General features: G+C 36.9%; 3 protein-coding genes and 1 long non-coding RNA gene across 5 annotated transcripts; all 4 read right to left on the bottom strand.

Moving 5' to 3' along the window:
* Window positions 1–816: 816 nt before the first annotated feature.
* Window positions 817–70440, bottom strand: LOC578975. 2 transcript variants are annotated; one of them, XM_030974120.1, is made up of 53 exons: window positions 70290–70440; window positions 65875–66151; window positions 63866–64007; window positions 62758–62778; window positions 62455–62505; window positions 61569–61681; window positions 60528–60595; window positions 58997–59126; window positions 55252–55369; window positions 54312–54587; window positions 53530–53898; window positions 53063–53170; window positions 52243–52596; window positions 51874–52057; window positions 50747–51045; window positions 50208–50350; window positions 49759–49921; window positions 48530–48907; window positions 47771–48133; window positions 46498–46857; window positions 46135–46251; window positions 45053–45406; window positions 43500–43683; window positions 42691–42989; window positions 42295–42437; window positions 41885–42047; window positions 41319–41681; window positions 40430–40801; window positions 39474–39833; window positions 29867–29980; window positions 23510–23863; window positions 23171–23354; window positions 22604–22881; window positions 22264–22406; window positions 21821–21983; window positions 21527–21550; window positions 20731–21093; window positions 19900–20271; window positions 19178–19537; window positions 18673–18786; window positions 13555–13908; window positions 13216–13399; window positions 12649–12926; window positions 12293–12435; window positions 11845–12007; window positions 11550–11573; window positions 10699–10812; window positions 7583–7936; window positions 7250–7433; window positions 6629–6906; window positions 6271–6413; window positions 4813–4975; window positions 817–2688 (listed from the first exon to the last, which is right to left on the bottom strand). In XM_030974120.1, exons 1-53 carry the CDS (start codon window positions 70334–70336, stop codon window positions 2684–2686), a joined length of 11175 nt encoding a protein of 3724 aa, XP_030829980.1. In that variant the 5' UTR covers window positions 70337–70440; the 3' UTR covers window positions 817–2683. The 2 variants fall into 2 exon arrangements, with proteins under 2 accessions (XP_030829980.1, XP_030829981.1); XM_030974121.1 differs by lacking the exons at window positions 7583–7936; window positions 10699–10812; window positions 11550–11573; ... (2 more) ...; window positions 12649–12926; window positions 13216–13399.
* Window positions 70441–79805: 9365 nt separating this feature from the next.
* LOC100890055 lies at window positions 79806–106228 on the bottom strand. The gene is made up of 7 exons (XM_003729927.3): window positions 106105–106228; window positions 85334–85615; window positions 84793–84849; window positions 83391–83519; window positions 82680–82814; window positions 81611–81647; window positions 79806–80733 (listed from the first exon to the last, which is right to left on the bottom strand). Exons 2-7 carry the CDS (start codon window positions 85598–85600, stop codon window positions 80510–80512), a joined length of 849 nt encoding a protein of 282 aa, XP_003729975.2. The 5' UTR covers window positions 85601–85615; window positions 106105–106228; the 3' UTR covers window positions 79806–80509.
* Window positions 106229–107179: 951 nt separating this feature from the next.
* LOC100889973 lies at window positions 107180–120093 on the bottom strand. The gene is made up of 7 exons (XM_030974789.1): window positions 119794–120093; window positions 115156–115437; window positions 114858–114914; window positions 113524–113658; window positions 112738–112872; window positions 111822–111858; window positions 107180–110285 (listed from the first exon to the last, which is right to left on the bottom strand). The coding sequence occupies exons 2-7, from the start codon at window positions 115420–115422 to the stop codon at window positions 109990–109992; spliced, it is 927 nt and encodes a 308-aa protein (XP_030830649.1). The 5' UTR covers window positions 115423–115437; window positions 119794–120093; the 3' UTR covers window positions 107180–109989.
* A 7629-nt stretch (window positions 120094–127722) lies between these two features.
* On the bottom strand, window positions 127723–129280 carry LOC115919917. The gene is made up of 3 exons (XR_004062052.1): window positions 129224–129280; window positions 128701–128851; window positions 127723–127851 (listed from the first exon to the last, which is right to left on the bottom strand). It is a non-coding gene; the product is annotated as an uncharacterized LOC115919917 (long non-coding RNA).
* Between the last annotated feature and the right edge of the window lie 3222 nt (window positions 129281–132502).

Here is a 132502-nt window from a genome sequence, read left to right on the forward strand (position 1 = left end):
TCACGGTATGCTTTAGCTTTCCTAGAAGGGTTTGGGGTCAACCCCTGCCCCACAAAATAAATTGCAATAAATAATGATTGCAAGAACCCCCAATATATATATATATATATCTGTTTACACACACACACACACACACACGTACGTACGTATTTAACTTAAGGCGTCATTAGACGGACATTTGGAGTAAAATAATGAGGCATTGAGTACACATGGTCATAAGCAGGACAATTTCGTGTTCTTTTAACGATTGAAATAAAAAGTACTGCCCTCTGGGTACGTTTGCAGGCAGAGGCAACTTTAAAGCCTCCCAACAAACAAAAGGTTTCGTCGTTAGTCATTAGTTTAATTAATTATATTGTTTGAATTTAGGGTTAGTGTTAATATACCAGTTGTTATGATGTCCGATTAATGTACCATGTAGGGTCATATATATACGTGTCCGCCGAGTTGCTATATATTAATATTGATATATAATCTTATAATCTTATTAAATTATTTTCTTTATCTCTTTGAATGACAGACTCCTCGATGCTATTCAGAATGATACGTAGAAATAAATCACCTACAATACATTGACTGCCCCCTCCCCCCGAAATACATAATGCGCCTGCAATAGATATATCTCACTATACCGCCCTTTTTATTGCAAACCTTTTTTTGTTAGATATAACGTTAGACCTAAACCTAAAATAGATGGCAAAGCTCGTATCTATACTCACTGGCAATATTCATCGTCTGTATAGTGTCTAAATCTATTTCATAATTATCTCTCTGAATACCATTACGAAAAAAGAACAACCCATAAACATTGCTTACTCGTAGAATTAAAATCACACACTTTATTACAGAAAATAGAAATACGACAGATGATTCAACATGTGCAATGATTGTCTTCTTTAAAATCCAGTGATATTCTGAACATCCCGTTTAATTCATGTTTTTCATATTTTCTCATTTCTAAATATTGTCTCCTACTTTTAGTGAACAGTCATACATAATTTGGATCTTCTACTCAGTAATATTGTCAATATTAACTTATTATCAAACTTTATCAATGTACACAGAGGTCAATTCTTAGTTTTCATACATAACCGTTCTGTATTGGATTTTAAGCTGATCAGAAGAGGGGTTGATATACAAATCCATACGGATGAATTTTGTGTTTATTTAAGAATAACAAGAGTTGTTGTGGTCTAGGGGACACGTAACCGGACTGTGGATTTCATGATTCGCGGTTCGAGTCTAGCAGCGGCTTGAGTACCCCGTAGGAAGAAATTATTTGAATGCTTGAGCACCTTTTCACGGCAGCTCGGCTCAAGCCGGGGTAATCATTTGAGTGCAAGGCCTTCAGGGAGAACAGTATGAAAACTGATGAGGCTACCCTCGTTGTTATTGTTATTGTTATTATTATTATTATTATTGTAACATTTTATCATTGAAATACGGGATAAATATATGTAGCACTAGCAGTTAAACAGTTGTTGTTTCATATATATCCAAAAATGTGGTTCTAGGAATTGTTCATTCAAATTACAATCGTTTACCAGTATGTATGAATCTGAAAAATCTAATACATATATAGAAGTCCGGGAATACATATAATTAATTTGCCGTCTTGCAGCAAAGTTTTACGATCTTAAAATTACAGCTGTTTAAAAGTCAGCTGCCTGACGCCTGTCGTGAGGTCTAAACTTATTTCGAATACGAAAATATAAAATCTGATTAATTCGAAAGAAATCCCCACTACAAATCTCTTTCGAAAAGTGTTTTAAACACACTAGGAAGAAAATGATGATTGTCACGCAATTAAAATTCAAATCAAAGAAAAACATCACATCAAAAAAAAAAAATGTTCACTCACGGTACGAAGTGTTTATAGTGATATAATTGGGCATTTGCAAAATTTATGTCATCATTAGGAATACAAAATTGTTGTTAATATTATGATCACATTTTGAGAGGTACCAAACTATAGCTATCGTTTAAAAACGTTTCATGTTCATAGTGCTCTATTTTCAATTTAAAATGTAATTGTTCCATATATTGGTCCTGTCGTAATATTGACTTTGATAACAATATAAAAATCGGTAGCAACTAACAAAATTGTACGTTACGGATTATGTACATACTAATCATGCAAAACAAAAAAAATATCAAAATATCCATATTGAAAAATTGCTTTTATTTGTACTAAACATTAACTCTGACTTTTTAAATAATGATTTTCTTATTCATTTTGACAAAATTGAACTTCAAATCAAAACGCCCTGCCGGAGAATTGTTAAATTCTTAAAGGGCTTTAAAATTTTAATGAAGAGTGGTATTGGTGTGAATAAACGAAGTATTACATTTCAAGACCACACAAATACAATGGATTTACATCTTTAAAAAATCAGAATTGCAGTCAAACTTAATTTAAGCCTTTTTAAATACTGACGTAAAAGCAGGTATATAGCAAATATATACAAATTTAGAATTTTCTCACACACACATCAATTTAGATCGGCGGAAAAAATAAAATTAGAACATGCTAGTTTCTGCTTTTATCAAATCCGTTTTCGGAAGCAAATAGAAATTTGTCACACATGTTTAACGTTGCGCTCCGAATAGCAAACAAAACGTAAGTTGTGAACGTTCCAGTAAGCATCAGTTTCCTTCCTCAGCCGTCATAGACAATCGGATCTTATTCTGTATAGAAATGGGAGGTCGACAAAACATAAGACAAACTTTACAAACAAGGAAGTAAAGGTGCATAGCTTCATAAAATAAAGACAACGCCTGCAGTAAAATGTTACTCAGGAGGAGTTATCTGGAACTCATTACCTATTAACTTACAAAATTCTACATCTATTTCTTCATTTAAATACCTTTATAAAAGATTGTACTTTCATTAATGTTCTAAATAACCAATATCTTCATGGATGTGAACCCCTATTTTCCACTAAATATGGGATAGAAGAGGAGGATTGGCCACAAATGTATCTACTCCCATTTAAATGCACAATAGAAGTTAAGATGAGAGTCTTCCAGTTTAAAATTTTGCATAATATTCTATACACCAATGAGAGACTATTTAAAATGAAGCAAGTTCAGACAGAACTTTGCACATTGTGCGAGACCTCTGTTGAAACTCCTTTACACCTTTTTTATGAGTGTAAGGTTGCTGAAGATTTAAGACGAGCTTTTGTTGATAAAATTGGTCTAAAGCTATCTGTCAGATATGAGGATCTATCTAGGAAAAGAATGATGTTTGGATTCACAAAGGATTGGAAGGGACCACATAAAATATTATTAAATCACTTAATTATCTTATTGAAGAGATACATTTATATTCAGAAATGCAGGAATTTAGTAGTAAGTTTCATAGGTTTTGAAACGTTCATTTGCAAAATCAGACATATAGAATTGGTAATTGCTAAACAAAAGCACAAAGAAAACATGCACTATAGAAAATGGTCCCCTATTGAGAATTTATTTTAATTATCCATAATTATATTTTGATAATGATACAGTTCAAACCACCCGAGACTGATTTTTTAGTTTTTACATCAGGTCTGTTTGTTTGTTTGTTTGATTGTTTTTTTTTTTTTTTGGTGATTGTTACAGTGATTCGTATTTGATTATTGTTCTTTTAATGTTATACAATTATTTAATTCTTGTATGATTGTTGTTTTTGTAATGTTACAAAAAATTTCGAAAATCAATAAAAATTTGGAAAATAAAACAAAAATATCTTCATGGATGTGTGTACATATATATATCTTTTTTTTTACCCTACTTTAATAAATACAAGTTTGTTAGTTCTGTTTTTTCTTACATTGTTTCAAATCATTCTTTTTGTGATTCTGGGTAAACCTTTGAATGTAAATCTATGTGTCCAGTTGCTGGTTATTTTTTATAAAATGTTATATTATTCAATATCCATGTAATCTATTCATGTTTTGCATATTTCAATGATATTTGTATTTCATTGATATTTTGTATTTCATTGCTTGTATTTTACCATGTATGTATATATACAGGACCAATATGAAAAACAGCCTTGGTTGATATTGTCATCCTGTATAAATATTTTCAAATAAATAAATAAATAAATACATAAATAAATAAAAGTAATATTTCATGTACGGTACACTTCAATATATTCAAAAATGTGCATTTTACAACTAATCATGAATATCACGATGGTTCTTATAAGTAGAAATAGTAAAAAATCAAGATAAAAAACGTCTTCGTATGGCTAAGACATTGTTTTCCAGGGCAGAATGTACGAAGATTATTGATTTTAATTAATTAACCTTCACTGTGCACTGCAGTAATCTTTGCACATTTGAACATTTTCACCTTTGGTCAGAAATCTTAAAGCCAGATCCCATTAGTCATACAGGGATCTAAGATCTAACCCCCCCCCCACACCAAAAAATAAAATAATCCAATAAATGAAAAAGATGAATACAAAAATGAAAAAATGACGCAAGAAATGTATATAATGATAAAATACATGAAACAATAATAATTTAATACATACAAACATAAAAGAATACACGTACGTAAATGTATATCTGATCGTCGTTTTGCCGGTTCTAATTTTTTTTTAGCAACTTTGCATTATTGACATTTCTGACATTTCTGGATCTATTTTACTCCTTGGATGCGATTCGAAGCAGATATGTGCGCTTTACATATCTGAAATTTTAACCATCATTATTATCATTAATAGTATTATAAGTGTTATTATTGTAGTCATATCTGTTTCGGGCCTGTCTGTTCTACAATCACCGTTTGATGTAAAAAATACAAGGAATTACATACCCAAATTGTCCATGGTATCCTTAATCCAGGTAGTGTACCTCGAAATCCTGGCATATACTCCCGGGTAATTGGCCTGGGCACACCCTATACCCCAACTGGTAGATCCTACCAGATGCCAGCGACCATCGGCACCCTCACAAGTAAGCGGTCCTCCACTGTCACCCTGTGTTGTATAGGGATTTATATACATGCTGGATGTAATACTTTCATAATGAAAATTAAAACTTAAAAATTTAATATAATAACGTTTGAGGGAGCGTTATCTCTTACTATCATGGTCCGACGTACCTACCAGTAACAAAGGGCTCAAGAATCGAGAGAAACATACTGTAAAACACAAGAGGATTATACGTGGTATAGTATGCTGTAAAAATGCGAATATGATAATTGTTACAAAAACAAAGTAATAGATTCTTAAAATCTATATAATACACATGTATATGTATATATAATACATATACATGTTTATATATATCACATGAACTGTATCTCACTAAAATGTGAAAAAATATAGGTTACCGTTAAAAAGACCTTCTCTCTTATGACCAGACATTCGTCAAAATCAATACCTTGGGGGCGTTTAAGAAACTTGTGATCTGTGACAAATGACAGTCTGTGTTATAAGCTACTAAAATCCTTGCTTCTGATTGGTTATCAGCAGATTTGTCACTGATTTTTGCTGTTTGTCATTGAAAAAAGCTTGTCAACAGGTGCTTCAATATTACAACTTTCAATCTGTACATGTGTCTAAGTTTAAAACGGCGAGTAATTTCCGGGGTGTTATGGATAAGAATTAAAACAGAAAGTCCATAAAAACTATGCCCTACAATGAGCCAAGTACTAATCATATTTCTAATTACTTTACCTTTGATAAGGGACGCAGAATTAAATAATACATGTACCTATACCAACACTAGGAAGAATGTAGCGGTACAAACAAATGTAATCTTATGTATCATTTTATCTTGGAATGGCATCACAAAATAAAAAAATATCCTGATCTAAAAAACCTAGGCAAGGTATTAAAGTATTCGAACGTTGTAAACAAATCCTAAGCACATCGAAAAAATACAATTTTGACTTAATAACTCAGTGGAAAAAACAAGAGTGGAAGGTCAAAATTCCATTCCACGTGGCTTTTTTCATTTTCTTATGTCTTAGTTTTGGAAACTGTGTTTGCCCACGTCCATTGGGTGCCCAATTCAAGCCGAGACACTGGTCTCGAACGTATATTTCAAACGGAAGGGGGTGGGGTGTTGGGTTTAATTGTGAATAAGCGGGATGTAGGTTTCCAAAGGTTAATTAGGGTGTGTATCGTGCACTATAGTAAGTTATTTCAGGAAAATAGGAGAAGTTATCAAAATATGATATATAAAGAAATCGTTGAAATGTGCTATACATTGTAATTAACCGAGAGCACAGATACAACCCAAATTTTTTTTAAGGAATTTGATTTACCTGACAAGAATCTACTCCGCCTTCGATGTATCCAGCACACAACTCAGCTTCTTCTACAATACCGTATTCACCGTAAAGGCCATTACAGATGTCATGGCTGATTATATTCACCAATGCTTTCTGAAGATCATTCGAAATAAAACCTGTAGAAAACAAGTGCAGAATCGGATCATATTAATACCGGCTTGATTTTTCTTGTGTCTCACATGGTTTTGGATTTATTAAGTTGATACAAAAATTGCGATTCTCGGTTTGGGAAAATTATTATCTATCATTGAAATTCTATTCAGATGGTAATTGAATTAATATGGATAAAAAAAGTAAAAGGCAATATGTTTTATTTGTGGAATGACTTTACCTCCAGAAGACGTAGTACCCCATCCTGCGATCCAACATCTGCTGTATGCCATCGTCTCATTTTGTATCGTAGCTAGGCAAGCTGGTCTTACGTAATCGTTGAATTCCACTGGTTCCGAAAGATGGACTAGTGCGATATCATTCGCTATGCCATTGATATCACCGTAATCCGGATGCATGACGACGCTGTCAGCCTCTCTTACCACCTTATGCTCATGGCTATCTGACAGATGACGAATGCCAAGGGTAACGGTGAAATCACTAGCTTCCATCCCATCTCTGTATTTTGGGTAATAAAATATATAGGCAATGTATTACAAGATAGTTGGGATGTATGGGAAGCAATCAGGGGTTTTTCAAGAACGAGAACATGACATATTTCATGAATTATGAAACATGAAATAACTTAGGCACAATGATGAAAAGAACAAAAATACATAGGTCATCTGGTGTTATCTTAAATGTTATTACACTTATACAAAGAAAAAACCTTCCATGAATAAAATTCATGTGATTGGTAAGTAAAAAGATGTTTAGATATCAATCCTAATCTTAACAATAACTTAAAATGAACGGAGAAATTGTTTTTGAAAAGCATCAAGAAATCTGAGAATATACTTACGCGCAGTGAGCTGCAGTCAGGACCCATTGGTTGTTTATCAAAGTACCGCCACAGAAATAGCCTCCCATCTGAACAGAAGCGATCCAAGGGAATTCCCCTAGTTCAGCATTGACTCCTCCCACTATTCTAGAGTGGTAGTCATCGACAGCTGGGCGAGTACCGCATAAGGATTCCCCTGTCAGATCTGTGTTAATGAAAGACATGAGACCAAGATGCTAATTAAAGATATATCGCCAATTAATCTTACCAGGCCGAACAAATCTTGCCAATGATGAACATTTCTGAACACATGACTATTGACTTGGAGAGGAGGAAATCTAAAGCGAACCTTACCGCCTTCTCCACCAATACAGTATGATTCCTCAAGATTTTCGTCATCACTCAGTTGTCTACAATCAATCGGCAAGTCTTCGTCCATCAATGCTTTGTAAGATTCTCGACAGGCATCGGTGACTTCCTCACAAAGAGCCTTGCAGGGGCGTCGAGACGGACCTCCGTGGGGGCAGTCCGCAAAAAGCATACTGCAGAAGAGGAGCAGAAAGTCTTCATGGCATTCTTCCAAAATGCTTGTTTCTTCAATCAAACTGATTGCACTATCACGGTCTTGCGCTGTTGGGTTTGGGAAGTATGTCCGATTGTAGGATAGCAGTTCTTCGCAAGTTGAGAAACGGAGATCAGTACAATGGGCTGTCAAAAGATAAAAATAACTATTTAAGAAGACAGTAGGCAAATATTAATCGACTACGAGGGTAATGGTACAAACTATCACCGAAGCGAGCATAGTTAGTGTACATTTTCCGAGTGAAGGAAGTTAATATTTGTTTTATATCCCACATCGGCAATAAGGTCTATTTAAAGAAATGATTTTGCAGACAGTTTAGCTTCAGCTAGATTTTATAAAGCACAACACGCATACATGTAATACAGTCGATGCGCGCTCATTTGACATTGCCATTGACATCGACATTTCACGTAACCTACTTTGCTACGCTTATTCAATGGGAAAGTTGGGCAGCAGCAAAACATTACGGTACAAAAGTCCTAAAGCAGGGAGGTTTTTTTCTATCATTCATCATGTGACCTCGTTTAGACCAATTAGATTGCAAGATTCTTAGTATGCGGGATATAATTGCTACTGTATCCATAAAAACAAACAGATTGTCATACTTTCCTTCCTTTGGAGAATTTCAGAAGTCGATACAATAAATTGGGATTCATGTAGAAAATAAGAAAAAATCGAGTGAAAGAGAACTTGTACACACAGAATTTGACGGTTAGTTAATAGTATCTGTTCTATTCCTTATGTATATTTTGTTTGCATTAAGATTGTACAGAGCACGAAAAAGGGATAGTTTCAGTATTGATTTTGAGAGAGTGAAAACATTTACTATTTAGCGTAGTATAGTAAATTCCGGAATCCACTTTTTCAACCGATCACCGATATTTCTGCGTTCGATATCTAAATTTCTTTAATGAGCGCGCAAGCTAAATCCCCCGCCTTAACTTTCTTCAGCCGGTATGATGTGCATAGCCATCGGGAGAGTTCTGGCACTGCGTGTGCGTAGGCTAGGATCGCGCATTGAGAAAAGCAGCTGAAAAAAAAAAACTTAGTTCGACAAAATGGCTGCTTCCAGTAGTGACCGTGGTGAAATGGCTGCCGTCTATACCCGTTTTCACCTGTTAGATGTGGAAGAATCGTTGAAATTTAACGAAGGAGGTGACAGCCTGGCAAAAACACGAAGAAACAGATCAGGTACGGACTTTCTGTCTTTCGGGTTTTTGTAAGGAAATAAAAGCCGAATTCGATGGTGATCTTGTGGATAACGAAGCCCTACACCTCCTTCTCTCGCAGTTCTACGCTGGAGCTCGTAATCAAAACGGCGACAGCAAGGAAACGATGCAGGCTTTGCGATTTAGCCTTCAAAGGCATTTCTTGGTGTCATAAAATGTGGACGTTACTAATTAAAGGAGGATTCGTTTTCGAGAAGTGGGAAAACGTTCAAAGTTGTTGTGAAAAATCTAAAAGCAACAGGAAAAGCTGCTGTGAAACACCGCTCTGCCATTCCGAAGGATGAAATGACGATGATTCTGCAAAGTCTAGATTCATCCTCTGCCGATGGTCTCCAAAAGAAGGTTTTCCTTGACACCATGCTGTATTTTGCTAACATAGGTATGGAGAATTTGAGGAACATGACGCCAGGAGATTTTGTCCTCAATGAAGCTGACAAAAATGACGGTTAGTACTGTACACTCCGTGATATGCATGCCTAAATCATGCAGATGATGATGATGAGAGCCAGGCAGGACAGATGTGTTCCTTGCCAGGAAATCCACTTTGCCCTGTAACCAGCCTCGAAATGTATCTGTCCAAACTGAATACTGACTGTAAATGGATGTGGCAGAGGCCGAAATGTTTCATGGTATATGCAAATGCACCGCTTGGAACGAATACATTGGGCTCAATGTTGAAGAAAATCTGCCAAGAAGCAGGCTGCAAAATCTACACAAATCATTCCCTGCAAGCTACTAGCATCTCACTTCTGGACGAGGCAGGATATCCATCCCGAGACATAATGACGGTGTCTGGCCATAGAGCTAAAAGTTATACTAAGAACTACGCACGCACAAGTGAAGCCAAGAAAAAGATGATGTCAGAAACATTGTCAGAAATGTACCCCACAAACTCGAAGACCAGTGGCAGTGCAAATAATGAAGGACATCCATCTACATCTAAGATTACTCTCACTGAGGACATGCATGCCGAGCCTGAGAATGAAAACATGCCACCATTAACTGATAGTCAGCTGGAGCGGGTTTTCGATCAAATATCACAACGGGCACTACTGGGAGCACCAATACCAGAGCCTCCTAAACGATAAACGTCATTAAAGATCGACGGCCAGAATATCCTTTTCATGGCTGAACGGTCAATATTTTCAATAAGTAAAACAAGGAAAAGCTATACGTTCGTGGTTTTGCTTTGACTTTTGAGACTTTATATTGAATTGTTCGACGCTGTTTATACTTGGGAGTTCTGGCATTTAAAAACACGTTTTTGTGAAATTCAATTGACTTGGATGAATTTCGATTTATCTGGAAACTAAGAAGGAATTTTAATCTGTAAGTCATTCACCTTTTCTTCCCTATTTATTTAATTTAGGCCTATGCTGCCGAATGCTCACAGTACATGTTTCTTTGTAATAGTGAGATGCTAATGTCTCATGAGGGATACAAAACATATATACAATGTCTTACTCGGGTCTAGCAAACTATGAGCATTCAGAGGCATGAATATAGTAACTTTTCTTCGAGGTAAATTTGATATTAATTTGCTCTCGGGAAAGTTACTATTTATGCCTCTTCATCAGCTCATAGTTTTTCCTAGACCCTCGAAAGGTATTGTATGTTTGTATGTTATTCTCCCAACTCTGTACGTCATGAAAACTTACGACATAAATCTTCGTCAGAGAAGTCCGAGCAATCATTCTCTCCATTGCATACATCATCAGATTCCAGACAGGTATCATCACCGCACAGGAAGTCACATTCATCAGTGGAATTATCTGCAAAGAATGGCAAACATCATTATTACCAATAGTAAAACCATCTTAGTTGACAAAGAGTTTTCTTGAGTGGTCAAATACATAGAAAGTACTTCATTGTTATGTAATTTCAAAGCAAATCCTGTAGGTGTGTATATCGATATATATGTTTTTTTTTAATTATCTCTGTTTAATAGCAAATATATCATATCTTTAAAATGGAATAAAGCATATTTGAGGTATTTTTTTAGTCAGGAAACAATATCTGACCATAATTATACTAATCATAATTATACACGTACTTCTAATACATTTCCGCCAGTTAATGTTGCAATAGAAAAGTGACACATACAATTTTATGCAGTTTTTTAACATTTGAATTGAGAAAAGCATATGGACAGAACACATACCGGTATTTGTGTGGTTATAAAGCACCTAAAGGTATCACATTCAGAACAGAACTCTACAGCCCCTTTATCATGTTTATTGTGGAATACAATCATTCACCGGCATGTCAACTGCGATATGTTGAGCACGAAGTGCCCGAGTGTCGTCATATTTGTATGATGAGATGTCTGTCTGCTTGAATACCATCATATTCGGGCAGCGAGGAAGGAAATGTCCTAATTTGTACAAACTTTATTCAATGTCATATTTACTTGCTTGCTTCGCTCGCTTATGAATATTTAGAAGCTATGACATTTTATAATGGGGCAAGCGATATCATCTCCTCCAAAATAACAACTAATTGAACTTACCTTCATTATCTGTAATAGACGAATCTGAAGAAAGAATAAATAGAGGCAAAATTACCAAGATGATTTTATCAAAGATGATTAGGCATGCTAAATAAAAATATATTTTTAGCAGTTGTATGTACTTCATATTTTCATAGTTAATTGACTTTTGCCGTTGTTTATCAAAATGTAGTTTTTCCTATCGAAAAAAAATTGGTCAAGCTGAAATAAAATCGCATCTTCCTTTCAATGTAAGGAAATTGCTGATCCATTTCTCACCAAATGAATGTTAAATATCAAGCGCAGACTACTTTACCGTCAAACTCCATCGTGTCTTTGATCCAGTCTGTGAAGTGCGAAATCCTGGCATAAACGCCTGGGTTATTGGCCTGGGCACACCCTATACCCCAACTAGTGGATCCCACTAGATGCCAGCGACCATCAGCACCCTCACAAGTTAGTGGTCCTCCACTGTCACCCTGTGTTGTATAGAAATATTTTATCAAAAGTAAGAAAAAGTAAAAGAACAACTGCCTTGGGTAAGAGGGACTCTTCAAAATTGTAAGTAGGACCAAAAGTCTATGATACGTTATTGGTTTTCGCAAAAGTTTTCGAGTCCAAAATATTTTTTTCAATTGGTAGACGCAAAGTTAATCTCTGGCCTCAAGACTATCGAAGCGTAATGTTCAGTGGGACATTAGAATTACTAAAGATTTGGGACACCCAATAATTGATTTCGTTCATAATGAAATATGGCAATTTACCTGGCATGAATCCACTCCGCCTTCGATGTATCCAGCACACAACTCAGCTTCTTCTACAATACCGTATTCACTGTAAAGGCCATTACAGATGTCATGGCTGATTATATTCACCAATGCTTTCTGAAGATCGTTCGAAATAGAACCTGTCGAAAAAAAGTGCAGAATCGGGTCACATTAATACCGGCTGGATTTTTCTTGTGTTTCACATGGTTTTGGATTTACTAAGTCGATTCAAGAATTGCAATTCTCGGTTTGTGAAAAAATAATATATCATTGAAATTCTAATCAGATTGTGATTGAATTAATATGGATAAGAAATGTAAAAGCTATATGTTTTATTTGTGGAATGACTTTACCTCCAGAGAACGTAGTACCCCATCCTGCGATCCAACATCTGCTGTATGCCATCGTCTCATTTTGTATCGTAGCTAGGCAAGCTGGTCTTACGTAATCGTTGAACTCCACTGGTTCCGAAAGACGGACTAGTGCGATATCATTCGCTATGCCATTGACATCACCATAATCCGGATGCATGACGACACTGTCAGCCTCTCTTACCACCTTATGCTCATCGCCATCGGACAGATGACGAATGCCAAGGGTAACGGTGAAAGCACTAGCTTGCATCCCATCTCTGCATTTTGGGTAATAAAATATATAGGCAATGTATTACAAGATAGTTGGGATGTATGAAACATGAAATTGCTTAGGCGCAATGATGAAAAGAACAAAAATACATAGGTCATCTGGTGTTATCTTCAATTGTATTACGCTTATACAAAGAAAACACCTTCCATGAATAAAATTCATGTGATTGGTAAGTAAAAAAGATGTTTAGATATCAATCCTACTCTTAACAATAACTTAAAATGAACGGAGAAATTGTTTTAGAAAAGCAACAGGAAATCTGAGAATATACTTACGCGCAGTGAGCTGCAGTCAGGACCCACTGGTTGTTTATCAAAGTACCGCCACAGAAATAACCTCCCATCTGAACAGCAGCGATCCAAGGGAATTCCCCTAGATCAGCATTGACTCCTCCCACTATTCTAGAGTGGTAGTCATCGACAGCTGGGCGAGTACCGCATACGGATTCCCCTGTCAGATCTGTGTTAATGAAAGACATGGGACCAAGATGCTAATTAAAGATGTATCGCCAATTGATCTTACCAGGCAGAACAAATCTTGTCAATGCTGAACATTTCTGAACACATGACTATTGACTTGAAGAGGAGGAAATCTAAAGCGAGCTAACAACTTACCGCCTTCTCCACCCATACAGTATGATTCCTCAAGATTTTCGTCATCACTCAGTTGTCTACAATCAATCGGCCAGTTTTCGTCCATCAATGCTTTGTAAGATTCTCGACAGGCATCGGTGACTTCCTCACAAAGAGCCTTGCAGGGGCGTCGAGACGGACCTCCGTGGGGGCAGTCCGCAAAAAGCATACTGCAGAAGAGGAGCAGAAAGTCTTCATGGCATTCTTCCAAAATGCTCGTTTCTTCAATCAAACTGATTGCACTATCACGGTCTTGTGCTGTTGGGTTCGGGAAGTAAGTCCGATCGTAGGATAGCACTTCTTCGCAGGTTGAGAAACGGAGATCAGTACAATGGGCTGTCAAAAGATAAAAATAACTATTTAAGAAGACAGTTTCTACTGTATCCATAAATAAACAGAAAACTCGAGATTCGAGACAAAATAGATATAGAACAAAACAGATTGTCATAGTTTCCTACATTTTGAGAATTTGAGAAGTCGATACTATAAATTGGGATTCATGTAGAAAATAACAAAACATCGAGTGAAAGAAATTTTTTGTACACACAGAATTTGACGATTAGTTAGTAGTAAGCAAATATTAATCGACTACGAGGGTAATGGTGCAAACTATCATCACCGAGGCGATGATAGTTTGTATCCATTGCCCGAGTAAAGGAGGTTAATATTTGTTTTATAACCCACATCGGCAATAAGGTCTATTTAAAGTGAATTTTACATTATTAAAACAACTGATTTTTGCAGACAGTAATTTAGCTTCAGCTAGATTTTACAAAGCACAACATGCGTAGGGCCTATGTAATACAGTCGATGCGCACTCATTTGACATTGACATTGACTTTGACATTTCGCGTAACCTACTTTGCTATGCTTATTCAATGCGCAAGTCGCGCAAGTGGGGCAGCAGCAAAAAATTACTTTACAAAAAGTAGATAATACTAATCTATACCCTTTTCGTGCTCTGTACAATCGCAATGCAAACAGCTATACATTAGGGATATAATTTCTGTTATATCCCTCATGTATATTTTTTTGCATTAAGATTGTACAGAGCACGAAAAAGGGATACTTTCACTATTGATTTTGAGAGAGTGAAAACATTTACGATTTTGCGTAGTATACTAAATTCCGAAATCCACCTTTTCCACCGATCACCGATATTTCTGCGTTCGATATCTAAATTTTTTCATTTTTTGGAGTGCAACGAACGCGCAAGCTAAATCCCCCGCCTTAAGTTTCTTTAGCCGGTATGACGTGCATATAGCCACCGGGAGAGTTCCGGCACGGCGTGCGCGTAGGCTAGGATCGCGCATTAAGAAAAGCAGCTGAAAAAAACTTAGTTGGACAAAATGGCTGCTTTCAGTAGTGACCGTGGTGAAATGGCTGCCGAATATCTCCGTTTTCAACTGTTAGATTGTTGAAATTTTACAAAGGAAGTGACAGCAAAAACACGAAGAAACAGATCAGGTACGGACTTTCTGTCTTTCGGGTTTTTGTAAGGAAATAAAAGCCGAATTTGATGGTGATCTTGTGGATAGCGAAGCCCTACACCTCCTTCTTTCGCAGTTCTACGCTGGAGCTCGTAATCAAAACGGTGACAGCAAGAAACTGATGCAGGCTTTGCGTTTTAGCCTTCAAAGGCATTTTTTTGCGTCAAGTAATGGGGACATTACTAAGGAGGATTCGTTTTTGAGAAGTGGGAAAACGTTCAAAGCTGTTGTGAAAAATCTAAAAGAAACAGGAAAAGCTGCCTTGAAACACCACCCTGCCATTCCGAAGGAAGACATGACGATGATTATGCAAAGTCTAGATTCATCCCCTGCCGATGGTCTCCAAAAAAAGGTTTTCCTTGACACCCTGCTGTATTTTGCTAACAGAGGTATGGAGAATTTGAGGAACATGACGCCAGGAGATTTTGTCCGCCATGAAGCTGACAAAAAAGACGGTGAGTACTGTACACTCCGTAATATGCATACCAAAAATCATGCAGATGATGATAATGAGAGCCAGGCAGGACAGATGTGTTCCTTGCCGGGAAATCCACTTTGCCCTGTAACCAGCCTCAAAATGTATCTGTCCAAACTGAATACTGACTGTAAATGGATGTGGCAGAGGCTGAAATCAATAGCAAAAGTAACTGATGTTTCGTGGTATATGCAAATGCACCGCTTGGAACGAATACATTGGGCTCAATGTTGAAGAAAATCTGCCAAGAAGCAAGCTGCAAAATCTACACAAATCATTCCCTGCGAGCTACTAGCATCTCACTCAGTGGCGTACCTGGGGTACTCAGTCAGGGGGGGGGGGGGGGCAAGCGACCTAAACAAACAAAAAAGGCGATGATAATTTTCACTTCTTGCGAGCGAGCGAGCAAAACAAAATCTTTAAGTAACGTTTGGTATATAAATTGGTATTGTTGCAAGTTGGGGGTTGGAACATTCACTTGTTAGCGACGTTAATTTCATTTTTTTTGCAAACGAGCGTAGCGAGCAAGAAAAAAAATCACTTATTTTTTAATAATTGCCACTTAAACTTGGTTCAATTGTCCCATGCAGGGCGCGGGAACAATATTGTGTTTAGGGTGATTTCATACCCATTTTAGCTAGCGAGCCAAAATACATCTTTCTCTCAATGAATTGCTATATAAAATTTGTTTCATTGTTACAGGTCGGGGGCGGGCACAATCGTGTTTAAGGCAATGTCAATCATTTCTCTTTTTAATGATATTGTAGCAGGTTAGTGGTGGGCACATAATTCCACGAGCTCGCGTAGCGAGCGAGCGAAACAAATCACTTCTCTTTTATAGGGAAAATATGGTACATAAAACTTGGGTTCATTGTTCAATGTCAGGGACGTGATTATTAAAGCAGTGTTATTTCTATTTTGGCGAGCGAGCGTAGCGAGCGAGCAAAAGAAACACTTCTGTTTTATAGGGAAAATATGGTACATAAACTTGGGTTCATTGTTCCATGTCAGGGACGTGATTATTAAAAGCGGTGTTATTTCTATTTTGGCGAGCGAGCGTAGCGAGCGAGCAAAATTTTTGTAATGATAATTGGTTCATAAATTTCAGATTTTTTTTGTTGCAGGGCAGCTAGGGCTTACACAATCATGTCTAAGGTGATGTTAATTCCGTTTTGGCGAGCACGAGCAGACCAAAACTTCTTTAAATAACGTTTGGTACATAATTATTAACCGGTTGTTGCAGGTTGGGGCGGGCACGTTAGCGGTGTCAATTCCATTTTGGCGAGCGAGCATAGCGAGCAAGCAAAAAAATTTCTCTTTTAATAGAAATTAATGAATAAACTAGTTTTTATTGGTGCAGGTCAGGATGGACGCAATCGCGTTTAACGCGATTCAATTCCTTTTTGGCGAGAGGGCGAAAAAACTCTTCCATTTTTAATGATATTGTTGCAGGTCAAGGGTAGGCACAATTGTTTCCAAGCAATATCTATTCATTTTATTCGCGAGAAAGTGTAGCGAGCGAGAAAAATGAATTACTCTCTTTTAGTAACATTTGGTACATACACTGTGTGTTATTGTTGCCATGGTTGCAGGTCGGGGCCCGTCGGGGCAGGCACAATTGTATTCTAGGCAATCCTTTTCTTTTTTCAGGGGGACGAGCAAGTGAAAACATTTAATACAAAATAGGCTAGCAAGCAGTTCGTGCCAGCGAAGAGTTTCGAATTTGTTATATCACTTATATTTTCCTATTTTCATTTGTCTTCATTTTTCAGGGCCATATGCGGAATATTTTTCTGGTGGGGGAGGGGGAAAGATGCGTTAAAAGTTTTCGAAGAATCTCAAAAGCAAAAGGAGTGAAGGGAGTTCGAGCGACCGAACTGGTCATGAGGGTACTTTTGCATTTTCAAATGTAGAATTGAAGGATTTGGTATAGGCCTACACTACATTTTCAGGAAATCTGCCTCCCCCCTGGTGCGTACGGCCATGGTCTTTTTTTTTTTAATATCCCCATTTTTTTCCTTTCCTTTTCTTTTCCCTTTTTCTTCCTTTTCTCTTCTTCTTCCTTTTTTCTTTCCTTTTCCTTTTTTTCCTTTTTTATCTTTCTTTCCTTTTCTTTTTTTCTCTTTCTTTCCTTTCCTTTCTTTTCTTTTCTTTCCCCTTTTTCTTTTTTTCCCCTGGAGCCCGTCAGGGGGGGGGGGCACTCTGCCCCCTGCCCCCTGCCCCCTCCATAGGTACGCCAGTGATCTCACTTCTGGACGAGGCAGGATATCCATCCCGAGACATAATGACGGTGTCTGGCCATAGAGCTGAAAGTTCTATTAAGAACTACGCACGCACAAGTGAAGCCAAGACAAAAATGATGTCAGAAATATTGTCAGAAATCCACCCCACAAACCTGAAGACCAGTGGCAGTGCAAATATTGAAGGACAACCATCTACATCTAAGATTACTGTCACTGAGGACATGCATGCTGAGCCTTAGAATGAAAACATGCCACCATTAACTAATAGTCAGCTGGAGCGGGTTTTCGATCAAATACCACAACGGTCACTACTGGGAGCACCAATACCAGAGCCTCCTAAACGATAAACGTCATTAAAGATCGACGGCCAGAATATCATTTTCATGGCTGTACGGTCAATATTTTCAACAGGTAAAACCAGGAAAAGCCATCCATGTAATAACGTTTGTGGTTTTGCTTTGACTTTAAGACTTTATATTGAATTGTTCGACGCTGTTTATACTTGGAAGTTCTGGCATTTAAAAACTTGTGTTTGTGAAATTCACTTGACTTGGATGAATTTTGATTTATCTGGAAACTAAAGAGAAGGAATTTTAATCTGGTAAGTCATTCACCTTTTTTCCCTATTTATTTAATTTAGGCCTATGCTGCTGAATGCTCACAGTATATGTTTCTTTGTAATAGTGAGATGCTAATGTCTCATGAGGGATATAAAACAGATATACAATGTCTTTCTCGGATCTAGCAAAAACTATGAGCTAATGAAGAGGCATAAATAGTAACTTTTACGAGAGCAAATTTGATATAAATTTACTTCAAGGAAAAGTTACTATAGTTATGGCTCTGAATGCTGAAAGGTATTCTCCCGACTCTTTACGTCATGTAAACTTACGACATAAATCTTCGTCAGAGAAATCCGAGCAATCATTTTCTCCGTCGCATACGTCATCAGATTCCAGACAGGTACCATCACCGCACATGAAGTCACATTCATCAGTGGAATTATCTGCATAGAATGGCAAACATCATTATTACCAATAGTAAAACCATCTTGGTTGACAAAGAGTTTTCTTGAGTGGTCAAATACATAGAAAGTACTTCATTGTTATGTAATTTAAAAAGCAAATCCTGTGGGTGTGCATAACTATATTTTTTCCCTTTTAATTATCTCTGTTTAATGGCAAATAAATCATATCTTTGAAATGGAATAAAGCATATTTGAGGTATTTTTTGGAGTCGGGAAACAATATCTGACCATAATTATACTAATCATAATTATACATGTATTTCTAATACATTTTCCGCCAGTAAATGTGGCAATAAAAAAGTGACACATACAATTTTATGCAGTTTTTTCAACATTTGAATGGAGAAAAGCATATGGACAGAACACATACCGGTCTCAAACACCTTGATTTCAATCCAAAAGCCTGTTCTTCTTTCAGAATGGTCAGATGTAAATATCAACCACATATGATTGTTAGTAGAAATAACGTCATTAGGCAACGAGTAACCGGTAAGATTCCCCAACTCCGATGACTGTACCCGCGGATCTAAACCGGAACCGACTTTAAGGAAGTCATAGTCAGATTCAAGATCAAACGCGTGAAACTTTGCCACAATCCGGTATTTCTCTGGTCCAGAAACAAGCCATTTCATGTTTGCGTCGTTGGGATAATTATCCGGATAGTTAGGTGAAACAATGGTCAAAGATTCACCGTAAGTAAACATGCTGACCTCGGTGCCATTGAACAGATCTGAAACGAGATTTGCGATATCATGACCGTGAGTAATGCAGGTACTTGATTTATCTAACAACTGTAAGACACATTGAAATAATCAACATTTATGTAACGGTGCTTCCTCGTCATCCCAGCTATTACGCAAGATTTTATTAAAACCGATAAGGAATTCGGTTATGAATTATTTCACTTAAACAAAAAATTATAGTTGGCTTGGCTTGGTTCAATGTGTATTTGTAACGTTCAACTTTTGCAGCCTAATACAAATTTTGTACAAAGTCTGCCATATTTGTTTTAAACCTTGAGTTACATTTTTGGCCCTGTTATAGTGATACTTAAATAATCGCTTAAGTGATGAAGATATAGTTATTTATTACCAGTTATATTTTCCTGCCTGAAGACCATGATCTCAATCCAGAATCCATCTCTTCTGACGGAGTCGTCGGAAGTAAAGTTCAGCCACATCTCATTGTTGATGGAAACCACTTCGTCTGGAAGAGAAGAACCTGCCAACTGCACCAACTGTGAGGTCAGATCACCCGCGTTGAGACCAGAACCAATTCGCAGGTAGTCATAGCCGGACTCAAGATCAAAGGTGTGAAACTTGGCCACAGCCCGATAGTCTTCTGGTCCTGAAACGAGCCACTGAACATTGGCATGGTTCGGATATTTGTCAGGGTAGTTTGGTGATACGATGGTCAAAGATTCACTGAGTCCAAAGAAACTGACCTCGTTGGTAGGGGCGTCATCTGAAAAGCAAATGTTGGCATGGCTTTGTTAATATAACAAAAAGTGGGAATCACACTTTAAGAATGAAATATAGAGTTTTAAAACCCCGACATGCATAGAAAGAGGTATTTGTTTCACAATGACAACTAGACTCTGACAATAAAAGGAAGAGGTGACAAGTGAAAGAAGTGAATTTCTTGAACTCACTTTGCTCAAAATCTCACTGAAAAACAAAATGTGTGACATCAGACACAAACGGAATCTGCGGGTAAAACGGCCGCAGCCCCTTCACCCCACACCAACACGCATTAGAAAAATCCACCATTAGCAACAACCCTTTCTCATTGTAAAACAATTCTTATTCTTAAACATCCCTCGGCCCCTTCAAGAGCATAACAAGTGCGGACATGATTCCCGAAATTGTTGTCTTGAATCTACCCCTTGGGTAAAAAACAACAACAACAGTTGATATGTATTACCTGTCATGTTAACAACTGAGATCTGTATTGAAAATCCTTGTCTTGTCACTGAGTTGTCTGAGGCAAAATTCAACCACATTTCATTGCTGATGGAAACCACATCCTCAGGAAGATTAGAACCCGATAGCGTCACGAGTAGCGAAGTTTGATCGCTTGAATCAAGACCCGAACCGATTGATAAGAAGTCATAGCCGGATTCCAGCTCAAATGAGTGAAACGTGGCCCCTATCTGAGAGTCTGGTGGTCCAGAGACAAGCCACTGCATGCTAGCTTCATTCGTGTAGTTGTTAGGAAAGTTGGGTGAAACAACTGTCAGGAATTCGCCCATACCGAATACACTGATTTCAGTGTCATCTTCGTCATCTGAAAGAAAACAAGAACAGCAATTAAGGCCGTTCGGCCATTCTTGATCACAGTTTCACGTCTGAATTTCGAAAACGCTTTTGAGGACTTATTTTGTGTGGTTCTAAAGCACTTCAAAGTATCACATTCAGAACAGAACTCTACAGCCCCTTCATGTTTATTGTGGAATACAGTCATTCACCGGCATGTCAACTGCGATATGTTGAGCGCGAAGTGCCCGTATGTCCTCATATTTGTATGATGAGATGTCTGTCTGCTTGAATACCATCATATTCGGGCAGCGAGGAAGGAAATGTCCTAATTTTTATAAACTTTATTCAATGTCATATTTACTTGCTTGCTTCGCTCGCTTATGAATATTTAGAAGTTATGACATTTTATAATTTAAAAGGCAAGCGATATCATCACCAAAATAACAACTAATTGAACTTACCATCATTATCTGTAATAGACGAATCTAAAGAAAGAATAAACAGAGGCAAAATTACCAAGATGATTTCATCAAAGATGATTAGGCATTCTAAATGAATATATTTTTTAGATAGTTGTATGTACTTCATATTTTCATAGTTAATTGAATTTTGCGGTTGTTTATCAAAATGTAGTTTTTCCTATCGAAAATCATTTGGTCGAGATGTAATAATATCGTGTCTTCCTTTCAATGTAGGGAAATTGCTGATCCATTTTTACCAAATGAATGTGTAATATCAAGCGCAGAGTACTTTACCGTCAAACTCCATGGTGTCTTTAATCCAGTCTGTGAAGTGCGAAATCCTGGCATAAACGCCTGGGTAATTGGCCTGGGCACACCCTATACCCCAACTAGTGGATCCCACTAGATGCCAGCGACCATCAGCACCCTCACAAGTTAGTGGTCCTCCACTGTCACCCTGTATAGGAATATTTGATAAAAAGTAAGAAAACGTAGTACAACAACTGCAGTGGGTAAAGATGGACTCTTCGAAATTGTAAGTAGGCCCAAAAGTCTGTAATACGTCATTGGTTTTCGCAAAAGTGTTCAAGTCCAAACTTATTTTTCAATTGGTAGACGCAAAGCTAAACTCTGGCCTCAAGATTATCGAAGCCTAATGTTCAGTGGGACATTAGAATTACTAAAGATTTGGGACATCCAATAATTGATTTCGTTCATAATGAAATATGGCAATTTACCTGGCATGAATCCACTCCGCCTTCGATGTATCCAGCACACAACTCAGCTTCTTCTACAATACCGTATTGGCTGTAAAGGCCATTACAGATGTCATGGCTGATTATATTCACCAATGCTTTCTGAAGATCATTCGAAATAGAACCTGTCGAAAAAAAGTGCAGAATCGGATCACATTAATACCGGCTGGATTTTTCTTGTGTTTCACATGGTTTTGGATTTACTAAGTCAATTCAAGAATTGCAATTCTCGGTTTGTGAAATAATTATCTATCATTTGTAATTGAATTAATATGGATAAGAAATGTAAAAGCTATATGTTTTATTTGTGGAATGACTTTACCTCCAGAGAACGTAGTACCCCATCCTGCGATCCAACATCTGCTGTATGCCATCGTCTCATTTTGTATCGTAGCTAGGCAAGCTGGTCTTACGTAATCGTTGAACTCCACTGGTTCCGAAAGACGGACTAGTGCGATATCATTCGCTATGCCATTGACATCACCATAATCCGGATGCATGACGACACTGTCAGCCTCTCTTACCACCTTATGCTCATCGCCATCGGACAGATGACGAATGCCAAGGGTTATGGTGAAAGCACTAGCTTGCATCCCATCTCTGCATTTTGGGTAATAAAATATATAGGCAATGTATTACAAGATAGTTGGGATGTATGAAACATGAAATTGCTTAGGCGCAATGATGAAAAGAACAAAAATACATAGGTCATCTGGTGTTATCTTCAATTGTATTACACTTATACAAAGAAAACACCTTCCATGAATAAAATTCATGTGATTGGTAAGTAAAAAAGATGTTTAGATATCAATCCTACTCTTAACAATAACTTAAAATGAACGGAGAAATTGTTTTAGAAAAGCAACAGGAAATCTGAGAATATACTTACGCGCAGTGAGCTGCAGTCAGGACCCACTGGTTGTTTATCAAAGTACCGCCACAGAAATAGCCTCCCATCTGAACAGCAGCGATCCAAGGGAATTCCCCTAGATCAGCATTGACTCCTCCCACTATTCTAGAGTGGTAGTCATCGACAGCTGGGCGAGTACCGCATAAGGATTCCCCTGTCAGATCTGTGTTAATGAAAGACATGGGACCAAGATGCTAATTAAAGATATATCGCCAATTGATCTTACCAGGCAGAACAAATCTTGTCAATGCTGAACATTTCTGAACACATGACTATTGACTTGGAGAGGAGGAAATCTAAAGCGAGCTAGCAACTTACCGCCTTCTCCACCCATACAGTATGATTCCTCAAGATTTTCGTCATCACTCAGTTGTCTACAATCAATCGGCCAGTCTTCGTCCATCAATGCTTTGTAAGATTCTCGACAGGCATCGGTGACTTCCTCACAAAGAGCCTTGCAGGGGCGTCGAGACGGACCTCCGTGGGGGCAGTCCGCAAAAAGCATACTGCAGAAGAGGAGCAGAAAGTCTTCATGGCATTCTTCCAAAATGCTCGTTTCTTCAATCAAACTGATTGCACTATCACGGTCTTGTGCTGTTGGGTTCGGGAAGTAAGTCCGATCGTAGGATAGCACTTCTTCGCAGGTTGAGAAACGGAGATCAGTACAATGGGCTGTCAAAAGATAAAAATAACTATTTAAGAAGACAGTTGTTACTGTATCCATAAATAAACAGAAAACTCGAGATTCGAGACAAAATAGACATAGAACAAAACAGATTGTCATAGTTTCCTACATTTTGAGAATTTGAGAAGTCGATACTATAAATTGGGATTCATGTAGAAAATAACAAAACATCGAGTGAAAGAAATTTTTTGTACACACAGAATTTGACGATTAGTTAGTAGTAAGCAAATATTAATCGACTACGAGGGTAATGGTGCAAACTATCATCACCGAGGCGATGATAGTTTGTATCCATTGCCCGAGTAAAGGAGGTTAATATTTGTTTTATATCCCACATCGGCAATAAGGTCTATTTAAAGTGAATTTTACATTATTAAAACAACTGATTTTGCAGACAGTAATTTAGCTTCAGCTAGATTTTACAAAGCACAACATGCGTAGGGCCTATGTAATACAGTCGATGCGCACTCATTTGACATTGACATTGACTTTGACATTTCGCGTAACCTACTTTGCTATGCTTATTCAATGCGCAAGTCGCGCAAGTGGGGCAGCAGCAAAAAATTACTTTACAAAAAGACCTATCTCAGGTAGATAGTACTTATCTATACCTTTTTCGTGCTCTGTACAATCGCAATGCAAACAGCTATACATGAGGGATATAATTTCTGTTATATCCCTCATGTATATTTTTTTGCATTAAGATTGTACAGAGCACGAAAAAAGGAAACTTTCACTATTGATTTTGAGAGAGTGAAAACATTTACGATTTTGCGTAGTATACTAAATTCCGAAATCCACCTTTTCCATCGATCACCGATATTTCTGCGTTCGATATCTATTTTTTTTTCATTTTTTGGAGTGCAACGAACGCGCAAGCTAAATCCCCCGCCTTAAGGCCCGGTCACACAGCCCTCCACGGGCGTATCGCGGCCGAATCACGGCCAAAAATTTCTGCCCGTGAAGCAGACGCTGTTGGACGCTTTGAGGTCGCGATAAAGACGCGATACAGCCGTACTTTACCCGTCGTTACACGCGGTAAGAAATTCACACGCGGTTGGCCGCGCGAAAAAGTTTTGGGCTGCCCAAAAATTTAGACCGCGGGTAATCGCGGGCGGTACACGTGGTACACACGCGGTAAAGACGCGGTACAGACGCGGAACGAACGTGCTAGGACGTGCTACGGCCGCGGTTAAGACGTGGTTACACGCGGAATTGGACGCGAAATGTTAGCGGGTAATCGCGGGTGGAGCACAGTCATAGCACGTTTGTTCCGCGTCTGTACCGCGTTGTTATCACGTGCATTAGCGTGTGTACCGCGTGTAAGCGTGGTAGGCCGCGGTACCGCCGCGCTTCACCCGCGATAAGGACGCGGAACAGTCGCCGGCGTCTGTTCCGCGGGCATACCACGGGTAAACCGCGGGTAAGCCAATTTTGCACATTTTCCACCACGGGCAACCGCGGGCAAAAAAAAAAATCGCGAAATTTTACCCGCGATACAGACGCGAAAGGCTGTGTGACCGGGCCTTTAGTTTCTTTAGCCGGTATGACGTGCATATAGCCATCGGGAGAGTTCCGGCACGGCGTGCGCGTAGGCTAGGATCGCGCATTAAGAAAAGCAGCTGAAAAAAACTTAGTTCGACAAAATGGCTGCTTCCAGTAGTGACCGTGGTGAAATGGCTGCCGAATATCCCCGTTTTCAACTGTTAGATTGTTGAAATTTTACAAAGGAAGTGACAGCAAAAACACGAAGAAACAGATGAGGTACGGACTTTCTGTCTTTCGGGTTTTTGTAAGGAAATAAAAGCCGAATTTGATGGTGATCTTATGGATAACGAAGCCCTACACCTCCTTCTTTCGCAGTTTTACGCTGGAGCTCGTAATCAAAACGGTGACAGCAAGAAACTGATGCAGGCTTTGCGTTTTAGCCTTCAAAGGCATTTCTTTGCGTCAAGTAATGGGGACATTACTAAGGAGGATTCGTTTTTGAGAAGTGGGAAAACGTTCAAAGCTGTTGTGAAAAATCTAAAAGAAACAGGAAAAGCTGCCTTGAAACACCACCCTGCCATTCCGAAGGAAGACATGACGATGATTATGCAAAGTCTAGATTCATCCCCTGCCGATGGTCTCCAAAAAAAGGTTTTCCTTGACACCCTGCTGTATTTTGCTAACAGAGGTATGGAGAATTTGAGGAACATGACGCCAGGAGATTTTGTCCGCCATGAAGCTGACAAAAAAGACGGTGAGTACTGTACACTCCGTAATATGCATACCAAAAATCATGCAGATGATGATAATGAGAGCCAGGCAGGACAGATGTGTTCCTTGCCTGGAAATCCACTTTGCCCTGTAACCAGCCTCAAAATGTATCTGTCCAAACTGAATACTGACTGTAAATGGATGTGGCAGAGGCCGAAATCAAAAGCAAAAGTAACTGATGTTTCGTGATATATGCAAATGCACCGCTTGGAACGAATACATTGGGCTCAATGTTGAAGAAAATCTGCCAAGAAGCAGGCTGCAAAATCTACACAAATCATTCCCTACGAGCTACTAGCACCTCACTCAGTGGCGTACCTGGGGTACTCCGTCAGGGGGGGGGGGGGGGGGGGGCAAGCGACCGAAACAAACAAAAAAGGCGATGCTAATTTTCACTTCTGGCGAGCGAGCGAGCAAAAAAAATCTTTAAGTAACGTTTGGTATATAGACTGGTATTGTTGCAAGTTGGGGGTTGGAACATTCACTTGTTAGCGACGTTAATTTCATTTTTTTGCAAACGAGCGTAGCGAGCAAGAAAAAAAACACTTCTTTTTTAATAATTGCCACTTAAACTTGGTTCAATTGTCCCATGCAGGGCGCGGGAACAATACTGTGTTTAGGGTGATTTCATACCCATTTTAGCTAGCGAGCCAAAATACATCTTTCTCTCAATGAATTGCTATATAAAATTTGTTTCATTGTTGCAGGTTGGGGGCGGGCACAATCGTGTTTAAAGGGAAAGTCCACCCCCGAAATAAGTTTGTTTCGATAGAGGCAGAATAATAAGAAAATCAGGTGAGTGAAAGTTTGAGCAAATTCTGAATGAAAATAAGAAAGTTATGAATTATTGAAGTTGTGATCAATCAAATACAAATTGGCAACTCTGTGACTTATCATACGAGCTCTCCTTCATTTGCTTTGTGCATAATATTCCATAAAATCATGTTTTCTTCGTTATTGATGACGGAATATATATTTGTTCCTTGCAGGGGGAGTATAGAAACATATTTGCAATGATTATATTTAGGGTGCATGTATGGTTGAAATTTTTCTTGAGGGAAAATGAAAATTTTAGATTTTTTTGGTACTGAGCAAATGGAAGTTGAGCTCGCATGATACGTCATAGAGTTGCCAATTTGTGTTTGGTTGATCACAACTTCAAAAATTCATAACTTTCTTATTTTCATTCAGAATTTGCTCAAACTTTCACTCACTTGATTTTCTTATTATTCTGCCTCTATCGAAACAAACTTATTTTGGGGGTGGACTTTCCCTTTAAGGCAATGTCAATCCCATTTTGGCGGGCAGGCAACCCCCTACATTTCTCTTTTTAATGATATTGTAGCAGGTTAGTGGTAGGCACATAATTCCTCGAGCTAGCGATAAAAATCACTTCTTTTTTAAAAATCACTTCTTTTTTATAGGGAAAATATGGTACATAAAACTTGGGTTCATTGTTCCATGTCAGGGACGTGATTATTAAAAGCGGTTTTATTTCTATTTTGGCGAGCGAGCGTAGCGAGCGAGCAAAAAAAAATCACTTCTCTTTTATAGGGAAAATATGGTACATAAACTTGGGTTCATTGTTCCATGTCAGGGACGTGATTATTAAAAGCGGTGTTATTTCTATTTTGGCGTGGGCAAGCAAAATTTTTTTTAATGATAATTGGTTCATAAATTTCAGATTTTTGTTGTTGCAGGGCAGGGCTTACACAATCATGTCTAAGGTGATGTTAATTCCGTTTTGGCGAGCACGAGCAGACCAAAACTTCTTTGAATAACGTTTGGTACAAAATTATTAACTGGTTGTTGCAGGTTGGGGCGGGCACGTTAGCGGTGTCAATTCCATTTTGGCGAGCGAGCATAGCGAGCAAGCAAAACAAAAATTCTCTTTTAATATAAATTATTAAATAAACTAGTTTTTATTGGTGCAGGTCAGGGTGGACGTAATCGCGTTTAACGCGATTCAATTCCTTTTTGGCGAGAGGGCGAAAAAACTCTTCCATTTTTAATGATATTGTTGCAGGTCAAGGGTAGGCACAATTGTTTCCAAAGCAAAATCTACTCATTTTATTCGCGAGCAAGTGTAGCGAGCGAAATAAATGAATTACTCTCTTTTAGTAACATTTGGTACATACACTGTGTGTTATTGTTGCCATGGTTGCAGGTCGGGGCCCGTCGGGGCAGGCACAATTGTATTCTAGGCAATGCTAATCCTTTTCTTTTTTCAGGGGGACGAGCAAGTGAAAACATTTAATACAAAATAGGCTAGCAAGCAGTTCACGCCAGGGAAGAGTTTCGAATTTGTTATATCACTTATATTTTCCTATTTTCATTTGTCTTAATTTTTCAGGGCCATATGCGGAATATTTTTCTGGTGGGGGAGGGGGAAAGATGCGTTAAAAGTTTTCGAAGAATCTCAAAAGCAAAAGGAGTGAAGGGAGTTCGAGCGACCGAACTGGTCATGAGGGTACTTTTGCATTTTCAAAAGTAGAATTGAAGGATTTGGTATGGGCCTACACTTCATTTTCAGGAACTGCCCCCCCCCCCCCGGTGCGTACGGCCATGGTTTTTTTTTTTTTTTTTAATTTCCCCATTTTTTTCCTTTCCTTTTCTTTTCCCTTTTTCTTCCTTTTCTCTTCTCCTTCCTTTTTTCTTTCCTTTTCCTTTTTTTCCTTTTTTATCTTTCTTTCCTTTTTTTCTTCCCTTTTTTTTCTTTTTCTTTCCTTTCCTTTCTTTTCTTTTCTTTCCACTTTTTCTTTTTTTCCCCTGGAGCCCGTCAGGGGGGGGGGGGGCACTCTGCCCCCTGCCCCCCCCCCCCCCATAGGTACGCCAGTGATCTCACTTCTGGACGAGGCAGGATATCCATCCCGAAACATAATGACGGTGTCTGGCCAAAGAGCTAAAAGTTCTATTAAGAACTACGCACGCACAAGTGAAGCCAAGAAAAAGGTGATGTCAGAAACATTGTCAGAAATCCACCCCACAAACCCGAAGACCAGTAGCAGTGCAAATATTGAAGGACAACTATCTACATCTAAGATTACTGTCACTGAGGACATGCATGCTGAGCCTGAGAATGAAAACATGCCACCATTAACTAATAGTCAGCTGGAGCGGGTTTTCGATCAAATACCACAACGGTCACTACTGGGAGCACCAATACCAGAGCCTCCTAAACGATAAACGTCATTAAAGATCGACGGCCAGAATATCATTTTCATGGCTGTACGGTCAATATTTTCAACAGGTAAAACAAGGAAAAGCCATCCATGTAATTACGTTTGTGGTTTTGCTTTGACTTTAAGACTTTATATTGAATTGTTCGACGCTGTTTATACTTGGAAGTTCTGGCATTTAAAAACTTGTTTTTGTGAAATTCACTTGACTTGGATGAATTTTGATTTATCTGGAAACTAAAGAGAAGGAATTTTAATCTGGTAAGTCATTCACCTTTTTTCCCTATTTATTTAATTTAGGCCTATGCTGCTGAATGCTCACAGTATATGTTTCTTTGTAATAGTGAGATGCTAATGTCTCATGAGGGATATAAAACAGATATACAATGTCTTTCTCGGATCTAGCAAAAACTATGAGCTAATGAAGAGGCATAAATAGTAACTTTCACGAGAGCAAATTTGATATAAATTTGCTTCAAGGAAAAGTTACTATAGTTATGGCTCTGAATGCTGAAAGGTATTCTCCCTACTCTTTACGTCATGTAAACTTACGACATAAATCTTCGTCAGAGAAGTCCGAACAATCATTTTCTCCGTCGCATACGTCATCAGATTCCAGACAGGTACCATCACCGCACATGAAGTCACATTCATCAGTGGAATTATCTGCATAGAATGGCAAACATCATTATTACCAATAGTAAAACCATCTTGGTTGACAAAGAGTTTTCTTGAGTGGTCAAATACATAGAAAGTACTTCATTGTTATGTAATTTAAAAAGCAAATCCTGTGGGTGTGCATAACTATATTTTTTTCCTTTTAATTATCTCTGTTTAATGGCAAATAAATCATATCTTTGAAATGGAATAAAGCATATTTGAGGTATTTTTTGGAGTCGGGAAACAATATCTGACCATAATTATACTAATCATAATTATACATGTATTTCTAATACATTTTCCGCCAGTAAATGTGGCAATAAAAAAGTGACACATACAATTTTATGCAGTTTTTTCAACATTTGAATGGAGAAAAGCATATGGACAGAACACATACCGGTCTCAAACACCTTGATTTCAATCCAAAAGCCTGTTCTTCTTTCAGAATGGTCAGATGTAAATATCAACCACATATGATTGTTAGTAGAAATTACGTCATTAGGCAACGAGTAACCGGTAAGATTCCCCAACTCCGATGACTGTACCCGCGGATCTAAACCGGAACCGACTTTAAGGAAGTCATAGTCCGATTCAAGATCAAACGCGTGAAACTTTGCCACAATCCGGTATTTCTCTGGTCCAGAAACAAGCCATTTCATGTTTGCGTCGTTGGGATAATTATCCGGATAGTTAGGTGAAACAATGGTCAAAGATTCACCGTAAGTAAACATGCTGACCTCGGTGCCATTGAACAGATCTGAAACGAGATTTGCGATATCATGACCGTGAGTAATGCAGGTACTTGATTTATCTAACAACTGTAAGACACATTGAAATAATCAACATTTATGTAACGGTGCTTCCTCGTCATCCCAGCTATTACGCAAGATTTTATTAAAACCGATAAGGAATTCGGTTATGAATTATTTCACTTAAACAAAAAATTATAGTTGGCTTGGCTTGGTTCAATGTGTATTTGTAACGTTCAACTTTTGCAGCCTAATACAAATTTTGTACAAAGTCTGCCATATTTGTTTTAAACCTTGAGTTACATTTTTGGCCCTGTTATAGTGATACTTAAATAATCGCTTAAGTGATGAAGATATAGTTATTTATTACCAGTTATATTTTCCTGCCTGAAGACCATGATCTCAATCCAGAATCCATCTCTTCTGACGGAGTCGTCGGAAGTAAAGTTCAGCCACATCTCATTGTTGATGGAAACCACTTCGTCTGGAAGAGAAGAACCTGCCAACTGCACCAACTGTGAGGTCAGATCACCCGCGTTGGGACCAGAACCAATTCGCAGGTAGTCATAGCCGGACTCAAGATCAAAGGTGTGAAACTTGGCCACAGCCCGATAGTCTTCTGGTCCTGAAACGAGCCACTGAACATTGGCATGGTTCGGATATTTGTCAGGGTAGTTTGGTGATACGATGGTCAAAGATTCACTGAGTCCAAAGAAACTGACCTCGTTGGTAGGGGCGTCATCTGAAAAGCAAATGTTGGCATGGCTTTGTTAATATAACAAAAAGTGGGAATCACACTTTAAGAATGAAATATAGAGTTTTAAAACCCCGACATGCATAGAAAGAGGTATTTGTTTCACAATGACAACTAGACTCTGACAATAAAAGGAAGAGGTGACAAGTGAAAGAAGTGAATTTCTTGAACTCACTTTGCTCAAAATCTCACTGAAAAACAAAATGTGTGACATCAGACACAAACGGAATCTGCGGGTAAAACGGCCGCAGCCCCTTCACCCCACACCAACACGCATTAGAAAAATCCACCATTAGCAACAACCCTTTCTCATTGTAAAACAATTCTTATTCTTAAACATCCCTCGGCCCCTTCAAGAGCATAACAAGTGCGGACATGATTCCCGAAATTGTTGTCTTGAATCTACCCCTTGGGTAAAAAACAACAACAACAGTTGATATGTATTACCTGTCATGTTAACAACTGAGATCTGTATTGAAAATCCTTGTCTTGTCACTGAGTTGTCTGAGGCAAAATTCAACCACATTTCATTGCTGATGGAAACCACATCCTCAGGAAGATTAGAACCCGATAGCGTCACGAGTACCGAAGTTTGATCGCTTGAATCAAGACCCGAACCGATTGATAAGAAGTCATAGCCGGATTCCAGCTCAAATGAGTGAAACGTGGCCCCTATCTGAGAGTCTGGTGGTCCAGAGACAAGCCACTGCATGCTAGCTTCATTCGTGTAGTTGTTAGGAAAGTTGGGTGAAACAACTGTCAGGAATTCGCCCATACCGAATACACTGATTTCAGTGTCATCTTCGTCATCTGAAAGAAAACAAGAACAGCAATTAAGGCCGTTCGGCCATTCTTGATCACAGTTTCACGTCTGAATTTCGAAAACGCTTTTGAGGACTTATTTTGTGTGGTTCTAAAGCACTTCAAAGTATCACATTCAGAACAGAACTCTACAGCCCCTTCATGTTTATTGTGGAATACAGTCATTCACCGGCATGTCAACTGCGATATGTTGAGCGCGAAGTGCCCGTATGTCCTCATATTTGTATGATGAGATGTCTGTCTGCTTGAATACCATCATATTCGGGCAGCGAGGAAGGAAATGTCCTAATTTTTATAAACTTTATTCAATGTCATATTTACTTGCTTGCTTCGCTCGCTTATGAATATTTAGAAGTTATGACATTTTATAATTTAAAAGGCAAGCGATATCATCACCAAAATAACAACTAATTGAACTTACCATCATTATCTGTAATAGACGAATCTAAAGAAAGAATAAACAGAGGCAAAATTACCAAGATGATTTCATCAAAGATGATTAGGCATTCTAAATGAATATATTTTTTAAATAGTTGTATGTACTTCATATTTTCATAGTTAATTGAATTTTGCGGTTGTTTATCAAAATGTAGTTTTTCCTATCGAAAATCATTTGGTCGAGATGTAATAATATCGTGTCTTCATTTAAGTGTAGGGAAATTGCTGATCCATTTTTACCAAATGAATGTGTAATATCAAGCGCAGAGTACTTTACCGTCAAACTCCATGGTGTCTTTAATCCAGTCTGTGAAGTGCGAAATCCTGGCATAAACGCCTGGGTAATTGGCCTGGGCACACCCTATACCCCAACTAGTGGATCCCACTAGATGCCAGCGACCATCAGCACCCTCACAAGTTAGTGGTCCTCCACTGTCACCCTGTATAGGAATATTTGATAAAAAGTAAGAAAACGTAGTACAACAACTGCAGTGGGTAAAGATGGACTCTTCGAAATTGTAAGTAGGCCCAAAAGTCTGTAATACATCAATAGTTTCCGTCTTTCGGATGGTGACGTTAAAGACCGGTCCCCAGTCGTAAATATTCATATGTGATTGATACACGTTAGTTAAAACCCAAAGACACTTACACACACACACACATACGCAAAAGTGATAACGTCTAAAATAAATGTTTCATTGGTAGACTCAAAGCTAAACTCTGGCATAAAAACTATCGAAGCGTAATAAACAATGGGACATTAGCATTACTAAAGATTTGGGAAATCCGATTATTGATTTCGTTTATAATGAAATATGGCTATTTACCTGACATGAATCCACTCCGCCTTCGATGTATCCAGCACACAACTCTGCTTCTTCCACAATACCGTATTGACTGTAAAGACCACTACAGATGTCATGGCTGATTATATTCACCAATGCTTTCTGGAGATCATTCGAAATAGAACCTGTAGAAAACAAGAGCAGAATCGGATCACATTAATACCGGCTGGATTTTTCTCACATGGTTTTGGCTTTACTTAGTTGATAAAAGAACTGCGATTGTCGGTTTGGGAAATAATTATCAATCATTGAAATTCTAATCAGGTTGTAATTGGATTGAGGTGGATAGGAAATGTTATAGGCGATTGTTTTCGATTTGTGAAATGATTTTACCTCCAGAAAACGTAGTACCCCATCCTGCTATCCAACATCTGCTGTATGCCATCGTCTCATTTTGTATCGTAGCTAGGCAAGCTGGTCTCACGTAATCATTGAATTCCACTGGTTCCGAAAGATGGACTAGTGCGATATCATTCGCTATGCCATTGATATCACCGTAATCCGGATGCATGACGACGCTGTCAGCCTCTCTTACCACCTTATGCTCTTGGCTATGCGACAGATGACGAATGCCAAGGGTTATGGTGAAATCACTAGCTTCCATGCCATCTCTTAACAACGAGTAATGTTTAAAAGAGAGAGAGAGAGAGAGAGGGGGGAAAAAACAAAATACATATATTTATGGTAGTGTTAAGACTATTGCACGAAAAAAATTCGGGTTATTTAAATAACGGGAATAAAAAAAAGGTTACAGCGCGACTTAACAAAATCAGACCTAGGAGTCTCATCTACAACATTTCAGTTACTCGGCGGATGACGAATATGACAAGTAAATTTAACTGATATATGAATATGTAAGTATATATACATACATTTTATCGTATCCGGACACCTGGCCCTGGACATCCACCCAACCTTTACGACGACTGCCCCCGGGACAACTACCCCCGGACAACTATCCCCTAGGAAAACTTACCCCCGAACAATTATCCCCTTACGACAGCCATCCTCTAGGACAACTACCCCCGACAACTATCCTAGGGGGTACTTGTCCCGGGGGTAGTCGTCGTAGAGGGCGGTTGCCGAGGGGGTAGTTGTCCTAGGGGGTAGGTGACTGGGGGAGGTTATCCGGGGGGAGGGTGGGTGGGTGGATGTACAAGGGGTAGGTGTCGTAGAACCACAATTTATGTATCGAAATGTATAGAAATTGAAAAAAGATTAAGTAATGCATTATTTCCAATATATAAAACTTAATTGTCCGAATTTTCAAAACGCAACTCGCTTATTCGTCATGGAGGTATGTGTTTATATATATATAACACTTTAATAAGATACGTATTCTTATAATAATTTATAATCTGACCGTAGATTAAAGAATGAACGTCAAAATATCATTTTTCTAGCTCCTAAAATGTATTACAATGTAAAAATCACTTACGCGCAGTGAGCTGCAGTCAGAACCCATTGGTTGTTTATCAAAGTACCGCCACAGAAATAGCCTCCCATCTCAACAGCAGCGATCCAAGGGAATTCCCCTAGATCAGCATTGACTCCTCCCACTATTCTAGAGTGGTAGTCATCGACAGCCGGGCGAGTACCGCATATATAGTCCCCTGTGAGATCTGTAGAAATAAGAGACATGGTAAAAAGTTGGTTATCCAATTAATTTCGTCAATTAACCTTACCCGGGGGTGTTTCATAAAGCTGTTCGTAAAGTTTAATACGCATGACTTTTAATACGAATGACTTATATATGAAAAGCCAAATGGGATGCTCAATCATTTTTAACTGCATCAAATAAAGTTGAACTGTGCAGATGTAGATTAACACTCTTATTATAACAATCGTAACAGCTTAGACGAACGTTGCGGGACACCCCCGGACTGACAAGCTGATATTGATGGGAGACTTCAATGCCCGGGTAGGACGAGACTATGAGAAATGGCAGTCGGTGTTAGGCAGGCACGGAATCGGTAAATGCAACACCAATGGTGAGCTACTTCTAGCGCTGTGCTCTGAGTTCGAACTCCTACTGACAAACACCGTGTTCAAGCAGAGGGAAGAACACAAAACCACCTGGATGCACCCTCGCTCTAAGCATTGGCACCTGATTGATTACATCATAACAAGACAACGAGACAGAATGGATGTTCACAGCACAAGAACTATGCGTGGAGCTAACTGCTTGACCGATCACCAGCTACTAAGATCAAAGATTGCATTTGCTTTACGTTCAAAGCGTAGGAAGCAAGGAGCTACTAAACTTGCAAAGCTGAACACAGACCGGCTACACGTCAACACACAACGGCTAAAGCTAGAGCAAGATATGGAGAAAGCTCTGGCGACTTGGGGAGTGCAAGAGGGAATGACAGTTGATCAGACCTGGGCATCACTCAGCAAAGTAGTATATGACACAGCGAGCAACACCCTCGGTAAACCAGAGCGAAAACACCAGGACTGGTTTGACCCAGAAGACTCCAAGCTTCTGATACTCATGAAGAAAAGGAATGAAACACACCAACGTGTATTGCAGACTAGAAGCACCAGGTCAACCACCACCGCGTACAAGGAAGCCTGCAGACACTTGCAGAGGTACACACGGAAAATGAAAACCACCTGGTGGGAGAAAAAGGCAGAGGACCTGCAGCGCTCCGCAGACAATAATGACATGAAGTCCTTCTACACTGGACTGAAAGAAGTCTGGGGCCCCCCAGACTAGGAGTACAGTTCATCTCAAGTCCCTGGACGGTAACACAACCTTTTCAGACAACAAAAGGGTGCTTGAACGATGGTCGCAGCATTTTGAGACACTACTCAACCAGCCAGGAGATATCGAGCCTGCAGCGCGTGATAGGATCAACCAGCGACCTGTAGTTACTGCACTCGATGATATTCCAACACGAAAAGAGCTAAACCTGGCAATTGCCTCCTTGGGTGATGGAAAGGCACCCGGAGTGGATGGGATACCAAGCGAGATATGGAAGCACGGAGGAGCCACACTAACCAACAGTTTACTAATGCTGATACAACAAGCATGGGCAGAAGGCTCCGTACCTCAGGAATGGAAGGATGCTAATATTGTCGCCATCTTCAAAAAAGGAGATAGAACTCAATGTGGAAACTACAGAGGAATATCGCTATTGTCAATAGCAGGGAAAGTTTTTGCCAGGATCCTTCTGAACAGATTGAATGCCCACATAGCACCAGATATATTGCCGGAGACGCAATGCGGATTTAGGAACAACCGCAGCACAGTAGATATGATCTTCTGCCTCAGACAACTACAGGAGAAGTGCATTGAGCACAACCGATCCCTCTATGTGGTTTTTGTCGATTTCACAAAAGCCTTTGACACTGTTGGTAGGACAGGTCTTTGGGAACTACTACGAAAGTATGGATGTCCCGAGAAGTTCACCGGAATGGTAGAGTCCTTACATACGGGTATGATGGCTAAAGTCAAGGAAGCAGGCGAAACATCCCATAGCTTCCCTGTAAGTAACGGTGTCAAACAAGGATGTGTGTTGGCCCCTACGCTGTTCTCCATCTTTCTCTCGGCGATGCTGGAGGAGGCCTTTGCGGACTTTGAGGAAGGCGTTTACATACAATCACGTCAAGACGCCGACCTATTCAATGTCGCACACTTCAAAGCTAAGACGAAGTCTACACAGATTCTCGTGAGGGAACTCCTCTTTGCAGATGACAGTGCTCTTGTTTCTCATACACCAGAGCAGATGCAACATGTTATAGATGTATTTTCATCAGCATCAAAGAAGTTCGGTCTACAAATAAACATCAAAAAGACTGAAGTACTATTCCAACCAGGTACTGACCACCGAGAGGAGGAGGAGATCCTAGTGGATGGGACAGCCCTAAACCAGGTAGATGAGTTCACTTACCTCGGCAGCACTATATCCAAAGACGGACGCATCGACTCTGAGCTGGTGAAAAGAATGTCAAAGGCCAGCAGTGCCTTTGGAAGACTGCGAACCAGGCTATGGAACAACCATCATGTCTCAACAAGAGTGAAGTGCAAAATCTACAGGGCTATCGTCCTATCCACTCTCTTATACGGTGCGGAAAGCTGGACTTTCTACACAAGTCAAGTAAAGAAACTTCACGCGTTCATGATGAGACACCTTCGAGCAATCATGAGAATCAGTTGGAAGGACAAGGTGACCAACAAAGAGGTACTAGAGCGAGCAAACCTTCCTTCTATGGAGGACCTGCTCATCAGGAAGAACCTACGATGGACAGGCCATGTCATCAGGATGCCCTCTGAGAGGTTACTAAAGAAAGTACTATTCTCGCAACTACCCGCTGGCGAAAGAGGGATTGGTCGTCCACGGCTTCGCTACAAGGACACGATCAAGAGGAACCTTAAGCGGAGGCAAATTGAAACCAAAACTTGGACAACTGCTGCAGGCCAGCGAGCTGTATGGAGAACAGCTGTAAAGTGAAAATGAAGGCGGTCATTGTCGCTTCGCGACAGACAGCTACTACTACTATAACAATCATTATTAATACCAAGTATATTTTTTGGCACAATTTAATGGAGGTTATTGGAAAAATAGTCACACTTTGTGAAAAACATTAGGACAAACTTTGGGCATCCTATTTGGCACTTCATATTCAAGTCGTTCGTAAAGTCATGCGTATTTTTACGAACAGCTTCATGAAACACCCCCAGGCAGGAAAAATCTTCCCGAAAATGAACATTTCTAAATACGTGACTATCACCCAGAAAGGAGCCAACAACTTACCGCCTTCTCCACCCATACAGTAAGACTCCTCATGATTTTCGTCATCACTCAGTTGTCTACAATCAATCGGCCAGTCTTTGTCCATCAATGCTTTGTAAGATTCTCGACAGGCATCGGTGACTTCCTCACAAAGAGCCTTGCAGGGGCGTCGAGACGGACCTCCGTGGGGGCAGTCCGCAAAAAGCATATTGCAGAAGAGGAGCAGAAAGTCTGAATGGCATTCTTCCAAAATGCTCGTTTCTTCAATCAAACTGATTGCACTATCACGGTCTTGTGCTGTTGGGTTTGGGAAGTAAGTCCGATCGTAGGATAGCATTTCTTCACACGTTGAGAAACGGAGATCGGTACATTGGGCTGTCAAAGGATAAAAATAATTATTTAAGAAGATATTTGCTGATGTATCCATAAAAGAGCAGAAAACTCTACGGGTATACTAATTGGAGACATAATAGATATAGAACAAAAGAGAATGTCATACTTCCATTCCATTTTAAATTTCAAAAGTCGATACTATAAGTTGGGATTCATGTAGAAAATAACAAAACATCGAGTGAAAGAGAATTTTGACACACATAACTTGACGATTCTTTAGTTTCTGCTATTCTCCCGACACTGTACGTCCGGTTAACTTACGACATAAATCTTCGTCAGAGAAGTCCGAGCAATCATTTTCTCCGTTGCATACGTCAGCAGATTCCAGACAGGTACCATCACCGCACATGAAGTCACATTCATCAGTAGAATTATCTGAATAGAATTACAAATATCATTATCACCAATAAAAAACAATCTTGGGTAGACAAAGAGGTCGTTTGAGTGGTCATATACATAGAATGTACTTGTTATTATAGCTAATTTACAAAGCAAATCCTGATGAAATTATGTTTATTAATATATAATTTTTAAATTGTATTTTTTAAACAGCAAATATATCTTATCTTTGAATTGGAATAAACCATATGTAACTTTAATGGTATTCCGTTATGTCAGGAACAGTATCTAATCATAATTAAATATGTAATTCTGATACATTTTCCGCACGTAAATGTGGCCATAGTAAAGTGAGAAATACATTTGTATGCAGTGTTCTTTACATCCGGATGTAGAAAAGCAAATGGACAGACTACATACCGGTTTCAAGCACCTTGATTTCAATCCAAAAACCAGTCCTTCTTTCAGAGGAGTCAGATGTGAAGATCAACCACATATTATTGTTAGTAGAAATAACATCATCAGGCAACGAGTAACCGGCCAGATTCACCAACTCCGATGACTGAGCCTGGAAATCTAAGCCGGAACCGATTCTAAGGAAGTCATAGCCCGATTCAAGATCAAATGCGTGAAAGTTTGCCACAATCCGATATTTAGCTGGTCCCGAAACGAGCCATTTCATGTTTGCGTCGTTGGGATAAATATCCGGATAGTTAGGTGAAACAATGGACAAAGATTCACCGTAAGTAAACACGCTGACCTCTGTGCCATTGACCAGATCTGAAACGAGAATTGCGATTTCATGACCGTGAATAATGCCGTACACAATACAGTGAATCCGCCAAATGCCTTTTTGGTACCCTCTCTTCAAATTGTTTTTAATCATCCATGCGTAACATATGTATCATATGAGTTGCATCAAATGAAAGAGGAGAATCTAAGCTTGACAAATATGTGTCATTTATTAATTGTAATTGTGATTAAATTATGATGAATCGTCGATAATTCTCGGTAACATATTTTTGGAGACGCACTGTATATATATATTCAACAACTGTAATACACCATCAAAGTCATAATTTATGTAACGGTGCCTCCTTGACATCGTAGTTACGCCCGGAAATATGCAAGATGTTATTAAAACCGATAAGGGATTTGAATACGATTTTATTCACCTAAACAAAATATTATAGTTTGGCTTTTTCTATGTTTTTTTTTGTTACGCTAAATTTTTAAATTTTGTACAAAGTCTGCAATATTTTTATCCAACCATCAATAAAATTATTGTCCTATTAAGTGATACTTAAATGATTGTCGTGCTATAATACATATTTTAATAAATCGTTAAAAGTGATGAAGATATAGTTATATATTACCAGTTATATTTTCTTGCTTGAAGACCATGATCTCAATCCAGAATCCATCTCTTGAGACGGAGTAGTCGGAAGTAAAGTTCAGCCACATCTCATTGTTGATGGAAACCACTTCGTCTGGAAGAGAATAACCTGACAACTGCACCAACTGTGAGGTCAGGTCACCCGCGTTAAGACCAGAACCAATTCGCAGGTAATCATAGCCGGACTCAAGATCAAACGTGTGAAACTTGGCCACAGCCCGGTAGTCTTCTGGTCCTGAAACGAGCCACTGGACACTCGCATGGTTCGGATAGTTGTCTGGGTAGTTTGGTGATATTATGGTCAAAGCTTCACCGAGTCCGAAGAAACTGACCTCGTTGGTAGGGACATCATCTGAAAGGAAAATGTGTACATGGCTATGTTAATATCTATAGAAAGGTATCAACCTTTTAGAATGAAATATAGATTTTTAATACGCAAAATGGCGTGTTTTCATGTCCCATCAATTTTAAATAGGTGAAAATAGTAAAAGAGTTTAAGAAAACAAACTGACATGCATTTAGGAAGTATTCGGTTCACATTTACAACTCGACTCTGAAAATGAAAGGAAGAAGTGATACTTGAATGAAGTTGATTCCGTCAATCGACTTTGTTCAAAATCTAAATGCGAAAACGGAAAAATGTGACAGTTACTAATGGAATCCGAGGATAAACTTGTCACACACACCCGCCCCACAGACACACATTTGAAAAACCCAAGCATTAGCAACAAGCCTTTCTTATTGTAGAACAATTCTAAATCCTGAACACTCCTCTGCCTCTTCTAGAGTCTGACGAGGGCGAACATGATCCCCGTAATTGTTATCCTAAATCTGCCGCTGGGTTTTCAAAAAACAGTTGATAAAATTACCTGTAATGTTAAAAGCTGAGATCTGTACTGAAAATCCTTGTTTTGTCACTGAGTTGTCTGAAGTAAAAGTAAGCCACATCTCATTGCTGATGGAAACCACATCCTCAGGAAGATTAGAACCTGAGAGTGTCACGAGTAGCGAAGTTTGGTCGCTCGAATCAAAACCCCAACCGATTGATAAGAAGTCATAGTCGGATTCCAGCTCAAATGAGTGAAAATTGGCCACTATCCGAGAGTCTTCTGGACCAGAAACAAGCCATTCCATCTTTGCGTTATTGGCATAGTTGCTAGGGAAGTTGGGCGAAACGATCATCACAGATTCGCCAAGGCCAAACTCGTTTACTTCAACGTCATCGTCATCATCTGAAATTAAATAATAAAGGGATAACGACGATGGCATCTAAATTGACCAATGACCGATTCTAATGGGGTAAGAGAGTTCCTACAATATTAAAAAAACATTTTAAGCTTAAGCTCGATCTTGGTATGAACACAATGACTATAAAATATGACAATCAATTTACTTCATCTGAGACATATAATACAAAACAAATTTATATTGTTACCATCTTTTCCCATGGTATCCCGAATCCAGCCTGAGTACTGTGAGATTCTGGCGTAAACTCCTGGGTAATTAGGTCGAGCACACCCTATACCCCAACTAGTAGATCCTACTAGATGCCAGCGACCATCAGCGCCCTCACAAGTAAGCGGTCCTCCACTGTCACCCTGAGATTAAAATAGAAATCGGCAATAACACATTGGTCACAATAAATTATCAATTAATCACAAAATTGGGACGATGATTTGGTACTGAACATGATCAAATAGCACAAAACAACGTCATTTAATAAGAGAACCAAAAGTTAAGGATTTGAAAACGTACAATTTTATAGATGTTAGTTGTGTTGCTGATATCTTTCTAAGATATTGCACATGCATAAAATAGTTTCGTTATGATACCATAATATTTTACCTGACATGAATCAACTCCGCCTTCGATGTATCCAGCACAAATCTCTGCTTCTTCTACAATGTTGTACTCACTGTAGAGATGATGACATGTGTCGTGGTCTATAAGATGGACCAAAGCTTTCTGGAGATCGTTCGACAGGGAACCTGCCAAGATTTTTGAAAGGGAGATACAATGTCGGATTGTATTAGCTCTTGACAATCGAACAGCTATCAAGAGGCTTTTCCGATTTATTGACAACTATTTTAAAATATACAAAAACGGATTCCATCCATAGAGGTGGAATTATGTAAAGCAGGTAAATCAAATAGATGGCAACCAATTACTTGAGAGAGAAACATGTATACATTGAAAAAAAGAAAACAGCCAGGTCTGCGTGAGTGAAAATAATAACTATACCTCCAGAGAACAAAGTTCCCCATCCTGCGATCCAACATCGGCTGTATGCCATCGTCTCATTTTGTAGAGTAGCCAAACAAGCTGGTCTTACGTAATCGTTGAAGTCGACTGGTTCCGAAAGACGGAGAAGTGCGATATCATTTGCTATGCCATTGACATCACCGTAATTTGGATGCACGATCACTCGGTCAACCGCCAGCTCCACTTTAGACTCAGGATGTTCGAGCAAATGACGAATGCCCAGAGTAATGGTGAAATCACTTGGCTCCATTCCATCTCCACTCCCTTCCCCTCCATCTCTAAATACCATTGTCATTAGGGTTTTTGAAAAGAAAGGAATGGGAAATGATGACCACGCTGGTATTTCAAAATGACAATTCTCGTGTAATGGAGAAAATTAATGAAACTTTATTATGTTTCTTACACCATGTAACTGCTGTAATTGGTTTGCAAAAAGATAGATGTCTACTTTGTGGAAATCCCTGTCACATTTACAGTATGTTTAGACCTATACAATGATTGTACACCAGCAAACATTTATAATAACTTTGCATTTAGAAAAAAAAGTTGGATTTCTGTCTTGTCAGGTGACTCATATTAAACTGATATTATCACTTTTCTAAGCTTCACATATGCACACATACACCCACATGCACGCCCACACATGTCAGAGAATACACACTCATTGATGTTGGTACTATTAAACAAATAAAGTATTAATTTGTTACAAAAAATGAATCCATATTGAATCACATGTTTTCTCTCGCTTCAAGCTATTGATGATAATCACAAATCTCGTATAAACTTACGCGCAGTGAGCTGCAGTCAGGACCCATCGGTTGTTTATCAAAGTACCGCCACAGAAATAGCCTCCCATTTCAACAGCAGCGATCCAAGGGAATTCCCCTAGATCAGCCTTAACTCCTCCAACTATTCTAGAGTGGTAGTCATCAACAGCTGGACGAGTGCCGCATATGGATTCATCTGTTAAATCTGTAGGAATTGAAGGCATGGTATATATATATATATATACTATTTACAGATATGATATCGTCATAGTAGGCGTATTAAAGGGACTTGGTAACGTTGTTCGGATGAACGAAAAGTCACTACCTTAGCACCTTCAATGTTATATGTACAATGAAAGATAATCAGATAGTTTGAGTAAAAACAGACTAAAAATTGAGAAAAACTGATCTGATCGATTCCTTGATTATCCTTACTATATTATTACAATTTGATTACATTTTAGGTGAATGTTAATCGTCACAAAGCTATGAGTTGACTCTTTATACCATTCCATATATTTAAGTGTTGAAAGACTTTTAAAAGCCTGTCTTATGTCTTATTGTCATGGTTGGGAAGAATCAAAAATGGTTAGAATTTACTGTTACAGGGTGTTGACCAGTGACGCCATCAAAGAAAACAATAAATGTCTTTGTGGTTTGATAATTGTTTCAGGACTCGTTGCATGCTAGAGCGTTAGTACAGTAGAAGGAATATAATAAGTAACATTTCATACGAACATTATGTATTTTTTTTTTATCAACCTTCAACAATGTTACTGAGTCACTTTAAATTGAAATCCAAACTTGATAGCAAAGTTCTCTAGAGGAAAGCAGAAAACTCAGAGAAGCAGAGACTAGTGAAACTTTGAATGGGATCGGACAAAAGATGAGATAGTCATGAATTTGTGAAAGATGTAATCACTGGTATGTTTACATTTGCTGAATCGGTAATGTATTAGTGATGAAGTGGCGTACATCTTTCCCGTTTGTTCTAACACACAAAATGACTAGAATGTCATCTATTTAAAACTATTTGATTAAGGAGGGTCTTTTCTTTTTTGAAGACATTTAATTAAATGCTATCCATGATATATTTTGAGAAGTGCCCTTTGGGGGAAGGCGCTAATGGGAAAAACAGAAATGAATTATATTTTTTAAAACGACAATCCACAGATTTGTCTACCAATTTGAAATTCGCATGGACATAGTGATCTCATATTTCAAACATTCTTAACTTCCTCATTATTGATTTAAGATTATTTTAAAACGTTCTTTTTAACCTTTTTTTCCTTCTTCATATACAAATAAACTTATTACAAAAAAGTTGTAATCAATCCGTTTCATTACTGGAAATCAAAATCATGAAAATCGTTTGCGAGAAATCGAAGACTAGGTCACATCACATCCACTGTAAGAATCCATCATGAAGTCTCAAAGATGACCTTATTTACCAAAGGGAATCCGTTTTTAATAAAAAGTAGTTTTGTTATCATGAGACATGAAAACACCATATCTGTACAGTAAGGTAAAACACTTCGCAAGGAAAGAAATCCGTTTTAATAGGGGAAACCCACCGCCCTCTCCACCAATGCAGTAGCTCTGATCAATATTTCCGTCATCACTCAATTGCCTGCAATCAATCGGCCAGTCTTCGTTAATCAATTCTTTGTAAGATCCTCGACAGGCATCGGTGACTTCCTCACAAAGAGCCTTGCAGGGGCGTCGAGACGGACCTCCGTGGGGGCAGTCCGCAAAAAGCATACTGCAGAAGAGAAGCAGGAAATTTTCATGGCATTCTTCCAAAATGCTTGTTTCTTCAATCAAACTGATTGCACTATCACGGTCTACGGCTGTTGGGTTCGGGAAGTAAGTCCGATCGTAGGATAGAACTTCCTCGCAGGTTGAGAAACGGAAATCAGTACATTGTGCTGCGCAAAAATAAGAAAACAATATGACAAAAATGATTCATAAACATTCTTCTACACGACAATACAAACTACAATGTACTTTAAGACACACGTGTTTAAAGGAATTTTCATTTAGAAAAAAAACATGTACAAAAGGACAGTGACAATTTCACCCCCCCCCCCTCATGGACCCTTTGGGCCGTATTGTACCAAATTAATTCAAATAAACCCGAACACGGGTCGAAGATCAGATTTACCAACGGAAAACTTAGACTTCTGACAAACTTCTTTTTATCGAACCCCTTTGTAATAGCCCAGCCTCAGGTTTAAAGATAAATTTGAGTTCTGGTCATGCGATTGCATTGGCAAAGAAACGGTGTGTAATCGATCAGAATAGGTTGATCATATGGTATACAAGTATTGGTGTGTACTGCAAGGTTCTGGAATCATAAAAATAATAAGAAATTCGGCCCAGTCATGGTAAAGTTCCATATGTTCACATACATATGTACATGGGACTACACGAACATGTGGCATAAAAATCCGTCCCTATTGTTATATTTTTACATGCAATATTCAGAATATTTAAGCATTTGAAGAGCCATGCTTTTCAGGGAACATTTTTTATTTGATGTTCTTCTACATTTGCATAATACCAATGATAACGCTCATAAATTATAGTTCGACTCTTCCCAGAACTCAATCTTCTCTTTAAATGTAGAATACATTGGACTTTATCCTTCACTTACGGCATACATCTTCATCTGAGAAGTCCATGCAATCATGTGCTCCATTGCAAACGTCAACAGACTGTATACATGTTGTACCATCACCGCACATGAAGTCACATTCGTTGGTGGAATTATCTGAAACAAAAACAAATCAAATATCGAAATTGCTCTTAATAGAATCATGTTATAGCTTTCGAAAGAATGTCAAATAAACTTATTTTCATGTTTGATTCGGGGATTTAGAATGTCAAAACACTTCATTATCCATAATCAATCAGGGAGGTTTTCAAAGGTATTCAAAAAAGCTTTGGATCAAATTAATCAAAATCACTTTTCATGAGTTTTTTTATCAATCCTTTGTGAAATACAATCCACACATACCTCTTTCAAACACCTTGATTTCGACCCAAAATCCTGTCCTTCCCACTGAATGATCGGAGACGAAGTCGAGCCACAATTCATTGTTAAGAGAAATGACGTCATCAGGCAATAAGTAACCCGACAGTTTCACTAACTGCGATGATACAACCTCGGGATCCAAACCAGAACCGATTGTAAGGGTGTCATAGCCGGATTCCAGATCAAAAGCTTGAAAGCTTGCCAAAATCTGGAAGCCATCTGGTCCTGAAACCACCCACTGCATGTTTGCATCGTTGGGATAGTTATCCGGATAGCGAGGGGAAACGATCGTTAGAGATTCGCCATAACCAAACATGCTGACTTCGCTGCCGTTGACCACATCTGAAAAATAATTCACAATTCCATAATGTTTAATTAGCCTACAGACTTTTCCAAGCAAAAATATCTACACGAATATTAGATCAGAAATTAAGGTTCCAGTAAACCATAAGCCGCCCAAGGATACAATCAGGGAGAAATTCATGATAGAACGCAAGAGAAAGGCAGAATATAGCGAAAGAAAGCAGAGGAAAAGTATGACCTATAGGGCAATCTACGTGTATGCAGATGTCGCCAAAATAACTCGCTGCAAATAGTTCTTGTTTTAGACCGAAAATGCCTTCAAAGTGCATGGTTAATGCTCTTATTTTTATTTATGACATTTCTAGTGCTCTTTTATGACCTGACATTGCTATGAAGATAATTTTGGACCCCAAAATGTGTGAAATTTAGCTAATATGATCATACCAATTCAGCTCCACTTTCAAAAAAATATGGTGACCGTTAATTGATTAATTAATTAATATTAACAATACACGGGCCGGCTGGTTGTGCGTATGATAGCCAACAAGCCAGCATCGGCACTAGCTGAAATAGAACGTATAAGGCGCTATTTCATTTTTTCAATGGCTGGTTCAAATTTTCGAATATTTGTGGTGGTACACAAATATTATAAATGATTATTTTTATGGACATTTCAGCCGTCTCTGAACCGATTTTGATCAAACAAAGATGATTTTGGCATTTGAAATGGCGATGGCGCATAATAAATGCTGTATTATTAAATGCATTTTCTTTAAAATTTGATAATCAGTTTTTCATTATCTCATACACACACAAAAAAAACACCTTGTGTAGCGCCCTCTGCAACAGAACTCAACTATCCCTTTAAGAAGAAAAAAAGTTTCGCACTGCCATGCAGCTACTGGTTATCTCATTTATCAGCGTTTCAGGAAATGTGTGAAGTTTAAATCACCTTCCGGCTCGAAAACCGTGATCTCGATCCAAAACCCATTCCTGTTTACAGAGGAGTCGGACGAAAAGTTCAGCCACATCTCATTGTTGATGGAAACCACTTCGTCTGGAAGAGAAGAACCTGACAAATGCCCCAACTGTGAGGTCAGGTCACTCGCGTTAAGACCAGAACCAATTCGCAGGAAGTCATAGCCGGACTCAAGATCAAACGTGTGAAATTTGGCCACAGCCCGGTAGTCTTCTGGTCCTGAAACGAGCCACTGAACGTTGGCATGGTTCGGATAATTGTCTGGGTAGTTTGGTGAGACGACGGTCAAAGATTCACCATGCCCGAACACACTAACTTCGTTAGTTGGAACTTCGTCTGAAATGAAAATGTGTAAATGGCACAATAACAATGTGTGATTATAAACATCACAATGGTTTAGATACATAGTAACATAGTCCACTTACGCTTTTACACACGTTTACAGATATGGAGAGTGAAATGAAAGCAACCGATTTCAGAGATATTTTGTTTTAAAGAAAACTGTTATATCGGCATAGACATGCTTTGTTGGTTACATTCTTTGCCCCTTTTAGGAATTACAAAATTATCAGAGCAAGTCTAATCGTGAGAAAAAAGTCCAGCATGTCATTCATCCAAACGAGATTGAAAAGGAAAAGAGACTGAAGACATTTACATTACACCCATACATATACATACACAGTTCACATATAAAGTAAGTCTTTACTTTACTGAAAGGAATAGATACTTTACCTGTAGTGTTAGGCATTTCAAAGACCATTATCTCTATCCAAAATCCTTTCCTTGTCACCGAGTAATCTGAAGTGTAATTCAGCCACATTTCATTGTTGGTGGAAACAACGTCCTCTGGAAGTACAGAACCCGTAAGCGTTACCAAATGCGATGCATGGTCACTCGAGTTCAGACCAGAGCCAATTGTCAAGAAATCATAGCCGGATTCCAGCTCAAATGAATGAAAAATGGCAACTATCTGCGAATCTTCTGGTCCAGAAATCAGCCATTCCATTCTCGCATGATTCATGTAGTCGTCTGGATAATTGGATGAAACAATCGTCACCGATTCACCAGCACCAAAAGCACTACTAGTAACTTCAAAGTCGTCTTCATTATCTGGAACGAAACAGAGGGATTACAGGACTTAAAACGTAACCAAATGCAGTAATTAAATCTTCATAGACATAGATCACAGATGAATTATATTACAAGCATGCATGACTAGTACCTAATAAGAAAGAAAGTATAATTACTCTGCATGGCAACCATTCGAAATAATTAATCAAGTTTCGCGTGAGCTGTTTTGCGACTGTAAGTTTGCAACTATAGGAATGTATATTTTCGTACATTGTTCATTTTGCTCACTCAAATAACGAATTTAAAAAAAGAGAATATGAATTTTCATGTCTGACATTGGTATATCAAATTACAAAGTATGGTTAATTGATGACATTATTCCCCTTCGACTACATTTTAGACTGAAGTCCAACGAATGGGAACGCATCTTGTACTTCTGAAAGTAAGAGTAAGTGTCGTGGTATGGTAGTTCATACATTTGACTCTCAATCTAAGGGTTACGGGCTCGAATCCCAGTCAGGCACTAACGTCATTTGGCAAGACACTAATCAGAATTTGCCCCTCTCCACCCGGGTGAAAATAACTACCTGACCAATGCTAGTGTAACTATAATTGCAGGGCCCCGGCCCCAAGAAGAGCAGCCTTAATGCTGGTGTGGAAAACCTCTTTTAATAAGGTCCAGCTATGTTATCATTATTTATTAATTAATGGTTCCATGCGAAATCTTAAATTTTAAATTACTCAAGAATAGCACTTCTTTGTATTAATCTTTGAATGTTTTGAAGGTCCAGTCTTCTTACATAGGTGGAAGACAAATCAAATGTTATCTAATGTGAGAAACACGATCAATGTATTTCGAAACAATGTGAATGAAAGCACGTATGGTTTACCAACATATCCCATGGTATCCTCAATCCAGCGAGTATATTGTGAAATCCTTGCGTAAACGCCTGGGTAACGGGGCTCGGCGCAGCCCACACCCCAACTAGTAGATCCTACAAGATGCCAGCGACCATCAGCACCCTCACAAGTTAGTGGTCCTCCGCTGTCACCCTAAGTTGCAAGAGTTATTTCAAATTTGTGTATTAAAGGTAATAGGTTCATTAAAACAAATCATCCATATCATATTCCTTGATTTTTCGAAGGATATCATTAAAAAGAAACAATCTACGGAATATCTAAGTAATGAGTATTCCTAGAGTTACCATTGTTAAAATGATAAGTAACTTGTGAATATATGATAAAAAATGCTAACCAATGAATCACGGTGGCACATGATCGTATACGTCACGACATCTATACCTTCATGAAAACTGTATTTTTTAAAGTAAAAATTTACCTGACATGAATCTACTCCGCCACGAATATAACCGGCACAAATCTCTGCTTCTTCTATGATATTGTAGTCAGTGTACATTTGGTCACATACGTCGTGATCGATAAGATGAACGAATGCCTTCTGAAGATCATTTGATAGATAACCTGTTAAAGCACAGACAAAACAAATGAAAGCATCAAAGGTGGCGAAAATGAATGAGACAGAATGTGAGGGCAGAGAAAGGTGCTTGAAAAACACACCCCGGTGACGATTGCTTCTCAGTCGAAAGCTCACACTAGCTGAATTCTTTTATTCAATTATGTACTAAAAACCTAACCCTTAACCTACTCCAAACTCAAGTTTAAATCTAAAGTGCACCCAAAACTACCATTTTTGAGCGAAATAAAGTACATCAGAATGCGTTCTCGTATGCACCAGCAATGGCATAGTCCCATTTTGAAAAAAATAACAAGAAGTGGCAGTTCTAGTAGAATATACAAGATTCCATTAAATAAAATAATGAGAAATTGTAAATCATGTACTTTAAACTTTAAACATACCTCCGGAAAACAAGGATCCCCATCCTGCGATCCAACATCGGCTGTATGCCATAGTCTCATTTTGTAGAGTAGCCAAGCAAGCTGGTCTTACGTAATCGTTGAATTCGACTGGTTCCGAAAGACGGAGCAGTGCGATATCGTTCGCTATGCCATTGGCTTCACCGTAATTTGGATGCACGATCACTCGGTCAACCCCCAACTCCACTTTAGACTCAGGATGTTCGAGCAGATGACGAATGCCAAGAGTTATGGTGAAATCACTTGGCTCCATTCCATCTCCACTACCTTCCCCTCCATCTCTATATGTCAACGTCGGTTTGGATTTGGAAAAGAAAAAAATAAGTTCAGAATATCAGTAGAGACGGCTGGTTGGTTAGTGAAGGTGTAAATGAATATGTTTATAAAACATGTGTAAATGTCAACGTTCTGTAATTCTGTGTTCATTAAACAACTGTAAGAAATGACAGGTCATTATTTTTCTCGTTTGCATTTATTGTAAGGATGTTGTGAGGAGAGTAGCTAACCTCCGGGAGAACTGACTTTATGATAATATAACCACGGTTTGATGTATTGCTTTGCGGTAAGTGCACGATATTTTGCTAACAATTTGCTATTCACTTTACCGCTTTAGGCAAAGAGTCCCTGTGTATCGCATTGTGTTTAAGCAAAATATCAGAAGATGTATATAAAAAAGCAAAACTGAACTCACTAAGCCACAATATATATTACAGCAATATGCAAATGTCACACATCTTATGATAACAGTGCATTGTTGTGCATCTGGCATGCATGCACATATCATCGTCATCTGATCGAATTATCACAACAAAGAATTGTTAACCGTTAAATTTGACTTTCCTTTTAATAGCCGCACTCCACTCGATTTTTAGCTTTATATTCTGAGTTTTAAGTTTATTACAATTTTTGATTTCCAAGTACCGTTATCCAGCAAATTTGAAAGTGATTGAGAAACTGACATAATGGGAATCCGAATTGTGTTTAATTGTTATCAATGCCATTGATACGGCACCGAAACGTGGGACATACTGTACACCATTATTATTACCATTACTAGATGTCAAAGTCCTTTCCTATGGACAGTCATCGTCAATCAGAGAAATACTTACGCGCAGTGAGCTGCAGTCAGGACCCATTGGTTGTTTATCAAAGTACCGCCGCAGAAATAGCCTCCCATCTGAACAGCAGCGATCCAAGGGAATTCCCCTAGATCAGCATTGACTCCTCCCACTATTCTAGAGTGGTAGTCATCGACAGCTGGGCGAGTACCGCATATGGAGTTACCCGTAAGATCTGTAGAAATGGAAGACATAGGATAATATGATGCGTATTTTAATATAAAAAAGTTTGTCGCCAAATTAATCTTGACAGCGAGGTTATATTTTTTAGAAGCATCCATGTATGCTGAACATTAATGACAAGTATTTTTTGTACTTTAAAAGAGGGCAGGAATATACTTTCACGGGCTGACAACTTACCGCCCTCTCCTCCAATACAGTAGGATTCCTCCAAATTGCCCTCATTACTCAGATGTCTACAATCAATTGGCCATTTAGCGTCCACCAATGCTAAGTATGATTCTCGACAGGCATCGGTGACTTCCTCACAAAGAGCCTTGCAGGGGCGTCGAGACGGACCTCCGTGGGGGCAGTCCGCAAAAAGCATACCGCAGAAGAGAAGCAGAAAGTCTTCATGACATTCTTCCAAAATGCTTGTATTTTCTATTAAACTGATTGCACTATCGCGGTCTTGGGCTGTTGGGTTCGGGAAGTAAGTCCGGTTGTAGGATAGCACTTCTTCACAGGTTGAAAAACGGAGATCAGTACATTGGGCTGTCAAATGTAGCAACAAAAAAACAAACATTGAATTCGAACATAGTATATAAAGAAACAGTTGATAGAGGCTATACAAACTAAAGTCTTGATATAAAAAAATGAAAACAAAGCAACGAAAACAAACCCCGCCCCCCACACTCAGTGTTATTTAGGGGACGCATATGCATGTTCCCTCCCTAGGAACCCCCCCCCCACTAAGTCCGGTATGTTAAGTCGATACGGGTCGGATTTTTGTGTATTACGAGCCGGACTTTGTTGCGTGATAAGTACCCATTTACGGGACATTTTGGGAACATGAATGCGATCCCCCCGACCCCAGAACAGAACAGGGGGCCGCGAAACAAATTCAAAGAAAAAAAAAACAGCTCAAAACTTTAGACGGTTTGAGAATGGAGAGGCAATTGAAATTGTTTAACTTTAACTGGTTAACCGCTGTTCTATCTTTTTAAAAATAAACACTTACGACACAGATCTTCGTCAGAGAAGTCCGAGCAATCATTCTCTCCATTGCATACGTCATCGGAATCAAGACAGATTCCATCACCGCACGTGAAGTTACATGCTCCAGTATCTGAAACAATTGATTGATTGTTATTGGTAGTGGAAAGTGGACAATATCACTGGAGAGTCGATGGAAAATATAAAATTACTCTTCTTTCAACTATGGAATATTTAATGTTCTCTGTTTCTTTATCGTATTTCTAATATCAAATAAAATGTATTGTTTGTATATATTCCAAATCGAATACTAAGGGCAAGCTCCAACAATAACAAAAGAAGAAACATAGATATCAACCTTTCGATAAGAAGGGATTCGATATTAAACATGGAAAGAAATAGCAAATCCATCCATATTTGAAGAAAGAAGATGAACAAATATATCTTAAAAGCATGGTGGTCATCGATAATTTGTTGAAAAAAAGTGATTACCTGTGTCGTTCTCTCCAAAGACCGTGATCTCAATCCAAAACCCTTCTCCCATGACAGAATAGTCAGAAGTAAAGTTTAGCCACATCCCGTTATTGATGGAAACTACGTCATCAGGAAGAGCAGAACCAGTAAGTTGCATCAACTGTGATGGTCGGTCGGACGCATCCAGACCCGAACCGATTGTCAAGAAGTCATAGCCGGATTCAAGATTGAATGTATGGAACTTGGCCACAATCTGGTATTCTTCTGGTCCAGAAACGAGCCATTGAACGCTTTCATGGTTTGAATAGTTGTCTGGGTAGTTTGGTGATACGATGGTCAAAGATTCACCATGCCCGAACACACTAACTTCGTTAGTTGGAACTTCGTCTGAAATGAAAATGTGTAAATGGCACAATAACAATGTGTGATTATAAACATCACAATGGAGCTCTTCTGAAAGAGAAGGTGAGCAATAAATGCAAATGATAATGACCTACATTTTGTTTCTGTTTCTGAAAGTTTCTTGCGCTATCAAAAAGGAATTTGTTTCGCAGGAGTTCTATAGATTGGACTGAAGGAATACGCATCTTCAAATATATGCTGGGGTAAAATTTATCATAACCAACGATAAGTAGAACCCAATAACTTTAAACAAATATCAGCAATACCTTGAAAAAACAAACGTTTTCAACAAAATAATAGTTATGATAGCCATGGAATTAATGTCTTTGAATCCATTCTATGAGGCAATAGGACAAAATGACATGTTGTAAATAAACTAAAAACTGTTTGGTTCATACCATATATCGTGGTAGTTTCATTCTCGTCGACTGCTGCCATAGCGTCTGTGGTCGTTTGACCACCTGGGGTCGAGCCATCTGTTGATGCAACGGATGATGTCTCAGTTTCAGTAGTCGGTGCGTCCGTTGATGTCGGTACGGTGGTTGGTGTGGTGGAGGTTGGTAATTCGGTGGTCGGCAACGTGGTAGTTGGTGTAGGGGTTGTTGTTGTTGTAGGTTCAGGAGTTGGGGTGCTAGCCGGTGGTGCTACGGTTACTATTTCAGCATCAACCGACACTGGATGAAAGGAACAGACGGATAAATATTTGAAAACAAAGGTGAAAATTAAGGCATGTAAATGAGGTATAACTTGCAAATTTCTGGAAATATCTAGTACGGTATAACGGCTTTAATATTGAGCAGATGACATATATTTAGAAGAAAATAAATCAAAATCAAGTTATCAAGAAACTTTCCCAATTTCACCCTGTTCACTAAAAAAAACCACAGAAATATTTAAAAATACCCAGAAACTCATTCCATATATGTTCCAAATGGCTTATTTGAATTGAATGTATATTCATTATCACTAACAGTATATTATTCACTCTTATTCTTTACTTATTTTCTGTTATATGTTACTATGTATTGATGTTTTCGATGATGTTTATATTGTTCAAGTAGTTTGTATCTTCATATATGTTGCATTTGTTTATAGGGCCCCCTGGAAAACAGTACTGTGTTTACTGACGGGGATACCCTGTTTAAATAAAACGGAATAAAATAAATAAATAAAACAAAACCATGCATCTTTCCTGAACTCATTAGAGTTTTCAAATGTGGGGGGGGGGGGGGGGGGTGTGACATTTAGGTTTAAGATACGGTGTGATGTTAGGTCCATGTTTGAAATTAGTCATAATTAGAGCAATTGTCACTGGAACAGGTGCCATACGACAAATACCTTCCGTAACAATTGCAGAACCTTCAGATACTCCAATCGCTACCAGGATACTTGTCGAATTATCTGACGTAGCACCTTCCAATACCGTAGTCACAATTTGAAGAGCTGTAGTTTCAATCTACAAATAGAATTAAACAAACAAATAAATCAGACCAATGAAGGAGGCACATTCTAGCATTTCACTCTTAACAAGGCAGCTCGGGATTAAGATAGGTCTAGGGATATAAGAACCTCGAAGCTACAATAATAACCTTTTATTGAGTCAGTGCAAAGTGATAAAACTCTCGATTTGTATACAAGTATGACCATTTTTGTACTACAGTTTGTAATAAGAAACGATTAGACGAGTTTTTAGTCAATTTTGATAAATTGTAAGCACTTAATAATTGGTTGAATAAGATGAATGTAAGCACAGTTCAGTCAAATGTTCAACTGAAAATATATAACATTCTAATCATAACGTTTTTTTTAATAATATGATGTATCCGGAAAGGAGAGTATAGAGGAGGTGTTAGTCAAAACGAATGGTTTCTAAACTTTCTCCAAATGTTAAAAAGGAATTCGATTTAAGGAAAGAGGGGAAATCATCAAGGTTGTTAAAATTACAAAATCACATGTTGAGGCAAGCAGACTCTTATGTTTATAGGATATGACTACAAGTTGATTCAATTGATTTCTTGGGCCAAGTAGAACTGATGTCAATCATACAACAAATAAATTCGAAATATCAAGTTCTATGTCATTAATGTTAGATGCAAAAGACTTTGAAAAACAATAACTTTGAATAAGATCACATTAAAATCTGCGGCTTAAGTTTTAAAGAGTAATGGCGTTTATTCCCCCCCAATATTCGTACGTACCCAAACGCACACATACACACGCACACCCCCCCACACACACACACGCACATACACATCCTCCCTCACTCACAGTTAATACCATTGTAAGAGCAAGATTTTTTGATTAACTATGAAATTGTTCTTAAATTTAAACATTTACACATGTGACTCGAACGATCAGGTTCGTAGGCGTATTCTGAAAAATTAAAAACCCAGCCTTGCCTAATATCAAACGAAAAATCATATATAAAATCAATAGATTTAGAACAGGGAAACCGATCGAGAACAATTCATGATCAGACACACACATCAATAGCTCTATAGGCTTAAGCTCGAGTATCAACGACAGTTATATTCGTCTTGTTTTTGTTTTCTTCTTCAGTCTACCAGAACTGCTTCGCGAAGAAACCTTGTTAGTAATAAGCTCTCTTACTAGCGTCGTGTTGCTATGCACTTATTTACTCTGCGCAGGGATTTCACCGCTACATAAAAGATCGCACCCTTTCTCCCTTCCCCGGCGTCCCTGGCAACAGGAAATAGTACCAAAGAGGATTTAAACACGATTGACTTAAAAGGTTTCTTTACTTTACAGAAGATATTAGCGGGTGATGTTTGCATAAACAGTGTACATCGTGGTTACGCTTTCTTTTCATTTGAGCGAGTAGAATCCCGTAGAATCGAGGTTGAAACTGCACTAATGCATTTACCTTTGTTCTGTAATCAACGTAGGTTTACGTCACATATAACTGTCTTTTCATCTATGTGACATATAAATCAACCTTTTGCGAGTCACGCGCATGAAATGTTATCTCGGACTTGAGAAAGGTCTGTTAGTTCGATCTATGGACCTAGCTACATGTAACTTACTAGTACGGGGTTGTACTTTTTCCTTTGAGTTATAAATAGCCCAATTCAGCAATAAATATAGGACAATGTTTTCTTCAGAATGTATCCTAAACCTTTATAATTATACAAATCGCTCAAGTGAGACAAGAAAAACGGTCTTTTCAGACTGCGTTGTATATATGTGGTATTTGTATCCCAGGGAATTAAATAAAAAATCAGTGATTTTGTTATGTTTAGTCAGATTTGACTGTAGTGTGTTTCGTTTATGTAGGCCTATGCTTGATTGAATACAAGGCCGCAAAAAACTATTTAGAAATATCTTTGAAACCAATTTGATGAAGAAAAAAAACACACACCTGGCTCAAATGTGCATTACAATTTATGTACAGTGTATTCGTTTACCGATCACTGTGACTCAACTCCGATTTTGCACTTAAAATATATACATATGTTATTGAAACGCAACTCACAAACTATTCATGATTTAAACATTTCTTTCGATTGCAATAAAAATAAACAAGAACAAAATATTCGGTATTTAGGATTTGAAATTTATGAAAACCTATCAAATCTGGAATATTCATGTAAAGAAGCTCAGTAAATCGTTAGCTGATAAAATATTTTCTTTGAAGGCCAGTTATTTCACTGATACGAATGTGTTGAATAAATTGTATACATGTACAATCCAACCTATATCAGGTCACGCATGTTCGATATGGGGGAGTTGTTCTGTTTATAACAAGAACATTTTCCTTAGATTACAAAAAAGAGCAGCAAGAATAGTTGAGAGAACCTTTGATCCTAATGAAAGTGGTATTGATATTTTCAAAAGATTGAAATGGCATGTTTTATAAGAAAGACTTAACTGTTTTCTTGTTTGTATGTTGTATAATTGTATCCATGGCTACGCTCCATCACGTTTGTACAATGCTATTGACATGGTATTTGATTGGCATCCAATGAATACGAGACCTTCCAAAGCCTATCATTGATATTTTCAAGAATAGTCTACGTTATTCAGGCGGCAAAGTATGGAATAACTCCCCATTTAATCTACATAATGCCAAATCCATCGACTGTTTAAAAAACATGTCTAAGAAAACTTATTCTGTTAATAATGAATATTATCATCGTTGTTTCTGCTCTTTCTGCGTTAAGTTTAGTTTGATACTTCATGATATAATGTTATGTTGTAGTGTGACAGAAATAGATTTTAAATAGATTAGTTGATTATTGGATTCCATTATTGTGATTTTATATATTTAAGTATATATCATGTAATTTCTACTTGGTTTCAAGAATGTGATCGCTAAATACCTTTATCAACACTTCATGAGTATTTATTTATTCTGACTATATATATATGTATGATTAATTTATTTTGATGTTTTAGTGTAAGCTTTAATATTCAGGACCAGGATGTATACCAGTCTTCTCTGATTTTGGTATCCTGATGAAATATGTTCAAATAAATAAATAATAAATAAATAATGCAAATTCTCATCCCTCTTGAGAGCATTGCCGGCCTGGCGGCCATTTCGAAATTTATTTCTTTATTATGTAAATGTTATAATTACCAGATACCCTTTTCACAAATGTAAGGACAGAAACAATGGAGGTCGATAAAAATGTCTTGTTTATAAAAGAAACATGTACTTTAATGCAGCTTATTATGTTATCAATTTTGCAAATGATTCATTATTCTCATCTTAATACTACATTGTTGCCCATAAAGATGGAATATTGTTTTCTTACCTCTTTTCAGGAAATGAATGTGACTATATGGTTTAAAAAAAAGTATACATCTTCTCAGAACTTTATTGATCAACATCGATGACTCTTTAGATTGATGAATAATGTTCTTAAGAGATAAACTAGATCTATCAGGACTGAAATATATTCATACAATAAATTCTTAAAAAGAGGTAAGAAACTGTTATTCCAGCTTTAGGGGCAACAGTCTATGTCAATCAAATGAATGACTGAATAAATAAGCAAGTAAGTAATGAATAAATATATAAGTAATGCATGAATTCTGTAGAATAGATTGATAACGATACCTGTGCTATGAAGGCAATATAAGAATCTGTTTCCTCGACAGCGCTGCCCGAGCTCGTTTGAGTGTCTTCAACTATATAGTCTGAGATATCTAGGAGTATCACGTAGAAGTTGACGATAATACTGCCCGCACTGAGAGGTATAAACGAAAATAAATCATAATCATTATAGGCGAAAGTACCGCTGTAAAAGAAACGGAAACAAATGTAGAACGTACCATATTAGCTGAATATTATTTAAACAAAAATAAACATTCAAAGACTTCTTTGAAAGGGTTAAACTCTTTGTACAGACCTCAGTAGTTCTCTAAAGGAATTTTATCAAATTAGGGGTATAAACAGACGTGGTGACCATAACAGAGATGTATTCAATTCAATCATTCAATTTAATTCAATTCTATTTCATTCAGTTAAAAAGACAACATTTTATATAACAATTAGATATATAACATAAAATACACATTAAGAACATATGAGACAAGGACATAAAACGAACTGAATAGGTTGCATCCTGAAATGAAACATAATCCTCACTTAAAGGTTGACCTTTTTTTAATAAAACAAAATGAAATATATTCGTTACTAAACAGTATACAATACACAAACCAAGACAGCAAACATACATACAAACAAACAAACATATAAAACATGTCTTGAATTCGAATGATTATTGCAATTTATCCAAAAGAAATTTGTTATACCTATGTTTAAATACATTTACGCTAGGAGAATTATGAATATAATGTGATAGAGTGTCCCATAGTAACGGTCCTTGGAAAATAATAATATTTTGGTTTAGTACTGTACGAGTCAATGGCAATTTTTTTAAATAGCATTTCTAGTATTATAACTACGAATATTACAGTTTGATATAAGCAATGTGGAAATGGAATCAGGAATAAGATTGTGATGACATACACACATAAGAACACCTACTTGTAATACATATACACCCTTATCTGTATTGCAATATGTTTAATAAGTAAAATATTGGATTGGTATGGGCAAGAAAAGAATAATGATTAATAATTCTTATTGCACGTTTTTGTAATTTAAACAATCTATCTTGATAAATTAAAGCAGAATTGCCCCAGACAATAATGGCATATGTAAGTAAGGGTACACAATTGCATAGTATTAGTATATAATTTTGATAAAATTTTTAGAGAGCGATTTCAATCTGAACATGACACCAATACTTTTAGGTAATTTGTTGCAGATGACACTAATATCATTAGACCAAGAGAGTATCGTCAATAATAACACCCAAGGACTTTGATGAAAAAAAGGGAGAAAAACAGGACAACAAAGGAGGTAAATAGTCAGGTGAAATTCTGAACCAAATTGGACAATTTCATGCTTTGTTTGGGCAGTGAGAGGGCTCTTCTCGTTCACTTCCCCCTCTCCCATTTTCCCTTTCTCCCTCTCTCCCTCTCTCTCTCTTCCCTTCGTCAATTGATGGGAATACGTACCCCATCCCCCATCCCGTATATACGCCACTGAGTACAATATAGCACGTGGAAATTGTACGTACCTAAAACCAGTTACAACCGTCCCGTTGTAGACATCGGAGTATTCTCCACTCATAAAAGTTAGATCCATCTGTAAAAATATGAGGGTTAAACTGAGGGTGAAGAAGATGATGTGACTAACATTTTACATACGATTTACGGCACAATTTGATACCATGCTTTGATTTGCCAAAAATTGTATTAATTTTTGTTGTGTGAAAAAGTTATGTTCCTTAAGTTATATCCCAGTGTTGGGTTACGTATCACCACTCTTAGTGTTGAAATGACATGAAAATTACAAATAAAAAAATCCAAAGCTGAAATTTTTGCACAAAAATAATTGTATTTACATTCCTTTACAATTTTTTTGAAAAGGCTTCATAGATCGTTCAATCTTGAGTGATTGTAAGAATATATTTGTTTGGACACTCTATACTGCCAATGACTTACATAACAGCTCTTATCAGTTGGTTAGCTCGGGTGACCATAGTTACATGCAAGTATTATCTACGTAATACTTCTTCGTTTACACTTGTTATCCATAATGCTAAAGGGTCAGTGACTCCAACTTTTTTGACGTCTTTTCTAATTGTTATCAAACTCAGTTACAATATTTTTGAATTATATTCGAGAACCTATATTATACAAGTTTTGCTTCTTAATAGGTTCCCTTATTTCACATCATTATTTATCTGTGTTACATGTCTATCATTGTTTTATTATGTATTCTCTTGTTAAATCTTAAGTATGAGACTATCTTGATTTGGGAAGGTGGAAAAAACAACTATAAAAACCCAAACCCAACTATTTTTGACCACCAGACTACTGAATCATAATCATTGTACAATCTCTGCCTTTTATTCCAATCATTTAAGTTCATCATAGTTAGCATTCTCATTATTAATTTCAATCAGTATCATGCCAAACGTACTATTTACTTTACATTACAACCGATTCAATGTGCTTTTCTATATTGTCTGTATCCGACATAACATTATGTTTTTTCCGTGTAAATGTGGAACATATAAACTTTATTTTAAAAAAATCGAACTTTAACAACTTACAGTAGAGGTAAAATTGGTTTCTAGTTCGATATAGTCCACTGATGATGAGTCGTTGAAAGCTTCCGTGAAGACTTTGTCACCAAATGACAATGAACCTGAGACGTTGATGCTCGCTAAAATAAAAGGATTTGATTTCAATATAAAAAAGATGTTACTATATTAATTAGAAAGTTTCGAAATGAGGTATGAATAATAATAATGATGATGATGATGATAATAATAATAATAATAACGATAACAATAATAATAATAGTAACATTGATAATAATAATGATTATAACAATTATAACAACAATACAAATAATGACAATAACAATGATGATACTAATAATAACAATAACAACAATAATAATACCAGTGGTAATAATTACAAAAACAATAATAATAACGATGATGATAGTAGTAGTAGTAATGGTAATAACGATGGTAATAATAACAAAAGAAATAATATTAGTTATTATTATTATAATGATAATAATAAAAAAAATAGTGGGATCTTGTATAACGCTCGAGTCTATCCGACTTGATATTTCTGGTAGCCCCCCAACAAAACAAAAACCTAAGGAGGGTCTTGCGTAGGAAGTGATTAGTCCATGATTATGTCACTGGGGATTGATGGTTAGACTATTGTGATTAAAGACCTTTATCAAAAGTAGCGATGTGCGTATTATAAACGACGACATTCCACTAAACGTATCCCAGTATAAGAATATAATCACACGCGTTGTTCCTACATGTATCATAATTTTTCGATCAACAAATATTTTATGAAGGGATCATGCGAATTCTAATGAATATCCCACACAGTTTTTTTTCTTCACATTTTCAGATGGTAACTAACTGGATGCGAAGAACCTCAAAAAAATAATCAATGTTAATCACTTACACACCACCACCTCTTCAATAAAAACCGGATCGGTCGGTGAGACAGTAGCCGCTGAAAGAAACAAAAAATATTTAAGTTAAAACAAAAAATATAGGGTGCTATCAATTTTGTAACGATAAGATGCGGAAGATGTTTTGAATATAACAAATTGTATCAAGAACTGATTGCACAACGTATTTCCATGCACATAATAAGATGCATACAAACAGATTTTTACCCAATTATCTACTTTTATTAGTGATTATCATGGACAAATTGTTTGAAGTGTTATCATTACTTAGGGAAATAACATTTGACACTTACTTTCTTCTCCGCTGTTGAGCACTATAGAAAGAAAATTGAATAGAAAAACAGAAGAAAATCAAGAAAGACATGCATTAAAATGTGTAAGTTCTGACATCTGATATCAAAATATGAGATAAAAGTTTTCATCATAAGGAAACAATATACCATCAAGTTAAAAAATCTACCACTTAGTATTACTTTAAATGTATCTGTATGATAGCGGACAGAAGAGCCATAAACCAACATTGCACTTTGAATTTAAATAAATAATAATAATAATAATGATATTCCGCTTTTATAAAGCGCTTAATACAAATGTTTATAAGCGCTTTTACAGATATACTGAAAGGGTTATTTTAAATTATTGAATAATGGCTAAAGACGTAGTCGGGGCTTAATGTACAGAGCCGAATTCAGGACCTGATATTATAAAGATTTATCATTGTTTCAAATCGATCTCAACACTAACGAGATTTAAAAGTTTGCGATCGTTTTAATATAGGACTCTCGATCACTCTGGATCTATCGAAAGTCGTTCTAAACCGAGGCCCCGGCGTAAGTACACGAACTGGCCTAAGCACGGAATTAAGGATTCAAATTGTCTACGTTAGTTATATGATTTTGTTACTGATATCAAGAATCTTTAATCTATAATGTTTTGTATCCGTCTTAGGAAGCGTGTTAGCCAGTTGGTAAATTGCCTGCCACTCGAACCAAAGATCGTGGGTTCGAATCCAAACCAGGCGGTTCATTGACTGAAGCCTGTGTTGTTCGTTAATGTGCCCCTTCCTTGCTTCATATAATAATAAGTTAGGTTTACGTGGAAAATATGCTGTTCCTCTGATGTGATATTAAATGGAGGCCTTGTGTTGGAGATTCCTCATTCTTACTAATTGTTTGAGAGTAGGAGGAAACCCTGGTGTTCGGGTCCACCTGCTTATCCCCATAATCCCCTTTCAGTTATACAGAGAGTCACATTGATTTATTTCGTGATTCCTTTCCCAAGCAAAACATGCTTAATAATGAGGATAACAGAGCAACAATGATGTTGATTATAATTTTTCTTACAGAAAGTTTGAGTGGGCTTATATTACAATACCCAAGTATCAATCTCGGGCTTTCTTACCGACCAATACACCGGCTATTACTCCACAGACGGCTAATACTGCTAAAATAATCCCGATTACGATCCCAGCAACCTTTCCCGTGGACCATTTTGCTGTACTTTTTGTGTCAGGAACATTGACTGGTGCATCATCAGAATTCCGCTACAAGTACAAGCAAAGGGATACAAACTCGTGAAAACAGCTGAGATATGGGTAATTTGCAGTGATGAGTTGAGACATCTATATCCGTTAGGATTGTACTTGACGTTGTCTTTAACGTGATGATTTAGAAAAAATCCTTCTTATATGAAAATGTACGAATCAATATAGATGATGGAGGACTTGTTCTATGAACACCATGACAAAATACAAACAAACCAAAAAGAAACAAATTAAAACAAAACACTAAGCGTTATATTACAAAGAAAAAAATCCTTCTTATATGAAAATTTAAGAATCAATATAAATGATGGAGGACTTGTTCTAGAAATGCCATGACAAAAATACAAACAAACAAAAAAGAAACAAATTAAAACAAGACACTAAGCGTTATATTACATAATCATGTATGTTTTACTTTAGAGAACATAATAAAAAGAAGAAATGTGTATAGTATAAGGAAAATGTGAATACGAATAGATCACAAATATAAATGATAGGGCCTTGTATTAACGATCGCAATAATAATGGTGATGATAATGATTTAGATAATGATAACAGTTATGGTTAAATACTGCACTAATGAAATAGAGTTGTTATCAGATACACTAGGAAAAGTAACACAAAATGGACTGAAACTAGGTGTCATGATAATAAATCTGACGATTTCCCGACGTATTAATGTATATGCAAGTTCATCCAAATTAATACGGCCATTAAAGGAAAAAGGAATTTCCATTATGCTATCTGAGTCAATTTTGCAGGATATTACTTGTATACCGTTGCTTTGATAGACAGTTATCATGGTTAAATTATTCTTGACGTCTTCATCATTGTATGTAAATGTATATAAATTTACCACAGGGCGGTGTTTCAAATACCCCAGTCTTAGTTTTTCCCCACATTATTACGGTCATTATACGGTCAAGTAATATGTTTAACCTAAGTGAAGGTAATTACGTACCATTCTAATGGAAATTAGTGCAGCCATTAGTAAATTAATAGCTTGTTACCGCCCGGATGTAATAACCTTCATGGCTGTATGTTTTAATTACCTCAAAGAGATGTTGAACAACTCTTCCAATGTTTTGACCCATGATAAAAAAAAAAATTGGTGCGAGACAGTTACCAGACGAAACTTATGCAAAGTTTTGATTACCATATGTGTATATTTTTTAATATCAAAGATTATCTCTGATATGACTGAACTTATTTGAGGTGTGTATTAACGTGACAAGAGTTAATTACAAAGTTATTCAAAAACGATTCGAGATAATTATGCCGTGTCGGGGGTAAGTAGGTCTGCATAAATGCGCCAATATAATAATCATAAACAAGAAGTAGAAACCATACATGCATAATTTGTTTGTCTGTGTAAGTAAAGTCAATATAGCAGTATGCAAATACACAACTTTCAATAACAAGAACAGTGCGCGGCCATAAAGGGATATGTTCATTCAGGTAGACCTTATTCGTTTCACAACTTAGAAAGGCATTCAGAGATATCGTTTTTTGGAAGTGAAAGCCCTGATTCAAGTGATGCAAATTATTTAATAATATTTATCATTGGCCTATGCAGCCATTTACATAATTTTCATATTCATAGAAAATGGGTAATACATAGGAGAAGTTGTCTAAATCTGGGTTTTCCCGTTCCAAGTTAAATTCTGAGGACCTAGAAATTGCCCCCGCCTTTTCCCCCTTTTTTGGGCCTCCCCCACTGTTTTATTTATCTGTAATGATTTTCTGTAAAGTAAAGCATCATACAAAAAAGTAATAGAGGACAACAAAGAAGATAGAAATATTAATATCTGATGATTTTACAAGTTAAAATAGAAGGTCGATGTAGAAATGGTCTCGGTTACGATACCCGGTTGGAACTGGTCGACGGAACAGGATATATATCGGCCGATGAAGACGGTCTCTCTACATCAGGCAGTGGAGAAGATGTTTCACCTGCTACAGAAAAGAGCCCTCGCGGTGACCGCTTGGTAAAAACTCGATCATCTGGGGTTTCGACAGGGGACAGTCTTCCCAAACTATATACCGGTTTATCTGGGACTGGATCGTTTAGGTTTATTGAAGGAACCGGATCCCCATGGAACTGCACAGTTGGTGTAACCAATATTAAGGTAGGACTTCCTCCCCTGCAAGAAAAAAAAAATCGAGAAAAGTACGTAAGCAACGCCAAATAACATGAAATAATTTATTGATCCATTAAAAGATAATATGTACATGGGTTGTATAAGCGATAAAAATGCATTGTCAAATTTACTTCGGACAAGTGATAAATAGAAAAATGAATAAATGATTTTTTTTCTTCTTCTAAAGCACTGTTTGGAAAGAAGAAGTACAACAGGAATACACAAGGTACGGGGGAGAGGGGGGGGGGGGGGTCCTCGTGTCACATTGAATAGCGTACGTAAAGATAAAGTTGAGTTCTGGGCATGCGATTGCATTGTGAAAAAAAACGGTGTGGAATCCATCAGCAAAGGTTAATCATCTAGCATATAAGTATTGGTGTGTACTTCAAGGTTCTGGAGTCATCAAAATAATAAGAAATTTGGCCCAGTCTTGTTAAATTTACATGCACTGTACACAGAAATATGTGTATATGGGACTACACGAACATGTGGCATAAAATTCTGTTCCGACTTTTATGCTGTTACATGCCATATTTAGCATTTGAAGAGCCATGCTTTTCAGGGAACATTTGTTATCTGATGGTTTTTTTTCACACTTGCATAATAACAATGATAACGCTCACAAATTATTTGTTCACCTCTTCCCAGAACTCAACCTTCTCTTTAATGAGTCATAAAATATAAATGTAAGCCGCATGCTGGAGTGATCTTGAACAGGCCTTTATTAATTTCCTTTAAAGAACGCCAACACTACTGGGCCAGAGGGGATTAGACCACACAGCGAGGTCACTGACAGGTGGCCATGTCATTAACTCAGCTCTCAACTAACATAAGAAAAAGAGGATCATGGGGGACCAACAGGCACTGATTGAGGAAGTTTTCTATATAGATGGAGCAAGTAGCTACAAGTAGGACAGTGGGGCTTTAAACAATGCTTTTACTTTGACAAAAAAGAAGGTTCGTCCAACCGTCTAGACGGACGTTTTCTATTTCATGGTTGGTACTTTCAGGCCGTCTTTCCCCTTTTTTATACAATGTTGGTCAAGATTATACATTATATGGAAAAAATGTGAGTGAAATATATTATCGATTTAATTTTTTTAAAATAGTCAGTATGTAAGTGCAATGTTTGGAATATCCGCCCGAAAGGGTTGCTTTTTTGTCCATAAGAAGGTGAGAGTGAGAGAGAGAAAGAGAGAAGAAGAGAAGAGGGGGAAGAGAGAGAGAGAGAGAAAAAAAAAGAAAGAAGAGAGGGAGAGGGAGAAGTGATAGGAAGGGGGTAGAGGTGAGTAGAGGTAGTCAACTCGCACTAGAAATATACGTGAACAAGGTTTTATTCACATCTTCAGTTGTTGATACAGACTGTCTGGAAAATGTTTTCTTGTCTGCCTGTTTTTTCTTCAGATGGATTCTTTGGTTGGGGCAAATTATGAATAGTTACAATTACGTATTTCCAATAAACCGTACACAGTTTTCAAAACAATAACGTATAGCTTTGACAGTTTCCTGGTGAGGATAGATTTGAGCGAAGTTTGTGGTAACATCACGTAGAGGCAGTGGCGTAATGAGCAAAAACTGTTTTTTTTTGTTTGGGGGAGGGGGGGGGGGGCTGACAAAAAAAATCCGCAGCACCCCACTCTGACATGTAGGCCCCGCTGAACGTTTTGCAAAGTGGGTCTAGGTGCAAAGCCCAGGCGGGGGTCAAGGGGCGGAGCCCCCGAAGCTCAAGGGGTATGGGCATCAGTGGCGGATCCAGGAATTTCTTACCGGGGGGGGGGGGGCACAAAATGGCATGGGGTTAAATATATGTAAAACGATGAAGCGACAGAACGAGGCTTTAGCGGCGAGGGAGCGGAGCGACCGAGCGGGGGTGGCTCTGAGAGGGAGTTCTGGCCCCTCCCAGAGTAAGAAGCATTTGCAATTTAGAACCAAATTAGACGCATTTTCAGGCACTTCCTGGAGTAATATGACGTAAAATTGCTTTCTCCTACCCCTTCCAAGAGTAGGGATCTTTTGCAATTTGAGAACCACATTTGGCGCTTCAATGTCCACCGGCACTTCCTGGAGGTAAAAACGAGGTTATAAAATAGGGAAAAGTGATCTGTCACGTCTTGAGACGTTGTATATGCTTTGATGCCGCACAATGCACAAAGACGGTGGTCCGGTACTTCATCAGTAGTACTTACAAAAGTATATAGTACTTTCTCGAGTATATAAACTGTGTCGTTATCAGAGGCGTCGCTAGATCTTTGTCAGTGGGGGAGTGGGAAGGGTGTAGAGGCCACCGATTACCGACAAAACGAGCAACCAATTACCAACAAATATATTAATGCGAATGTCCAAATGTCTTCAAATTTAACCCTATAAACCCGGGCAAGGAAGTAATTTATTTTTTAGTCTCCCCCTCCCGCGTGAAGCGTGGTAACTATGAAATTAAATTATTAGAGAAAGAAGAAAATCTGTTGTACCGTTCTCGACTCTTAATTCTTGTTTGAATCCAGTTCGCCCCCCCCCCTCTCCCGCGCAAAGCGCGGCAGTTTTGACGTTTCAATAAATTATTACTCTTAATCCTTGTCTGAATTCATTCTCACCCATCTCACGCGAACCGCGGAAGCTTTGACGTTTCAATAAATCATTACTCTTAATCCTTATCTGAATTCATTTCGCGTTTACGTTTAATTAGATTATTAGAGAAAGAAGACGATTCGTTGTATCTTGTTCTTGTCTGAATTCAGTTTTCCCCCTCTCGCGCGAAGCGCGGAAGCTTTGACACTTCATTAAATTATTAGACAAAGAAGACGATTCATTGTACCGGTTCCAACTTTTAGTCCTTGTTTGAATTCATATTCGCCCATCCCGCTCGAAGCGCGGAATTTTTGACACTTCATTAAATTATTAAAGAAAGAAGACGATCCGTTGTACCGTTCACTTCTCTTAATCTTGTCTGAATTCAATTTCCCCACTGGGCCCCTTAACATTACATGTGCAGTGTTACATTATGTGAGTATGGAACGTCCGGCAGTGCTTGTCACAGTTGCTTCTGGAAAGGATTTTTTTTTTTTTTTACTAGTGTTACTGTTAGTGGCCACGGCCCCTTAGTGACTATAAAGAAAACATATGCTCTTCCTGGCCATTTGGGAATGTGTCAGTTTGCAACAGAAATGGAGAAAAGCGCATTTTGTTGAAAATCATGTGATATCAAGAACATTTATACATCACTTGTATATGGAATTGAAAATAAGTCATGGTTCAATTTTATTTGGGGGGGGGGGGGGGCTGGCGCCCCCCACCGGTACGCCAGTGTGTAGAGGTGTCGTGGTCGAGTGGATATGTCCCAGGACTGTGGATCACGAGGTCTGTGGTTCGAATCCCGCCGCGGCACCAATGTCCATAAGCAAGACATTAATCTAAATTTGCCACACACGACCCAGGTGAGGTAAATGGGTACCCGGTAGGATTGTTCCTTGAAATGCACTGTGCGCTGATAACGGCTTCAGAAGCTAAAGCTAGAGTAATAATTTCCAACGATCCAATGCTATACAAGAACTGAATGTTATAGTTATTCTTGCAATAGGTTGTGCCTATCGTATTCAACATGAGTGTATATGTTAAGATACGGGTTGGTATAACCTCGGGCAGGGTACACTTCACCAGTCAGATGGTTACTAATCGATTAAGCCACAGTCAATTCTTGTACGTAAGCAACTAGGGTAACGATGGATTTGGGTCCTCTCCGCGGGATTTGGTAGCGCATGGACTTGGTTTCGAACCCGGGACCTGCCGGTTACGAGACCAATGCGTTAACACTGAACCATCGCGCCTTCTAAAATTATGTTAGAACTTAGAAGGCAATCGGTCGCGTGGAGCTGGAATAACCGTGGAATCCCCCCCCCCCCTGAATGCATTTTATGACACTTGTCAAATCACAATAAACCAAATTATACCTAGGTGAGGAATCTGCACCATCCCTTCATGATACACTTCGTGACATGGTGTTATTCCATCACAGCACGTCACCCAGATGTTAAAATATCACATCAATTGACACCTCGTGTGCAAAGGATAATACCGTCTACTCGACCCTCCGGAAATTAAATTATCACTTTAGTAAAAAAGAAAATTACAATAAATCACAGCTTACCTTGGAGAGGAATCACCAACATCCTCTGGTGCTACACGACGTGACATTGTGTTATCCCGTCACAGCACGTCACCCTGCTGTAAAATCCAGATTGCGTGTTCCACCATAAGTGAAGCTAATATTCCAATGAGACCCTCACGAGGAATCTCGTGTCAACCATGAATATGGTATCAACTAGATCACAATCGCCGTTACATCATTTCTTTAAGCTACTGACGACCGCTGTGCACTCATCCCGAACCGGACTCGTCCGACAGACCGCGGAGGGTAACACGATTCGTTACCTCATGTTGAACCGAATCCCTGGAAGCCCTTTCAGTTACAGCGATAGATACTTCGATCAGGAGGACTGAGTGGTTTAAACGCAAATAAGAGGTAGACAAACATACACATTTCGAAAGAGGAAGGGGCAAGAAAAGCTGAGAGACCTTGGGGTCCAGATTATGAAAAAGGAGATTTAAAGAAGAAGTCAAAATTTGGTGGCAAAGAAATGGATCGTCTGACGGGAAGTGATAGGGCTGAATATACTTTGATTTGATTTAGAATAAAGAGTAAATTATATGCCTCTGCGATTTACACTATCCAACGACATGTTTCATCAAATACGGAATAAAGAATATTTTGAGCAACAATTACGCAAATTTAAATTTAATTATGACTGAAGATCTGGGCCGTCTCCTCATACAATAAAGTTGCGTTGAAAGGCAACTCAAAACATTGAACGTAACTTGATTTTCAACCGATCAGGATAGCGTATTGGAGGCTTGCATCGTGTTTAAATGTATATTTTATGTGCACGAAGGGCCCTATACTTAGTCTAGAAATTGATCGGGGTACTGGAATCAGGATGGGGCTGGAGGCTTATGGTACGGTTTCACTCGAAGGGTAAAAATCAAATCGACAATTGGGGGTGTAGGAAAAGATCGCGGAACTTCTTTCAGTGAACCCTTCTTCTTACCTTCGCTTTTCCCCTATTCATTTTCCTGACTTCTTTCTTTCTTCTACCCTTTTTCCCTTCAGGTCTCATATCACCAATAATTAGGTCTTGAAATAAATCGCGCTGTTTTAATTCATCTATACTCGGTAAGTTAGCAATTGTTACATGACACCGTAGCACATCTCGATGCCTCTCATTTCAGTGAGCCATTTTCATTTTCGCAACAAAAGTCATCACAACTTGTTTTCTCCTATTTAGAAAGACTGTTTGTCCAATATCACAACCACATTGTCTCTCTTCTGGAAAATATCATCCCTTGCATGACAAATAGTCCCAATCTACTCTCGTTAAAAAAAATCATCTTGTTACCACATCACATGACATGTAATGTTTGTCGTACACTGTCCAGATAATCTCTCTACAAATAGAAGAAAGTAATAGACGCATTCAAGGGACGCATCCCTGGCCATGGGTAGAAGCCTTTTCGAAAGTAAGCAAACACTGTACTCTGAAAGGAGAACAGAAGATACAGGTGAAATCTTAGATTATGAAAAGGTTGCCACGGGGCTTCTACACAGTAAAAACGCTGTTTAAAAAAGTGATGTTCACTTACAGTTGTACACTATCTTAAACAACAGTTGAACAAATTGTAAACAATGTTGCTCGAAACGAAAGTAATTTTGTTAAACATTTGCTGTTTAAAATTTAATGACTGCTATATTTACTATACGAGAGCTTTTAGACAGTGTTGTTTACATATGACGTCATGTGTCTCGTGCCAGTAAAGTGCGCGTTGGCTAAAAGCTTTATTTCACATTGTTATGTTTAGAAACAGGTTCCTTGAAACTAACATGCAATTGAAATTAACATGCCACTTAGAAATGCAGTGCAGCTGTTTAGGCACAGCTCATTGTTATTCATATTAGATGCATACACACAATGCAAGTGTAGATGCAAGGGTCTTCTGTTGACTACACAGATTGATACATATGTAAAAGCACATGTAAATTGCGTCTGGATTAAACTACCAAAGCAACCACACGTGTTTCTGCAGGCTCCATTTTGTTTGTCTCTATACTTACATTTATTTAGCTTAATAGTTATTACTTTCCAACCCACAACACAACACACATCACGGCCGACCAAGCTACCGACGCGCTTCTAAGTGACTGGGGATTCAATGGCTTAATTGAAATCACTTTTCTATTAACCAATTTGAAGTTTTTAACTTATAGCGTAAGTTCACAGTTAACATTTTCAGTATCTGTACGCAAATGTCAGAATATAGGTAGACTTAAAATCGTCGCGTCATGCAGTTCGGCACTGATCGCGCACTCGGTTATAACGTGTGCTAAATTCCTTGCCACAGAGATTGCATGTATTCCTATATTATATGCAGTTTATACGTGCGTGCATGCGCGCTCATGCAAAATGGGCACTTTTTTGGCGCTAATTCATGAATTGCAGAATTACCCTACCATATTGTGAGTTTTCATATACCTATATAGAGACCCAGAAGTAGTGGTGCACTTATTCAGAGTATCAAGCCCAAATTATACCCCATTATACAACCCTTTTGTTGTAAACAACCCCCACTGAACAACAGCTCCTTTTTAAACAACTGTCTTTAAACAACCCAGTTGGTGTAAACAACCCCCACTGAACAACAGCTCCTTTTTAAACAACTTTCTTTAAACAACCCAGTTGGTGTAAACAACCCCCACTGAACAACAGCTCCTTTTTAAACAACTTTCTTTAAACAACCCAGTCGGTGTAAATAACCCCCCACTGAACAACAGCTCCTTTTTAAACAACTTTCTTTAAACAACCCAGTTGGTGTAAACAACCCCCACTGAACCACAGCTCCGTTTTAAACAACCGTCTTTAAACAACACCGGTTGTTTGAATTGTGATTTTAAACAAGTTGTTCAAAATGTTGATCAACTAAGTGTTTAAACTTTAAACAACTCGAGTTGCTTAACATTTTAAACAACTCTTAGATCAGGTCACCCGTTAATCAAGAGTTGTTTAAACTTTTAAACAACTTGTTCACAAAAATTTTAACTGTGTATGCATCCGTTTCTATAAACGCCGAAAATATCAGACGAACGGACTCCTAGCCTTCAGTTTTTGTTATGATCTACTTTGTAACAAACAAAAAGTCATGATACAAACTAAACAAAAACCGGGTGTAGACGTGACGAAACGATTTGACTCACTGAGACATGGAGAATTGTTCGCACAACTAAGCGAGGTCTTAAGTCATAGTGTGGTATTAACCGGCTGATACAAAAAGAAGAGCTTTGAGAAAGATGAAACCATTTATATGTCAAAATGAAAGGCAATTATGATAAAGCAGCTACGCTAAAAAAACAACAACAACAAAATGGGTCCTAAGCATGAAACATTTATACAACACATGTCTTTGCAGTTAGCCATAGAAATGTTGAGCGTATTTTCTCTATGGAATTCATTCGAGTTTTCATGAAAGCTTATAAGTTAAAATATCATATTTATAACAAAGATTTTTGAAAATTAAAATGAAAACTAACCAAAATAAACCTAATCCAAATGTATCCCGGTATCAAAAATCGCCTGCAAATAGTAAAGCAGATCCGTTAAGTTATGACGAGCTAGTATAACAATTCTATCTTTTTCTTTCGAAATATACCTCATTTCCGAATATTCATAACCCAAGCGAGACAATGCGTGCAATGGAGGCCAGACTAGATCTCTCTCTCTCTCTCTCTCTTTCTCTCTCTTTTACTCTCTCTATCTTTTACTCTCTCTCTCTCTGTCCCTCTCTTTCACTCTCTCTCTCTCTCTCTCTCTCTCTCTCTCACCATACGGTAGGTTACAGGCAGCGTCCATAGAATGCGGATACCATTTTAATAATGAAGAGGCAGACGGCGAGAGGAATTAAAAAAAGTTAATGAAACACGTATTTGCCTTAGTCTTCACCTCTTGATAAGTCATCACTCACTACGATATTCGGAAGAACAAATTATCAAGTTCATGATACTGTGTGGTAAAATTTATAGGTCTATTCGTGAAGGAAGGAACTGCAAACCCTCTCCTCAACACACACATACATACCAAAGAGAGAACTATTTTGTCAGCCGACCAACATCTTCAGTCCCGAGAGTGAATAAATATAAGGATGGCCCTTTAATTTGCCCCAGGACCCCGAAAAAGGCTTCGACCTTCAGATCTGAAATAGTCGAGAACTACAATAGTTGTTGACTATTTCTCTTCTATGTCTTGTCACATATAGCTACGATTGATGTACTTTTGTCAATTAAGACCTACTATGCTTAGTTAAAGTTGCTCTGTTTACCCTCTCAAATGACAGTAGACGGACAATCCAAACAGAAAGGGATTGTTCATTTGTTACATGTTAACTTAGAATTTGTGTATATTGTTTTATTTTTCACTCCTTTCACTTCTTTCTTTTCAGTTGTTTAAAATTTTATTTTTTAAAATTCTACCTTCCAAGTTAAGCATTGATCAACCTAAATTATATTGTTTTACTTTAAATCATCAAATACAGTACATGTTCATATAAAACTGATTGGTATAGGCCCACTATTAATTGTTATACTTATACATGATTTTGAATATGATACGTGACTCTATTTATATTAAAGACCGTCAATACCACTAGGCCAGAAGGGATTAGACCACACAGCGAGGTCACTGACAGGTGACTATCTCATTAACTCAGCTCTCAACTAACATAAGAAAAAGAGGATCATGGGGGACCAACCTGCACCGATTGGGGAAGTTTTCTATATAGAGGGAGCAAGTAGCTACAAGTAGGACAGTGGGGCTCTATGATCCGGTCGATTAATGACGTTGTGTATTTAATTGTATACGAAATTTTTACAGGAATCACATTCTTTTTCAGCTGTAGAACAAAGATGGTGTCGGGAGTGGGGTAACAAAATAATATTCAGTCATGGTCGTGAAGGGGTCGGCGAATTTTGACATTTTGAATACGCACACGGATGGTACTGGTCGTATTCTTTTAGTTATTTTTGTCGATGTGCTATATTAGTGCCCTTTTGTGGGGCATTAATCCTCATTACTGTCATTTATGACTTAAGGGCATAGGTCCCCTAGTTGATAAGCATAGTAGCATACATATGCTTTAGCAGTCACGCAAAGCACACATTGGCAAATTATTGTTCAATAAAATCTGAGAATGTATACTATTATCTAAATCTATTATTTTTAAATCATTTTTCAAATAATTCCATAAATTGGGATAAACAAAATATTCCACCTTTTAGGCGACAGTATAGTAACGATTAATAATAGTGCGGTTACGCCTGTACATATTTACGGCCCAAATAGTTACATATCTTTTTTCGGAGTTACATGAACTGTTATGTTATTATGGTGAAGAGCTATACATATTAGGGGAAGATTTTAATACTATTTTGAACCCAAAGCTCGGTAAAATTTTTTAAATATTGATTCATAACCACCTACAAATAAGTTAATGAAATTTGGAACTCCATCCCCAAAGATGTCTATTAATTCTTTCAAAAAAAATTGAATCAGTTTCTTTATCTCAAATATATTTATAGTTATTCATCTTATGTTTATATATGTGCTATTTTTTGTTTGTTTTTTCTTTATTTTTTCTTTTTGTTTTGTTTTTGTTTATCTTTGCCTTACATTATGCTATGAATGCTTAGGGAAATACGCTTGTACAAGACCTAAAGGCTTTATTCATGTAGTTCCCCATTTCATGTTTTAAATTTGTTTATGAATTATTTTTGTATCTTTTGTATCTCTTTAATTTTTAATCGAGAATGAAATTAATGCGAATTGAATTGAATTGAATAGTTTGTTTGTTATAATGCCATTTAAAATATTATATCTGATTTTGAATTAGTTGATGTATGGAGACATCTTCACCTTGCGCATTGTAATATATTTGGATATCTCACGATTGTAAAAGTGGAGGTCGTTTAGATTACTTTCTGATATCCCAGAGTTTCGTTCGGTCACTTAACAACAAAAATGAAACAATTTTTGGATATAAAAGTGACCATTTATTTGTTTCCTTCATTTGACAAAATCTGTTATTGGAAACTCAACCCCGCATTATGGGCAGATGCAGTAGTTGTTGAATAAATAATAATGAGACTAATATAGTTTTGGCTGAAAATGCAGGATCGAGCTATAGTCTGATATGGGAATTATGACATTTTGAGTTCATTGTAGCTTATCGAAAATTCCAAAAAGAAGAAAAAGGAACGCAAAATGCGATTAGAAGAGTTTGAGAAAGAGATAAATACGTTAACCAACAATAAGGAATGTTTTGATAATGAAAGTTCACGTACTGATTACGAAGGTGAATGTAATACCAAAGGTTTTTTTAATTATAAAAAAGGAATTTGCAGCAAAAAAATATTTCCAGGCTTCAAACGGCAAACGGACCTATTAAAGATTTTAAAGATATTCTCGAGGGAGAAAGGTTGTTTTACCTTAGTTTAAATGCATCTCGTGATAATAAATATTTTCCTTGTGAATTCATTAACAACGTTAATTAACCTAATCTGGATTTAGGTCTTTAGGTGATCTAATTTCAGAGAACGAGTGCTATGAAACTATTACAGCTTTTAAAAATGACAAGTCACCGGGATCAGGTGGACTCCCGAGTTTTTAAAAAAAATTCTCGTATGATATCAAAGACTTGTTCCGTTTACAATTCCTCTTGTTGCCAAACGAAGTAGATATGTATTACTTCTCAAAAACTGACGACTAATATTACTTCTAAACAGTGTTTATAAGATTTTCACAAAAAATCTCTCATTGCGATTAAAAAGGGTTTCAGGGCTTTTGATAAGTAATGACCAATATGGTTTTATTAAAGGACGTCTTATTGGAGACAATATGCGATTATTTATTTATATACTAAACTTTGTAAAACAGAAAAATATCGACGGTTTAGCTTAGAGAATTGACTTTGAAAAAGTTTTAGATATGACTGGAATTTTATTTACGATGCTCTCCATATTTGGATTCAAACAGTATTTTATTTATTGGGTAAAATTACTGTATACAATAATACAAGGACGAGTTATTATTCGCCTGAGATTCATTTGAGAAAATGCTTGGTGTGAGGCAGGGATGTCCTTTGTCTCCAAATCTTTATATTATTGCAGTTGAAGTACTTTGGCTTTTTCGTGAGACACAATAAAGATATTCGTGGATTAAAGGAATTACATGTGGAGGTAAAGATTAGTCAATATTCAGATGACACGGTTATTTTTTTACTAAAAAAAAATTAAACCTGATAAACGGAATACTCGTAGATGCGTTAAAGCTAAGAATGACTTCAGAGAAGCTTCTGGATTGAAAATTAATTTTGACAAATGAAATATGTTTAGACTGGGAAATTGTAAAGTTACAATGCCTATGTGTCAAGACATTATATGTATTTAGCCTTCAGATTTGTTTACATACTTAGGTATTAAAAGATTCCATTGAATGGTAATTTGAGTTTCATGATCTTAATTTAAATCAAAATTTGAAGAAACTGGGACAACGTTGAATATATGGAATCGTAGGCCTTTAAGCTTGTATGGAGAGGTGACCATCATTAAAATCTCTAGTTATACCAAAATTGATTTATTAACTCTTTTTGCTGATCCCCCTTTATCATTCTTTTCAGAACTTCAGAGATGGAGTAATAACGAGGACAAAATTAGACGCGATTTGCTTTACAATGAATATAAAGAAGGATGACTTAAAATTCCCAATCTTTTAGCTGGTACAAGATTGCGATGCGTTTTAATGTAAAGTTAAATACCCAACCTTCTTCTGCTGATTTTTTTATTCACAACCTAAGCAAACTATAATCAGGACAAGACATTGCACAGGATTTTATCAGAGAGAGAGAGAGAGAGAGGGCGCTCTTCGATTTTGATCAAACGAACACTAGCAATGACTGCTCTTTCTCTCTGTCATGTCTTTTTCTATTACCCTTCGTTCGCGGATTAATAATGACCTTTTTAGTGTGCAGCTTTACAGATATCGTATCAAATATCATTGAGCGTGTTGAACTGAAAATCCTTAATGTCAATGCTATTTATTCGTCAATGCCTCTTTACTCGACTAAGATGTGTCGTAGTCGAGTGGTTTAAGCATTTGACTTGAAATTCAAATGTGGTAGTTCGATCCCCGACACGGCACTAATATCCTTTGGCAAGGCATTAATCTACATTTGCCACTCATTACCCAAGAGAGAAACGGGGATCCGATAGGATGAAGCAAGCATTTGTGTGAGTAATTGCCATGCCCTCACAGTAATCATATGGTAGGAATACTCCCCAGGGTGTTGAGATGACGCATATTGTTAGTGATGAATCCGATGATCGGGGTAAAAATATTAAAAGTGCTTAGAGACGGTTTACGTTTTAAGCTCTACATAAATCCAGATTATTAATATTCCTTTATCATTCCAATCAAAATATTTCCTCCCATCCACTTTAATGAGAACTATTAACACAGAAAGATTTGATTGCGTATTGAAAGCTCTATTATCTATATACATATATATATATATATATAATCAACAATTCATCAATGCAAAATACCGAAGCTCAAGATTAAACATAATTAACGTCTTAAAATTAAAGTGTTAAATTCCACTTATTTGGTATAAATAATTTCTGTGAATACAAAACATATGTGCACAATAAGTAAACTTACATGACTTTGATCCCCAATGGTCCTTAAGAAATCAAATTTAGCTTCTTAGCAATCATTCATATTGTCTTCTGCATTTATCAATTGTCTGTGTATTCTAAAACGATGTGTTCTATATATCATTATCAAACACACACAGTTTCACCAACGAAAAGACATTTCAAAACCTGATTTTATGTTATCTTCCAAAGTTCATTATTGTGAAGAGATATATGAAAGCTCATTGTACCTTAATTGTTTACATATTCTTCAGATTACATGGCGTAACGAAAATAATCCTACTAAATGTAATACAAAATCTAGATTTTATTTAGTATACATGCGTAACTACACTGCAGCAGCGATTAACCTTTAACACGCTTATAATTTGATATTCATTAGACAGAATAATTATATCAATATATCTGTACAGTACATAAACGAGACACTGTTACATTGTTCCATTGTAAAGATAAATTCAAATCAATTATTGGTAAAATTACCCTTTCGAATAAAACTATTCACACATCTCGTAAATTTAAAATATGCTCATCATAACAATATCTAAAACCAAATCCTGTTTGAAATAAAGATTTAGGGTACTAAATTCATGAATTAATAGCTGCTCAAATATTTTATCCACAACAAATAAAGACAAACATATATGAAAGGTGTCTTCTACAATATGCGCTCAAATTAAAAAAAGAAAGAAATAATGCAGTAAACGTAGACACAACTTTTTATGTTTATTAAACTATTTTTTTTAAAAGAAATCTTTTCCCCTTTCATTTGTTCTCTTGTTTCAGCATTTATCATGTTTATGGCACTCTGTTTTGTGTTTCAGACACTGGATACTGATAGTTTATTGACGCTTTTTTAAAATTAGTGGTTTTGTAGGTTGTTTCCATAAGACACATACATTTTGTATACTTTTATCCCGCACAATATAGTGGCGGGTTCTTAAAGAAAGATAATTATTTAAAAGAAAGAAAAGGAAAGAAATCCACTTCATAAATTCACTTCAAGCAAGATTATTAAGTCAATTGAAATATCTTACCTCGTATGCATTAAATATAGAATGAGCGAATTTTTCTAAGAATAGATGAATACCTACCACATCTGATTATGATAATTGTTGTCAGCGTATATTTTCAGTAAAGATAAATTTCATACAAATATCTGACTTTCGTTTCACTTCAAATAATTCTTTTTTTCTCGTCGATGTTCATCAACTGAATCAATTAACGAATTGATTACTTCAAACATGTCAGTCAAAAGATCAAAGGCACAACATTGATATATCTTAAGGTAAAGATATACATCGCTAATCAAATACTTTCCACTACATTTCAGGCAACTAGATAAAGGCTACTTATTTTCAAGGTAATAGTGATACAGAATCAACATTCAAATTCAAAACATCAACAAACGATTCTAATCCATATTCGTGTGTCTTGGAGAAGGCTTATTTTATTGATCAAGCATAATTATGGTTATTGCTTGTTATTCCCTATGTAAGCATTTGCATGTCGGGGGGTAATTGCTAATTCTATAAATACGACCCATTTTCTTAACACATTTAAGCAACCATCCCGTCAGGTTTGGTCGGTATAGCAGCTGCTTGTTGGTTGTATGTGGCACCCAGAGCTTGGTTGTATGTGGCACCAGGAGCCTGGTTGTACGGGGCACCAGGAGCTTGGTTGTAGGGAGCTGGAGCAACAGGCTGGCCAGCAAGGGGATACGCCTGCTGAACGTTGTATGCGGGAGGGGACTGAGCGATTCCCGCCGGCTGAGTGTACTGGCCTGTGTAGAGACAATGGGAATTTAAGGAATTAGTAGTATACTTTCCCTTCTACTCCAATAAATCGCGATGAATAAACCGATTGTAAAGAGCAGAGTTACATTAAAATTTAAAGAGAGTGAACCAAAGTTGAATCACCTTATCATTAGTAGTGCGTATTCATAAAAATATAGCGCATCAATCTTAGAATAATAACAATAAATGTGAAGTATTGAAAACCTTATCATTCAAACTATAAAAATCGTTGCCAACCTTGTCTACATGTATGTGGACAAGTCTAAAAGTATTATGTCCGATACGCTACCGACCACATTTCAAAGACTGAACTATACCAACAGATAGTAACAAGTTGATATTTTTTTTAGCCGGGATCTAACCAGTTCTGAAGGTGAATTGATAGTTCTTAGTGTTTATCGTGTTTTTAAAATTCCATAATGCTTAGAAACATATGGGACATGGAATTAAACTTGCCCATATTTTACAAAAATGTTGCATTTGGATCAAAGAGGTTTTCCCAAATTAAGTATAATCCCCCAGCACACATTAACACGATCGTTAGGTAAATAACTCAATGACCATAGGTAAATGTGTCTATCTTTAAAATTCAGTGTGAGTGATTATTAATCTTACTGATGACGAGAATTTCTTTTCAGGACAGTTTAAACGGATCCTGAAATTAAGTATTTATCATTTCAGCTGGTGACCATTTCAAATATTAATATTTAATTTAGCTCTGTGATATTCCTAGTATCACGGTCTATACTTTCTATCGCTTGAATTCCTCTATAAAGTATTTAATGACAAGATCATGTTTGTTATTGAGTATATTTAGATAAGAGTTGAAGAAGAACAAAAAAAAAAAAATCGTTATTCACATACCGGTCGTCACAACCATCGGTTGATTCTGTTGGGTATACTGCAAAGGAAATTGAAACAATTGAAATAAATGTAAGATAAAAACCAAACACTACTACTACTACTACTAATAATAATATACCCTGTCTACTTTGGTATAGTTTAAATTACATTAGATCAACGAATACGCTGTTGGACAGCATTATTCTAGCTTCCCTCCAGCTCCTGTAGCGTGTATCGGGTGATCGTGGCAAGGAATAAATTCTATTAGGTATCAATTATTTCAGCTTGATTGAGAGTACCAAACGTATATTTATGTCTTGCCACATACCATTGGTGCCATACAAGGGCACTCATATCAATCTGCAAGTAATGTCCTTTGGCAGTATTAAATGTCTGTTGCGCTATGTGGGGGCTCGAACCTACGACCTTCCTGTATTCGAAGCTCCAGTGAAGTCATACTACTTGATTGATATACTCAATACTGGAAACAGCAACAGCAAATAAATTTCTACCTATCTTCCCTCTTAGATAAGGTCTAGATTAAATATCTGGTAAAAGGAGCGTCTCTGCAAAGCTTTGGACCCGGGTTATAAGGGGATGATGTTGACAAAATTGTGCAAGTAAGCTGACATATACTGACAAGCAGAACACAACAACAACAACAAAAGAAACCCGGTCATCCAAAGCTATATTTCTAACGAGCAGAAACAGAATAAAACAAGGTCATTACTTTTTCATTAATTAAAATTTCCTGATAAAATGATAATGAGTAGGGGCTGGTATACGCCATTGCAACCTCCAACTCCACTCAAAATTGATGTTTTTTTTTCCTAAGAAGCTTTTCTTAAACCAAAGGAGAGGAAATTTACCTTTAGCGGAAATATATTGGAATATGCTCCAAGTATACGTGGTTGGATAACTCTCTATAGACAATGGATTCCACCATATGAGCGTGTATTTTCTACTCCAAAGGAAAAACAATGTGACTCTCCGCAAAAGAGAGTGCCTGTCCACTCCTTTACATTTAGAGAGAGAGAGAGAGAGAGAGAGAGAGAGAGATAGGGGGGGGGGGGGGTTGATGATTACTCACCACAGTGGTGGTGGTTAGTGAAGACGAGTTGCCACAACTCATGCCACCACAACAGAAGGCTGAAGCCACAATGGCTACAATCATCTCGATCAGTCCAAGAATGGCCAATAGAGAGTCAGATGCGATACTTGCCTCCTGTTAATCAAAGTCGGATAGTTTATTTATTTATCTATTTATTTATTTATTGATGAAATATTCGTTACAAAGCAAACCAGCCAATATTGATCGGGTTTATCGGCTCTATGTGTGTGATTTCTGATCAGAAGAAAATCAAAGCAAAGTGTGCAAAGCTTACATCTTTGGATCTGTGTTTAATCATCGTATAGGGGTATCCCAACCGGAAAAATATAATAGATCAACATTTCGGTGCCCATTCGACTTCAAGCAATACTTTATTTAAGCTTTGAACGATACGGGATCATACACGATTTTATCAAAGAGAGTTTCTTACTGGTCATCCAATTTCGTTGAAAATAACTGTTACGAGTAACAGTTTTCTTAAACATTGAATATGTAGTAAAATGAACAGTTGTCAGTTGTAGATTATGAGTTGTGGGCATCCTCAAATTAATTACTTAATGGACTGAAAAGCACAAAACGAAAATGAGAGGATAACAATCAATAATAAACCATATTGTAATATTCATTTCATGGAAGAGGGTAAAGGAAATGCCTTCCAACTTTAAGGGAAAATATAGTGAATATACATACCCGTAACCCTGGTTCATTGTAGCCAGAGGAATAATCGCTACTGATGATTCCTGCCCCAATGCTACCAACAATCATCTGACCAAAGGCAACATTTGCCGTGATGATACACATCGTAAGATAGCCGATGATCTAAGAAAAAAAGAAAGTTTTTTTTTAGATAACTCTTTGAAAAAAATAACACAACCAAAACAAATTAATAGAGTATAATATATTGGCGGATGTATCATTTAATGGTTGTAACAAATGTGGTTGCTATACTGTTGAGTGACACTATCATTCCCTCAGCCTCGATTAAACAAGTTTTTAACTGGCCTTGGAACAAATTGAGTGTGTGGTTCGGCTGGGTGGGTGCACGTGCGTGTTTGTGTGTGCGGTCGGTCGCTGTATACATAAGAACCCTCGATTTACAATATAAACATGTTTATCAAAAGGGGGTATGGGCAGGGGCGTCACTAGAGAGGGGGTTGCTGTGTGGTCCCGAAACCCCCTCCCCCACCACCACTTTAATCAGGATATTGTCGTTAAATTGCGTTGCTGTCGGGAAAATGAGAAAAGGGGGAGGGAAAAAACGGAGGAGAGAAAGAAAAAAAAAAGGAAAGGGAAATAAAGAAAATGAAGGAAAGAGAAGAGAAGAAAGAAAGAGAAGGAAAAAAAAAGAATACAGAAAGGAGAGGACAAAATGGAAAATAAAAAAGAGGAAACGAATGATAAAAAAGAAAAGAAAGAAAAGAGAGAAAAGGAAAAAAAGGGGGAAAAAAGAAGAAGGAAAAACAAAAAGTAAGAGAGAGAGAGAGAGAGAGGGAGGAGGGGAGAGGGGAGGGGTTGTTGTTGGACGGAGTCATCTCGTCGAGGGAGCAAGAAAGATACGCATAGATTTGTTGCTGTGTCGAATCAGCTATATTCTCGCTCAATCCTCTATATCAGTTCAGAAGTTTGGACTAGGTGAGATGTATGAATAATGTCGATCGGCCGGCGAATTATTTTTTCCTATGATTATGAACTGTTACACACCATTGCCAATTGTCATTGTCATTGTCAACCTTACTACATGTATAATATCAGCAAAAGAAAAAAAAGGGATTCAAGGATCTCCCCAATCGAGCTGCGAACCCGGGATATATTTGTGTACAGACGCAGCGTCTTCCCGATCGCGCCACACCAAATATTTGCTGATCCTAGTTGTATAGATAGTTCGTATGAAAATTAGCACCCGGCCCCAGGTTTATAGGGTTAATTATGTACATATGTATTTGTCAGTAATTGGTGGCTAGTTTTGTCGGCAATCGGTGAACTCTAAACCACCTCCCCCCCATCCACTGAAAAAGGTCAAGCGATGCCCTTGCGTATGATTAATGATTATATATTTCTAAATGAGACTAAAGGAATACAAACACATACATACCACACAAGTGTTCTTCTGCATCGAACATATTCCTAAGATACCGGTAGGAATGTAGAACTAGGGGAGGAAAATAAGCAATCGTCATTAAAATCAAAATTACAAAAGAAAACTGTATATTAATGTACATTGGACCTCCATCTTGATTACTCTATTGTTTATTTCATAGCAATTGTGTGTGGGGTGTGATCACGTCTAAAATCGTAATGTAATGCTCGCACATTTCAAAAGGTGCTGGGCTTGACTTTTCAAGACATAGTGATAGTGTTAATCATGTATGAAAACAATTGCATACCCAAGAGACCACAAAAATGGTGACTTGCCCAGGCCCGGATCCACAGTGCTGACACTACCCCCCCTCAACGGAACGAAAATAATGGTCTGCGCGAATTTCAAATTTCCGGGGGCAAAGAAAAATAAAATATTACACTCAGTCACTACCCCCCCCCCTCCTCCCCACTGAGCGAAATATTAGTCGGCGCGATTTTCAAATATCAGCCCCCCTCCCCTTCTCGGCAAATCCTGGAACCGCCACTGTACTTACCAGAACACTGGCCCAAATTCCCATGGCGATAGGGCCTACACGGGTGATGAGGACCAACTCGGCAATGGCGACGACGATGCTCCCAATGCCGAGGAAGAGCTGAATCCAACCAGTCGCTCTCCCGGCAGCTCCGTTGAATTTCTGCGACACGCCACTCGATGAGTTAGGGTTCTGCACCGTATTGGCAAAGCTGACTGGAGCGGGCTGGTTGACGTAGACAGTCTGGCCCGGGACTCCGGGCTGGGTGGGATAAGACGTGGCCTGCATGTCAGAGGTAACTTGCTGTATAGGGTTAAGAAGGTTTGGCAAAAACTGAACATGAGTTTTGAAGAACGATGGTAGGGTTAAAAATACATTTATGGTAGCAATTTCAGGACTGTAGGACAGTTGTCCCGCTGGACTATACCACCTCCTCACAACATTGACAAGTGAGAAAGGAGGCGAGAATCCCAGCATGCAAGGGTGTCGATTTGTATCCGTGGTTGGGGGGGGGGGGATGATAGGTGCCAACATATTTTCGGCAATGGATCTAAGCAACCAAGAAATGGAAGCGTGTGGCAAGTTGCACCCCTCCCAAGCGCGTAGCCAGGATTTCATTTTAGGGGGCGGCAGTGAGCACGCGAAGCGCGGAAGCTTTGACGTTTCACTATTAGAGAGAGAAGACGATTCGTTGGACCGTTTTCGACTCTTAATCCTTGTGTGAATCAAGTTCCCCTTCCTCCGCGCGTAGCGCGCAAGCTCTGACATTTCACGTTTCAGTTTTTACGTTTCATTAAATTATCAGTAAAAGAAGACGATTCGTTGTATCGTGTAGTTTGACGTTTCATTTGATTATTTCTCTTAATCCACGTCTGAATTCAGTTGCTCCCCTAACAGCTTTGCCCTTTTCATTAAATTATTAGAAAAAGAAGACGATTCGTTGTACTGTTCTCTATATTAATCCTTGTCTGAATTCAGTTTCCCCACTGAAAATAAGTTGTGACACAAATAAGTTGTGACATAATAATCTTTCTCCAAAAATTAAAAATGTTTAGGAAATATCAGGAATTAAAATGAGTGAAAAAAAATAATAATTAAGATACAATAACGTGAATTTAAAAAAAAGGTGAGTGGAAACAACATAACAACTAGTGAACTATTTTATAAGTCATACTTATGTCCGAAAATCTTCCTCCTTGTCTCCGATCTCATCACGAAATCGTCACAGAGTTCATTTATGTTTACACTGTCCAGGATTGGCTGATGTGCATTGCAGATTGCTACTTTTGCGCTTCGCGTTTAACATTTAGCTCGTTGCTTTTTGACGCTGCGTCTTTGCATTTGGCGCACTGCATTTCTATGATGCCGTTGGTTGAACAAATTGAATAAATTAATCAATTCCTGATGAAGCCGTATGAGCGAGAATTCAATTTATTCTTGTCTCATATACGGTTGTCTTATTTACTTCGTATATATGTATGTATTATGAAAATGAGATAGCAAAATGTGTATATTGATGGTCATCTTGCGAGTAATAACCATTAACTACTCTCATCGGGCTCTCATCATTAATTTTTCTCTTCATTTTTTTTTCTTTGATGGTGAATTATTGGGGGGGGGGGATGATTGTACAGGCCACCCCCCCCACCTGAAATATTGGGGGGGGGGGGGATATATCCCCCATCCCCCCCCCCCGGATCGACACCCATGCCAGTATGTACAAGTTTGTGTTAGGTATTCCTAATGAGCAATGCAATACATTGATTGATTGATTGAACTAGTTCATTAATTATTAAGAAAAGGAATTCACAATAGCAGCCAAAGGCTGTAAAAACCGAATTTACAAAAGGTTAAACATTACATTGCATGAATACAATATTCTGAAAAAACACTCTAAAAATAAACAATAAACAATAATCAACATGGAAATAAAAAAACACTGGGAAATGAGAAGGACAGACGGGACGAAGCTTGAGATAGAAGAAGAGGAAGAAAAAACAACGTAAAGTAATCGAAAGAATCACAGAACAATTACAATTCAAATTCATTGGCAGTACATTTACATTATAAGGTTTAGAGACAAGATTGGATCAACATTGAATTTCAGAATAAAAACTTAATTTCACCTATGAGAGATATCAATTGGAACACAAAAAACCTTGCATGATAGTAAATACAAGTATTACAATTTCAATAATTAAATTCCACACACTAAGAATCTTGCTCTACGATTGGTGAAAAGTAAATCACGTGATGACAGATAGTTCGTCCACCATTCATTGGAGAAGACAAGTTTATTGCACTGTGTAGATAGTAGTACTATCTACACAGTGCAACGCACTTTAATTGTATACGTTGCGTATTGCTCTCCTCTTTAAGCGCGTTTAGTGTTTATAGTACGCGAACTTTGGTCACGCGCGAACTATGGTCAAACCTCCATACTGCATGTACTGTACGTATCGTACACCGTTTGCTAGCTTTTAATTGATGACTTGTTGCTCTAAAACGACTGAAGCAATGAAATGTTTCCGATGTGGAATATAAAGCAAATAATCATCTTTTGGTTTCAGGCGATGGCAAACTATCACTTCCTCGCCGATCTGAACGAATACGCTATCTTTCCTCAGCTTCGCTTCGTAAAGATAACTACATCCACATCGCCTCGGAAGTGATAGTTTGTCCCATCACCTTCACTAACGGTAGTTATTTGCTTACTATTGCAACTTATAAGTTATATAATTATACATCAAGCGTTTGGCATAAATGATGTCAAAAACACATCAGACCTCTATATATGCAGGAATGAGAAACACAAAGAACCAGAAATCAGATGTATATCGATAGAGTGCATCAATATTACATAAGTACAATTGTGTGGACAGTACTACATGACAATGCTCTTTATAAGATGGGTAGAAGAATCCCTGCAATCTGATTGGTAAATTACCGTTTAATTAATTTACTGGATGCACGTGATATCAACACGATTATGGATATCGGAATCGATAGCACCGATATCTGGTTAATCATTATGTATGATTCGCCACGCGAACTCTGTTATTTGTCTGTTTCATGTTGTCATCTTATGTTTTCTTGTGTTCTTTTCCTTTTATTTCCTTTTCTTTTTTTTCTTTTTTTCAAATATGGGTTCTCGAATATTTGTAGTAGTCTCATGTATTTATACATATTCTTTTTCTTTCTTAGTTTCCTTTCTGGTAGGGAAGAGGGTCGTGAAGTTGTTTCATTAAAAATATTAATTTGCCAAGAGATGATCCCTTTATCTGCAAGGTCGGAATTTATAGAGGGTCCCAGCTCATATATAGATAAGGGTTTATTTCAACAACAAAAAAGATGGATAATAAAGGGAACTTGTTTTCATGTAACTATCTTACACTAAACGTGAGGGGAATTAGAGATAGAAGCAAACGAGAAAAAATGTTTAATTGGTTTAGGACAAAGTCTATAGATATAATATACTTACCAGAAACATACAGTACACCTGATATCGAAAAGAAATGGCAATTGGAGTGGGGCGGGAATTGTATCTTTAGTCATGGTACAAGCCACAGTAGAGGAGTTTTGGTATTAATAAATAGTAAGTTAGACATTGAAATTAGCGACACTTGTGCAGACATAAATGGAAGATATTTATTGATTAGATGTAATATACAAGGTCAGAAGATGTTGCTAGGAAATGTTTATTTTCCTACTGGAAATAACGAAGGGGAGCAAATAAAATGTTTAATGGATTTAAGGGAGTTGTTGTATAGAAACAATTCAGAAGGGAACCCAGTAGTTCTTGGAGGTGATTTTAATGTTATTAGAGACAAGAACTTAGATTATTTTGGACAAGTTACAAAGAAGCAATCAAAATTCAGTAGCAAATTAGAAGAATTCATGGATGAATTTAAATTAAGAGATGTATGGAGAAATAAAAATAAAGATAAAAAACAATATACTTATAGACAAGGGAATCCATTTATGCAAAGCCGTTTGGATTATTTCATTATATCAGAGAATTTAGAACAGATAACATCCAAATGTGACATTATTCCCTCCTTAGCACCCGACCATTCAGCTGTTAATTTGGTTCTGCATGATAGAACGTCTAGACAAATTCAGGGTAAAAGGGGTTATTGGAAGTTCAATAATAGCTTGGTAAATGATAGAGACTATGTTTTAAAGATGAAGGAAGAAATACAGACTTTAAAGAACAAAATGTTATCTGAGATAAAAGACAAGAGAGTATTATGGGACTATATCAAAATGGAAATACGCAGGTTTACAACTAAATTTTCAAAGGAAAGGGCAAGGGAAAGGAAGGAAAAAATAGAAAAGCTAGAAAAAGAAATTGAAGACTTGGAAGAGAATCTACTATCAATCAATAATGTACATTATAAAGATATCCTTGAACAACTGAAAATTAAGAAACAACAACTAAGAGTATTTTATGACTATATTAATGAAGGTTTAAAAATACGATCAAGGGCCTCTTGGTATGAATGTGGAGAGAAGAATACAGCATTTTTTAAACAGCTCATGGAAGCAAATAGAAAGAAAAGTGTAATACAGAAATTAAACGTAAACGGAAAGATTGTTACTAAGGAAAAAGAAATTGTCGAGGGAATAAAACAGTTTTACAGTCAGTTGTATAAAAAAATAGAAGTTGTACTAGATGGAGGTTTAGAATTTTTCCCTAGTAACATGCCAAAATTGAACGAGACCTTAAGGGGTTTAGGTGAAGAAAAGATAGTAGAAAGGGAATGTATAGAAATATTAAAAAATATGAAATTAAATAAATCACCAGGAAATGATGGCTTAAGTGTAGAGTTTTATCTTAAATTTTGGCCGGTAATTGGAGATCTAATCCTTGCATCTTTTAATGAAGCCTTTAATCATGGAGAACTATCGGCCTCTCAGAGACAAGCAGTTATTACCTTGATACATACAAAAGATAAAGATTCAGACTTTATTAAGAATTACAGACCGATTTCTCTTTTAAATGTGGATTATAAAATTTTAACAAAGATACTTTCAAAGAGATTGCAAGAAATTTTACCTGATATTGTATCTTCTGATCAACTTGGATATGTTAAGAATAGAAACATTGGAGAAGCCATAAGAATAATAGATGACATGATTTTTCATACTTCTTTTTATAAGGAAAATGCTTTTTTGATGGCCTTAGATTTTGAAAAGGCATTCGACTCTGTTTCTCATTGTTTTCTATACAAAGTGTTAAATTCATTTGGTTTTGGACCATTGTTTTGTAAATGGGTGAATATACTTTATACTAATACTGAAAGTTGTGTTATGAATGGAAACGCATCAACAGGTTATTTTAAAGTTGAAAGAGGAATTAGACAAGGAGACCCATTATCTCCATACCTGTTCATTTTATGCATTGAAATTTTAGCTCATACGATTAGAAACAATCAATTGGTAAAAGGAATTTGTTTTGGAAATACAGAAATAAAGCAAGTATTATATGCTGATGATATAACACTCTTCATCAAAGATATGAGTTCAGTTAAGGAAATAGAACACGTTTTAGAAGGTTTTTATAAAATATCAGGATTAAAGTTAAACAAGGATAAGACATATATTCTGCCCCTGGGCCCACAGGTGTCTAATAACACATTTCCGTTTGGGAAACTTGTAGATGCTGTTAAAATATTAGGTGTTTATTTTTCAGTTCATGTAGATATCAAGGAAAAAATGAATTATAAGGAAATATTGAGCAAAATTAAAAAACTACTGACGTGGTGGAAACAGCGTGACCTAACTTTAATGGGTAAAATTCAATTGATGAAAGTATATGGATACTCTAAATTGACATATGTAACATCACTAATGCCAGTTCCAGAGTGGGTATACAAAGAAATGGAAGTAATATGTTTTGATTTTTTGTGGAGAGGTAAAGATAAAATTAAAAGAAGTACAATGATGTTAGACTATCAGCAGGGTGGGCTCAAAATGATGAATTTTAGGTTGTTTGTAAAAGCACAAAGAATAATGTGGATAAAAAGGCTTGTAACAGGAACTCATGATATCAAGTGGAAACAATACTTTAAATATTTAATGAGACCGATAGGAGGTAATTTAATATTTTATTGCAATTATTGGAGAGATACAGTGAAACTTATGTTACCTTCCTTTTATCAGAATCTTCTGAAAGCATGGATAGATATGAAAGAATATGTTAAAACAGAAGAGAGATACAAAGGGAATGAAATATTGTATAATAATAATTTTATTCAACTAGAAGGTCAAACCTTATTTGAGGAAACTTTGTTTTTGAAAAATATATATCGAATTCATCACATTTGTGAAGAAAATGGAGAATTGAAACCTGAAGCTCATTTTATAATGTTAGGTTTGAGCAGAGTGGAAATTGATAAAGTAAAACAAATTTATAAAGTAGCCCCTTATGAATGGAAACAGAATGTTCAATTCAATTCAATTCAAGTTTATTTTTCATTTCCACAGAAATCAGAACAATATTTCATTAAAACAAAACAAAAAATTGAACAAGATAACATGTGAATAATATCATTTACAAATACTTAAACTGCATATAATCAAAATTTGAATAACATAATACAAAAAAAATTGATATTTTCTATGGAAATGGAGGGACCCATTAAAAAGTGGATACTTGTAGATTATGGGTCCCTCAAAATAACAAAGTAGCATTACACAAATTAGCTTATACAGAACAAAAAACACAAATATATTAATATAAAAGTTTGCTCTTTGTTTTAAAAATAAAAAAATAAAAAAAAATAAAGTAGAGACAATGACAAGCCCGCGAAGACAGAACAGTAACAAGTAGAGACAATGTAAGACAGAGAAAGACATTCAATAACAAAAAAAAAAAAAAAAAAAAAAAAAAAAAAAAAAAAAAAAAAAAAAAAAAAAAAAAAAAAAAAAAAAAAAAAAACGAATATACAGCACAGACGTGGACGTAACATTTCCAAAACAACAAATCAGTTATTCTACATTCCGTATACTATTGTCAATACAAATCAGATTATCAGTAAAAAGTAAGACCGTATAAATCGATAACTGCGCATATAATTATTAAAGAGAAAATAAGGGGAAAGTATGCGCGTATTCTCCTCAAAATGACCAAGACAATGATGCATCGTGTATAATGTGTAAGTATTAGTGTGTGTGTGTGGGTGTCAGGGGGGGGGGGGTAAATCAAACTAATTTACTTTATATTTTAAGAACAAAAATATTTTTAATCTTTTCTTAAATTCATATAATGAAGGGGCATTTTTCAATGAATCAGTAAAGGAATTCCACAAATTTGGGCCATCATAGATAAAAGTGTTTTTAGCGAAGGAAGTTCGAAGTAATGGCAAATGGTACTCTTCCGATTGTCTAGTTGAATGTTGATGAAAAGAGCGATTTTTTAAAAACATAGTCTTAAAAAATTTTGGCAGCAAATCATTAGTATTTTTATACATAAATTGACCTAATTGAAGCAAATACAAATCTTTTACTTTCAAAATATTATTATCATAAAACAACGGATTAGTGTGTGCACGAAAATCTGCCTGGGAAATAATTCTAACTGCTCTCTTCTGTAACAATAAAAGTTTGTCTAAAATGTTCTGATGAGCGTTACCCCATGCGAGTAAGCCATAATTCAGATAAGGTAATGTTAAGGATGAATATAATGTTAATAATGCTGAAGATGGGAGTTGTGTTTTAAGTCTATTTAATATACCAATATTTCTCGAAATTTTTTTAGAAATGTTATCGACATGAACTTTCCATGAAAGCTTATTATCAATTATTACACCTAGAAATTTAGAATGTGTAACCTTTTCCAAATGAGTGTCATCAAAAACTAAATCAGTTGGCAAAGAATCTATTGAATTACTAAAAAGAATATATTTAGTCTTTTGTAAATTTAAAGACAGCCTATTAGCTCGGATCCATTGAATAATTTTTTCTAATTCAAAATTTACAATTTCAACAAGAGTATTTGGATTTGTATGTGAAAAGAACAAATTTGTATCATCAGCAAATGATATAAAAGACGCCATATCTGATGATCTATAAAAATCATTAATATAAATAATAAACAAAAGCGGGCCCAGCAAACTACCTTGAGGAACCCCACAATTAATATTTCGTAATTCAGAAGTGTGACCATCCAGAAATACAAACTGTTTCCTATCGGAAAGGTAACTCCTGAACCACTCCAAGGCCTTCCCACGTATACCATAATGAGAAAGTTTATGAAGCAAAATATCGTGGTTGATCGTGTCGAAGGCCTTGGAGAAGTCCAGGAGTATTCCAACCATATGATAAGAGGAGTCGAGAGCATGAGCTACCTTTTCAACAAGTGATAATAATGCATGACTCGTGCTATGTTTCTCTCTAAATCCAAATTGGGAATCACAAAAAATATTATGAACTTTCAAAAAAGCAACTGTTCTTTTATGTATAAGTTTTTCTAAAACCTTCGAAAGAGATGATAATAAAGATATCGGGCGATAATTATTTACATCTTGCTTATCACCCTTCTTAAATAGTGGAATAACTTTTGCAATTTTCATAACATTAGGTACTTCTCCATTCAAGAAAGACAAATTAAAGATATGAACCAATGGATCTACAATGAAAGGTATTATCCCTTTTAAAATAAAGTTATTAATATTATCAACACCAGAACTTTTCTTGTTTTTCAAATGAGAAACAATATCTATTATTTCAAATCTATGAGCTGGAACAAAGAAAATAGAATTTGTATTTGGGGCGTTTAAAAAATCTGTGAAAGATTTTTTTGATTGTGGTATATTTTGTGCTAACGTCTCACCAATCGAAGAAAAGTGTTTATTAAAAATATTTACAATCATATCAGAATCATCGATCACTTCATTATCCCTTTTAATTTTAATAATATCATTTTTATTATGGACCAAATTCATAGCCTGTTTAAGAATTTTCCAAGTATTCTGCATATCATGTTTATAAAACTCTAAGCGATTCACGAAATAATTCTTCTTTTCAAAACGCAAAATTCTAATCAAAGCATTCTTATACGAAGTATATTTACTTTTAGTTCTATCTGTAAGATTTGCTTTATACTTATAGTACAACTTATTCTTTTTATTAATACATCTTAGAAGAGATTTCGAAATCCAGGGAAGTCTAGGGGTAATTTTATAATTATTTACTTTATCTCTTTGTAAGGGAATACATGTATCTAACTCTTCATTCAGAATATCTAAAAAATTATTATACGAACTATTAACATCATCAGTGTTATAAACACTTGACCAATCTGCGTGCTCTAAACTGGCTCCTAGTCTTGCTATATTCTCTGGGGAAGCTCGACGTCTTAATGGACGAGGCCGTCCACCGTGGACTGAATTTGAAAGAGTAAACTGAGTAAAAATGGGATAATGATCAGATATATCAGAAAGTATAATGTATGAATCAGGATGTGGAATGACATTACTAAAGATATTATCAATCAATGTAGCAGAATTATTAGTTACACGAGTGGGCTTAGAAATAAGTGGGAAGAATGAATTTGATAAAAATATTTCCAAAAAATCATGACATAAATTATCAGTATCATATTTTAATAAATTGATATTGAAGTCACCCATTATAAAGCAATCTTTATTAATCATTACCGAATTATTCAAAATATCAGTTAGGGACGATAAAAAATCTAAAGTATTACTACTTGGGGGTCGATAAACTACACCAATTATTACATTCTTCCGACCTGGCAATAAGATTTCAATAAACAAGGATTCCAAGATATTGTTCATTATAGTAATATCATTACAAACATTGTAAGAATAATTTTTTGAAACATATAAACCAACACCTCCTCCAAGTTTTTCCTTCCTACTACTAAAAATAAAATCATGTTCATGTAGGGCAAATGGTGGGTTAGGATCTGTGGTTAACCAAGTCTCGGTAAGCCCAATTATAGAGGGAAAACATTGGGACGAATTATCTAAGAGGAATTGAAAATCATCAAAATGTTTATTAATACTTCTAATATTTAAATGGAATAAAGAAAATGTATCTTTATTAATATTATTATTACACATAAAGTCTTTGAATTGATGGTTAGTAATGTACTCAGTTAGAGAATTGGCGATAGTCTCATCATATCGATCATCACGAAGAGAATTAAACGCTAAGTTATTATGTAACGTATCCATTTAGAGTTTGACCACAAAAGGATTGCGTAACAAAATAGTAGTATAATATACAATAATGCGCAGTATCTAAAATGGAAGTTTCAAATTTAGTTAGAAAAAGAGAATCGGTCTGTATGGACAACATTGTGATATAAAAATGGAAATTAAGTATAGACAAGAAAAAATACACAAGTAAACATATACAAACAAAAGACGAACATTTAACAGATATGAATATATTACAAGAAATCTCCGCAGGCTTGGAGAACAAACGATAAACATCCGCAAAATCGTAACAAAGCATTACAAAGCAAAACAACACTATCTTGAACTCCCTGATATAGATAAAGAAGTTCGAAATAGATTATCAATGTAGACTAGTCATAATTATAATTATACGCAACAAAAGAGTGAATATAACAGAAATAATAATGAAAATTACTTTCATTTTTTAGAAAATACATATACAAAAAAACCAAAAAAAAGAATAAACGTCATTATTAAATACTTATTTATTTAGACCTCATGCGATTGCGCATCGTGGCAGACCGTGAGCAAAGCATCCTGAGGGCAAGAAAAAATATTTTAAAAAAATATATAGACAAACAGCAACAACAAAAGCATGCTGCCTCATCAAATTACTCTGCCCGGTAAGCCACGAGACGCCACCGTACTAAAACAAAAACAAAAAACAAAAAAAATGTTACAAGCTCCAATATCAAAATTATTTAGAATAAGGCGAAAACAGGAAATGTAAGTCAGCATTCAAAAGACATTTGAGTGAGAAAAGATGGGGTATAAAAGAGCTGAGAATGGCAAAGTCAACGAAGCATAAACCGCGGGATAAAAGAAGGGGGGGGGGGGGTGATTAAACAATGAGGATTTTTAAGGACCAAAGATCATCTTTAAAAAGAAGGGCTATTAAAACAGAATTTTGGTTACGTTCATTAAATTACTAACGAAATATAAATAAAGGAATAAGAATACCTTAAGAGCATGCATACTGAATGTTGAAAGGAAAACGAACAGGGTATATGGGTTCAGAGCCAAGAAAATAGTGTCAGCGCAAAAACTTATTTGAAGCGTGATCTGTAAACAGACAATAACACTAACCTCTCAACTCCGAACCCAAACACTCGATGATAGTGTTTATTCATGCTTGAAAGTCCATGACATCAGAGATGCTAATTCCACAGAACAATCATTACACCAAAAAGTAGGACGCGAAAACCCCAAATAGTCCTAGACAGCCGAACAAAAAGCCTCTGTCATAAGAGAAAGCAATCTACTAATTTGAAAAGCATTCCCAAAATTTCATTCCAGTGAAAGTGAAAAGCCAGTATTCACAATCCCAAGCGCACGGCAGAAAAAAAGGTTATTTTATGTTTAAGCTTTCTCTCATGAGAAGACACCCGGCTCAGCCGTCTAAAACATTCCTGCCATACATTACCCAACCTGCCATGCATTACCCAACCTCCAATGCCCGGGGGGGGGGGGGGGGGTGGAATCACTGAATATTTGAACCTGGCATAGAAACGCTCAAATTAGGATAAACAAGATAAATGCAAACATAGTAAATCAATGAAAATTGGGTAGTTCAAAGAATTGAACATTTTGCGTTACAATTAAAATAGATGAACTCCTAACAAGCACGATATGGACCGTATGATGTATTAACCATGAACAATTATTATGAATAAAACATTTTAAACAAAGCATTAGAGAACGCTTTTAAAACACCATTATAAAGGTCAATAAACCAATAAGCATCAATTAACACAGTGGATTGTATGGGTACAAACTGCTCAGTTTAGACCCCAAAAACCCGATGGTAGCGTAAATTCATGCTTGCTACTGTAGTGCATGCTTCATGAAACTAGAATTCGAAGTGTGTGTTAAGGGGGCAGGGGAGAGGGGGGGGGGGGGGGGGGATATTACCATCATTGAATACTTGAACCATGCATAGAACACCTATATTGGGATAAATGAAAAAGTGCAAATTTGGGTAAATCGGTAAATTTATCCTTTGCACAACATTTATTTTATATTATATAGATCTATAATATTATGAATTTGTCTTGTTTAAATCAAATCATGAGAAATGTAAATATAATAACTGCTTTATTTGCGAAAAATATCAACATTCAGAATTCCAAATTCAAAACAGCTCACAGAACATTTCTGTTCGTTGGATCTGATCTTGTCAAATGCCTGTCATTTGCAAACTTATCAAATTCAAAATATCAGTTCACACACTTCATATTGAATTCAACCAGATATTTGACATTTAGTGACTTTTTGAATGACTTTTTGTTCATTAAACCAATGTTTAAAACAAAAACAACAAAAAAACAAACAAACAAACAAATCCAGATAAATTTAAATATAATGAACTCATATCAGTTCACAGACTTCACATTCACTTTAACAAAACAAAAGTTTATAGGTCACTCGGTCCATTTTGTTTGTTAAGTGAAATCTTGTCATTTGCCGGTCATTTGCAGGCTTAACAAAAACATTCACAACCAGTTCCCAAACTTCACATTGAATTAAACATTTTTATTCATCATTCAGTCCATTTCTGTTCCTTAGATCAATTTATCAATGTTTTCCAAAACAAGTTATGATGAATGTAAATGTAATAAAATGGATTTTCTTTAGCAAATATGCCAAAATTTTAAAATTCAAAACAGTTCATATCTTCACATTCAAATTTAAACTTACCAAAAAGTAATTCACTCCATTTCTATTCGTTAAGATCAGAGATCTTTTCGTTTGCAAAACTATCAAAATTCAAACAGTTTACAATCTCACATTCCATTTAACTAAAACAACATTGTATATCATTCAGTCCATTACTGTTCAGTAGATCAATGTTTTCTTTAAGATTCAGTTCATCAAAACAAAAGGGTGTTAATTTAAATCATTATTTTTTCCAATAACAACTTTGAATTAAAGTCCATAACACAATTAAGATACATGAATGATTACTTATCTTCCCAGTTTGTCCATTTAGGTTGAGGTCCTGTCCCAGATGCTGGCTTCCTTGTTTGAATGAAAACTTTAGTCCCGTTGATACGGATTCTTGTGGACAGGTTGCGTTCCTTGCGTAGCGTGTAGGCCACTGCAGCAAGTCGTCCACGCTCTCGTTTCATGGGGGGCGGGAGGTCAGTTCTGATGGTGACGCGGGCGAACTGCTGGCCCGGTGCGGTCGTCTGGCCGGACATCACAGTCACCTGGTCGGGTGCGGTCGTCTGGCCGGACATCACAGTTGCCTGGGGGGTGGGGTGAGTGGGGTGCTGGCTCATGGCGGGTAAGTCAGCTGGCTTGGGGCGTTGTCTACGAGATTGCTCGAATGCGTTCAAAACACGATCGCGATCTGCCATGCTTACAAATCGGATGATTATGGGGCGGATTGCAGGTTGATTACTGGCTCCATGCTGAGGGGCGGGGAGACGGTGCGCGTTGACCAGGGCTATCTTCAAAGCTTCGCTTTTTGTGATTCTCATGAAATGAACGAAAATATCATGAACTGTTGAATAAATGTTCTCATTATTGCCCCGTTCCCCAACTCCATAAACTAGGAGGTTTTGTTTTCTCTGGTGCATTTCAAGAAGAATAATTTTGTCCTCTATTTCCTTACTTTTAGCGTCGATCTCTTCCTTCAGTTTAGGTAGTGTTTCCTTTTCTACTTTCTCGATCTTAGATGAGTTGAAATTCACTGTCTCCTTTAAATCAGTGATCGATTTCTTCGTTTCTGCTATATCAGCCCCAATAGCATCAAAACGATGGTTCATTTCTGTAGAAAGTTGGGCGAATAGCTCTTTCATTTCGCTGATAACACTAAGGCCACTTCCAGCCGTGTCGCTATCTTGAGCAGGGCTGGGCGTGGTCGCGGGAATCGCGGGTTCTGGTGTCACGTGACTTTTCCCGCCAGGGCCCTCGGTGCGTGCTATGGGCTGCGTTTGGGGTCCGGTAGTAGATGTCGAGGTCGAATTTTTGGCGTTTGGAAGAATTGGTGGTCTTGCATCGATCCCTGATGTCGATTTCGAAGAAGAAGCAGACATTTTCTTAGATTGTCTCAGCGGAAAAGATTTCGAAGGATGCCTCAAGTTATAAGATTTCTCACTCATCTCTCAAAATCTATTTCACATAGTCAGTGTGTACGAAGTGCGGGAGCTCAAAAAATACGTGCGTCACCTACGAATGCATTGTACGAAATCAAACCTTTATGTTCAACCTTTAAGAAAAGCAATTCACACTGGCTTTAGTTTAGAATTTATTTTTTCAAAGAAAGTGTTTACATTTGAAGATTTAACTGCAAAAATGGTATATAAGAGTCAAATTAAAAAGAATGTAGAAACAAACTCGGCAGGCGGCAATTTAATGACACTTTACAATATTCCAAGAAAAGAAGTAGAAAAGATATATGTTCAACCAAGGATGTGTACCTTAAGTAGTAAACTGCGAGAATTTCAGTTCAAATTATTGCATAATATTTTATATACAAATCATCATTTACATAGATTCAGGTTCCATGAAAATGGTTTGTGCTCATTTTGCAAAAATTTTGAAGAAACTTATCAACATATATTCTTTGAATGTAATACAATAAAGGAAGTCTGGGGGAAATGTGGAGATAGACTTAATTTACCAATTTTGAAGAAATTATCCTGGAAAGAAATTCATATAGGAATAGATGACACTACATTTAAAACAGAGCAATTATTGAACCACATTTTAATTTTGACTAAATATATGATTTTCCACAGTAGAGAGAAGGGAAACCCTCCAAAAGCAAAAGAAATAGAATATAGATTGTTGGAAAATAGAAATGAAGAGAAAAAACTTTCAATGGAAAGAGACACACTTTCAATTCATTTAAGGAAATGGGAAGCTTTGGAAAGTTTAGAATAAATGTTTTCAGTTTTTTTTTCTTTTTTTCTCAATACACAACTTCCTGACCCTCCCTCTCTTCTCTTTTTTTTTTTTTTTTTTTTTTGCTCGTTCTATGTTAGCGTGTGTTTTGTATACTGTTGTACATGTTATGTGTTTAAATGTTGTGTGGGGTGGGGGGGGGGGGTAGTAGGTGTTTTGTAGCTTTTTCCCTTTTTTATATATATAATTTTTTTTTTTTGTCTCCAAAGGAAAATGAAGAGGTGTAACTTTTGTATGTAAATGTAAAAGATCATTGGTAAATTTATAAAGAACTATGTTAAATTATTTTGTTATTTTGTATCCAATGTATTATGTTATAAATGTACAATTTTCTTTGAGAGAAACGAATAAAAACCTATGAAAAAAAAAAAAAAAAAAAAAAAAAATAAATATCTAGATTGTTGACATTTCGAACGTCAGCTGATAGCCAGCTGATATCTGCGGCGCAAGATGGCGAGTCGCGGCGGCGATTTGACTTTCCGGCTTCTGTCAGAGGAAGAATTAGCTAAATTGTTTGGTGATTCCGATGCGGCCAGCACGAAAAGATCAATAAAGTACGGATTCTCTAAGTTGGAAAAGTTTGCGCAGACAAAGGGAGTCAATTTAGGAGACATTTCAACGCCAGAATTGGACGAACTTTTATCATCGTTCTATGCCAGTGTACGTAAGACTGACGGTGAGTTATATACGAAGAAGTCTCTTCAATACCTTCGCTATAGCATACAACGCCACTTTTTGGATAACTGTAGTACTTTGGATATCTGTAGCAAATTGCAATTTCCAGTGAGCACACGTATGTTAAGGCTGTGTTGGTGAAACTGAAGCGAAAGGGGCTGGGAAGCACCACACATAAAGCCTCAATTTCTGTGCTTGACATGAACAAGATCCAGACCTCTTCAGAGTTGGATTGCACCTCCCCAAAAGGCTTGCACAACAAAGTGTTTATAGATTTAATGACCTTCTTTTGCAATAGAGGTCGTGAGAATGTACGTTCGAAGTGACTGATTTTATGATCTTCACCGATGAAGATGGACTGCGGTATGTAACGAAACGTGACCAGCTCACAAAAAACCACAGAGAGAATGACGATGAAACGACCGGAGGATATATGTACGAAATTCCAGGCAGTGACCGATGCCCTGTGAAGTCATTTAAAATTTATGTTTCTAAACTGCATCCATCTTGTGAATGGTTTTGGCAAAAACCAAAAGCTAGTCAACCGCACGATGGAAATGAGCCATTGTACTGCAACAGCCCGGTTGGTGTCAATACACTCTCAAACAAGATGAAGAAAATCTCCACCGCTGCCGGATGTAGTGAAGTCTACACTAATCACTGCCTGTGTGCAACGTGTGTCACGTTACTCGACAAAGCTGGTTTTCAGTCAAGGGACATCATGGCTGTGAGTGGGCATCGCAACGAAAGTTCCATCAAGATCTACAGCAAGACAAGTGATGGCCGAAAACAGGAGATGAGCAGTGTAATTGGAAAACAGATGTCCTATGCTCCTGCTACATGTTCAACCGTAGCACTAGCACCACCTCCTTCTACTACTAGCTACCGTAGCACCAGCACCACCTCCTCCTACTACCCCTCTCATGCCATAGGCATTAGCACAAACTCCGCAACCTCGTGCTCCACTCTCATTGTCTCTGTCATCAGAGAACAATATGCGTGCCACCAGTCACAACTTTAGCTTTAGTGACTGTGTAGTACACATTCACAATAACTAGACTGTAATACAGACACAGTGTAAATATGTTCAGTGTTCATCATTTTTCCTATTCAGCGTTCATCATGTTTGTTGTTAGCATTGATTCTTCTACTTGTCTTCACAATTTTCATATTTAAGGTAAGTCATTACATTTTTTTTCTTCATCCATTGCACTAAAATTTAAAAATTATGCAAATTTAAGCAAATTTCTAAATGCATTTTCTAATCATGCGAAAGCATGATTTGGCTATGGCCAAATCATGCTTTCGGGTAATACCGGAAAGCATGATTTGGCCATGCATCCGGTAAATGTGTAAAATAACAACATTTTGTATTTTTGACAATTTTTTGGGCGCCATCTTATAAAACAGATGATGTACAGGTTAATTCGTGGGTCGGTGGAATTGTGTGCACGCGGTACCTTTGAATTTGGTCTAAAACCCACTCGACTGCGCCTCGTTGGTTCCAACCATTCAAAGGTATCTTGTGCACACAATCCCTACCGACGCACTCAAACCTGTGCATCATTTGTATAATGACAACTTTTTCTTCTTTTAAAATAACTCTCCGGTAAACTACCCCAGATAACTACTCCTAGCACGAGTAGCTTTAGGTCAATAACTCCCTGGTTAAATTATATATCCCGGACAAGTAACCCTACGATTAGAAACCTTTCGTTAATCGTCTCCTGGTTAATTTAAATACCCCCGATGAACTACCCCTATAGGACAAATATTACCGTTAACAATAACTCTGCGTGCTACTACCCCTACAAACAATAGGCCTACCAGTAGAATAATTGATTAATAACCCAATTAATTTTATCCTCAGACCAGATTTTGTCTTTTTATTTTATTTCAAGTCCAATAGTTATTTAGGTAATAGAGAGAATACATTTGTTTGAAACAGCGGTGGGCGATTCGCCCCCGTGAGCTCCATAATCGCCCCCATTTCGACACTCCTAATTATGAATTACAATGACATTGTAAGATCCTTAGTTGTAGGACAAATACAAGGACATTCCCGCAGTGACGTCAAATGCGATATCAAGCCACGTGACAGTATTACCTGTTTACGAGGGGCGTAGCCCAGCAGGCGTGAGATCTGTGAGAAATGCATGGTTATTATGCTTTGTGATCAATATAGAAATTTTCTGAAAAATCGGAGGCTGGATTATTAATAAGTAGAGGTGTATTCATGTTTTGAAAGGCTACGAACTATTATGTTAGTTGGGTTAGAGTGGTCCTTTAACTCTTTTATCCGACCCACATTTGTTTCAATATACCCTTTTGATCTTGCCGGCCGAAAAAGCTCTAATTGTAGCTGCCTTCTAACTTGTTGATTTTCTTTTAGATTGATTGCTTATACTTGAAGTGACTTTGAACCGCAGTGTCGTGGGAGGGGAGGGGTAGGCAAGAAATGTTGTGAGAAGGAGAAGTTCACAAATATTAGTGGAGTGTTTTGTTTGGTATTGATGTTGGAAATTTGATACCATCTGCATAATTATGGAGAGGGGGTGTTTAAAGGTGGCATTTGTACAGGGTTAAGAACCTGGGGGTATATGAACTATGTATCCCAAAGATAAAGACTGCCCCCTTCCCTTCTGTTCTTCTGTCCTCCCCCACACACTTTCCGTCTATCTCTCTTTCTCTTTCTGTATCTTTGTTTTTCAGTCTCTATTTTTCCTGTCTTCCATTGTCCATGTATTTCTCTCTATCTGATAAGCTATTCCCGTTTGGAAAATATGTATCACAACTACATATTCTGAGATTTTCATGGTCGCAGCTACCATTGTACGGCCGTAGTCGCGAAATTGATCAAAATTTACCGGGAGCACTGGTAAATTTTTATATTTAATTTTTCTCGAAAGCAGGAGAGTTTTAGGGGGTAAATTTTCTAGTGCTTATGATACATCCATGCACAGGGGCATCCGAAGATATCAAAATTGTAAAGAATCACTATCCACCCAATTTTCAAAATTTCCCAAAACTTTGTATTTCATTCAAGTCGAATTCGACACAAGGATCAATTGTTTTACTATAGTAATTTGTTTATACGAAAAAAGAAATTCAATGCAATTGAATTATTCTTGTTATTCCCTCTTTCTTTCAACTGATCAATTCTAATAAATAATAAGTAAGAATACGAATCTGCAACATATAAAAAGAATTTAAATCATCACTAGCACACAATGGAACACTCCTGTGCGGAAATGTCAACAAAAGATGAAATGTTATCATCTCTAATTATAGCATATGGCGTCATAGCGCATTGCCATCGTAGTATGACGTATGCATGCAATCGCGACTTGAAAGATGGCGCATATTTACTTGCATGCGATGTGTAACTGTAGGTTTATTAGGCGATGAAGGACCTTGCCACCACCATATATTAAGACAAAATAATGTTCTTTTCATATTCTTTCATCTGTCGCTTTTAATTGTTATTTCAAAGTATATATTTCTTTTGTTCGTATTCATTTTGATTGTATTATTCTTGTTTTATTTCTGTTTCCTTTTCCTTTAATATCATTTCGTTTTAATATATTGTTATACTTGAACGTCTATACACGGCCTTCAATGTTTTAAAGCAGCTACTTTCTCGGTGATGATTAGTAAGACAAAATTTAAACCCAACAAGACATTCTAAATTGATCGGCTACAAAAACTGTCAGTGCTTTAATTATTGTACCCCTCTTCTTCGTACATTTCATAATGTCAAACAAGTTGATATGTCGAATAAATAATATTAACATAATATAAATATTTCCAAACCGCTCTGTTTGACATCAAATGTATTTTAAGGCGCCTAAATAACTAGTTATACATTCATAAATTATAACTAATAAATTACAGGCGATACATTTCCAGTCGAAGCTTTGGTAATTGATGATTTAAATATGTATCTAATTTTACAATATTAGTAGGACTGAGTTAACATAAACAAATTTAGCGTGAGCATGGTTGAGGATAGATGATCTCCGGTTCAGAATAATGTGTAAAAAGGGAAGGATAATTTGAAAGACCAAGATGTCCACAAATCCCCGTAACTCTACTTATCTGTAACCACGGGGAGGTCACTACCAATCATACACCTAAGTCGATATATTTTAACATATATTGATGTCCGAATAATATAAACAACATATAAAAACAACAATAATGAGTTGAAAGGTAAACGGATTTTTTTTTCGTGTACAGTACGGAAAATGGAACATGGTTATTGTTAAATAGAAATCTCTCTTACAAAACTAAACCCAACCATACATAATGAAAGGATGGCCGAAATGGTGCTGATATAACTCTGTACTGGACAATTTAAACGAAATGTCATGGCAACGGATTATCATTTAGTCTAGCACTAGCATGTTAAACAGTCCCAATGGAGTGAGTATTATTTTCAGTAAAATTTAATGCTTACATGGTTCCAAATCTTCATAATGATCTGGAATACATGAGTATACCTATTTTATTCAGTAATTACAGAGGTTTCAAGATTTGCAAGCCTAACCTACACAATGACCCTTCTGAACTTACCCATCATAAAAATATAAAAAATAATTCCCATAATGCTTAATAATACAATTAAACATTTCCAAAACTCATGGGAAGCACATACGGTTATTATGACTCCTTTTTTGATATTGCGTACTTTCTGTAAATTCTCCTTGATCAGAGTCATATAGAAATGGGAAGAACCACACCTGCAGTACAAGGTTCGCATCCTCCCCATTAACGTAACTGTGTTCCTAATTTTTCCAATAAGCCTACATACATGTACCCATCAACAAAATGGCGAATTAAATTAGAATTATAAATGGGAATGATCTCATGATTTGAATCATATCAGCGGTAAGATAATACGACACATCAGTCATATTCCAGTCAAAAACAAAAATCGAAATAGATTTAGGTGGGACTATCATGCGAACGGAAACAAAATCAGATGAAACTTACCTTTGGTGTCTGTTTAAAATGTCTCCCTCAAACCAAGTCCTTTTCGGATTCTGTATAATCGCACACACTGCAGCAGTTATTATAATACTGCGAGCGGTATTTACAGGAGAAAAACGGATCCCTGTTGTGGATGGTTTGAGTGCTTTGATACTGACGTATTCAAGCAAATATTTGATAAAATGGAATGCATGGGGGTAATGATGAATAAACATTGGACGGATGATCATTGTTGCGGGCGCTTGACCAGCGGTAAATTCATTTTGAAAAACATATTTAAATATGATTCCAGATATATCTTTTTAATCCCCTTTGATTTGATTTCAAAATCAGAAGGTAGGGGTATTTTAATTGATTACCCCTACGTCAAAGTTCATGAATGTGAATGTATGAAGGGTTGCAATCGCTGATCTTCTCGAGACCCCTCCCTCTCTTTGTCTCTCTTTCTTGTCTCCATTCCTTTGTGTTCCTTGGTCTCTCTATCTCACTCTCTCTATCTTTGTCTCTTTCATTCCCTCATTCTCAATTTACACCGCATTCATGTTTTTTGTTCTTGGTGTGTGTGTCTGTGTGCAGGGGCGGATCCAACCAGCGGCGAGGGGGAGAGGCCCAATTCGTGAGAAAAATTATTTTTATTCTTGTTTTTTGCCAGGGGTGGGCCCCATGCCCCCATCCGGCATCCGCCATTGTCTGTGTGTTTGTCCCCTTCTCTCTCTTACCCTCTGTTTCTTCCCTCTATTCCTCTCTCGTTCTCGGTCTCTTCAAATCAAATATTCCTCGTCTCTCACTTTCTCTCACTCTCTTTGTCCTTCTCATCTCCTTTTCTCATTTGTTTCCTCAATTCATCTCTCTCTCTTATTTTGGTCTCTCTCTCCCCCCCTCTCTCTCTCTCTGTGTCTCTCTTCGTGGTCGAGTTAGCAATGACCGGTTAATACCGATTGATCAAAATATAAACGTTTATTGTATCCCTGTAAATGATACACAAAGCAATATACATTCGATAAAGTTTTATTTTAATAAGTACGAAGCATGTATAAAAACGTTATAACTTTATTGTATTGGTTATTTTGGAACGGGGGGGGGGGGGGGGGGTGGGGTATCATGCATCTTTAACATACAGTCATATTGAAAGCTTCCATTCGCCTTCTTTCAGCATGTCTCATGTGTCAATATTTAAAATAGAGGTTGTCTTGTACATTTTTACACTTTTAAAAAAACTTAAATTCTTATTTTTTTCAACCAATTTTCGTCCAGAAATTTATTTATCTTGCACATGTTATAGTCAATTTCCTCTTCGGTCATTTGTTTTCCAAGTTTGTCCAGTCGATTTTATCAATTTGCATCCAATTTCGTGAAAGTCACATACACTTCCTCATCCTCGGCTGCCAACGTACAGTTGCCTGCATCAATTTCATCATTTTCAATCGATTACGTTAAAGGGTCATTCATTCATTATAAGGTCTTGTCCATGCGACGAATTTAAATGAAGCTCTCTTGAAATTGAGAACACAAAAACTAATTTTATTATCACATTATGCAGCGAACCGTCAGGTGAGACGAATTCGAATGAAAACGGCCAAAAATGCATGGACAAATGTTGACATAGATCAACCATTGACTTACCTGAATGACAAATGACTAAATTAACTTTGACATTTGCACGATTCCTAACACGAATCTAAAGTGCACAAAGATAAATTTGAAAGGAAAAAACTGTTAAAATGGACGTGAAATCCTATATTTAGAATATTGTGCTTAATTCATAGTTACACTATTCTAATTGACAAATCTTTACAAATTTAAAAATATCTATCATTTTAAAAAGGGTATATCCTTCTCTGAATAAGGACTCTGGTTGTTCCCTGTCACCTATCTTCGCTTCAGTTATCTTGAGGCAGCAGAGAGCAAGACACTGAGAGAATAAACACATGGCTTGGGAAAGTCCACAAGAGTGGATAAAAGCTTGCATACTAAATTTCTAGGTTGGTAGATTCTCAAACTACCGTACATATAAAGTAAAACATGTGTTAGGCACACTTTCGAAGTAAAATTGTGCTTTCAACCTTGGTGAAATGTAATATCACGTGAGTTATTCTGAATTTCTCGAATCATATACTTATTGGCAGCCCTTGAGAGGTATATCAGATAAGTTGTATTTAGCTCCCGAATATTGCACGAGTCGAAAAAGAGTGCAATATTCATGCTAGCTGAATGCAATGTTTATGATATGCTACGAAAGGAATCCAATATTATTATTATTATACATTCAAAATTGATAACGTAAAATCTAAGGAATAAAAATATCACTTTTCTGTAACTTTAATATATTCTATAAAATAAAGATTTAAAGTACTAAAGCTATAAATTTACAGCTGCTCAAAGATTTTATCTACAAAAAACATAGAAAAACAAATATTAAAGATATCTTCTACAATACGTCCCTTTTAAAATGTGAGAATTCAGCTAAATGTACAAAGCCTCAAATTTACAGCGTAGTTTCAGCAAAGATCAATTTCACACAAATATCAGCAATTAGTTTCACTTCAAATATTTTTTTTCTTCTTATCTATCGTCGTCAACTGAATTAATTAACGAATTGATTACTTCCTAAATGACAGTCAAAAGATCAAAAGGCACAACATCAATATATCATCAGGTAAAATAAAATACTTTGATAAATGAATATATTCCACTACAGTTCAGGCAACTAAATAAAGGCTGCTTATTTTCAAGGTTAAAGTGATACAGAATCAACATGAACACAGATTTTAATCCATATTAAAGTTGAATAAAGCATTCATACATTTTTGTAATAACAATTTCATATGTTCTTATTTGGTCTCCCCAATTAACATTTAGATGGTTTATAAAACGATTGGGAAAATGATCCCATTTTTTTCTTCAAATGCAATAGGCATTTTCATCTACAACTTGCTTGGTTAAATATTTTTCGTGCTGTAATATTCAGCGATGTTTCCATAATATTAAACCTGTTCTAACTGGATTGAGGACCGTTTGTAACTGACATTAAAGTTGAGATGGTCGTTGCTGTTTGTTTGCTATTAAAGTTGTTTGTTGTTGTTGATATTGTTGTTCTTTTAATAGATCTTTCTATGCAGTCATCAAGAGAAGTAACTTGATGTTTAGCCCCATAATCAAAGTAAGAAAAGGGTTCTTTATTTAAAACGTGAGATTGAATTATTATTATTATTATTTTTTTTTTTTTGGGGGGGGGGGAGGGGGGGGGGCGAATTTCAGCCCCGCGTAATGAATAGAAGACAATAATTTTACTTTCATCCTAGTCGATATAATAGAGTTTGTTATGTTATTTCATGTAAGCCGCGCCCCCTATTTTAAAGGGGACGGGTCAACCAAGTAGGTGAAATGGGTCGTATTCATGAAACTAGAAAAAGCATAGCAGTTGCTGGCAAATAGCTGGAATGACGTTCTTCTTACTAGAAAAATAATTAGTAATCATTGCTTGAATAACTGTTTTCATCATCAAGCAATGGCTTGACGTGGCTTGAATTGTAATAAGCCTGTCATGATAGCATGACTGTTTTTCCTTGACTTTATGCAACATATCTATCAAAATACATCTGTTCAGCCGTTACATTTGCTTTCTTTTAAATACCAATTGCATGAATTCAATACGAAATGATGTAAAATTATGTATACTGTATCGCGGTTTAGAATCCAAACCACTCTCTTCAGAATATTTAAAAGTTTGCAGGGATAAACTACTTTTCTCTGAATGACCGTGTGTCTCGAAAAAGGCATGCTTCTTATTGATCAAGCATTTGCATATTGCTTGTTATTCCCGATGTAAGTATGTGCATGTCGGGGTAATTGCTAGTTTTATAAATACGACCCATTTTCTTAACACATTTAAGCCACCACCTCGCCAGGTTTGGTCGGTGCAGCAGCTGCTTGTTGGTTGTACGGGGCACCCAGAGCTTGGTAATGCGGGGCAGCAGGAGCTTGGTTGTACGGGGCAGTAGGAGCCTGGTTGTACGGCGCAGCAGGAGCCTGGTTGTTGGGGGCAGCAGGAGCCTGGTTGTACGGGGCACCAGGAGCTTGGTTGTAGGGAGCTGGAGCAACAGGCTGGCCAGCAGGGGGATACGCATGCTGAACGTTGTACGCGGGAGGGGGTTGAGCGATTCCCGCTGGCTGAGTGTACTGGCCTGTGTAGAGACAATTAAAAATTAAAGAAATTAGTAGTATAATCTCCCTTTTACTCCAATAAATTACGAAGATTGTAAAGAGCAGAGTTACATTAAAATGTAAAGAGATTGAACCGAAGTCGAATCACCTTATCAATAGTGGTGCGTATTCATGAAAATAAAGCGCACCAATCTTAGAATAATAACAATAACTGTGAAGTATTGAAAACCTAATCATCCAAACTTTAAAAATCGTTGCCAACTTTGTCTATATGTATGTGGACAAGTCCAAGGTATTTTGTCTGATACCCTACCGACCACATTTCAAAGACAGAAGTTTACCTACAGATTGTAACAAGTTGAAATCTTTTTTAGTCGGGTTCTAACTAGTTCTCAACGTGAATGGATAGTTCTTAGTGTTTATCGTGTTTTTTAAATTACATAATGCTTAGAGACATATGGGACATGGAATTAAACTTGCCCATATTTTACTAACATTTTGCATTTGGATTAAAGAGGTTTTCCCAAATTAAGTGTAATCCCCCCCCCCACATATTTAACACAATCGTTAGGTAAATAACTCAATGACCATAGGTAAATCTTTTTATCTTTAAAATTCAGTGTGAGTGATAATTAATATTATATCCCTTATCGTAAGATTGTTGCATTAGGTGTGTACACAACAAGAAAAAGAATAGTTTGACTGTAAAAGACGTTTCCTGCCGACTAGATCAAAATAGTACATTTTTATTGATGACGTCACGCATAGTACCTTTTTTTCCCTAGGGAAAAAAGGTACTATGCGTGACGTCACAATACAAAAACGTATATTCTTGAACTATGCATTTTCCAAGCGAGCGCGTACATGATTTCATATGCCTCTGCGCGGTCAACCCCCGCGGTGTCACGGCGCTAGCTCAAGCCATATGCAATTTACACTGTGCGATAACTGCACTACACTTGCGCCAGCTAAACATTTTTTACATCCTTCGATGTTTCATTTGAGCCGTGCAATTTTCTTTATTTCTTTTCGATCTGAATGTAGATGTGAATGTGAGTATAAGGGTCATGTTATAACAGAAGTGTACAAGGAATAATACAGATGGAAGGGATATAAAACAAATATAAAATGACTCATTCTCGGAACAAGCTAAAACTATTCGCACTCAGGAACATCATTAGTACTTTTCTCCCTCGGGCCGATGGCCCTCGGGAGAATAGTACTAGTTGATGTTCCTTCGATGCGAATAGTTTCAGCTAGATCCTCGAGTGTCATTGTATATTTGTATACTATATACCGATGACGGGAATTTCTTTTCAGGACAGTTTAAACGTATCCTGAGATTAAGTATTTATCATTTCAGCTGGTGTGTCATTTCAAATATAACACGGTTGGACGTCTATTTAATTTAGCTCTGTGAAATTCCTAGTATCACGGTCTATACTTTCTATCGCTTGAATTCCTCTATGAAGTAATTAATGACAACATCATGTTTTTTATTTAGTATCTTTAGATTAGAGTTGAAACAAAAACAAAAACAATCGTTATGTACATACCGGTCGTCACAACCATCGGAGTGTTCTGTTGGGTATACTGCAAAGGAAATTGAAACAATTGAAATAAATGTAAGATAAAAACCAAACACTACTACTACTACTACTACTAATAATAATAGACTCTGTCTACTTTGGTATAGTTTAAATTACATTAGATCAACGAATACGCTGTTGGACAGCATTATTCTGACTTCACCTCGAGCTGCTGTAGCGTGTATCGGATGATCATGGCAAGGAATACATTCTATCAGGTATCAATTACTTCAACTTGATTGAGAGTAGCAAATGTATATTTATGTCTTGCCACATGTCATTGGTGCCATATCACTCATATCACTCACTCATATCAATCTGCAAGTAATGTACTTTGGCAGTATGAAATGTCTGTCGCGCCATGTGGGGGCTCGAACCCAAGACCTTCCTGTATTCATAGCTCCAGTGAAGTCATACTACTTGATTGCTATACTCAAGGATACTATACTGGAAACGGCAAGAAAAGAACCCGGCCATTCAAACCAATATTTCTAACGAGCAGAAAACAGAATAAAATAAGGTCATAACTTTTTCGCAATTACCATACAGCTGCCATAAAATTAAAATTTCCTGATAAAATGATAATGAGCAGGGGCAGGTACAAGCCATTGCAACCTCGAACTCCACTCAAAATTGATGTTTTATTCCTAAGAAGCTTTTCTTAAACCAAAGGAGATGAAATTTACCTTTAGTGGAAATATATTGGAATTCGCTCCAAGTATACGTGGTTGGATTACTCTATAGACAATGAATTTCACCATATGAGCGTGGATTTTCCACTCTAAAGGAAAAATAATGTGACTCTCCACAAAATAGAGTGCCTGTCCACGCCTGTACATTTAGATGTGGGGGGGGGGGGGGGGGGTGTATGATGATTACTCACCACAGTGGTGGTGGTTAGTGAAGACGAGTTGCCACAGGCCATGCCACCACAGCAGTAGGCTGAAGCCACAATGGCTACAATCATCTCAATCAGTCCAAGGATGGCCAACAGAGAGTCAGATGCGATACTTGCCTCCTGTTAATCAAATTCGGATAGTTCATTTATTTATCTATTTATTTATTTATTCATGAAATATTCGTTACTAAGCAAACCAGCCAATATTGATCGGTTTATCGGCTCTCTGTGTGTGATTTTTGATCAAAAGAAAATCAAAGCAAAGTGTGCAAAGCCTATATTTTTGGATCTGTGTTTAACCATCGTAAGGGTATCCAAACTGGGAAAATATAATATATCAACATTTCGGTGCCTATTCGACTTAAAGCAACACTGTATTTAAGCTTTAAACAATACGGTATCATGCACGATTTTATCAAAGATAGTTTCTTAGTGGTCATCCAATTTCGTTGAATTAAATGTAACAAGTAACAGTTTTCTTAAACATTGAATATGTAGTAAAATTAACAGTTTTTACTTTGTAGATTATGAGTTGTGGGCATCCTCAAAATAATTACAAAATAGTCTGAAAAGCGCAAAACGAAAAAAGCATTCGGCACTGATGGGGTACCAGGGACATAAAATATAATATCTAAAGAATCATAGAGATTGATCAATAATGTTCTGAGAGGATAAGAATCAATAATAAACCATATTGTAACACTCGTTTCATGGAAGAAGGTAAGGAAAATGTATTCCAACTTTATGGGAAAATACAGAGAATATACATACCCGTAACCCTGGTTCATTGTAGCCATAGTAGAGATATAAATAGTTACTGATGATTCCTGCCCCAATGCCACCAGCAACCATCTGAGCAAAAGCAACATTTGCCGTGATGATACACATCGTAAGATAGCCGATGATCTAAGAAAACAATATATTTTTTTAAATAACTTTTTGAAAAGACAACAAAAGCGAAACAAGTGAATAGAGTATAATATTGGCGGATGTATCATGTCATGGCTGTAACATATGTAGTTGCTTACTGTTGAATGACACTATCAATCCCTCAGCTAAAAGCGATTAAACAAAGCTTTAACTGGCCTTGAAACAAATTGAGTGTGTGGGTTGGCTGGGTGTGTGAACGTGCGTGTTTGTGTGTGCGGTCGGTCTGTGTTTAGGTTTATACATATGAAACCTCGATTTACACCGGAACCATGTATATCTAAAGGGGTAATGGGCAGGGGCGTCACTAGAGAGGGGTGTTGTGGGGGATTCGACACCCCCCCCCCTTATCAGGATATTGTCGGTAAAATTAAGCTGCCGTCGGGAAAATGAGGAAAGGGTGAGGGAAACAACGGATGAGGGAAAGAAAAAGTAAAGAAAAATGGAAAAGAAAAGAAAGAAAAGAAAGAGAAGAGAACAAAGAAAAACTAAAGGGAAAAGAGAGAGGAAAAGGGAAAAAAGGAAAAAAGGAAAATGAAACAATTGAAATGGGGGGATGAAAGAGAGGAGAGAGAGAGAGAGGAATGGGGAGGGGGTTGTTGGACGGAGTCATCTCGTCGAGGGATCAAGAAAGATATGCATAGATATATTTCTTTGTCGGGCCAGCTGTATCGGTATTTTCGCTCGATCCTCGTGTAATATCAATGCAGAAGTTTGAACTCGGTGAGATGTATAAATAATGTCGGTCGGCCGGCGAATTTTTGTTTTCTTTCTATGAACTGTTACAAATCATTGCCAATTGTCATTGCCATTGTCAACCTTACTATATTTATATCATTAGAAAAATAAAAAAAAGGGATTCAAGAATCGCCCCCATCGAGGTGCGAACCCGAAATATATTTGTGTACAGACGCAGCGCTCTTTCCGATCACGCCACACCAAATAGTTGCTGATCCCAGTTGTATACATGTAGATAGTTCGTAGGAAATTAGCCCCGGCCCCGGGTTTATAGGGTTAAATATTAAATATAGAATAGACATATTTTTGTCGGTAATCGGTGGCCTCTATTAAAACCACCCCCCACACAAACACACTGAAAAGGGTCTAGTGACGCCCTTGCATATGAGTAATGATTATACATTTCTAAATGAGACTAAAGGAATACAAAACATACATACCACACAAGTGTTCTTCTGCATCGAACATATTCCTAAGATTCCGGTAGGAATGTAGAACTAGGGAAGGAGAATATTAAAAGCAATCGTCATTACAATCAAAATTACAAAATATTGATTACTCTATTGTTTATATCATAGCAATTGTGTGTGGGTACGTGTGATCACGTCTAAAGTCGTAATGTAATGCTCGCACATTTCAAAAGGTGCTGGGCTTGACTTTTCAAGTCATTGCGATAGTGTTAATCATGTATGAAAACAAGTGCATACCCAAAAGAACAAAGGGCAAATGGAGACTTACCAGAACACTGGCCCAAATTCCCATGGCGACATAGCCTACTGAGGTGTGGAGGACCAACTCGGCAATGGCGACGACGATGCTCCCAATGCCGAGGAATAGCTGAATCCAACCAGTCGCTCTTCCGGCAGCCCCGTTAAAGTTCTGCGACACACCGCTCGACGAGTTAGGGTTCTGCACCCTGGTGGCATAGTTGACTGGAGCGGGCTGGTGGACGTAGACAGTCTGGCCCGGGACTCCGGGCTGGGTGGGATAAGACGTGGCCTGCATGTCAGAGGTAACTTGCTGTGTAGGGTAAAGAAGGTTTGGTAAAAACTTAACAGGAGTTTTGAAGACCAATAATAGGGTTAAAACTTCACGAACGGTTGCAATTTGAAGACTGTAGGATAGTTGTTCCGCTGGACTATACCACCTCCTCACAACATTGACAAGTGAGAAAGGAGGCGAGAATTCCAGTTTGTACAGGTATTCCTAATGAGCATTGTAATTGATTGATTGATTGATTGAACTAGTTCATTAATTATTTTAAAAAATGAATTCACAACAGTAGCCAACGGATGTAACAAATTGAATTTACAAAATATTAAACATTACATTGCATGAATACAATATATTGAAAATTGTTCAGATAAAACACAGTAAAAATAAACAAGAAATAATAATCAACTTGGAAATCGAACAATACTGGGAAATGAAAAGGACAGACGGAAGGAAGATTGAGACAGAAGAAGAGGGAGAGAAATCAAGGTGAAGTACTCGAAAGAATCACAGAACAATTACAATTCAAATTCAAACTGGCAGTAAATGTTATTATAGGGCTTAGAGACAAGTTCGGATCAACATTGAATTTCAGAATAAAAACCTAATTTCACCTTGCATGATAGTAATGCAAGTATTAAAATATCAATAAGTATTGCAAGTTATGAGTTATATATTCATCCATGCAGATGCGTACGCAGGATTTTTTCAAGGGGGGGGGGGTTTAACATTTATAAATCGGTCCGAAAATTTCGCAACGACTCAGCCGGCCGCTGAATAAGCGGGGGGGGGGGGGGGGTAAGAGGTCATTTTTTTTGGGGGGGGGGGGGGGTCCCAAAAAGGTAACGTCACCTTTTTAGGTCGGACGTGGGAAAAAAAAATTCAAAAATCAAAAGAGGGGTTTTAATACATAAAATTACCAAAGGGGGGGGGTAACACCCCAACCCCCCCCCCCCTGCGTACGCGCCTGCATTCATGTGTTTGACATAGGCTAAATGATGTCAAAACACATCGGACATCTGGCTATATATATACAGGAATAAGAAACACAAAGAAACAGAACTCGGATGGATATCGACAGAGTGCATCAATAATACATGGGTACAATTGTGTGGACAGTACTAAATTCCCACGACTACTACTTACAATAAACTACGCCCTATATGCTCTAGGACAACTATTCCTTCTAAAAATAACTGTCCGGTAAACTACCCCAAACAACTACTCCGAGTCCCATATAGCACGAATATCTTTAGGTCAATAACTCCCTGGTTATCCTGGACATGTAACCCTAGGATTAGAAACCGTTCGTTAATCGCCCCCTGCATGGTTACTTTAAATTTCCCCGGTCAAATACCCCTAGGACGACAAATACCTTTAACTATCCGTGCAGCTACCCCAGACAGCTACCCCTAAAAACATTAAGCATATACCTCTAGGATAATTAATTAATCACCCCAGGAAATGTATCTCCTGACCACTGTAATCTAGATGTTTGTCTTTTTAATTTATTTCAAGTCCAATAGTTATTTAAGTAATAAAGGGAATACATTTTCTGTTTTCCAGTGACACTCATTTCATAGATCTATTCCTCAATTTAAATTTATTTACAAGGAGAAGGTAAGAAGTTGAGTGTGGCTAAAGTAAAGACAACGCAGGGTAATTTTTGAATGTTATTCAGAGGCACATGCCTTTGAAATGATCTCCCACTATCTGCACGGGAGAAAGCATTGTGTCTTGCTTTCGTAGATATTTAATATCACAAATATTAATAGAATGATTGTTTTGAACCGAGGTTCTTGCCTTTTTTGTAAATACTATGTTATATAATTCGTTATCTTTTTATTTAGTGTAAAATACCAAAGCTTTTTTGTTTTAATGACAAAACATATTCTAGCCTAGATGTGTGATAGCTTGTAGCTTAAGTATGTTTTCAAAGGTTATTCATATTTATTAATTACATTCTCATTTATTGTGTTGATACTTCTGTGTGTTAGTGGTGCAAGACACGATTAGCATTTAATGCTATTTTCTGGTCCATTTACATTCACATTTTATTGTTATATTGATGTATTTTTTGTTTGGATAATAAGACTTCAAACTCAAACTCAAACTCATTTCCTTTTGCTTTTTTTCTTTCTTTTTCTTCGTCTATTCTTCTCTTTTGTTAACTTTTTAGGTGTGTACTGTTCTACATTCGTCACAAGCCTATATGCTTTCAAAATGTATGCCTGCTTATTTTAGTACTGTTATTATTCTCTTGAATTTACTTATGTCATTATATAAGGATACGGATGTTTTACTTGAGTATGTTGTTGAAATGAAAAAAGAAATAGAAGGAAATAAATTCAATATAATTAAATTATTGTTGTTCCCCTCTATTTCTGAACTGATCCAATTAAATAAATAACAAGTAAGAATACAAATCTGGAACATATCGAAAAGAATATCAAATCATCACTAGCACACAATGGAACGCTCCCATGCGGAAATATCAACAAAAGATGAAATGTTACATCATCTCTAATTATAGCCTATGGCGTCATAGCGCGTTGCCATCGTATTGTGACGTATGCATTCATAATGAGTGCGCTTCGGAGACTTTACCAACCATTGCGATCAGGTCATGCTCGTTTTTATCAATCACTTCCATATCAACAATGGACCATTTATAATACGTCTGTGGTTTGTACCACTGTGTGCGGAGTACGGAAAGCGGTGTCATGAATATACGACGTACGGTTTAACAGCTCGTGAAGGCGATAGGAAAGATGGCGCATATTTACCTGCATGCGATGTTTAACCATAGGTTTATGAGGCAATAGAGGGCCTTACCACAGCCATATATTAAGAAAAAGTATATAGATAAACATGTTATTTTCATGTTTTTTCATCTGCTGCTCATAATTGTTCTTCCAAAGTATATATTTCTCTTGTTCGTATTCATTTTGATTCTATTATTCTGTTTTTATTTTCTGTGATTTCCTTTCATATCATTTCGTTTTAATATATTATTATATTTGAACGTCTCTACATGGCCTTCAACTCTGAAAAGCGGCCACTATCTCGGTGAAGAATAGTGAAGACAAAACGTAACCCCAAGAGGACTTCCTAAATTGCTCGGCTGCAAACATGTCAATGATTTTATTATTGTATCTCTTTTCTTTGTACATTTCAGAATATCAAACGACTTGATCTGGTGAATAATTTACCTTTCTAAAGCGCTCTGTTTGACATCGAATGTCTTTTAAGGCGCCTACATAACTAGTCATACATTCATAAATTACAACGTACACATTACAGGCTATACATTACTAGTAAAAGCTTTGGTAATTAAATTATTAACATATGTTAGTTAGTAGGTCTGAGTTAACATAAGCTACTTTACAATGAGCATGGTTGAGGATGGATGCTCTTCGGTTCAGAATATTGTGTAAAAAAGGAAGGAAAATTTCAAAGACCAAGATGTCAACAAATCCCCATAATTCTACTTATCTGTAACCACGGGAGGTGACTACCATTCATACACCGAAATCGAGATATTTCAACATACATTCAACAACATACAACATACAGATATAAACAACAACAATGAGTTGAAAGGTAAACGGAGCCAGCAAGAAATGTATTCGTGTACAGTGTACAAATGGGACAGGCTTATTGCTAAATGGAAATCTCTTGTACAAAACTAAACTAACCCAACCCTACACAGTTAAAGGATGACCAAAATGGTGCTGATATGACTCTGTACTGAACAATCTAAATGAATGTCATGACAACGGATTATCATTCCGTCTAGCACTAACATTTTAAACAGTCACAATGCAGTGAGTATTATTTTCGGCACAATTTAATGCTTATTTTGTCTCAAATCTTAAATCATAATGATCTGGCATTAACGAGTATACCTATTTCATTCAGTAATTACAGAGATTTCAAGCCTATCCTACACCGATGAACCTTCTGAACTGACCTACCATAACAAATTACAAGTAATTTGCAAAGATCTTTAATAATTACTAATGCAAAATGATTTCTTAAATTCATTGGAAGCGCATACGGTTGTTAAGACTCCTCGTTTGAAATTACGTACTTCCTGAGAATTCTCCTTGATCAGAGTCATATCAAATCAGGGAGAACCACACCTGTTGTACAATTCGCATCCGCACCATAAGCATAACTGTGTATCTAATATTTCCAATAAGCCTACATACATGTACCCATCAACAAAATGGCGACTTAAATTAGTAAAATTAGAAATGCTAATGATCTCAAGATTTGAATCATATCAGCAGTAAGATACTACTACGCAGCATTCGTTAATTCTATTCCAGTCAAAACAAACTCGAAATATATACGGATAAAAGAACAGATGAAACTTACTTTGGGTGCGTGTTAAAAATGTCTGCCTTAAACCAAGTCCTTTTATGATGCTGTATATAAATCGCACACACTACAGCAGATATTATAAAAATACTGCGAGCGGTATTTACAATAGAAAATGGATTCCGGTTGTGGATGGTGTCAGTGCTTATACTGACGTATTCAAGCAAATATTTGATGAAATGGAATTTATGGGTAATAGCGAATAAACATTGGATGTATGATCATTGTAGCGGGCGCTCAACCAGCGGTAAATTAATTTGTATAATATCATTTTTTAATATGATTCCAGATATATCTTATCAATTCCCTATGATTTGATTTCAAAATTCTAGAGTAGAGGTAATTGTATTGTTTCCCACTACATCAAACTTCGTGAATGTATGAAGTATTGCAATCGCTGATCTTCTCGAGACCCCTCCCTCTCTTTGTCTCTCTTTCTTGTATCAATTCCTCTGGCTTCCTTGGCCTCTCTATCTCACTCTCTCTATTTCTGTGCCACTCATTCCCTCATCCTCTATATCTAAATCCAATTCCTCTCTTTTTTCTTGGTGTGTCTGTGTACAGTGTGAGTCAAAAAAAAAGTTTACACGTAGAAAATTGCTAATTATAAAAAAAAAAAAAATCATTTATGAACAGTGAATTAGTATACATCTTATAAAAGAGTGTTTTATCCCAAATCATTTAGTATCATTTTTGTAAGGAATATGTTCATGCTTGGATGAACAGGAGGCATTGTTTGCGAAAGTGTAAAAATCGAATTGCGCCAAAGTTGCTTATGTAATTTTTGAATAAAACGATTGTGATTTGGGTTTTAATTCGGTCCTTGCAGATCCAAATAACATCCTTAACAAAATTTATCATGCCACACATATCACATATCAAATTTCAAATATAAAAGAACATTTGTGCATTTTATGTGCGTGTGTGTGACTTTGCTTCTGCAAAAAGCATATGCATTGGATATCATTTGATACACTCAATTCATTCTATCACTTTATTACTTTTAGCAAGTCGATTTTTGATTACGCTGACCTTCTGGTCTCTGAAGTTTGTCATTCGAATTCATTTACTTTGCATTTAAAGTTGGCGCAGATCGGCTTTGCCATGCCAATAATCATTCAATTTTCCCATTTTGGTATTCAATTTAAAATTTTGGTCGAAGGGTTTCATAGATCTGTCATTTAATTTAGAAACTGCTCAACTAGCATTCAAATTAATCGTCACTTGTCGAGGCGTCATTTTTATCATTCAAATTAAAACCTGTCATTCGTATTCGAGTTATGTTTATTCAAGTTAGGAATGTTAGGGGGAAGAATGACAACCCACGTTTACAGTTAAAAAAATGCAATTAAATGCATGATTTGCCATTAGGGTTATTTCTGTTATTCCATTTATTAATTTTGAGGACAATGCATATGGGTGTAGTCGGACATTAGGTAAAGAAGGGGGCGAAATCAAGGGATATGGCATTTCTGCACGGACATGTTCATATACCCCGGAAAAGTGGGGACACAAAAATACCTACCCCAGTCACAATATTGTACCATTCCTCCATAGTGAAAGTGTGATACATTTATGATGAAACACAAGACAAACAACTTCCATACATGAAAATCTAAGTCCGTAGATGTAAGTCGTTTTTTTTTCTTCTTAACAATAACACTTAAAAGGATGATGAATAAAAGTATATAAAGTGTATAAATGCAAAAAAATAAATATGGCGAAATACACATGGAAAAAACAGTTTTGAAAGAAAAAGAATGAACTATAACAAGTGTGTAATAAACGAGAAATGTATATTTACCATCAATTTAAGTGCACAAAGTGCTAATTTGAATGCTACAAATGAATTCGAATGCTAAAAGTACACCTTCGCGATGTCAGAATTCGTCTTGCGCCAAATCGAATGACCAAATAGCGAAAGAAGCACATTATTCATTAATTTGAATGAAACATACATAGATTCTAACGAAAACTTCATAGATTTGAAAACTAGAAAAAGGAATACAAACCCAAGATATATCTGACAGACAGCACTAAAACCGTCAAATTTGAACGCAAGACAAATTAATTTAAATGACAAACTCGCGAATTTGGCCGCCATGAATACGCGCCTCATTTGGGTTGCACCGTCAGTTGTCATTCTTTTCAATCATAAACAAGAAATGATAAACACTACGATTTATTTATTTATTTATTTATTTATTTATTTATTATTTATTTATTTATTTATTTATTTATTTCATTTTTTATTTTTTATTTGATTTATTTATTTATTTATTTAATTTTTTTTTTTTTTTTTTTTGGGGGGGGGGGGGGGGTTGATTGAACGAGCCTTAAAAATGGGGTACTCAGGGTCATCTTTACACAGAGTGCATATAAATAGAAAGAAAAAATCTTTATCACAGAGTGGCTTGGTTTCAATTTGTCACTCACAACAAGGCGCATTTGTGTTCTGTGCTTCTTTTTTTGGTCGTTAAATGGTACATTGCCCGCCCCCTCCTCCCTCCCACCTCCTTTAACACGGTCATGAAAAAAAAGACATTACCACCCGATTAACATTAAGGTTAAACGTGTTTATTGAAATTTTGAACGGATCAAACATCACATATTAGGCAACTTTGGCGCAAGCCGATTTTTGCACTCTCGCAAACAATGCCTCCTGTTATGATAGTAAAGGATTTGGGATAAAATACTCTTTCATATAATAATTTACTTCCCTCCATTCCTCTCTCTCTCTCGGTTTATTCATATCAAATTTTCCTGGTCTCTCACTCTCTCTCTCTCTCTCTTTCAATCTACTTTTGTCCCTCTCATCTCCTTTTCTCATTTTCCTCCATTCATTTCACTCTTTTTTGTTCTTCTACTCTCTGTCTCCCTCTCTTTCTCTCTCCGTGGTCGAGTAAGCAATGACGGGTTAAAACCGAGTGATCAAAATATAAACGTTTAAAAGATGATACGTTCACCTCAGGTTATACCTCTGAATGATACGACATACGATCAAGTGCTACTTTTTCAATAAGTAAGAATCATGTATAAAGATGTTATTTTGTATTGTTTTGGTTAGTTGGGGGATGCATCACCCATTTTTAACATACTGTCATATTGAAAGCAGTCAATGGCCTGCTTTCAGCATGTCCAATGCGTCAAAACTCAATAAATAGGTTTTCCCGGACATTTTAACACTTTTTTCAATCAAAGGTCATACTTTTTTGTTCAATGTTTATCCAGAAACTCCCTAATCTTGCACATCTCATGGTCAATTTCGTCTTTGGTCATTTATTTTCGAACTTTGTCAAGTATATTTCATCAATTTGCATTCAATTTCGTGAAATTATAAAAAAAAATAAAAAAATATATAGTTCCAGATCCTCGACTGCCAACATACAAATTGCCTTCATCATTTGCAATCGATTTCGTTAAAGCGTCATTCATTATAAGGTCACGTCATTGCGACAAATTTAAATGAGGCTCTCTTAAAATTGATAGCACAAAAGGGAATTTGGTTATCACATTCTGCAGCGGACCGTCAGGTGAGACGGATTCGAATGAAACCGGACGAAAATGAATGGGCAATTATTGAAATTGACCAACCATCGACTAACTTGAATGTCAAATGACTAAATTAACTTTCACATTTGTACGATTCCTACAACGAATCTAAAGTGCACAAAGTTAAATTTAAAAGGAAAATGTGTTTAAATTGAGGTAAAATCCTATATTTAGATAATTGTGCTTAATACATAGTTTCACTATTTTAATTAACAAATCTTTACAAATGTAAAATATCCATCTTTATTTTAAAAAAGGTAAATCCTTTACTGAATAAGGACACTGGCCAGTGATCTTAAGACAGCTGAGAGCAAGAAACTGTGAGAATAATCACATGGCTTGGGAAAGTCATTTAGGTTGGTAGATTCTCAAATTACATGTTAAGCAAAACATGTGTCATTTACACTACCTAAGTAAAATTGTGCTTTCAACCTTGTCCTGTGGCCTTAGTGAAGTATAATGTCGCTGGGAATATTCTGAATTTCTCGATTTATATACTTATATACATAATGTCGCCAGCCCTTAAAAAGGTATGTCAGGGGAGTTGCATTCAGCTCGTAAATATTGCACGAGTCGTAGACGAGTGCATGCTTCATGCAAGCTGAATTCAATATTTCTGATATACTACGAAAGGAAGCCAATATTTTTCTTATTGTACATTAAAAATTGACCTACGTAAAACCTAAAGGACTGAAATGGTCACTTTTGAATAATGTTTGCATTCTTTAGAATATTGTATAAAATATAGATTTAAAGTATTAATTACAGCTGCTCAAAAATTATATCTACACAAAAGAAAGATAAACAAATATGAAAAATGTCTTCTACAATACGTGCCTTGTAACATGTGGAAATTTAGCTAAATGTACACAGCCTCAAATGTTCAGCGTAGTTTCAGCAATGATAAATTTTACACAAACATCGTTTCACTTAAAATCCCTTTTTTTGCTCGATAACTTCGTCAATTAAATTAACTAACAAATTGATTATTTCCTAAATGACAGTCAAAAGATCGAATGGCATGACATTAATATATAATCAGGTAAAAAAAAATGTATTGGTAAATGAATATATTCCACTCCAATTCAGGCAACTAGATAAAGGCTACTTATTTTGAAGGTAATAGTGATACAGACTCTAAATCAACACACGATTTTAATCCATATAAAAGTTAAATTAAGCATTCTTCCATTATTTTAAATTACAATTTCAAATTTTATTGCTTGGCCTCCTGAATTAACATTTAGATGTTCTATTAAGCGATTTGGAAAATTACCCCATTTATTATTTCAAATGCAATATGCATTTTCATCTACCACTTGCCTGGTTACGTATTGTTCGTTCTGTAATATTTAGCGATGTTTCCATAATATTAAACCTGTTCTGACTGGATTGATGATCATTAATGACTGACATTGAAGTTGAAAAGGTAGCAGCTGTTTTTTGCTATTTATGTTGTTTGTTGTTGTTGATATTGTTGTTCTTTCAATAGATCTTTCTATGCAGTAATCAGAAGGAGTCACGTGATGTCCAGCCCCCTAATCAAGGTTAGAAAAGGGTTATTTATTTCAAACGTGGGGTGAAATGATTAGGAGGGGGGGGGGGAGAATTTCAAACCACAACACTAGTCGATATAATAGAGTTTGCTATGATATATTATGTAAGCCCCGCCCCCTATTTTAAAAGGGGACGTGGAACGAAGATGAGTTAACAAAGTGGGTGAAATGGGCCGTATTCATAAAACTCAAAAATGCCTAGCAATTGCTGGCAAATAGCTGGAAAGATGTTTTTCTTGTTATAATAATTAGTACATTTTCGCTTGAATAACTATTTTCATCAAGCAATTGCTTGACGTGGCTTGAATTTTAATAAGCCAGTCATAGCACGGCTGTTTTTCCTTGAATTTATACAAACTATCTATCAAAATACACCAGCCGTTATTTGTGCATATTACATTTTCTCACCTGCTTTCTTTCAATTTCCAATTGCAAAAATGCAATAAAATATAATGTAAATCCTCTCTTCAGAATATTTGAAAGTTTGCACGGATAAGCTACTTTTTTTTCTTAATGACCGTGTGCCTCGGAAAAAGGCATGCACTGTATTTATCAAGGATATGTCTATTGCTTGTTATTCCAAATGTGATATGGGCATGTCGGGTTAATCGCTAGTTTTATAAATACGACCCATTTTCTTAACACGTTTAAGCAACCACCTCGCCAGGTTTGGTCGGTGCAGCAGCTGCTTGTTGGTTGTACGGGGCAGCAGGAGCCTGGTTGTACGGGGCACCAGAAGCTTGGTTGTACGGTGCACCAGGAGCTTGGTTGTAGGGAGCTGGAGCAACAGGCTGGCCAGCAAGGGGATACGCCTGCTGAACGTTGTATGCGGGAGGGGGCTTAACAATTCCTGCCGGCTGAGTGTACTGGCCTGTGTAGAGACAATGGAAATTTAAGTATAAAATAGTATACTTTTTCTTTTACTTCAATAAATCGCGATAAATAAAACGATTGTGACATAAGCAGAGTTACATTAAATTTCAAAGAGAGTGAACCGAGGTTCAATCACGTTATCAATAGTGGTGCGTATTCAAAACTTTAAAGCGCATTCATTTTTGAATATTAACAATAACTGTAAAGTATTGAAAATCTTATAATTCAAACTTATAAAATCGTTGCCACCTTTGTTTACATGTATTCGGACAAGTCCAAGGTATTTTGTCCGATAAACTACCCACCACGTTTCAAAGACTGAGGTATATCTATAAAATGTATCAAGTTGAAATCCCTTTTAGAAGATTTGTTTCTGTTGGGGGCTGGGGGTAAATTCAATTAATTATTGATAATTTATTGCATTTTCCTTGTTTTTTTTATTTATGGGAACTGGCCCCTACCCTAGCCCCCGCTGTATACGGTCATGGTTCAGTTGCAAAGCAATGGCCTCGTAACTGTGAGGCCCCAGGCTCAGAACCGTGTCAAAGTGCTATATTTAGTGCCCTTTTGTGGGGCATTAATCCTCATTACTGTCATTCATGACTTTAGGTCCCCTAGTTGATAAGCATAGTAGCATACACATGCTTAAGCAGTCACGCAAAACAAACACTGGCAAATTATTATTCAATATAATCTGAGAATGTAAACTATTATCTAGATCTATTAGGAATAAATCATTATCAAAATAATTGCATAAATTGGGGTAAAAAAAAAAATATTCCAAATTTATGAGCAACAGTGTATATACTTGCTATCGCTTGAATTCCTTAATGAATTAGTTAATGAAAAGATCGTGTTTGTTATCAAGAAACTATAAATTGAAGTCGAAACAAAAACACACAACACACCTACCTGTTGTAACAACCATCGGAATGTTCTGTTGGGTGTGCTACAAATGAAATTGAAACATTTGAAATAAATGTAAGATGAAAACCAAATAATATAATAATGGTGATAATAGACCCTAGGTACTTCTGTATATTTTACAATACATTTCATCAATTAAAACGCTGTTGGACAGCATTATTCTGGCTTCACATCCTACAACTGTAGGGTATATCGTGGGATCGTGGCAAGAAATAATTACTGTCAGGTACCCAATGCTTTAGCTTGATTGAGAGTAGCAAATGTATACTTTATTAATAATACAAATACATTTACTACTAAATATGTTTTGCCACATGCCATTGGTGCCATGCAGGGGCGCTTTTATCAATTTGCAAATACATCTTTCTGCGGTATCAAATGTCTGTTGTGCCATGAGGGGGCTCAAACCTACGACCTTCCTGTGTTCGTAGCTCCAGTGAATGTCATACTACTTGATTGCTATACTCAAGCACATTATACTCGAAACAGCAACAACAACAAATACTTGGATACTTTTGGGTATTCTCCTATCTACTTTCCTACCCTCTTAAAGCAGATCTTGATAAGATATCTGTTAAAAGGAGCGTCCCTGCAAAGTTTTAGACGGGACAGGTTTTAAGGGGGTATTGATGTTGACAAAAGTTTCCAAGTAAAACTGAAATATACTGACATATTTCTAACGAGCGGAAAACAAAACAAAACAAGTCCATTACTTTTTTAAACTTTTTTTTGTAGGGGCGGGTACTTGAACCCCCATGTCAACCTGACTTTCGCTCACAATTCGTTATAAGGAACTTCTCTTAAACCAAAGGAGTGAACAATTCACCTTGAGTGGAAATATAGACGAATACGCTCGAAGTATAAGTAGCTGAATTAATCTTTTGACAAAGGATTTTTACCCTAATAAGTGTAGATTTTCCACAATAGCAAATGAAAAATAATATGACGAGTCCACAAAAGAGAGTGCCTGTCCACTCCTGTACATTAAGAGGGGGTACAACAAATAACTCACCATAGTGGTGGTTGTTGGTGAAGACAAGTTGCCACAGGCCATGCCACCACAGCAGTAGGCTGAAGCCACAATGGCTACAATCATCTCGATCAGGCCAAGGATTGCCAGCAAAGAGTCCGATGCGATTCTTACCCACTGTTAATCGAATTCGGATAGTTTTTTAAAATAAATTATATATACATTTTTTCATTCCTTATACGTATTAATTTATTCTTTCATTTTTTCATTACATATATTCATATATCAATGAATATTTTTTTAGATATTTATTCATTCATGTATGTAAACATTTATTCAGAATGAAAACAAGATCATCAAAGCTTTTTTGCGCCAAAATTAAAAACAGTTGAATTACATGAAAATCGTTCAGTTGAATCCACATTACAATAACAAAATCAATATCCTATTGAAATCATATAGATCATAATACTGAAAAGTGAGAGAAAGATGATGAGAGAAGTAATCAAAACCCTGGGCAACGAAACACCAACGTTTTATGTAATATCATTTATCGAGACAAAATTTGTAATGAGAACACTGATTCAAAATATTGATTATAATTATTGATTATTCAGCTGAAAATCGATGAATAAATTGTAGGTAGAATCAATTCTTTACAATATTTATTATCTAATAAACCAGCCAATATTTATCGGGTACAGCTTTTACCCCAGAAAATCCGAAATCAACTCTATGCATGTGATTTCTGATCAGATGGAAAATGAAAGCAAAGTTTGGAAAGCTAAAAAGTCTGGATCTGTGTTTAGATATCGTAGGGATATCCCAACTGGGAAAAAATAATTGATCAAAATACCAGGGACATAAAACATTTCATCTAAAGAATCATAGAGATTGATCAACGATGTTCTAGGAGGATAGCAACTTTATCTAACAAGAATAAACCATATTGGAAAATAATTTCATGGAAGAGGGTAGGGGAAATGCATTCCAACTTCATGAAAATCATACAGTGTATGTACATACCCTTAGTACTCGATAATAGTCAGAGCTATAGTAAGAGCCATAGCCATAGTAAGAGGAACTACTGATGATTCCTGCCCCAATGGCACCAGCAATCATTTTGAATACAGGCAACGATGGCCGTGATGATACACATCGTAAGATAGCCGATGATCTAAGAAAAGAAAGTTAAAACAAAATATCTCTTTGAAAAGACAACAACAGCAAAACAAAAGAATAAGGTTTATATTAGCCGATGTATTATTTTATGGTTGTAACACATGTAGTTGCTTATTGTTGAGTGACACTATCGTTTCCTCACCTAAAATCGATTTAACAAGTCGATACAAATGGCATCTGGCATCGATACAAATTGAGTGTGTAGGTTGGCTGGGATGCAGTGCGTGTGTTTGTGTGCGGTGGGTGGGTATTAGCTGTATACATATGAACCCTCGTATGCACTAAAAACGCGTGCATCTAAAGGGAGTATGGGTAATGAATTTTTTTTTTTATAAATGAGACTAAAGGAATACAAAAACATACGTACCACACAACTGTTCTTCTGCTTCGAATATATTCCCAATATTCCGGTAGGAATGTAGAACTAGGGGAGGAGAATAAGCAACCGTCATTAAGATCGAAATGACAAATGTAAACTGAATATTGATGTACATTGGACCTTTGTTTTGATTACTCTATTTTGTGTCACATAGCAATCGTGCGTGGGGTATGATTACGTAATGCTCGCACATTTCAAAAGGTGCTGGGCCTGATTTTTCTCAAGTCATTGCGACAATGTTAATCATGCATACAAACAATTGCATCCTTTAGAGAAGAAAGGACAAATGGAGATTTACCAGAACACTGGCCCAGATTCCAACTCCATAGCTTACTCCGGTGTGGAGGACCAACTCGGCAATGGCGACGACGATGCTCCCAATGCCGAGGGCAAGCTGTAGCCAACCAGTCGCTCTTCCGGCAGCTCCGTTAAAGTTCTGCGACACACCGCTCGACGAGTTAGGGTTCTGCACCGTGGTGGCATAGTTGACTGGAGCGGGCTGGTGGACGTATACAGCCTGACCCGGGACTCCGGGCTGGGTGGGATAAGACGGGGCCTGCATATCAGGGGTAACTTGCTGTGTAGGGTAAGACGGTTTCGTATAAAAGACCAAACATGAGTTTTGAAGGCCAAATAATTCGGTTAAAACTACACTAATGATTGCAATTGAGGACTGTAGGACAGTTTACCCACTGGACTACCAGCTTCTCACAACATTGACAAGTGAGAAAGGGGCGAGAATTTCAGAATGTTTAGGTTTGTGTTGGGTACTCCTATTATACAAAAAAATAACTGAATGATTGATTGAACTAGTGTATTGGTTAAAAAAAAAAACCAACTACCGATCAACTACCCCTAGGACAACTAACATCTTTAACAATAACTATCCGTGCAAATACCCCTAAACAACCACCCCTATAAACGAAAGGCCTACCTCTAGGATAATTGATGTGATAGCCCTATATTTATCTCTGGCCCACTACCCTCTAGTTTTCTTTTGTCAAAGGAGAACATGGGGTATATCCTTGTGGGGAAGTAGGCCGAGGTATCATCTAACAACTGTTTAGGGCCGGGGTAATCTACTGGCAATCAACAACTTAAAAACGCTTTCGTTTGCAATATTTGTATTCATTAAATTTAATGAAAATGAGTTAGTTTTCTTTCAAGTCCAATAGTTATTTAAGTAATAGAGATAATACAATGTTTAAGGACATATCTATTGCTGCTCATTTAATAGGATATATTACTCAATCTAAATTTATTTTCCTTTTACTTTTTTTTTTCTTTTCTTCGTCTATTCTTCTCTTTCGTTTACTTTTGTTTAGGTGTGTACCGTTCTACATGTCGTATTCGACACTAGCCTTTATGCTTCATTAATTTATCCCTGCTTGTTGTATACTGTTAATATTCTCTCTAATTTACGTATGTCATTATATGCTTATATGCTTATTTTGTCTCAAATCTTAAATCATAATGATCTGGCATTAACGAGTATACCTATTTCATTCAGTAATTACAGAGATTTCAAGCCTATCCTACACCATGAACCTTCTGAACTGACCTACCATAACAAATTTCAAGTAATTTGCAAAGATCTTTAATAATTACTAATGCAAAATGATTTCTTAAATTCATTGGAAGCGCATACGGTTGTTAAGACTCCTCGTTTGAAATTACGTACTTCCTGAGAATTCTCCTTGATCAGAGTCATATCAAATCGGGGAGAACCACACCTGTTGTACAATTCGCATCCGCACCATAAGCATAACTGTGTATCTAATATTTCCAATAAGCCTATATACATGTACCCATCAACAAAATGGCGACTTAAAGTAAAATTAGAAATGCTAATGATCTCAAGATTTGAATCATATCAGCAGTAAGATACTACTACGCAGCATTCGTTAATTCTATTCCAGTCAAAACAAACTCGAAATATATACGGATAAAAGAACAGATGAAACTTACTTTGGGTGCGTGTTAAAAATGTCTGCCTCAAACCAAGTCCTTTTATGATGCTATATAATCGCACACACTACAGCAGATATTATAAAAATACTGCGAGCGGTATTTACAATTGAAAAATGGATCCCGGTGGGGATGGTGTGGGTGCTTTTATACTGACGTTTTCAAGCAAATATTTGATGAAATGGAATGTATGGGTAAAAGCGAATAGACATTGGATGTATGATCATTGTAGCGGGCGCTCGACCAGCGGTAAATTAATTTGTAATAACGTTTATAAATATGATTCAAGATATATCTTATCAATCCCCTTTGATTTGATTCTAAAATTCGAGAGTAGAGGTAATTGAACTGTTTCCCACTACATCAAACTTCGTGAATGTATGAAGCGTTGAAATCGCTGACCTCATCGAGACCCCTCCCTCTCTTTGTCTCTCTTTCTTGTATCCATTCCTCTGCCTTCCTTGGCCTCTCTTTCTCACTCTCTCTATTTATGTCCCACTCATTCCCTCATCCTCTATATCTAAATCCAATTCCTCTCCTTTTTCTTGGTGTGTGTCTGTGTACAGTGTGAATCAAAAAAAAGTTTACACCTAGAAAATTGCAAATTATTAAAAAAAAAAATCATCTATGAACAGTAAATTATTATACATCTTATGAAAGAGTGTTTTATCGCAAATCATTTAGTACGGTATCATTTTTGTAAGGAATATGTTCCACTCATTCCCTCATCCTCTATATCTAAATCCAATTCCTCTCTTTTTTCTTGGTGTGTGTCTGTGTACAGTGTGAATCAAAAAAAAGTTTACACCTAGAAAATTGCAAATTATTATTAAAAAAATTATCTATGAACAGTAAATTATTATACATCTTATGAAAGAGTGTTTTATCCCAAATCATTTAGTATCATTTTTGTAAGGAATATGTTCATGCTTGGATGAACAGGAGGCATTGTTTGCGAGAGTGTAAAAATCGACTTGCGCCAAAGTTGCTTATGTAATGTTTGAATAAAACAATTGTGATTTGGGTATTAATTCGGTCCTTGCAGATCCAAATAACATCCTTAACAAAATTAATCATGCCACACATATCACATATCAAATTTCAAATATAAAAGAACATTTTTGCATTTTTATGTGCGTGTGTGTGACTTTGCTTCTGCAAAAAGCATATGCAATAAATATCATTTGATACATTTTTAGAAAACTACATGGGGTATGGACTTTGTTGCGTGTTAACTAGTTATTCCACGTAATTCCCTTTTTAATTAAACTACTACAAAGCAGTATCCCTCCAGACAAT

Source organism: Strongylocentrotus purpuratus, unplaced genomic scaffold (genome assembly GCF_000002235.5).
Source record: "Strongylocentrotus purpuratus isolate Spur 01 unplaced genomic scaffold, Spur_5.0 spur5_scaffold_7, whole genome shotgun sequence".
Taxonomy (NCBI): Eukaryota; Metazoa; Echinodermata; class Echinoidea; order Camarodonta; family Strongylocentrotidae; genus Strongylocentrotus; species Strongylocentrotus purpuratus.

Coding starts and splice junctions, on each gene's coding strand:
- LOC578975 (XM_030974120.1), bottom strand. CDS start 70,336: ATGTCACGTCGTGTAGCACCAGAGGATGTTGGTGATTCCTCTCCAAG. Junction 45,407..46,134: donor CTCAGATGAAGATGTATGCC/GTAAGTGAAGGA, acceptor ATTTTTGCGCAG/CACAATGTACTGATTTCCGT. Junction 23,864..29,866: donor CTCTGACGAAGATTTATGTC/GTAAGTTTACAT, acceptor ATCTTTTGACAG/CCCATTGTACTGATCTCCGT.
- LOC100890055 (XM_003729927.3), bottom strand. CDS start 85,600: ATGCAGGCCACGTCTTATCCCACCCAGCCCGGAGTCCCGGGCCAGACT. Junction 82,815..83,390: donor ACAATGAACCAGGGTTACGG/GTATGTATATTC, acceptor TTTGATTAACAG/GAGGCAAGTATCGCATCTGA. Junction 80,734..81,610: donor ACCGATGGTTGTGACGACCG/GTATGTGAATAA, acceptor GTCTCTACACAG/GCCAGTACACTCAGCCGGCG.
- LOC100889973 (XM_030974789.1), bottom strand. CDS start 115,422: ATGCAGGCCACGTCTTATCCCACCCAGCCCGGAGTCCCGGGCCAGACT. Junction 113,659..114,857: donor TGCAGAAGAACACTTGTGTG/GTATGTATGTTT, acceptor TTGTTTTCTTAG/ATCATCGGCTATCTTACGAT. Junction 110,286..111,821: donor TCCGATGGTTGTGACGACCG/GTATGTACATAA, acceptor GTCTCTACACAG/GCCAGTACACTCAGCCAGCG.